A 144,179-nucleotide genomic window follows, 5' to 3' on the forward strand; every position below is an offset into this window, starting at 1 on the left:
GTCAATAAATACCACACCAGATATTTCACTGTCATGTAAAGATGAGTACACGTTTTGAGTTGGTGCCAATACAGCGGAAGACGTAGATCTATTTGTTGTACATCCATGTTGGGCTGGCGTTATAATGTATTATATGTTTTAAGTATTTTTGGAGACGAATAGAGATAAGTTTTTTTTTTCAAAAACAGTGCTAATAACACTCAAGACCAATATGGGTCGGTAACTGCCAGGTTACCGGTGATACTCTTCGGTGATACTATTGCTACTTTCAGGTTGACAGGATATACACCTTAAAATACTACATAATTAAAGAGGCGTAGTAACGGGGCCCGAAAACGCCAATAGTGTCCTTCAGTACACAAACGGTTATCCAATCATGCTATCCCACCGGTTTTCTTGCCTGTAAGCCTTGATATCACGTTCACAAGTTCAGGGTATAGCCAACTTCATAAATCGTAAAGGAGCAATCCATCGGGTTGCCGCTTGCATCTCATTGCGTCGAACGGGCCTGGCTAGCTAGGCCCGTTCCTGCGCTACTTGTACCTGCGCTACTAGTATCAAGTGAGTCTGTAATAATGGAAGTTTGGAGGGTTTGCTATACAACACTATTAATGACCTCCAACATTTTTTAGCATTGCCTTGTGCTTGCTGCACCTGGGAAGTACAAAATTCTTTCTTTCTTTTTTCTTATCATATCGACCACTTTGTTTCTAGTGAGTCGGAATTGCTGCGCGTAGAATCATTCTGTTTGTGACGCTTCCATTTACGGTACCATGCACCTCGTTCTTTTACGGTGTTCTGTATACACTTTGTCATCCAATTGGGGGCACAGCGGTTAGTGGGTTGTGAAGCTGGAGATTAGAGACGATAAAGAACTGACAAAGTTGAAAAACTTGGTATGCACGTCTTCAGCTAGGATGCCATCGTAGTGCGCGTTTTGAAGTTCACTGCGCAACGATTGATTCTAGCATTCGTAGCAGGTCTCTTGTTGTCGAGAGCGGCCTTATAAGTGCGAAGCAAAAAGGAAACACAGGGGAATGGTCGCTCACACATTCATCATAAACCCCAGCCAAGACATTCCATGTTACACAAAATATGGTCACCGATGTCTTTTGTGATTATGGTAGGCACAGTTATCAGGTTATTAAAGCTATAGACTACAGAAGTAGGTGTAATCCATGTTTTGGCCGGATGAGATATCGATATTAAGTCAACCGTAATTATTACAGGATGCTTATTGCTGGAGCTCAAAGCGTTTAGAATATTTTCTATTCTGTCAAGGAAGAGCGGTACACTAGAACTAGCGCCTACAACTTCGCCAGATGTCAGTGTTGCAAAAAGGGATTCTGAAACATCGTCAATAGCCGATAAATCACATCTAACGTAACACAGCACGGAAGACTGGATAAGAAGCGCTACGCCATCACGACGCGATGATGTAGCCCTACAAGATGACAATACCCATGGCAAGAAATCTGCTCGCCGTTCTTCAACCACGTTTCGCTCAAAGCAATAACATCAAAACTAAACTGGCGCCTTCTCAGAAAATTTAACAGCAAGTTCTCACTTTCCCGCAGACTTCGAATATTACAGTGAAAGATTGAAAAATATAAGGAGTAAAAAACAGTAAGTAGTAAAAAAACCCGGGTCATCTCCACTAACGTAAAACCTGGGGAGGGGCGAAGCACGCAATGTAAAAGTGTATTCAAAGATTGTAATCCTGGTATTCTGAATCCGTCCTCCACTCGACCTTCCAGTGGAGGAGGTCCTTGAAATCCCTTTTCTTATGCATAAGCATTGCGGAATCCTCCCCTCAGCCTACGGAGGGAGCACATGTAGTGGAGGAGGGGCTCAGAATACGGCCCTAAGTCTCTCTCTTGCCGCATGGCGCGCGCTGATTGGGCGCTGGAGAAGCGCCTGTGGGAGGAGCAATCGCGTGCTTGCTGAGGCGGTGGCGCCCTCTCTTGCGTTTAACCTGATTTAAGCAATTAAATGAGAGACAGAATGACCATAAGTTATCTTCGTGTCACACGCCGCAGCATGCTAAGAAGTTTGCGAATAAGTATGCGCGAGGCGTTGGAAAACGAGTGTCCCGGTGCTGTAATATTAATAGTAATAAAAAAATAATCTTTATTTCGCAGAAAGGAATTTCCCTGGATGGCCCGCACGGCTAGACCGAAAGGTTAAAAGCCCGTACGCAGGTGCGTCGCTAGCCTTGCCATCCAAGGCCGGGGATGCCGGAGCAAATGTTCTTTTTTTTTTTCTTTTTAACCCACACACAAACACAAGCACGCACAAGTGGCGCACGCTATGCCACTGCGGTTGCCGGTTTTTTGCTGGGTGACACAGGGGTGTTCACTCAGTCTGATCTTGGAGAAGTTGGTCCGGAGGGGGGCAGAGAGGAAGCTCCGATGCCAGATAACGCCTAGCTGCTCAGATGTGGAAAGGCGTCAGAGCTGCGCCCAGGCTCGAGAGGCTCACTGCTGGCGGATGAGCGGCCTCAAGTCGGGGATCAGGATCAGGAGACGGAGGCCGCGGGAAGCAGCGGCCTTAAAGGGACCCCGAAAAGCTTTGTGAAGGTGGCAATCAAATGCATTCAGGTGGTAGAACACATAACGGGGGATTTTTGAGCCAAGTGTGAGCCCCATACGTTGTACAGATAATTTGTAAACAATTTTTGAAGATCGCCTTTCTCAGCCGATGAGCGCGACGCCGCAGCGAGCCGACCGCGGGTGACGCAACGACGACCGCGGGTGACGCAACGGCGATCGCTGCTGACGCAACGGCGAAGGCGCCCCCTGATTCGCCCAATCGCCGGCAAGGTCGGCCGCCGGCGGCGTCACTGCCATTGGCTTCCGGCTGCTCTTCCTCCTTCCTGCGCGATCCCGAAGCAAAGGCGGCAAAGGCGGGTCCGCAGGGATTGACGCGAGCCTAGGCGCAGGAATGTAGCAAGCTGCTTTGAAGGAGGCAGAGAGGGAGGAGGAGTCGATCGGCAAGTGGGGAGAGGTGCATTTAATTGCTTCTGGCGCAGCTAATACTGAATGTAGATCAATAATTCCAACGGCATTGCATCGCTATATTGGTGCTACGTGACAATACAGGCCTTTTGTAACTTTTACAGAAGGCTTTTCTGGGTCCCTTTAAGTTGAGAAGCCGGAGCAGCAGCCGGAGCAGGAGTCGGAGATCAGGAGCTTTCCATGCCTGCCACCGTGGTGGTAGAACACTTACGAGAAGAGTGTTTTACCACTCGACCATCGCCGTCGGTGTATTACCGTGACTACAGCAGACGATGACAGGAGGCGCCGACTACCCAAGCCGCTAAGGTGCCTCGACCCTAAAAAAAAGACAATCAGCACTAATATTGCAAGTACTTTCGCTAAGGTGGAAGTAAGTGGGGAGAGCGCCGCTTGGCTAGTCTTGATCATCCTTTCTTTCAAATGTGGACCCAACGAGGTCCACATTTGAAAGAAAGGTGGACAGAACGAGGTCCATCTACATAACGCTCGATGTGTCGCACCTTCGCCGCCGCATATGAAGATGCTATTCATTAAAGGCCCTACTACGGCCTTCGTAGTTCCGCACAGAACCACTTATACTGCCCATAAAATGTCTTCTGACCAATGCACTTGTGTATAGTAGAGAAGCCGACTTTAAAAGAGGGTCGGAGTACAGCGCTTCATACTGAGGGATGCAAGGGGTCTTTGGAGGTATAAAAGGCGTTAGTACATTCACAATTCGACACCAGACCTTGTACTTTTACTGGAAAAAGTCTTCCCAGCAATTCAGCGAAACCGACTTTGAAGGAGCTCGGTGTATAGCGCTCCGCAGGGATTGGTGACGGAGCTATTTTCCCTTGCCCCTTGGGCCATGATATTTCTATGCATTTTTAAAATGGAAGGGGGGGGGGCGGTAAAAATCGGGTGCTATTTTTCAAACTCATAATGTGCGTGCGTGCGTGCGTGCGCGCGTGCGTGCGTGTGTGTGTGTGAAACCATACCGGAATTCGCGTTTTTTCGGATTACATTTGCAGATGTACTATATAATACACACTCACTTTATTAGACGGTACCACAAGCTTCTTAGCTCTAAAGCGTTTTAATTGGTGCTTGTTTCAAGCTAATCGTGGGGGGATCAGGGTTTTCTAGCAATTACTCTCCGAAATTTGGTCTTTGTTTGGAAATTAATCAGTAATGATGACAGTAAAGAGGATTGATAACGTCTTAGAAATGAAACATTTCATTCGAAACGAAAAGATGGTCATCGATTTTTCGCTCATCCTTGTTTACATACATTATCATCTGCATGCGCAACATGTCGGTCTTCATTAGAGGCCTGTCCGATCGTTGAACATATCTCAGGCGGGAGAAAGTTCTCTCGACAACACGGCTTCCATTAGCTAGGCACAACGATGTCAGCATTTCCCATTCCTTGGTAGCGAGCGAAAGAGTCATGCCAATACTCAATGAGTTCGGAAGCTGTGTTTGTGGGGCTTGCTTCCAGAAAGTACTGGTTGAGGAGAGCGGACCGTCAGCGCACGATTGTGCAGATCGCCACTTTTAAAAGGTCCATTCTGGGAGAAATCGGGTTTAACCCGTTTCGTAAAAATCGGGTAAAGTCGGGTTTTACCCGAAAACGAACCACCCTAACTATATTGCCCTAAAAATGACTAACCAGCGATGATTTTGTGTTAAAAGTATAAGCAGACTTCAAAGGGGCTTAGATTCAGGGCAATTTAAGCCTTTGTCCGACCCACTTCGAAATTTCTGCAAATTCTACTTTTTTTTAAATTTTCTAGAGAGGCTGTAATTCCCTTTTCCTTTTCTTTCCGCTCCCCTTTTAAGCCAATTTGGCCTCCTTAACGATAAAACATTTTACCCACTCGGGGATCAACGGACGCACGCTGAAAAGAAAACATTTCCAGTTCTGCAATCAATTCCTTCGGAGTGATATCAATGCATCTTTCCGCTCCCCTTTTAAGCCAATTTGGCCTCCTTAACGATAAAACATTTTACCCACTCGGGCAGGCGCGTAGCCAGGATTTTTGTTCGGGGGGGGCTAAGGTTGACTCCGCCCCCCCCCCCCCCCAAGAAGAAAAAGCCCGTTAGTTTGCAAGCGCCCTTAAAGGCTATCAAGATAAAATACATGTTTGGTTCATTAAAAAGTCTGCCGTGGGCCGATAACAATGATACCAGTTTTATCGCAAACTTCAAAGGAATAATCGATATATTAAATTAAACGTTTGAAGCAATGGCGAATCCCCGCCCACTTTCCGGCGGCGATTTCACTGACAGTTCAGGATCTTGTTTGTACGATTGGCGCCCAACGTTAAGTCACCGCCAAGGAACATGATTGGTCGATTGTAGAGGGGCCTCCATTGCCGATATCACTTCACTGCAGCGCTAAATTTAAAAATTTTTGACATTTGTTGCATTGCTTCGGTTGAAAAAAAAAAAAAAACGCCTGCGATTGGAATGGAGCTGTGCGAGTTACCAAAGGCTAGTTGCTATTCAATTGAACAAGGTTGTATTTTGTCTTTAAAAGACCCTTTAAGGTTCTCTCATGATATTGGTGTTGATTATGATTGTATTTGTGCCAGCTGAAGTTGTAAACTGGGCGGAAATCCGCAGACCACGTGGTGCAAATCTCTGCCCGTGATACTGGACGTACATTGCACGCACGGGAACCTTGTGCAGACATTGCATTAAACGGCCATAGTTTCATGCAATTACTTACTTTATTTCAACATGTGGAGTATGGTGAGTGTGACATCCGCAATAAAATGACGTAGGCCGTAAGAATTAGATTTTTTTATTTAGTTGTTCTTGTCAAAGATGCAAAATAAAATGTTTTGCATTCGACGCCCGTACAGTAGCGGCCAGTGTAAGGCCAATGGAGCTCATTCTGTGCAGTATACATCGAATCTATGCACTTGCGTTATGTGTAGCGCAGGTTTTATCTTTAAAAAAACGAGAGGCTATGAATGATACATACAAGAAGCATTATGTCTGTAGCAATAATTTTAACAAATATCAACCCTAAACACACAGACATCACGCGCAATAACAGCGCTGTTAAGGGCGAGAATTACACGAACATGGCAGGATTAGTCCACACGCAAAGCGGAATAATTCAGCCATCAGTATTTGTCAAGTCATGCCAGTTTAAATTTGCGCTTCTGTTTTGAGTCTCAACGCAGTCCATTTCGTAGCTTCTATCTGGTCTCCAGGCGTACATGAGAATCTTGTGCTTTGTAACATAATGGACCTGGTTTACATTTCGGCACAGCCCAAATGTAGTCTGCTGTAATGAGCTTGGTGTTCCCAAATAGTTGCATTTTTACCTGTCAAGTTTTCAACGCTTTGTGCATAAATGCCCTATAGTCTGCCTGAAGGCGTGTACTATCCAGTAACTTTTCCGGAGCAGCCACCTTATTTAGGTACCACTCCCAGATGAGGTAGAGCAAGTCACTGCAAAGTTCACCATTCGATGCTGTATCGAACTTTATATTTAGCAAGAAAAAATAATAACGCAAAGACGACGATGTCTGACCATACTCTTGCGGTTAGGCATGTTCTGTGCAAGCTGAGCAAAATATTGCTGTGTTTTGAATTTTGTCGTGAGATCTGAGGAAAGAGTTATAATGCGGTTCTACCATTTTGGTTTCAAACTTTAATGAAAGGACATACTTTTTTAGCTGACGCGTGCGCTGCCATTTTTCAGCCAACTGCCGGTTTTAAAGCTAAACGATAAAAAAGTATTTGCAGTTCATGAGCATGGGCGAATCTGGAATGTATAGGGCGCACAGGAGTTTTCGGTAGTTTTCGTTAGAGACGCGGGAAATGGAAATTATGCTGGGAATATCCTTGGTCCACCAGAAAACGGAGGACTGGGCAGCTGTGCAGAGCCAGCATGACCTTCGGGCATGGTACGATGCCCGAAAAAGGTCAGCATTTTGTTTCCTGGAGTGCACCAAGAAAACATGCGTATTGGCATGGCCCCGCATACAGAATGACCAAAGACTACCATGCTTCAGCATGAAGCGGACAGTAATGACGCAGTTAAACTATTTCCTTGGCTAAGAGCGACCGTGATGTTGAAACTGAAGCATGGTTTCAGGCTACAACAGGATCGATTGGCTAAAAATTGCAAAGTTGTTTACCGTGATAATTCCTCGGTCAATTTCGGTTACTTAAGAAATGCTGGCGATTGCTCAAAATGCCCTTCATGCAACATTTTGGAATGTATACGTAGCAGTTGTGGATTAAGGAAGAAAGACAACAGCGCGCACCCGTATGTGCGGGGGGGAGGAGGAGAGCGTAGGTGTGCTGGTGTTCTTGAGAGGGCCTGCGGCTGTAGCCCGTTTATATAATTTGGAAATTCTGTTGTCTTGCACGACCGATTGGGCCTTGAATTAATGATACTCCTGCGTCCACAGAACTTCAAAGAAGGCCAGGAAGAGTTAAAGGAAAATCCTACCAGAAAGGCACGTTCGTTTCTTCGCCAGCAGTACGAAGGTCCTTCACTTGCGCTGTGCACGCTGCTATGGGTTTAAAATTGGGTGTAGCAGTGGATGCACGCGTAGATATGAAATGCGGTAACAAAAGTCCCGATATCGCGGACACAATACGACAGCGGCTACCTCACATGGAGTTTCGTCCCAGTAAAAGCAAACTATTAAAACTGCAGCCAGAACAAATATATTTTTCACTCTTCATGTACTGACACTAACGCTGTCCCGATACACTCTCAGTAACCCTCACCAACTACGCGCATAATAAAATATTTAGGCGTGTACAGGAGTTAAATTTACTTTTTCCCTCATTAAAAATCGCCTATCCGCTCCACCGTCGGCGCTTTCAACGACAAATTCAAACGCAAATACTGCATTCGAAATAAAACGAGATACACACTTCTAGCTCGCAGACGCAAGGTACTGTGGCATCGTGTAAATATAAGAAAATGATTACTCAAATATCAAAGAATGCATAACTGATCTGCACTGCAGAACTTAACGTACAATGCAAGCTCCATCGCCAAAAGACATCAGTGATCATGCAAGGATTAATCGCTGGAAGAAAATGACTTACAATTCGAGGCCTCTTTTGGGTGTTGGCACTTGGAACATGAGCTTCTCAAAACCAGGCACGCTTCTATCCTCGCGGCATGTTGCAGTTGTGTTTCAGGCCCCTGAATATACACTACTCTGGGCAGCCGCCGTCCAGGGAAAAAGCGGCCGTGGACGCAATGGAGGGGCTTTAGTTGTGATCGAGGTAGAATATGGCCATCTGATCGTTGTTACTGTCGCGACGCCGTCTGCCTGTGGTAGGGGCCGTAGGGCTGGTGACCGTCGTGCCTTCACATTTAGGATAAAGTCTGGGACTGTATCGGGGAGCCGCAGCGCGCCTTTTTTGTCGACCCGCTGTTCTCCAGTTTCCTAGGTTAAGGGAGAATACCACCGAACAAAGCTGCCTAATCGCAGGGGTGAAATTGATTGTCGCAACATCGCCATCGCAAGGGGACACTCAGTGCGCGCAATCTGAGCCCACTCCAACAAAACCCTCCCGGGCTCGACAGAAACGTGAAAAAAATTCCCTCGCACTTCCCCGAGGGGGAGAGTGTGTAAGTGCATTCGCACTTAAAAGATGCATTTATTCACAGACACCTATCGTTGTACTTGATTGCTAGAAGGATCGCTTTGTGGTCCGTGAAATGGACCGTCAAAGGGTCCTGGAGGACGGTGCGGACTTGGCAGTTTCTCGCAAAGGCCAGGTCGATGAAACCGCCGTTGATGGTGGTGGGCGAGTCGAGGGGTACGCACGACATGAAGTGCGTGGCGTGCATGTAGTCGACCAACCACTCTCCGTCCTTGCGGACGTCGACGTTGAAGTCGCCGACCAAGACGACGGGATCCGAGGGTTTGGAACGCGCGCAGACGCTCTCCATGGCCGCGTCCATGTACTGGAGGACCGCTTCGCGCGAGAGGTTGGGGGCGAGGTAGGCGGTTAGCACGAAGATACCGTCGCCGGAGTATGCGTCGATTCCTGGTCAATCCCTCACGTGGGTATGTGCCATGAGGAGGCGCCCAACACCCGCAGTCGCTGAGCGGAGAGAGGAGGAGGAGAGTAGCGCGCGCCCATCTCCCCCCGTTGCTAGGGAAGACGAGGAGGAAGACGAGGAGCGCGCGCACCCGCAGCTGTTGCTATGCGGACTACGGCGGCGGACGATTCAGGCTCGCTTAAGAAGTGCATTCGCACTTAAAAGGAAGAATGAAGGGCCCGCTGGCGCGAGGAAGAGGGGCATACCTTGCTGTGTGTCTCATTCGCAAAGGCCCGCTGCCCGCGCACGACATTCATCCAGCTAAACTGCAGGTTTCATCCATTACGTAGCCCCACCGCATTCTTCAGTTACCTTGCACGAGTCTTCAATGTGTGCCCACGGCCGCTTGATCTCCCCCTTTCTAGATGGAGCGGCCGTGCATGGTCAGCCACCGCCGCTTGCACGTTGTTCTGCTTAACATACAAAGATCGTCTCTTCCCTTTCGGGCCTGCATCGTACCAGTCTTCAACCATCAATGGCCGGCGGTCCCTTTTTTTTCCGCCGTGGGTTAGGTCGGACCACTCCTTGCTACCCCGGCCGAGTCAATCTCCTCTGCTGAGAACGACTCAGCCGGCCAATGGACCTCTCCCGGGGTACGTCACGCGGCGGCCGTGACGTCACGGAAATCGCACGTGCTGGGCGTGGCCGGGAGGGTGGTTGGCAAAACATTCGGACCGGCGCGCGGCGAGTATGCAGTGAGGCTGCATTAGACGCGCGCAAAAGTGGAATTCTCGTTTACGTGTTGGCTTTTCTGATGCCGGTGGGCTGCTGTCCTCTCGGCTACCCAAATTTTGCGAGCAAAATCAGCGGCATCAGACTTTTCGGAGTCCCCACAGAGGTAAATTCGGCGTGTATTGTGGATGCGCGCAATGTGCCGAAGAGGCTGGCAGCCAAAGCAGCGACATAGTCTGCTCTTACTCGTAGCAACATTTCGCATTCTCGAACTTCAGCTGTTCTCCAAAGCGCAGTCATACCGTCTACATTGGCAGTCCGCGCTGATTCGGGCAATGAAATGATACTGTTTATCAACCATCTGCTATCATGCAGCACCAGCAGAAATTTGCTCAAGTGAAATGGGGGGGGGGGGGGGGGGGGGGGGGGAGGAGGGGGCAGACGGAAATTTTCTTGCTGCGAAATATTGTCATGTTTTGAGGAGGTAGAGCACTGTATTAAAAACACAATGAATGCCTAACCTGCTTAGGCGACGCGAAATAAATGTTTCGACGAGGGATCCGCGATAGCCGCCTGATCGACAACGACAAGTTTGGTCTTTTGTTATGGGGGGATCTGTTCAAGACGAACGAAATTCATTGCTCGTAAGTACAATAAATTTTTACCTTGATCAATTATATTCTGCCTTGAGGATGCCGGAAAACTGAGATGCTTGCCGTGCTCACATGTAGCATCGTGCCTTCGGGGCGAGATGGGCCGCTCACGCGACTCGAAAAATGTGTTTGCCCTTAGCGAACAGACTCACTGAATGTATTCATTTGTTGCGGCCTCCCGACGCTGGCGTATGCAGCGGGCGTACCTGGACACTAACTTTAACTATCATGAAATAATGACTACCGAAAATATTTCAGTGCACTGTCGCAAGATATACGCACTAACCATATGTGGCTGCTATGTTACTCTCACAATGACGATGAACCATTTCGATATTTCACTGGGGTAAAGGTAAGAAAACAATCGGTCAATCTCGTAGAGAACGACATCATCGCGATATTTTTATTGGAATAATTTTTGCCTTTTGCTCTTCATATTTTTGTTTCGTTGCTGCTTATTTTACTATTTCATCCTTTCATGCTTTACCTTTCCTTTTTCCCCTCGACATGAAATCGTGTGTACGCCACTGTCTCCGGGCGACGCAAAGAGACCAAGAACAGGGAGCGTTTAGCTGCCTGAGGCACCGCGCTTAGCTTAAGCGGACCTCGAAAGCAACAATAAATTAGTTTTCCTTGGTATGTGTCCGAACACAAAGAATCTTCAAAAACATTTTGGGATGCGTCACAACAGCACCAACCTTCAGAATGACTCGTTTAGGCTGTTCTGCCGCGCACTGATTATCCGAAAGCGTCGCCGTTCAGTTGACCGTACGCGATAAACGAAAGTGTTGCGGAGGTTGTAGATGCGGAAAGCTACATGGAGGTGCGACGGCCACAGCTAGGATAGCTAGACCCCGCCCCCCCCGCAATGTGGGAGCCAGTGACGGCCCGAACCAACGGCACATCGTTCCTTTCGGGCGCCGCGCGGCCAGGCCGTGCCGTCGGCGCAGGCGCTTTCTGCCAACCACCACCTCACTTCGCGGCCGCCAGTAGGCGCCACCCGTCGCGCACGTGCGCTTAGTGACGTCACGTTGTTTACATACAGGGAGAGGACCATTATTCTCTGTGTTGTCACATGTCTCGCACAAAGGGACACAACGCATGCCTTTGGTGTCCCGTGAGCTGAGCTTACCCGAAGGCGCCGTGGCTTTCGGGGCTGCCCCCCTCCGCAATCATCCGTCAGCGGTTCGCACCCTTCAGGCGCTTCGTTTTGTCACGGCCCGACTCGACTCCCTTTCCGCAGCGCGGAAAAAGAGTCGAGTCCGGCCGTGGTTTTGTGTTAACACCCTTGCGTAGGGCAGACATTGAGTCGTGAATGCTTCTACTAGTGGCACTTTCGAAGGATATGCAGCTTTGTTCACAGGCGACGTACCAGGCATGCATACAGGCAGCACGGCGACGGCCGGAAAAATTTCGGGGGGGGCTGAAGCCCGGTCAGCCCCCCCCTGGCTACGCCACTGCACTCGGGGATCAACGGACGCACGCTGAAAAGAAAACATTTCCAGTTCTGCAATCAATTCCTCCGGAGTGATATTAATGCACCCTTCCTTGTGATACTCTCGGAATGGCTAACAGTCAACTGAGCAACCTTCAATTTCATGCACGAACGGTTGAAAGCTGTTAATGAAAAGTACAAAAAAAAAAAAAACCCTCAGAAATAGTCAATGAATGAGAAGTTTTCATTTGTTACGGGATGATTCTGTGGCTTCGTCGGGGAAAAGAGGTTCAGAAAGGAAAAGAAAATGCGCACACGCACATGCATATATATGCGCAAATGCGCAATCATATCAGGAGAGCTGATTGCGCCCGCCTCGTTCGGGAGCGCTCAGCGTGAGGAAGAACAGGGTGTTGAAGGCGCGGGTGTTGTTCTCGAGGGTGGTCCATTGGCTTACGGTGGTGATACGCGGCTGCAAGCATTGGACGCGTAGATGCATGTGCGAGAGCTCGTCTTCTTGTTCCTGGTAGCCGTCGTCACGGCTGTCGGCAGCCCATGACCCGCAGGGTTGGTGGGTTCGCCATTGAGCCTAAGCGAGAACATTTGTCGAAGCAGCCCTATCACGCAGCCCACCACGTGTGTCCTCGCAAACCTCGTTTACTGTTCACAGGTCAGTCAAATTTGCTCTGGGCTGGACTGGTGCTCATACTCGTGTGTGTCTGTCTGTCTGTCTGAATGTACCGATTGGGGTGATCACAGCCATCCTGGCTTTGTGTGTGGTAGTATCCCGGGGGCAGCGGCCGTGACCAGAGTTCCGGGTCCTATCAGTACGCTCGGCTTCATGATCCTGCTGATGACACTTCTTGGAGAGCGACTACGGAAATCTGAGTAGCGGCGTGGTGGTTTGGGTGCATCTGAGGATAGCTTTTTGGTGAGAGTGAGGAGTCTTCTGCCCGCTGTTGTGTTTTGCCGTATTAGTTGGTGGCCCTCATTGTGCGCCTGGTCGAAGGCTTCGAGAGGTGGGAGTCTAGAGTACCGGTAAGGTTATTGAGTCCTCGTGTGTCGCGGCAAGCCCATTATTTCACGGAGACATTCCAGATGAAGTACCTCCAGTTGTGCGCAGTGTGTTTGGTTCAGAACGAAGCAAGCTGCGCGTAACTCGCCTAGGAAGTGAGGGTTGCCAGGCATATTATCTTGACCAGTGGCCAAGAATTTTTTTCGGGGGGGGGGGGGGGGGGAGGGAGGGGAGGATCGACCAAGAAAGGGACAGGGAAGGTAGAAGGCAAGCCCTGGTATTCTGAGTCCTCCCTCCACTCGAGCCTCCAGTCGAGGAGATCCTTGAAATCGATTTTCCCCGTGCATAAGCATTGCGGAATTCTCCCCTCTGCCGAGTGGAGGGAGCAAATGGAGTGGAGGAGGGACTCGGAGTACGGCCCAAGGCTTCTTGTGCGTTGTTTTTCAAGCGAAGCTTGAAATAACTGGCTTGAATTGGCGATGTGTGTATGCTTTAAACGCTAACAGTATCGCTAACAGTATAGCCTACCTTAAGGAGATTATATTATGATGATGATGACCTGAATTCACGTTCGCAGGTCTATGGTAGTTCAAGGGTGATTCGCTCGGCCAAAGTGCAGGCGGTTATGCGGGCACGCACTCGTGAGCGTAATCGGGAGCGCGCTCGGGAGCGGCGTGCGCACCCCGAAGTTCGTCAGGCGTAAGTGGAGCTAGGCCAACAAGCGACGAAGGCACCAGTTGTCGTTGTGCATTGCGTCCGAACGGATTCACGTGTTTTACATTTTCCCTTAGGAAAGGGACGAATAATTTTTCTATACAGCTATGTAGTACAGTAGAGCACGATTTGAAGGTTATCGCGCGAGCATCGATGATGATGACGATGACTGGAGGCCCTCCCTTTGTAGCGGGACGCAGGTTGTCAGCAACCGACTTGCCTGTGTTATTCCACTTATTTGCCCTATCTTTAACTAACCTAATAGATTTGCCTCCCCCCCAGTTTTAAACTCCCATCACGCCCTCCCTTCCCCCCTTCCTGCCCTTGCACTTGTGTTTGCCTCCCGCCGCTGTTCTGAATTCTCATCCGTATCCGTATGATTACCCCCCGCGTGCCCATTTCTTCCCTACTTTTCCTCCACCATTCCAGCCACCCCTTCCTGAAGTTTAGGCTTCCCCTCACACCAAATCCCAAATCCTCCGTCAACGCCGTTTCCCCATCGCCCCGCGGCGGTCGTATCTCTCTGCATTTCCTGACAATATTATCTACGGTTTCCCGGTCCCTGCAGCAGCATACACAGGTTGCCTGTAGTTAGCCGTGTATGCCCGTGTTCTCAGACACACCTCCCGTGCTTTAAAAGGCAATGCACTGCCTCGCGTATTGACATAGACACCTTCCTTCCTAATTTCCAGTTTCTCTGTCCTATAAGTCTTCAGGGTTTTCTTTTTTTTGCTTCCATTCTGTACCGTTTGTTGAGCTGTCTGGTCCTCCATCGCACCACCGCGTGCCCATCATGCCCCTCACATACAGGTACTTAAACACTCTCGCAGCCCTTCCTAACACGAAAGTGTTTTATGCCCGGGTACACCAAGATTTCGCCGGCGTCATATCCGTCACGGACATGACATCGCCAGAAAAAGTTCCAATGACGCGGCGGCGCCCGGATTCGAGCCACGAACTTCCTCGCCGCAACGGGAGGTACACAGCGCTCTGCCGAATGCGCTATGGATTCAAGCGCAAGTAAGTCTAAAACGCGCCTTATATCTTTCCCACAGATGGTGCTGCCGTCAAGAAGAGGCGAAGCGAAGTAGTTCATTATGACGCTAATGAGCGCCGACAGTTGGCGCCTCGATGCCAGCGTCTTCGGGTACGCGGGATGCGAGTGAATTGAGGCAACCTCCGCCACCTACTGCTTTCTGTTTCGGTTCCTTTTCGTTCGCGCGGTTTTCAAAGGGCTGTGGTTTCAGTCAGATTTACGCAATGTTCCAGCGCATGCAATCTAGTGTCTAGTACGTTGACGCGTCTAACGGTGCCATACCGACGTAATATAAATAGCGATGTGCAAGTTCATATGGATGCATGCACACACTAAACATTTCAATGCTCCTGTGAAGGCACGTTTCACTTTCGTGTTTTACCGATTCCTATGAAAGAGACATCAACCACATTTTTTTTTCGTTCTTCGTGTCACGAAGTCTCTCCTAAAATTTTGTCTTGATCTTCACCTTCCTTGCCTCAAAGGACGACCAGCCCACATTCCCCTGTACCACTTCGTTCGTAGTTTTGCTATGGGCCCCCAGGGCCAGCCCGCCTACCGCCCTATGATTTACCTCCAGGCTCGCTTTGGTCTCGAACGGCTAAGCGTGTCAGGGGCCTAGCTGTTTGGAACCATGTAAATCAAGGTTGCGCACTCCCCTCTCCATTGTTGGCTGTTTATTGATACAACAATGCCTCCCTTTCTGCTTTACATTTGTTGTGATCAAATACAGACTTGGTTGCCTTTTATCTACGCCAATGATAGAGGAATTGGCAGAAAAGATCTGCTAAAGCTGATGTTTCGCCTGCTTCATTTGAAGGAGTTGCGCTCCCGCGATATAACCTTCAAATAGCACTCGGCTGTACTTGCGGCACATTCGCGTATTATGACAGCGAAGCAAGCGAAGGTGGGTCTTCGTCCTTAATTATTCGCCTTTTTGTTACTTTTATTGCACCTTATTGCACTGCTGTTGAGTGTTGGCCTTCTTGCACGCTTCTTAAATTTCATTCTATTTCTAGCTGTTTAGTCGAAAAGCGTTGGATTTAGTAAAATTGCAGTTAGGCAAATACAGGATGTTGATTCTAACCGAGAGAGTGGCGAAGAAATCAGCGTAACAGTGCCAAAAAAGACAAAGCTCCGCAATAAAGAGAATTGTACAATTTTGTTGATGTGCAGCCAATAAAAGATGGGCAGAAAGCAATGCTTTTCATGCAGCATATTTTATTGAACTGCATAGTCAGTGAAAGGCGACGTCGGTATGCAAATAAAAGTATTGTAACGGGCTCGTTCCTTTGGCTCCTCGCTACTTTAATTATAAACTGAACCAGTGGCCAACCCCTCTCTGCGGGTACACGCCTTCTGGGATGGAGGAAGAAGATGAGCGTCAGATGAGCGTCTTCACCTTCTTCCTCTAGGCTGGAGGAAGATGAAGACGCTCGCTGATGTTGGTGTGCGTGCTGTTCCTGAGACATCGCAGCTGCCTTACCTGACATTACTATCCCGATTTGAGCACACCCCCTTCGAGTATTACTATCCCGTTTTGAGTACATACTACTTTTGAGTACATCCCCTTCGTCGCCACGTCACATCTTGAGGTGAACCTGTCACTTCCCGTCTCCTTACTGCTCGCCAGGCCAGTTTGAGACAATACGGAGCTTCGGAGTGGCCGTCCCATCCACAGCTACATGATGCCGCCCACCAGTGAGCCTGGATCCACTCCCCGCGACCCCAGTGATTTTCCAGGCACTGATAACGTCGACACTGATGAATGGCTCAGCATGTATGAACGCGTCAGTGCCCACAACCGATGGGATGAAACAACAATACCGGCAAATGTTCTATACCACCTGACAAGGGTTGGTTCCTAGCCAACGAAGCGAGGCTAACGAGCTGGGACATCTTCAAATAGGAGTTCCGCGACTTCTTCAGTGAGTCCCTTGGGCGCCAGCTAGCTTCAAAGAAAGAACTCGATTGCATCGCGCGCGTCACAATATCAAGGATTGATAGTTGGCGGAACAAAATAGTCATATGCTGTGTCATGCTGTTGCACTTTGTACCATATAAAGACAATAAAGGGCAAAATATAGGGTTTAAGGCCGCACCACATACATGTGTACATGAGGCTTTTCCTGCTGTTTCACCGTTTCTCAGCCGTGCTGTTCCGTCAGCGAAGTAGCATGAACGCCTCGATCGGCTCGCGGCGGGTTCCCGGCGAGACTCGGCAGCAGGAGCTATTCGGAGACCGGCGACGTCCGCACGTCGCCCTGATGTATGTTTACATGTACAACATCTGGAGCCACCACAGGGATCAAACGTTGGCTTAGGCGGCTTCAGGCGGCTCTTCAGGCTATTTCAACCTCATGCAAACCTGGCAATAAAAATTTCGAAGGGTAGGGGAAAGGAAGGGGGGGGGGGGGGGGACACACACGTGTGGTCTTGACGGTGCGTGTGCCGGCTTCACCAAAGTGGTTGACTATGCGGCGGATTATAGGTGAAGGTGCCGGCTTGAGCTGACGGATGCATTCCTTCAGTCCACCAAGCTCACTGAAGGGATGATCCTAGCCCGCTGTACTGCTGGTCGCGTGATGGCCTTGCCGGCCAGTGTAAGGCTGATATTGGATGTTAGTCTGTTCCAGCGACGGCTTCATGGCAGCGGAATGTGGTCGATCGACTGGATGATCCATGGAGGCTTGCTTCATGATGCCATGTACCTCGGCTGTGGCTAGGCAGGTTAGGCTTGTGCCTCTGGGCTTACCCTCAGCGCGATGCCATTCGTGTAGAATAACAAACCCAGGTCTTGAATGTTCCGTAATTATACTACCAGCTCTCGCATCACTATGATGAAGAGGACTGGCGACAAGTTGGCACAAAGCGGCACTCCCCTGTCATTTCAAAACGTTTCTGGCCGATCTGAGCAGGATTTGATCTCAAACGTCAGGATCGTTTGATCGCCAGGAACGATCACACGAAGTTTAGTATTCGTGTGCCAACTCCAGTCCCTTCGAGAGCCGTCAGTATGGTCGACGTGTTAAATGCATTTTGTAGAAACAGCGTGCCACCTTACAACCATGATGTCCTTTTTTACGAGTCAGCTGTCGTGTTTCCTATACGGGCACCACAGACTGCAGCTAAGAGCTAGCACTCATGCCTTGACTGACAGGAAAAGTGCTTTCTGACACGGGGCGACTGCACATGTGCACAGCGCCGGGACGGCTACGTTCCTAAAGCGATTCTGGATACTTTGAAAATCGGATTTCCCCAATTAATCTTTGTCGAGGAGAGGACAAGCTCTGGATACCTGTTGTTTCCGGCGTCAGAACGAATCGTGATAATAGTCCAAGCAGCCATAAGACCATCTTAAATTTGATGGAAAAATAAACCCCAACGTAAACTCACCCTCCTCCTCCAGGCTCAAGTTATCTCTACACCGTTAGAAACAGCTCATTAGGAACCCAAACGGTTACAGCAACGTACCACGCAGCTAATAAATATTCAGTTACTCTACCCCCCCCCCCTTGCTTCGGAATCGTTGGGCTAAGCGAGAAATTGATTTATTTTTTTTGCCCCGGCATAGCGGGATACAGCAACCGGACCCGCCTGAAAACAAAGCTGTTGCTTATAACGTAAGCGAGCGAATGTACGTCTCCTCCGAACGGACTCCACAATGGACAACAGCCTACAGCCACCGAATGTAACATTGACCCAAAAACAAGCCCGCCGAGATAAGGGAAACAGGTTTTCTTCGCAAAACTGGCGCGAGAGCAGCGACTCCACACGATTTCGGGCCCTCGGTAAGAACAGCAAAACTGTGCAGGGGAGGTCGCGTCGTGCTGTCCGAATTGCGGCGGGCGGGGTACATTTCCGAGGCACAGTTGAACAGGTCCGCGGGAACAGTCGGCGAGAAGTTCTCCCGCGTAGAGTGCGGCACGTTTTCGCGCCTGTCTCACGAAGTGCTGCCGCCGAATGCGTACGAACGGGGTCGAAGCACCTGCCGGATACGCGGGACGTGCCGGCGATGCGGGAGCTATTCGTTTATTCGCGCGTGTACGGAGAGGTGCTGCTATCAAACCGATCGAGCTGGCCCCTCGCCACCGAAGTCGTGTCGGATATCAACGGACTATGCCGAAAGCACTGATGGAATGGGGTCCCTAACCCGCACAACAGACCGCAGAAACAGGCCGGGCCCGACGTGCACGCGGGCCGTTTACCAGTTGGCTTTCTCGACATCGAGCCATTGTCGGGTGGATCAGGAACCGGGCTATTTCCGAACGGCCAGTCGTAGCTTAAACGGTAAATCTGGAGCGATCGCATGCGACAACACCGGCCGGGAATGATAAGTTGGCAAACTGCTTCTGTACACCTTGATCGCTTTGCACTGATCACACGCGGCGCGCGGAAAGGACGGCCCAGCGTTCCTGCAGCTTGTGAAGAGCATCCCATCTCTAGCACTAAACAAACGACCCACAAGAGACAGGAGTAAGACGGAAAGGCGCAGGAAAGGCCGGAAGTGCACAGCGTGCATAACAGCGGCGTGACTCGTTGGAGCCTCGTCGCTTACCACTCCAACAGCGCGTATACCTTCCTTTTCAGTAAGAGTAATCAATAAATCAATCAATCAGGACATGATGTAAGTGCGCCCAAGGGCCAAAATTCTGGCAAAATTATTCTCTTTCGTTTTAGGGGCGAAGCCCCGGAGAGGCTGAAGCTGTTGGCCTCTCCTGTCGTCGTCGTAATCGTCGTCTCATGTAGTCACGACACTAAAACACCGAGAAACTCGTTTACGCCACGCGCTAGAACGTAACGCGTACTACAAACACACCGACCCACTCGTATATACGCCTCGCGCCAGAGAGCTGCGTGCTTCAAAGACAAGATACCTTTACAGCAGGGCCGTACCCAGAAATTTTTTTCGGGGGGGGGGGGGGTTATGACTTTTGGGAAGGGTGTAGTTTTGCTGAAAGCAACAGTAAGTATTGTTTACGTGCTGCCTGGAAAAGATTTCGGGAGGGGTTCGAACCCCCAAACCCCCCCTCTGGGTACGGCCCTGCTTTACAGCAAAGCTGTATACCTCTACCCACCAACGGTTTCATCTCCATTGGCAAAAACGCCAAGAATACACTTATACACTGCAAGCTTCGCCCCTCCCCAGTTTTCACGTTAATGGAGATGGCCCGGGATTTTTTTTTTTCGAGCTTACTGCAGGTAGTTACAGATACGTGCCGTCCAGTGAGCGACAGTGGTTGACGTAGATCCGCGCACGCAGCGACAGTTGATAATCATCTCGTGAAACAGAGATTCAGAAGACAAAACAAGGAATCAGGTAAAAAACGACACGCAGGGTACATGAAGCAGGCGTGACCATTTGTAGCGCTATATTTAGGAAGACACACCCACACCCCGTCCGCCAATAAGGCAAACCAAACGGGGCGAAACATGTTGCTTTTCCTTTCTTCATAATTGCGTTTCAGGCGCACGACGGAAGCCACGCCTGCTCCCAGAAAGCCGGGCATTTTCATTCCCTTGTTATGACTTACATATTCAGTGAATCACACATCTTTCACACAACTAGTCCTCCTTCCCATTTCCATGTAAAACAAACAGCCCCTGCACCCCCCCCCCCCCCCCCCCCCGCGCACACGCAAAATCGACACCAACACCAAGTCCATTCTGATCGCAATGCGAAATAAGAGTTGTTTCCGACCAGGCCGCCTCTAATCATTATCCTGCTGATAACCAGCCATGCGTTAGCCTAGCTCCCCTATTGAGTGCCACACGAAAAGAAACACTTCGCATTTAAAAATTCAGCACCCCCCTGCAGCCACAAGAAATAGATTAAATTCAGAAAAAAAAAAAAAAAAAGCAGAATGTCCCAAATGGCACTCGGATTAATGCGCAAGTCGCTCCGCTAACAACCAAACCCTTAAAGTCGGCTTTACTATAGTATTCACAGATTTATCGGGGAAGATTTTTTTGAAAGGCTAGCTGATACCGAAGTAGGGAGCTGATCGGCCTTTATACACAGAGGCTACTACACACGAAGGCTTTGCTGGGGAGGAATCTTTTCGGGGACAATATAAGAGGTCTGATATCAAAGTACGATGACCCAAGGACCTCCCAAAGACGCCCTTGATAGGACGCTACACAATGAGCCTCTTACAAGCCGGCTTCACCACTATGCACCGATGCATTGCTGGGACATTTTCGCATGCGGCCAAAGCGTTACAGGTGGACAGATAGTTGTCCCCGTTGAATGCACACAAAAATGTTAAGCATTCAAAATGTTATTGCCACAACTTCAATATCGACCCTCACCCTATCTCAACCAACGTCGGTTCTATAAACGTGGGCCTCAACGTCATGGCCCCCGTTTATAGGCGCCGACAGGAGCGCCACAGTTGCGAAGGACGCCGCCAGCGCGTTGCCATGGTCGCCGTTGGCGGAAGGTGGTAGAGGAGGGAGGGAAGCCGTCGGCGGGCCACTCAAGAGCGCCAATCGAAGCGAGTGGCCTGCGTGGGGCTCTGATGAGGCCCCCCCACCCCCGGCCCCCCGCCGCCCCAACGGCCTTCCGTGCCGTTGTCTCAGCGTCGCGTAGACACCACGGATGCCCCAAACTCGAACTCATTGAACCAGTCCAGTGACCGTTCTCAGCGCGGTGACGGGGATACACGCGACACCGCGCTGCGCCCAGGTGAGTGGCTGCCGCCGTTGCTGCTGCGCCCCCCGCCATGAGCCCACGCTCGGACGTGAGCGCAACGGTCGTCTTTGAAATGCCGCCTTCGCCGTGTCGGGGCGAGAGTGCGTACACTGCTAGCGCCACTCGTTCGGCTCGAGCTGCGCTGTCCTTCGCTCGCCCACTCGTGTTCGAAATCCACGCGTCGTTGCGTCGTTTGATCGTTATCACGCGACACGGCGGTAAAGCACAATTCAGAGAGAGCCAGAGCCAAGCTGTGTCCAGCAGCTTATACCTGCGCCCAACGATCGACGTTGGCCCGCGTTACCTTAGCTCACGTTGGTAGGAGTTCCGCACGGCCGTCTTGCGTGCGTCTTTCGGTTCCAGCGTGCTGTGAACTTCTTGCGAGCCATCAAAGCTCGTACAGCGAGGAGTGCGCCTACATAAATGACTCGAAAGCGCGTGAACGTCGTGACAGCGCGCGTAAGCGCGGAACATTTAGTGTCGTTTTCGCGCGATGTAGGAAAGATAGGCGAGTATGCGGAAAGCAGCGGCCCAGTCGAATTGCCCCTAAGCTCTCCGATCCCGGGCACGGTCGGTTGGCTGGCAGCGTACCTGTGCGCGGTTGGCCGAACACGTACCGCGTACTCCAGTTACTCCGCGCAGACTCTCTTTCCTGCGCCGCCGTTCCATTTCCGCTCGAACAAACGTGCGGAACAAACGACTGCAAGCCGGTTGGTCGATCGGCCGAGGCAGGTCCGATCGCCAAGGTAAACAAATGCCCAGGGAACGGGAAGTCCGTATTTAGAAAGATGTAAACACGGCTCGGTGCATTGCCCCCTTGGGAAGTTGCTCGAAGGACGGGCACGGGCGGAAGCTCCGGTGGGTTCGCGCTCCGCGCTCGGCTGCGCGTGCTGTTCATCGTGAGATCCCGTCACGGCGCCGGGGCGGCCGATCAAGGGGGATCGCGTACGAGCAAGCGCCGTTCTGCCCTCTGGCGTGACGGCCGGCGCGCATTCCGCGGGAGCCGTTGACCCGTCGACCGCAGCGGCTGACCGGCGTGCGCCCTGCGCGCAGGATTCCGGCCTTGAGCCCTGGGCCATGGCCGGGGGGAGGTCCCGGGCGGTGCCGTGATGTCGAGCTCGGCGAGCCTCGAGGCGTCCGCCACGCCGCCAACGCTGAAGATGTCCAGCCGGCAGCTGCTGAACGTGAGCTCGCTGAGCAAGCACTCGGCCACCGGAGGGGGCACGCCGCTGCTGGTGGCCGACGCCGCGCGCCGCCGCCTGCAGCTGGCCGCCGCCTCGGCGTCGCGGCTCGCCGTGCACCAGCTGCTGGGCTCGCTGGCGCTGCTCTGCCTGCTCTCGCTGCTCATGGCCTTCCTGGCGCTCTTCTTCCTCCAGCGCGTGGCCAGCGCGGGCGGCGGCCAGGGCCAGCCCCCCGACGAGCACCTCGCGCTCTACCAGGTCGCGGTCGCCATGAGCACGCTCACCATCTCGCTCAACCTGTGCTGCCTCTTCGTCTGCTGCATACAGTTCCTGCTCGGCGTCAAGCTGCTGCGCGCGCCCAACGGGCTCGACAGGTCGGCCACTGTACCGTGTTGTACGCCTTCACTCGCCCGTACACACACACGTGCAACGCAGACCGAAACTATCCACACGTGGACACACGTATACACATCCTCGTGCACGCGCCAGGAAGAATAATTGAACTGCGCCTATCAATTCTCGTTCTGTTTCTCAGATTTCTACCTTAGCTGACTGACTTGTACCACAGTTATCTCTCCAGCCGTTATCTACCCCATCTCCCCAACTGCGAGTGCGCGAGAGCCATCAATGTTCCAAGAGTGAACACATTCAAGTCAAGGGGGGTACATAATAGGTGTCCAGCCGCTACGCTAGAAACTGTGTCGAAGGGGGGGAGTTAAGGAGATAGCAGCTGTGTTCATACCACTATGCATCAGGCCGCATATCTTCTAAGGGGCAACCAAAAAAAAAGAAACCGCACAAATTTCGGTTCCGTCCTTCACCCTAGCTTTTCCGAAACGCTATCTTTATGCACAAAGGTGAACAATGGCTACTTGTGATAAACCATGTCATCTCGCTCTCTAGTTTCACTTTTACAAAATCAGAAAAAAAAAGAAAGAAAAAGGCTTGATGCAGCGGAGTGCAGACTACTGAAGGTGTAGCAGAGTTTACCATCTGGTTCAATTGGCAAAGCAAACAGATCACTGCAAATGGGAGGACTGTCAGCTGGTGTCCTTCCCTTCTACAATGTGTGTGTAGCCGTGACAGCCACATTACCGACAAGCTCTCCCATTCCACCTGGAGCGATGTACAGTACACCAACATTATTGCTGTCAAGATTAAAACTAGACTAAGCAGTATTCTGATACAAGTGGCGGAACTTTCAACACATTTTAATTGGGTTGGCTATGTGAATGATTTTGAAGGGATTGCCAACTCATGTGAGGTGGTTTTGTTACGAGCGTTTACAGTACTGTACCCTTATTGCATTATGGCATGGCAGTTGCATCCATTTAACTTAGTCTGTGGGACGTTCGTAAAACAAGCTGCCCTGCTATTCAAACCTAAACTACAGCAGGTGTGTTCTTGTCGTGGCATTTTTTGTGACATTTCCCATGCCTTGCTTATCTCAATCTTCTCCCCATTTCTGGCTACAGGACAAACATGTTCATCAAAAGGAGCTCACATACTCGTGTCCTGGCCATCGCTGGCTTCTTCTTGTCAATACCAGTCTTTTTCACAGGTACGGTGTGAAGGAACCTTTTGCCTTTGTATAGCTTTGTGAATGACAGCATTACAGTATTACACATACAAACATTAACTAATGTCTATTTGCGAAGAAGCAAGCCAACCATGGAATTTTTCTCAGCTGAAGTTTTCAGAAGGCCTACCCGCATGGTTTGACTTACACAAGTTAATAAATGAAAGCCTAGCTAACATCAACAATTGGCAGACCTTCTAACCTACCTGAAGCAGAACAATCTAGTTTTGCTTCAACAAAATTGGAGGGCTCACTAGATGCAAACCAGAAGCGCACGTGAAACTACAGGTGTGATTCTACACCCTTCTAAATCCCTTTTTGTAGTGGTTGTCATTGAGGCTTATGGAGATAGCCCTGCCACAGCTCGTCCTAATACTACTACAAAAACCATGAATGTGGGCTTCTTTCCTTTTTTTTTGGGTGGCTGTGTACTCGCAGTGCAACTTTCTGCTGTAGTGCATTCAGCTTTGACATTGCAGACTCGTGCTTGCAATTCTGTATTGCAAGCCCTTTCGAATTTGAACCCAGTTAGTCAAGTCTACTTCTAATCAGTGTGGTAAGAATAAACTAAAACCACGGATTCCTTTCGGAACCAGGGCATGGTTCATCAGCCAACCGGCCTAACACAAGCCATAATTTTATCGTAAACAATTTTGTCCGCCCGTTTACAAGTAACCATTCCGTTATATGAATGGCTTATTTGCCGCCGAGTCTTCTGCATCGCAGCTGCCCTACCCAGGTTTGTTCTGTTCCACGAGACCTGCTTGGAGTCTTGAGCACGATACCTACTGGCCCTGTTTCCTCTGCTCTCCGGGCTGATCCATCTTTTAATGTTACTAAGGCCTTGGCAAGGGCAGTGCACGCACAGCCCCGTCTCCCGTACCTGTCCCTCGCACTCACAGCAGCCCGTTTCTCGCAGGGGTGATCCTGTTCACGTTCATCCACTTCAACGAGCTGCCAGCCATTGTGACCAGTGTTGTGATCGGACTGGGCATCGTCTTCTGTGGTGTGGCCTCGGTGCACAACGTCTACCTCTGGCAGTGGGAGAAGACCTGTGCCACGCGCGAACTAGTCGAGAGCCGGGCTCTCGGAGTGCAGCCAGACCTGACACACACCTTGGAACTGTCCACGCTGGTGTGACCATTGTGCTGGTGGGGGTGTGACCGTTGCGACCCTGGACACAAGACGATGCCAGATGGAAGCACAGAGGATGGGCTGTCATCATCAAGGGTGCCTGTCGAGGGATTTGCTAGCGTTTGGCGAGGCAGGCTAGTCAGCATGTGCCACTTCTTTGGACAGCATTTTCGAACTTGGGTGCTCGGCACAAACGCTGCAACACGCCAAGAGGTTAAAGAAACATTTTAATGCAAAACATTCTTAGGCTTTTATGTGAATACAAAGCCAAACACTAGAGTCTAAACCAAGCTCACAGCACCAGGTTATCTGGAACTAGGTAATAGTGATAAATACTGGTGCGGATTTGGTCCCAGCCCCGGTTGTTGCTTTTCAGGCGGAAACAAAAAGCAAAAATGCCCATCTGTTCAGATTTCGACGCACGATAAAGATCCCCAGGCAGTCAAAATTAATCGGGAGCACTCCACTACAACGTGCCTCATAGATCGAGTGTAGCTTAGGCATATTAAACTCTGTAATCTGGAGCAGTGCAGTAAAAGCTCGTTAATTCGAACTGCAAGGGGGCGTCACCTCAGTTCAAATTAATGAAAGTTCGAACTAACGAAAGCCAAGTACAAGTCGTACAATGCGATTGTGGAGCAGTAGAGCATGTCGGCAACTGAATGCTTGAAAAAGGCTGCAGTTGAAGCCTACCTTCTATCCTTAATTTTTTCTCTAACAAGTGAATGCAGTGGAAGGCCTCCTTTTTGCGTACTCAAAAACTAAAAGAGAAGAGATGGGTGGCATTCCACGTGGTCATTACTTTTGAGTGATGGCTGCACTGGTGCTTCATCAAGCACCTCCTCGTGGTCACTAGCAGCGACAGGTCCTATGCTTCTGACCTGAGAAATGATGCCATTTGTCAGCACCACACCATAAACTCATGTCCACATCAGCGTAGTCTTCTTCCAAATGTCCACCATCGGGCCTTTAGATTGCTTTTACCCTATTTAACTTCTCTGTCCGTTGTTCTCTCTTTCCCGGAGGCGACGCATATTCGTGTGTATGCAGCAGGGCCATTTTTCTGGCTGTGTGCCAGGCCCCAAGCTGCCAGTGCGGTGGCATGTAGTTTGAATTATCCGGGGCAGAAGCCTCTCGCGTTCAAATTAACAAGCTTTTCAATACATGGATTTCAATGAAGACTTGTCCGGACCGAATCGTAGTTCGAATTATCCATCAATTCAAATGATTTAAGTTCCAATCAACGAGCTTTCACTGTAATGAATTCTGCTTGACTTTGTTTGTGCTCCTTCAAACAAACGAAATAATATAAAAAATAGAGTTGCGAGGCAAGGCACTAAACACACCGCAAGGTGCCTGGCTTCTTCCTGCAAATATTTCCATGGGAGTGGCACATAGTGGCTTTCTCTGCATGCACCACTAGTGTTTTCCTACGTCAGTGTGGGTGTGTCTGCATCTCATGCTGGAAGCTCACATCTGTGGGCAGCTGAAACAGGGTGAATGGATTGCCGAGTGACAAATGAGATATTTAAGCACCATCTTTGAGTGCAAAGCATGCCAACAAGCTTGGAATGCTTACGAGAAACAGGTGTTTCAGCTTAGGATGTCCAGAATTTCCAAAAGTAATTTGATCATTACAAATTCTTTTGGATTAAAATATCGGGGAAAATAGATTGGGACAAAAAAAATTTAAAACTTTCATAATGGACTTAAAATTAAGCAGTTAGCAATTAGAGGTTTCATGGCAGAAGTTCAGATAATGCTGTTTTCACCAGTTACAATTTCAGTTCCTTCTACTTTCTACTGACTAAAAAAAAAAAATACATGCTCCTTGATAACAAATGCCAGAAAAATTGATGACAAATACACTTTTGTGTTCTGGGCTTACCACATATCTGGCACAATTTTTTCAAAGTCAAACCTGGGGCAGACTTAGAGTTTTGTTTGTTTCAAAGTGTCCATGTTGAACAAGCGCCAATTGGCTGGCTGAAGGTAGATACAGACATAATGAAAGTGAGCAAGGCAAAGGCACTTGTTTCTGTTCATGTCATTCATGTTGGAGGCCCCACAACTGGGACTCTGTCACAACTTGAAGCAAGCATTGAGCTTTTACGGCAGGACCTGGCCTCTATGGGCTGAAATATATGGAACTCACTGCATCTGATGTAAGTTCTAATCTCAAACTTCTGCCTTAAAACCATTAATTACCGGTGTATTTCTGGTAATTACTGCAATACCATGTTAGTATATTCTCACGCCTGCAAAAGTACTTATAGATAGCTTTATTACCTGATTTGACAAACCAGTGAAACAGCCCTTCTGGGGACCAAACTGAAGTACGCAATTACTTGTTTGCTAGAGTGGTGTCTTTTTTTTTTTTTAGTTTTAGTAATGTAGGCTAGAAAGAAGAAGAGGAAAAAAAAAAAGGAAGTTGACTACTGTTGGTAGGATTGTGCTTGGGTATACAGCAACACAAGGGGCGGGCTAGAAAGAAAACGTACACTTGATTTAAAGACTGCGCCTTAAAGAATACCACTGGCTATTGGTGTTCCGAGGTGGTCTCCCTCCCAGGAACTAAGCCCAATGCTGCTTAGCTGTGGAAATCAATGAGAACCAGTGTATTCAGCATGGCATGGCCGATGGCAAGGCGCAGTCTTTACATCAAGTGTGTGTGTTCTTTCCAGTCCCTCATGTTACATCGAAGCGCAATCCTAGAAACGATGGCCAACCAACTAGCCCGACACCAAGTGTTGCTTAAATTAAGTTGAAAATGAAGTGTTTGGATACAACAAAGGCACCCCTTTTTCTTGTGCTGTTAGTGTCTCGAAAAGTTTTATCTTTCTTGGCATTCCTCGTGAGTTGTGTGGAAGTTTGTTGCTTGGTATATTTATTTTTCATGTAACATCACAAGAGTGCTTGTGCTCAGCCAATTCTTGCACATGTGGAAGTTACTCAAAGTAGTGCTAATGTTGTTAAGGGCATGGTTGCTTTCATGCCCAGGCTTACTCGAAAGTTGTTGCTATGTTTGTGCCATTGTTGGCTGGTTTGTCACTAAGCAAACCTTGACATGTTGCTTGCACTCACTTTTGCTCTGAGATAGCTTCTCACAAGAATCAGGTAGGGTTTGTCTTGTGGCACAGACCATTGGGACAAGTAGATTTCACCTGCGCTTTAAGGTGCATACAAGCACAGCCACATTGAATGCAAAGTAAAATGCAATTTTTATGCACTCATTATGTACCCAATTGCATCTGCAGCCATAAATGTTTCAAGCCGATACCAGGGTATAGCAAGAGGTAGCAGCTGTATGTTTGTATTTCCCTCCGCGAGGGCACGTGTACACCTGCTGAAAGCTGTGTTGCACAATTAACGCGATCATTGTGTGCCTTTCTTGGGGCCTGCCTGTTGCCATGTTAGAGGTGTGTCGTTGCAGAGCTATAGTCAAGCGACATTTGTGCCCTGTACAGAAGCGATATTCGCTTGCAAAGTATTTTATTTTGAGGTGTGAACACAGTTCAGCGAAGAACCAGAGAATGAGATGACCGTTTTGTTAACACTTCTATGCACGTTTGATATGGTGCTACACATGTACATAATGCCTTCCCTGCACACGTCTGCTGCCAAGTACAAAACTCTGCACTGCCCACAGTGATTGGTTGTGGGACCAACCGCTTGTACATACAAAGTGAATATAATATTTCGTGCACACAGCCCTTGGCTTCGCTCTCCTCAACTTCCATCAATGCGACGTCTAACTGGGGATCATAGCCGTCAACGCTATTCCCGTTCCTCTCTCTTTACAAGTTGAAAACTGAATGCTTTGTGCACGTTAGTACTGCACGGTACACTGGCACGAAACCATGCTGTCAACTTGTGGTCCAGTTGACATGCTCGTTACATGTCCATGCCGTGTTTGCTGTGAATGGCAAGGCATTTAAGAAATCAAGGAGCAGTGTGCTTGAGAACATCAAAGTGCAAAATATCCTCACGCGTTCTTTAAAGCGAGCACACTTATTTCGCGGTGCAGTTAGATGATGCATAGCACAACTAAAAAGAACAGGTGAGCGGCGCTTTTCCCAAAAGCTCCTAAAACATACTCATAAAAAGACCGAGAGGTTGCTCGAGGACCACGCGCATTGCTGCAGGTCGATGAAGCACTGCAACGGTGCCAATGCTGCTGGCGACCTTGTGAGCATTTTGACTGGAGGCACTGAAAGAGTACTCGTGACATTAAAAACAAGTTGCAACCAATAGAGACCTGCTCAAACTACACGTTATCTAGCCATGGTGCCCGAGCTTCCCTCCTTGTCCATTTGGTCTATATACATAACATCACCTGGTACAACACTTATCTTAACAGGCTACCTCTCATAACAGAGCACAGATCCCATAAAGAAACGTATCTTTTTACCCTTAAACTGCACTTTGGTTCAAGCTTTTCCTGAGAATCATTACACAACCTCATAAGATCGCAGTTACGTCGAGCACAGTGGATTAGGCGCAGCAGAAATGGTTGACAAAGTTAGCTCTGGACTGCTATAGTTACATACAGAGTTACATTATTGCTGCTACAAAGTAAAAACAGAGCTTATATTACTTGCTTGCTTTTACCCACGCTCCGCACAGAGGTAGCACCTGCAGCCTGTTGCGTGCAATCACAGGCACGTGAAAACATTTGCCTCATTAGGTTGGAAAAAACGAAGTGAAGCAAAATATTTATCACTAAGTAGATGTTTCAAGCAGCTTGGGCTGGTGAAATACCCAACAGAATAGATGTGTTTCTACTAGCAAATCTCAGTGTTTCTACTCTCTGCCGTACAGGGCAGAAAGCAGTGTGTTGAAAGATATCTCAGTAGGTGGAGTGCACCAACTGGAAAAATGCTACCTACTTGACTATTTTAAGTGCAAACCAGCAAGCTGTTAGTTGAACAACAAATGGTTTGCTTATTTCTTAGTGCCAGCGATGCCCTGTTCAGCACAACAAATTTTCAGACTGTGCTCACAGTGCATATCTAACAGGTCAACAAAACAGGTGCACTGAACATCGGCCTCCCTGCAGCCACCATAGCTGCCATAAACACAAAACTTAACTCCCAGTAAGCATTACCCCAAACAGGTGCTCTAGGAAAAGGAAAAAAAAAAAGAAGAGAAACAGGCAGCAAAGAACTGTTCACTGCTCTCAAACAAGAAAAAGAGCACACCAATCACTGCGGTTTGGCAGAAAACAACAGCACAGTTGAATATCGGCATGGTGATGAAGGAACTGGAATGTCTGATGAACTCGGCGCACTAGTGGGTACACGGAGCAAATGGAGCCCTCCCAGAATGACGTCGCAAGATGCAGCTTCAGGAGGGGGCGATAATAAGAACTGGGCAGATGCCTCCAGTGGCTGTCCTGACCTCAATATGGCCTTTTACCTGAAAGCAAGCAGCAGGTGTGGCAATTAGCGAACAATGAGCGCTGCAAATTGTGAACAAGCAAAACAAGCATAGCACACCAACGCAACCATGAAGGGAAGGCACCATGACATAAACTATGTCAAAGTGCAACAATTACGAGCCAACCCTTGGCTGGGGGTTTACGAAGAACCTTTGCACAAAGCCATTGCAGGACGAATGTGGACACCAGCAAGCAAGTTTAAAAAACAAGACCAACCCATTACTAAAAAGCGTTTTACCTGATCACGCATGCCGGTTTACTGGTATGCTACATAAAAAACACTACCCCATTTTTTTTACCGTGGTTTACTTCTTTGTCTTCATCTTGGCTTTTATCGCATCATTTTTGAGGGGGCGATTAAGACTTAGGGTTGGTTCTTTTTTTCTAGGTGCATTAAAAAATATGCAGGTCAAAAACAAACATGGACATCGGTGGTATGGCTGGGCAGAAAGGGGGAAAACATCAATATGTCAGTGACACTGAAAAGATTAACATTCTTTCTGTGCATAGGTAACACAACCTGCTATGGCAGGGAGCAAAACAGGCTGTGTATGAAAACGGTCTGCTTACATTTCTCGGGTAGCACGGCAACTGTGATAATTCGTTCCCGGAAGTATGTCTCGCTGAGAGTGAACACTGCATCCTCAGCCTCATCCCAGGTGGGCATTGTCACGTAGGCATGGGTGCTGCAAGGCAGAGCAACGTTTGAGAATGAACGCAGCCACGTGGCATGGAAGCCACCGTTCTCAGTGGTGCCACACAGTTGGAATTAGCTGCCAGTTCTCGTCATGCTTTCCCGCCACAGCATAAAAATGTATGCACTAGCCCATTACTATGCAGAAGAAAGTCATACATGCTTCAATGCTGCAGACAACCACAGCCTAGAATCTGTACCTTAAAAGAGACACTGAATGCTGAATAACGTTATGTCTGAATTAAAAAATCACATCCTTCATGTGCGCTCCTTCCAAATCAAACAATGCTCTGTCATTGTCTCGTTTCTTTTTTCTTGCATCACAAAAGGATGCGCCAGAAGTCGTGGGCAAGGCAGCTTAGAGGGAAAGAGGGGGAGAGAAAACGGCATTAAACAATTCAGGTCCACACTGTGGCGAGGTGGGTACTTTGCGTTGACGTCATCCAACGGAAGGCATGGCAACTATTGCGCATCTGGTGAGTGGCAAGCGTTACGTGATGGCAGCTGTTTTCACAGACAGTAAAACCTCGTTATAACGAAGTTGAAGGGGCAGTTATAATTACTTCGTTATAAACGTTAGTTCGTTATATACAAAGTTCATATCTAACGCTACTTAACGAAGAAAAGAAGATGTACTCACTATCGAACCTCACAGCAGCCGCCACGAGGAAAGAACGACCGCGGCGTAGGAAAAAACAAGCGAAAAAAATAAGAACAGCAAGAATCACAACTTTATTCGCGCGAAATGGCTCATCACTGATCGAAACAGCACATCAGCCGTTGCGTCTGCCGCGTCTTCTTTAGACGAATGATGGCTTTTTCAGCTGCAGCCGCTATTTTGATTCTGTCCTCGCCGTCATAGTGAGCGCCAAAGAAGCAGCGCAGCAGGTCTGCCGCATCCAGCGATTGTGCGGACCCGCTGACATTAGGCTCAGGGCTGTCGTCGCAGTCCTCATTAGGCACCCCAGTCACCTCACGTACAATTTCTACCTCTATTAGCTCCACCGTCGTTACCGCGTCAGCATCGGCACTGACGTACGTGCAAAAAGTGTCGCAGTTGGGGACGATCTAGATGCTGTTGTCAATGAGGGTGCCTGCGGCACCCTCATTGACAACAGCATCTAGATCGTCGCTGTCACCACTGCTTACGCCAAATGAGGCGTGCCGGAAGCAATTGGCTATCGTGCTTGCCAAAACAGCCATCCAGGCACCCTGCAACATGTCGATCGCCATGTACAGGTCGATCGTCGTCTCGCGCTTCATGCGCATGTTCACGAGAGTTCTGTCAATTACACGCTTGCGGTAGCCAAACTTGAAGCTCATATAACCCCTTGGTCCAGGGGTTGCACAACAGCAGTGCAGTTTGGGGGCAGGAAACATAACTCAATGTTCCGGAGTGCAGCAGCAGTGTGGTGGGCCGCACAGTTGTCCAGGACGAGGCATATTTTCCGGTTCTGCTTGCCAAGCTGCTCGTCCCATTCCCGCAGCCACTGTGTGAAAATAAAATGTCCCTGGTCATCCATGCTTTCCGGTTGGAAACATAACTAACTTGCAGCTTCCTTTTCCCTTTGAAGCATCTTGGCGATGCACTTTTGCCGATCACGAGGGCTGACAACTTTTCCGAGCAGTCCATGTTTGCGCAGAGCAACACGGTCACGCAGACCTTGCTCTGCTTACCCCCCTGGCAGCGTTCACCCTTTAGAGCCAAGGTTTTTTGCGGCAACATTTGGTAGAAAAGGGCGGTCTCATTTGCGTTGATATCTTTCGGGCTGTACTTTTCCAGTAGCTGCCCAACGTTTTCCTCCACCCACGCCACAGCAGCTTCACGGTCGACAGATCGAGCTTCACCACTGACGGCCCTGCCGACGATGTCGTGGCGCTCCTTGAAACGCTGAAGCCAGCCGGCACTTGCGACAAAATCGTCGTGTGCTATGATGCATGCAGTCTCTTCCCTTCCTCTGCAAAAGTGCCCCACTCACAGGAATTCCGCTTGCTCTCGCTGCCAAAAACCATTTAAACACGGCCTTCTCTACTGCTTCGAAGGCTGGGGCTCGGAGCTTCTTCCTGTTGCCTTTGACGCCACGTGCGATAGCACTGGCGACAGTTTCCTTGCTGCTCAAAATCGAGGACAGCGTGCTCAACGTTATGCTGAAATCTTTGGCCACTTTTTTTTCCTTCGCGCCCGACTCGACAGCTTTAAGCATGGCCGCCTTCTGCTCGATTGATAGTTTTGCGCTTCCGTTTGCTGTTTCCGTTGTCCATCTTCTTTCTGCTCGCACGACCGATCCGACTGAAAAGCTGACACTCGAATGATCGCAGGCAACGCCAAAAGCCGCAGTCGGCGCAGCGCCCCAGACATGCGCAAACACGGAAGAGCGGGCGGGTCCACGAGTTCCACACGAGGGGGGAAAGTGGGAGGCGCGCCCGCTCGTGCGTGTTGCCAAGTGGCTTGTTGCCATTTTAGCGCGCGGGAGTTGGCGGCGGCCCTGCGAGCGGTAGTTTTGAATTACCTCGTCCGTAATGAGACGTAAACTATCGCGCACTATAAGACATTGACCTGTCGGCCACAAAGTGGTTAGTAAGTGCTTGTTTTGGGGAAAAAAAAAAAAAAAAGGTTAGTTATACCCATTGCAAGGACATTTAAGCTTCGTTAAAACGAGGTTTTAAATACATAGGCATCTATGGGAATTTCTAGGGGAATTACGATTGCTTCGTTATATCCATTAGTTCATTATATACCGTTTCATTATAATGAGGTTTTACTGTACACATAATGCCATGGATGCAACAAGCGACGACTTGGAAAATGGAGTGGCGCATTCAACTGCCTCCGCCAAAAGGCACTGCCACTGCCAGCTGACACTAAGGTGCCCACCCTCCCCACTGGTGAAAGCAAGAACAACAACAACAAAGGACACCACCAACAAAATCTACTGTATTCTAAGCACCTGGAACCTTCCACAAATGAACAAAAAAGGGCAAAGTCTCCTCTACTTCACGATGACTACGGGCAGTTTGTCAAAAGGGCAAGTTGCCATTTGTGTGCGCAGTGCATGCATACTTTTGTTTCAAAGAGCAACAAGAATAGGGTTTATGTTTGGCTCTGATTCCCCAGAAATATTTGTTTGAATTCAGCACTATGTCATAATCACATGCCCAACGTTGCATTGACTTAAAAAAAAAAAGACGCTTTTGAAAGACAAAGCACTACTAGTACTAACCACGAAATAGGCCATTTCACTGCTGCAGATGAGTGGTACCCTTTGCTTCCCCTTCAATTTTGGCTAAATGTTTCGCCGCGCTATAACGGTGCAATATTTATGCGGAGGAACTTGTGAAATGTCGCCCCATTTCGTTCCCAGCATCCACAAATGCGAGCCAGCAGAAAAACAAATTATTTGCACAACAGGCTATGGAAACTGATCACAACAATGGCCAATTTTGAAGATATTGCCTGCACGTTTGCCAAGGTGGCAGCACCACACCGGCTCAGTTGAAAACTACGAAGAGTGAAACACCTACATGGTGGAACACTTCATACAGTAGAGTGCAACAAAAATAACGGAAGGTTATTGCTCACTGCAGAGCGCAAGCTGCAAGCCACCAGCCTGCTGGCTGTACAGACTTGTCATTCAAGGTTCTTGTACAGGCACAGTAAGGTTACTCTTCATTTTTTTTTTTGCCGATGTTCAGCAAAAGTGGTTATCCATTTGGCCTTTTCAGGGCACACACTTTAGAATAACTGGGAACAGCTTTCCCCATGCCGTGCGCCGTGACGGCCCAGCCTCCCGAGCACGAGAAGCCCACTTACTAGGAGTGCTGCCCCGTCGGGTCAATCCTCCCCATGACCACCTCCAGGGGGTCCCAGCTTGAGAAGAGCTCAGCTATGTCAGTCTGTCAAAAACAACGCACAAGTGACGACACGTTTGAAAGAGGGGGAAACCAGAGAAACCAATGGCGCTTTCAACGTGCACGGCAACTTCTGCCGTCACATCAAAAAAGCAACAATCAAGTGGGGAAACATTTTGCCCCAAGCAAGCGGCAAGATGCGAAGATGCCTCTCAAAAGAGCCCTATTGTAGCGCTATACCCGCATTCTTACGCTTTCTATGGGCTAAAATGCAACTGGCTTCTTTTGCAGCCATTCACATCATGATTTCAGGTTCAGTGCTCACGCCATAAGTTTTTACAACTGCAAGCGTGTGCTGTGCTTTTTACAAGGACAGCACACGCTTGGCCCAATCTGTCAGAAGGAGCGCAACTATACTCGGGTGCAATTTAAGAATGGCAATGCAAGTTGCCGCTCCGCCTCCTCACTGACTTCGGACATTACTCCGCGCGGCGCAAGTAGTGCATTACTGGGAATACTCTGAACATGGCACGAGCCATTTCCGTAACGTTTTGGACTTCATCTGCTTATAAACTACTGCAGCGATGACAAACAAAATGCGCGAGAAAGAGCAGAGGATATCCCGCATTCAAAACAATTTCCTTTCAAAACGCGTGCGCATTTACATCCGGGTCCGTTGCTTCGGCAGAGTGATAACGCACATGAGCTATTGCCGTTCTTAACTTGCTCCTGAGTATAGCTAGCCAGCTAGCCCTACAGGTATGTTGCATTGCCCACATCAGGAATGAGAGAAACCTACCATAATCTGCACTGTACTGGCAGGTATGTTTGTAGAGAGAACTAGTGAAACGGTGGAGACACGACAGTGAGGAAAAGTCAGCTACCACAAATCTACAATTATGAAATAAACAAAAGTACCAAATTCCGCTTTGAAGGAACATTTGCGAAAAATGGACAGAAGCTTTTTAAAATTACAAGAGTGCATAATCAACTTTGGCAAAGTAATAGGGACACACAAAAAAATGCTGGGAAGATTTTTGAAAACAACCCTCCTTTATTTTTAAAGATGCCAGAGCATATTATCGAAGTACGCTGGCGACTCCAGAGAAATATTTAACCCCATCCAACCCACCTCCTCATTTTCCGCACCCAACCACCTTCCCTTTGTGCTCACTGTCCCCAGCTGGCACCCTATACCATATAGCATAAGCGTGCCAGCGCACTCAGATTCGCCCCCACTTCCCAACCCCACCTTCAAGCAGTGGAGGGCTTCCCTGGCCAGCCCACACCAGAATACCCAGCTCAACCTGGTGATCTGAACAAGGACGGCCAGTCGAAGTCAAGTAATTCCAACTACGGATGCCTTTCACAGGGTGAGGCTCATAACATCAGCCTCTGCTCGACGAATAAAAATATTTATTCTCTCTGACTCTCTCTCATCACACAAACAAAAGCATAACTGAAAATTCTGATAAGCTGTGCATATCAGTTCCCAAGTTATAATGGTCTCGCAAGGTGGTTCATATGCAGTCCTTAGGAAAGCCCTGGAGGACTCAGACAAGATACAAATTTGCTTATTTGAAAGTTTGGGCAGCTAATGCCTGAATACAAGTTCGTTCAGCAAGAAACATTGCCACTATCACTGAGAGACTAGGTTCTATGAAGTGAATTTCAAATAATCCACTTACTCCGTCATTACTTGACGTCGCAAAAGCCTTATGACGTACTTGGGAGAATCACCAAAAACAGGCAGCCAGTGCACCATCTCAATGCCGCCATAAAAAAACCGGAGGTTTAAAATCCCTGATTAAACCCAGTAAAACATAGTGGGGTGTTGCAGCCCACACCCCATAACGGCGGAGCCACAAACTTTTTTGTTGGTGTTGGTTCGGGAAATGGAAGCGACTGCAACGAATGGGTTGACTGAACTTTTAGTTCAAGAAGTTCAACTGAATTTTTAGTGCCTCGTAAGAAAACAGTGGACATGATTTGTTTGCAACTCTTGTGACTGAAAGATGACATGCTATGGTAAGGGCCCCTCGTGAGATGGTGCAGTGCCATCGTTACTCGTAAAGTCGCTGTGGCTTTTGCCTCCGATATGCGTTCGTTTCCTTTGGTAATAACACTCAAAATAAAAAACTAAGATTACTCCCTCACCATGAGCCCATCTGAAATCAAAACAAAACTGTTTTAATAATCAGTTCACTGGGTGGGAATCAGCCAATTTTACATTGCAAGTCAATGCAGAATAATAGCTGGAGAGTTCCCACTCTTTCTTCTGCTTTCCTCAATTAATAGTTAATTTGGTTAAAATTCATGTTAAAACTGGCATGAGTGTTATACCAATTAACCAATCTTTCGACAGGTGCGAAGCTATTGGTTGTCTTTGCGGTCCTTTCAATGTTCAGACATCGCCTCCTGTATTTTTACAATGCCAAACGCATCAGCCCAGACCGGCCAACTAAGCCCTCTCCTTCTACTCCGGCCACTCTCCCCCAATGTAGCCTTCCCAGCGCTTTAGTCACGTGGCCGGTTCATCCAGGAGCGACGCGTGGTGGAAAACGGCAACGTTGGCAAAACGTGCTCCGCCGCGGCTCTGAGCTTTCTAGCGCCGGCGCGAGCGCCATTTCTTTTTACAATCTCAAGCATCGGTTGCCTTGGCAACCAGGCACAAGCCGCTCTCGAAGTCAGTTACGGTTGCGTGATCCCGGTTCAGCTCGGGGCCCCACCTCGCGACATGTGGGCACTGCAGGCGTACCACTTACTCCCATTGGGAAGAGTGCAATGCATATGGCATTGTAAAAATACAGGAGGCGATGGTTCAGATGAGCCTCTGATAAACCCGGCACGATTGAACACAATACTAAATGAAGAATTTAAATCTACGCCAAGTGACCATGCCAAAGCCCTTAAACAAGGAGTCTCCTCTCAGCGCACTCACCATTTTCGTTTCAGGAGGGAAGTTTGCCACACACAACGTGACCGGTGATGATAACTTCGACGCAGGCGCAGGAGCTGAAAATGGGCGCCACAATGAAATCACGCCCTGGGAGCAGAACAGTCAAGAATGCGCATCTTCCAGCTCAGATTTGCCAGAAAATAAGGATCTAAAAGAAAAGCTGAGCCTAACTCTGCTGCCTCACAGGTGGCGTATTAAACAAGGACCCTACGTTGCTTTCTCTTTTTTGCCATACATAAAACACTGACTGCACCTTCTTTCACAGCTCAAAGCACCCTTGATGTGCACAGTTGCTGAAGGACAACAGAGCCAGGTGACGGTTTTATCAAGTTAAAAGAGAGTGGCATGTTTTCACACAGACACTGGGCACAAACACAGCGCCGATCAGTTATACATTTTCTGTTGTGCGATGCAATAATGCTGGCATGCCAGTGAGCTGGAAGCAATGAAATTGGGAATAAACAATCACCCATCAGGATGGTCAGTTTAAATAGGCGGAGTAGCAAGAAAGTCAAGCCGCAGTTTCACGACGGCCGCAACAATCGTTTTAGATGGAGGCGAGAAACGGAGGAGCACGCATGTTAAGGGATTGCCCACATTATTAAAGATACCAAGCTTGTTGGAATTGTAGCCCTCCACTATGGCAGGCCATGTAGCCCAGGTACAGCTTCAGAGTGCAAAGGCCAAAGTTTAAATAAGTAAATAAATAAACAATAATAATAATAAATAAAGTTTTGGGAGCGTCAAAAAGCATTTTCCTTAGAAGTCCGGATCTTCTCTTTGCTACCTTAATGCCGTTTTAGAAAAATGTATTACCAACTGGCCTACCAATACATAGTGCATGACAGCAAACACATTGCCAAAGTCCATGAACATCCTTTGAATGTTATCAGAATTGACCTTATTAAAGACAGACGAAGCTCAGTTAGTATGAACTACGGACAGGGAAAGCAAATGCGATTACAACAGTGATGTCCATTGTAAGGGCGAAAGGCAGTACTTCCGTGAATTTCCACTAGGCCGACAGAGCACCATGTGCGACCGCCCTGTCAGTTGTTGTTACAGCTACGAGGCTACAAGTTGCAGCTGTTGTGGGCTAGACCCACCAAACAATGTCACCTGTCGGATACAGATAAGGAGACTCGGATTCGGGCCCTTACCAGCAGCAGCGGTGGTGGGGGCAGCAGCCTTGGGCCCAGGGTGCGCGCCGTGGTCCCCGTCCCGGCTTGCTGGGAGACCCATGAACAGCTTGCAGCCCCGAAACATGAAGCCTTGCATCTCTTCGAAAGCCCGGTTGAAGCCCGCCTCCGTGGTGAGCGTCACAAAGGCATAGCTGCGAGCCAGAGTCGGGGGAGGAAGAGAATGCACCGTCACGACAAAACGCTGAGCCACTCCACCCTACCATCACACCACTATTTCAGTGAACTGCACTGCACAAAAGCCACGTCTTGTGCTGAAAGACCGAATTGGCTCCTTTTTCAGTGACGGCACTTGAGCTGCTTCAATGCCACTTCCAAAACCAGTTAGTCAGACAGCAGAAAGAAAAATAACCCAGCAACAACGTTCATTTTATCTCACTATCCAGTAGTCTTTTCTCCAACATGCTGGCTGAAAAAAGCAATTACGAAAGGCAGCAGCAAGTCACAAGCACATTTGTGATCCAGACCACCAGCAATATGTTAGCGTCTACCACAAACATGACAGAAACCCGTGTCATGCAGGCACCAGACGTCAGTGTTTGAAATTTCGCCCTTTCAAGCCACACAACTTTGTGAAAAGGCTTCCATCTCAAGTCAATGCAAAAATTTAGGCTGCATTGCTAATGGAGGCGCCAGATGTAAACGCTTGTGTGTACGAGATTTCGCCACACAATAAACATACCCAGGTAGTCTGAATTAATCCACAGCCCTCCAAAGTAGCTTCGGTGCATTGAACATCAGTTTGAATTGACAAATAGTCATAAATGTAGATTGTGTAACAAATAGTATGTTTATTTTTTCGTTGGCCCAAACAAGTCATGCATAGGGTTGTTCTTTTTGGGTAAAACCCGATTTTGCCCGATTTTTACGCCCGAAACACGTTTTAGGAGAATCGGGTTAAACCAGATTTCTCCCCGAATGGGCCTTTTAAAAGTAGCTATCTGCACAATCGTGCGCTGACGGTCTGCCGTCCTCAACCAGTACTTGCTGGAAGCAAACCACACAAACACAGCTTCCGAACTCATTGGGTATTGAAATGACTCTGCCGCTCGCTACCCAAGTCTGGCAAACGCTGCAGACACTGTTGTGTGGAAGCTCTGTTGTTGAGAGAACTTTCTCCCAGTTGAGATACGTTCAACGATCAGACAGGCCTCTAACGAAGACCGACATGTTGCGCATGCAGGTGATAGATAGTGTACGTAAACAAGGATGTGTAAAAAATCTGTGACCAGCTCTTTGTAAATGAAATGTTTGATTTATTAGAAGCTATCAGTTCTCTTTACTGTCATCATTACTGATTCATTTCCAAACAAACAACAAATTTTGAAGAGCATCTTCTAGAAAACCCTGATGTCCCCCCCATTACCAGCTTGAAACAAACACCAATTTAAGGGGGGGACACTGCTCTTAAAACAGCTTCCTTTAATTGTTAAGTAAACTCTGTGAAACTTGTCAGTCGTGCTGCTTCTTTACCACTTGTTTCAAATATTCCATTATTTTCTGAGTAAGTCAATTAGTTACCAAGATAATTAGAGATAATTAGTCATTTTTGGAGGCACAATAGACAAAACAGTGTTAGCCATAAAGCTGTAATATTTATATTTTCCAATACTGTGAACCTTGGTGAGTGCAATACAAGAATCGTTTCTTTAATTCACCGCTTGGAACTAATTTTACAGCTCATTAAACCTTGGTGGCACCAGTGGCAAGGAAGCATTTTGAACGCCCATTTCAAACACCGAAGTTTGATGAGCTGTAAAATTAGTTCCAAGCATTGCATGCCAAGCAGTGCATTAAAAAAAAAAAAAATCTCTTATTGCACCCACGAAGGTTCACACTATTGGAAAATATAAATGTTACAGTTTTATGGCTAACACTGTTTTGTCTACTGTTCCTCCAAAAATGACTAATTATCTCTAATTATCTTGGTAACTAATTGACTTACCGTATTTTCCGGTGTATAAGTCGCGTTTTTTTTTTAATTTTCGTTGGTGCGTCTTATCCACCGGTGCGATTTATGTATGGAATACATCCGGTTCGCGGCGGCCCCATGTGGCCAGCGCACGTTAAGCCCCACAGCTCTATGGTCTAAATGAATCCGAAGCCCACCGCTATGGTGTTTCTCATAGCCCATATGTCGCTTCGAGACGTTAAACCAAAGAATTTGATGCTTTTTCTAGTCAAAAACAATGATAATGGCCTCCAACAACCGCGCACCCCTTTCTGCCATGCGCAGTAACTACAGTTCAGAATAAATTCAAATTAATATCAAACTGGGTTGCAAAAATAAAATGCAGCTTATAAATTATTACAGAGAGTTATTCTGAACCAGGTAAACGTGCTGCTAATTTTTAAAATGACAGCTTGCTGGTAAGTTTCAATTTTCAGGCCGCTTCCAGTCGCGTCACTTCCGCCCGCCATGACACCTTTATTGCGCTGATTTACGAGTTTTACGACAGCATGCAAGAGACGCGCGACGTTAGGAGGGGTGGCCAAATGGGTCTCAGACTCTTGGGACTCCATTTTTACAAAAACAGTTGCAGCCGGGTTCATAAAGGCCGGAATGATCCATTCCGTGAGTGGTGACGATGTCGGCGAAGAAGACATCAGTGAGTCGGGGGACGACAGCGATGTGCCGGTGGAACTCCAACTTTAATTTGCTGAATGTTTGTCGGCGAGTCGGAGGAGGAAGACTTAGATGGTTTTGCCTAAACGCCGTCTGTAAGTACATGCCATCTGTGTGTATCAATAAACCATTTTTGAGAAGTTGTCCTGTCTAGACTTTGGATGGTATATTCACATGTCTAGCCCACCTTACCGGGAGATGCGTTGATATGCGGCGGCCGCCGCAACCATGTACTTTCGCCGCTCTTTCTAACGATCTGATTCACTATGAGTTTACCCAATTAACAAGTGCGTCTTGTACACCGGTGCGACTTATATACGTTTTTTTCGGAAAAAGTGTCATTTTGAGGGGGGTGCGACTTATACAAAGGTGCGACTTATAGACCGGAAAATACGGTACTCAAAAAACAATGGAATATTTGAAATCGGCCGGAAAAAAGCAGGAAGACTAACAAGTTTCACAGAGTTTACTTAACAATTAAAAGAAATTGAAAAGAGTGTTAAGAGTTAAGAAGCTCGTGATGCCTTCTAAAATAAATTGAATGTATTGCTTAGTACATCTGTACATTTAACACGAAAAAACCCGAATTTCAGAATGGTTTTACAAAAAAAAAAAAAAAAAAGCCCGATTTCTCCCCGATTATCAGCTTTAAACAGAAAGCACCTGATTTTTACCCCCCGATTAAAAAAAATGTAAAACCCAAAAACAAACAATTCTAGTCATGTAGTGCCTCTACCCCTATTTGGCACAAGCAGTACAAGTACACTTGGTGTAGCACAATAAAACTGGACACAGTTGGCGCAGACTTATGATGCAGCAGCACAAAGATCACAGTACGACAAGGAAGGGACAGGACAAGCACAATGGGGGTCTCCAAATATGTACAACGCAATTTTCGTTATCGCCCCAGCAATAATGTTGCACAGCATAACCATTTCAGATGATGCATTGGTTTTGGTGTAGATCACTCATAACGTAAGTCGCGGGAGCCACAAAAATCTGCACTAGAAGCGGTACTGCACTATAAACAAAACGGACGCAAATCCAACCCCCATCGCAAGCTACCTTTCAATCAATCCTTGTTTATCATCATTCAAACAAACACTACTTAAAACCGAGGCACAGTCTTTCTTTAGTTTTTTTTTTTTCCCAAACCAGACGCCGCTGCACCACCTTACAAACCTGCACCATCTCACAAACCACCTGCGACTTTAACTTACTTTGTGTTTGTGTTTTGAGGGAGCATGTCTGCCCTGCTTAGGCCGGGAGACAAAGTGATAAGAACGCAAGCTGGATCGTTTTCTCTGGGTCTTGTGTTTATTCGTGATATGCTAATCATTATCAGCACAAGGTGCAGATAGCATAAATCTCCTGATGCAGGGATTGCCATCTCCAGATGTTCCAAAACGGAAAGGGCAGTTGCTCCTCTGCACGAGGTTCTAACAGAACCAACTTACGGCGCATGCCATGAGGCTGGCTATTTTCAGAGGTGCTCCAAGAGCGAGGGTTTTGGTAGTGATCATGCGAGTGCGAATACATGCAAACTAAAAGGGCGCCCATTTTTTTTTCTTTTCTGTGTCTCAGATGAGAGAAGGGACAGGCACTGCCTGGGATGGTTGATTCCATATTTTTTTGCGACCCTTAAACGATGCCCCAGCTGCGCTAGTCAGTCAGCAGACCCACCAAGAACAAAAAACGCACTATAGACGGTATTGTGCTTCGGACAACTGCGTTTTAGATGGTATGCCTATGCATTTAGTTCTGTGAAAGGCAAACCGGTGGTCAGAAAAACCTGCGTTATATCTGGTCCCACACTATAAGCGGTGTTACGTTATAAACGGTCTACTCCGTACTACAATAAAACCTCGTTAATTCGGACCTTGAAGGAAGTGAAAAAAATGTCAGAAGTATCTATAAGTCAAATTATTGAATAAGTAACAAAAACACACATTTTCAATTATTTTATTCTATACCTTTCCTTTGACAAGAAGTCCACGATGCTTTTTCTTTCTTTCTCTTTTTTTTTCGTTCTTGCGAGCAGCTGAGCTGGAAAGGACTAGTTTTCGGGCATGCGATAACTCTTTAGTGAAAGCGTATTGCCTGGAACATCGCAGCAAAACTCCTCTAGAATACAACGCCCCGAGCATAGCCCATCGCACGGGTCTTCGTCGGACGCCTCATCTGCCACACCGAGGGCAGCGCTGATGATGTCGTCATCAATAAACTGGCCGGCAACAACAGTGCCATCATTACTTGCAACGGAGTCGGCAAGCTGCACTTTGGAGGAAAACGGAGGCTAACAAATGCCACATCGTCTTGCTTCTCTTCTGGCACTGCGGACTCCGGGCTGGGCTGCATTCGGGGCTCTCAGAAGCCTCAGGCCGCACTTGCCTCCACTCCAAACTAACCGGTGCACGCGCAATTGTGCGCCGAATTAGCGAATGTTTGTTGCCACAAGGCTATGCACACTTTTGAAGGGAGGGTGCGGGAATGATGAATTATCCGAATTTCTGAATTAACGGGGGCTGAATCAACAATATTCTACTGTATTGCTGATGTGGTATTTGTCCAGCTAGCCACCCAAGCTCTTGGACACAAACTGCAAAAGAATTAAAGATGGGTAAACCCTAGAGCTTGACATAGAGCTCAGAAATGAAAAACAAGATGCCACAATGCCTTTGCAACCCCTGAACAAAACATCCAGAAATGGCTACTTCGAGGAACACCAAACAAAATTAGCATTTGCTCGCAATAAAACACTTCCAATGCTCTCTGAGCATTTGCTCCTAATAAAGCATGTCTACAAAGAGTACACAAGAATACCTTAAAGTAAAACTTACGGAGTTCCCTTTGTAGAGATGAGGAAGGTTTCACGCACACCGTATTTTCCGAAAAGCTGAAGGACATCGTCCTGAAAACAAAGTTCCAAGGTAAACCAAGTGACCACGGCATGCATGCAACTTAGACAAACCAACACAAAAACTGACGATGCTGCTAAAGCAATGACCTCTCCAAAGCACCACCGGCGTCACACTGCCAGTGAGATATGTTGATGAATATAAGTCAGATGCGGCCTTTTTTGGCAGCCTAGACAAAAATGGTTGTGCAAAATTTGTCCACAGCATCTACTTTATGTACATGCAATATTGTGTGACCTACACCACTCATTATGCCTGGTTTGAACCGCCATAAGCCGACTATGAGCCCGTGTTACATTAGAACTGCTACGGGCGTGTTAGTGTGCTAATTCGCTCAAGACACTGTGTTTCAAATATGGCGCCAAAACCGCCAAACCTGCAAAAAAAATACAGAATCCATTCATCGCATCTACTTAAGGGGGGACGCGGCTCTCAACTTCGGAAAAATGACCAAAACATCGTTTTTTTGAAACCCGCATATTCGGCTTCTATGTTTCCTATTCTATGCGTCTGCAAAGTTTTTAGGCTGAAAAGCGTCGCAAAGTGGCATAAAAAAATACTTTTGTCAGGCGTGGTGACAAACTATCAGCGCAAAAGGGCGAAAAAACGGCAATTTTCGGAGCGCTCTATCTCCGCAACGGTGCCACCGGGCGCGGCCATTTCGATATGGTTAGACCGGCCAAGCGATCGTCTTTCCGGTTCCGCTCGTCTCTTTTATCTTCGTTCATTCACAAACGCACAAACAGCAGAAAAGAAACGACGCACAAACGAAGCTGGAAATAGATGCTGAAGCACTATTGGTCCTCCGGTCGGGGCGCAGAACGACGACCCTCCTGATTGGATGTCACGGGCGCAACGCAAGATGGCGGCCGCCTGAGCTGCGTAGCGAGCGGTTCGAGTTCATTTTCGCCGCTTCGCTCGGCCGAGTTTCTGTTCAATCTATGGTATTCAACACGGACGTTAATGCCAGAGATAACGAGCCAGATTACGGGAAGTTGTGTGGCTCGAAAGGAGGAGGTCATCGAACGCTTCGTGGTGCGCGTGACTCTACCGTCGCCAGACCCCGGAGGGTGATGCGGTGTGCGCGCTTGCGATAGCGGTTCGTGAAGTGAACTTTTAGTCTTGTTTGCGATGTTTACACGCTTAGTTATTGCTGTGTTTTGACTGTGGGCTCGCTAGCCTTGGGAAAGAAACGGTCGACGCGTCAAACGCTGCGGCGCGCGCGGCATAGCCGACGCGCATTGGAGCAGCACATGACTAGGCAACCGGTTACGATTGAACGCCAGTAGTTGTAATTAAAGCCTGCGACGTTAGATTTAATCTTAAAAGCGACCTGACCAGGCATATCAGGTATAATTGAAGTTAAATATGTCGCGGTAAGCGTGCGCTGCGATGCGCGCGAGCCATATCGCCTTTATTGCGCAACGTTTCCCGTGCACTTGTAATTTTCATGCAAACAGGTTTGAGTTAGTAATATAGGAATAAAAATATGTTCTCTGCATTAAAAATGTACGTTACTGTCGCAGCATTTAACAGTGATTTTTTAGGGAAATTATTGATACCATTGCTTAGGGCATACTGGCTTTGCTTCTAGAAATATTGGATGCCTTGAATGTCAAAAGTAGTAAAAAAATATGCTCTTGCATTGAAGTTGGGAGTTGTGCAGAATACTCTACCAAGCTTCAAAGTAGCTCATTTTCATCCTTGTGGTATGCAAACTTTTGGCAATGAACACCTGCACGTATGAGTACTAAGTTGCGTGCCAGGCAAGATGATAAAACATTAAAAAAAGCCAAAAATGTTCAAATTTAGGTAAAAAAAATGCTCAACTTGTTGCCATGGTGACAACACTGCAAAAGGAGGCTGTTCAGTGCGATACAGCCAACCAGCTAACCTACTTTGCATTGAAAGCCCATTGAAACCCATCTCCCCCTTCGTTTAGTCTGCAAAGTGGGGTATGTACTCTTCACGGAGGAGCTGAAAATGATGTTTTCTGGAAAGAAAAAGGCTATAAAAGGCACTCCAATTTCAAGGCAAGGCATTCCAGAAGTCCCATGTTCAAAAGGACATGAAAGGCTTCAGCCGTGACGACTTTTGATAAGTGAAATTTATGTTGCAACTTCGGAAGCCGTTTTCTCAAAACAGTTTTTTTTGCCACCTCCGTCGCTTGTACCAGGGATTTTTTTGTGACCGCTGGGTCTATTTTGATTTCGTTTCTTGCATTACATTCCTTGATGAACTGTTCAGGTCGTGACACTCTTGCTTTTCCAGATTTGTTTTTTGTGATTTTTTTATTCAAATAATCGTTCGCAGTCAACATGCCTATTGCACATTAACCTTAAAACTAAAAATTAAAACTAAAAAACATTGTGTTGTAAAAAAAAAATTCTAAAACTGTCACGACCTCGTCCATTCATTTGGGAATGCAAAGCACTTCGAACAAGTTTTCTATCGTGTTTTATAAGCCGCTCAAGCTCGGTACAAGCGGAACAGAAAGAAAATTTAATACATAAAAAAGTTTTCAAAATATTAGTTTGAAATTTTTATGGTGTTATTACGGAAGCATTTCCAGTTGCTGTGCTAATTTTCATCAAAATCCACAAAGAAATAAAAAAGTTGATTTTGAAAGCCACGTCCCCCCTTAAAGGGACATTTGAAGTGAATTTGTCAAGCTCCCGGTTTTGCTTGCACTACATAGACTGGCTCAAATAAACACACTTTTCATCGTTTATCCGGTTCATATGTCTGTAATTATTTTATAAAACGCGAAAGAAGAAAAACTACCATGCACGGTCTGCGGCGGCCGCACCAACTAAAGGCTGTGACGACGGGAGGAGATGAACCTTGATTGGACGATGCCCAAGGTTAGCATTCAAACAAGTTTCGGTTTCGGTTCTGTAAAACAACATGGTTGACATCCGACGACATCGTCGGATGGGCATTCTCGATATCTCAGTAATCGTCGTACCGCGCTTCTGCCATGTTGTCGGATGTAAAATGCCTAAGATAAGCCTCCCACGATGGCTTGGAATCGTAGCAATCACTAGCTGATGCCTACGCAGTGGATGCACGCCCTCCGTGTCCCCGCAGACGGTCAAATGCCATGTGCTTTTCCCGCATATTCGGAGATTGCCTTACTCATGCCTGTATCGTAAAAAGCGTGTTTGCACCAGGCCAAGGGTCGTTGATTCTGGCCTGTGCCCACTGCCCGCAAGCAGTCGGTGCTTATGGCAACAGCACGCCAACGAGAACTCGCTAGCACGTCAGTGTCAGCCTGCGCGCATTCTGTGAACAGTTCGTGGAGCAGTGAGCGTTACGGCCCAAAAATGGTGAACTCAGTATAGAAAACATAGGCCGAAAACGAAAAGAATGTACCCTTGAGGATTCGAACTTGTGACTTGCAAAACAACATACCTAGCGCTGCAGACCACTCGGCCACGGGTCAGCGCTGGCAGCGTTGGAAATATAAGGTATATAATGTATAATCAGTTTACACTTTTATTTAGTTTTAGCATTTCAAGCAGCTTAGGTGACTATTTGTTGTTTTGCGCTCGTGCAGTAAGCATCCCCCAAATTTTCACAATATCTCACATGTCTAGCAATTGCATTTCTTAGACGGAAAAGCGTTCGCAGATGTGTGGTCGTGCTGCTGACAGCTGTGCTTGTTCTCCCAGTGCAAAAAAGTGCTTCGTGCTCCCTAGTTTTACACTGTACGGTAAAAGTATCAGTTGATTTTATTTCCTTAGTACCTACATTGACTTCGCTGACTCTTCTCCTGCCTTCAAGTGGCCTTAGATTTTCCCACTAGCGTACCAGTCAACAAAGCGTCGCATGTGCCCTTGTGCAGCGCTTGTGTGGAGCGAGCTTGACTTGGAGCTAAATACAGTGTACAAACTAACAAAGTAAAGAAAGGCACATTCTTCCATTCACAAACATCGTGGCTTCGTTTTAACTGAGCGAACGAATTGCGACGACCCGTCGGCAGCCGGCGAATTAAACGCTGGGCCGACTGACTCTGCCGGAAGGTCGGCGAGCCATGCAGTAGCTCGAGTCGAGCCAAGTCATCCCCTCCTGAAGTCACACGAAAACACCACAGAAAATGGGCGAGGGTGCAGAGAGGAGGACAGCATTTTCGAATTGATTTTTATACTAAATAAATTCGTGTAAATGCGCTCAGAGTGGTCGAAACATGGTTTGGGGACTCCGGACTACAATTTGCGCTAGTAATCCCGCAATGTTTACAAATCACTTCAGTGGCCCTTAAGGCCTCAACTGAACTAGCTCATTCCACTTATTGCCTTACGAAAACTTCTGAGGTCCTTCAAAACTCATTCAAACAAAACATTATCACAAAAAAAAAAAATTGTCCAACTCCCGGGTGCGAATGCAATCCGCTCGCAAACACTAGTGCATGTTGTTTCTCCCTTTATACTGCAATGCGATTACAAAGTGGTGAACAGGCACTTTTTAGTAGGACCCTTACCCTATATAAAAACTTCACACAGAGAACACCCTTTCAGGCATACTTCTTACGCTACCACCTAGGACGACCACGTATGTACCGCAGCTATTCCCCACGCATCGCAAAGTTCTGTCTTATTACACAATGCAGGTGCCAAAAACATAACTTTAAGAAATTCGCAAAGCTTAGACCCAAGTCCTGTAGCCCGCACAGCCACCTCTTCCAAGGCACTTCAAGTTCAGCTGCCAAGCGAAAATTGGTGCGCCATTGTGTAATTGCATATTGACGCCACTGCAGCCACACAGACCAACTCCAGACATTATAGATAAACAGAGGAAGAACCACAGGAAGACGGTAAAAAGTAACTAATGATAAAACAGCCGAGTTCCAACTTTAAGGACAAGGAACTATTTTTCAAGTTCAGATACAGAAGCTGAGCTCTTGCACTAGCAGACACTTTCAGCCAGCTGTCAATGCAGCCTGAATGTAAGATTACAACACCTACTTAGAAAAGAAAAAAGTTTTGTAAACATAATGTCACTCGGAGTACTGATCTAAGAGCACAGTGACATAGAACACTTCCATACCTTTGTGACCTGCTTTGGGAGGTTTGCCACAAAAAGCTTGTTCTCGTTGCTGAAGGGGTCCCGGCCAGTAGATGGAACTGTAGAAGCTACTGGAAAGATCAAAAAAGCCATGCTGTGTGACCACTCAATGTGTACAGGTAGGACTTTCTGAAAGTCAATCGAAGCTTGTTCAACAGAACTACAAGTAAATGAGACCAATCTGCCACTGATTTCCCTGAGCAAAGAAAGATACCAGAGACAGCAAATAGCACAGCATCTGCAAACTGAAAATGCAGGAAATACAAAATTTAGAACTCTTATGCATTTTTTAAATTTATAGGTCTGGTGTTGGTAAAATTTGCAAGGAGAAACGGATGTTAAGCGTAATGCCGATCAAAATAACCAGCTTCACATTGCAGTCAATAGAAGAACATGAATTCAATACTGTCCCCCTGCTAATTATTCTGTCACTGAGCCTAACCGAGTCTTAAAGCATAACGAATTCAGCCCATCTTGAGAGACATAAGCACATTCAAATGTCTCTGCAGGCTACTTGGGCTACCTACCCAAAGGTTTTTCTACAAAGCCACAAGCTACATAAGAATGCCTTAATTAAGCACAATTTCAATAGGTAAGACCCTTGACAATGTGCGCTTACCTTACAAAATTTCTGTAAGAAAATGTTTAATGAGTCTATCGTACCTTCCATAACATAACAGTTACTGACATTTCATTGTGCCTTGAGGTATATTTAAAGGGGCTATGCAGACAAAATACAAGTTTGTTTTGTTCAGAAGATTTGGTGTTTTGTAGTGGCCCCAGCGTATGTCCGGCAGCAAACGATGCTTTATTCACTAAGAAATTGTACAATTTAAGCCAAAATTTTGATTCTCCTGCTCAGTCGCGTGTTTCGTGATGTCTGCGATGACATATCCAGAGCAGGTGTTCAAACAAACGTTAGTACGCTGTTTAGCCTGCAGCGAACTGCAAAACGCCTTGTTTACCATCAGTCCTCCTAGATGGCACCACCATACTGTTCAGGACCACTGTGCGCACTTGCTTTGTTTCTGATTGTATTTGCAAATAGCTTGTTTTTTTTGTTTTTTTTTAAATGGTTGGTAGTAGTCGTTTCGTGAAACACTTGGTATGCTTGACAAACAGGGTCACGTAAGACGACGTCGCTTACACCAATCGGCCAGTGTTGTGTGAGACAACTCCAAAGCACCACACTGTTAAGCAGCTATAACAAGTATAGTGCGCGCAGTACTAACAGCAGTACGCACTGGTGCTTCAATGTTTACGTGTACTTTCATAACTTCCATTGTTTACCCCGCCATCCTTGCTGCTATAAAATGAATATGTATTACATTTAGGTGAAAAATCACTCGTTCTGCAAGCTTATAAGCGCTGCCTAACCTGCATTTGCTTTTGCCGGCCTCAGCCAATCGCACATCTGGCCATAACACGTCATAGGTTCTAGCGTGGGAAATGAGCTGGTGGGGCGCACATGGCCATTCTCTTTTTTCCTAATTATATATAGCCTATCTAAGTGAAGTTTGGGTTAAAAGTGGTGTCAGTGTTATTCTAATAACGAGGCGATCTTTCAAATCAACCAAACTTGCATTTTGTCTGCCTGGCCCCCTGAACTCTTCCACTCCGGCGCCATAGGTAATCGGAAGCCGGCTTCCGATGATTTCGAATCTCCCGCAAAATCTGGCAACTTCATTGGCAACTTCTCTTTCAGTTTTGGTTTCGTTTGTTTATGTGTCACATGTGGTGGCAGTGTAGCAAGAGAAATTTGAACCGAAGGTAGAGGGGATTAGGAGGAAAATGGCGTCGGGTTCGCGCCGCGCTCCGCACAGTCGGATTGCTGTTGGAAGCACTTCGGCAGCTCCTGCTGTCGATTTTTCTGATTCCAGCAGCAGTGATGGGTGAAGCAACGAGACTCGGTAAAATTGCCGATTTGTGTTTTTCGTATACTTTTCTTGAGGGCTTTTTTCTGATTACTTGACAAATAAACTGTAAGTAATCGTACCTTTAACAAAACTGCTGCTTTGTGTTTGGAAGAGAAATTTATTAGCTACAATTTCATGCATAGCAAGGCTAAGTGCGTCCAGTAGCTCAAGAGAAAAAAAACATTTTGTGGGAGCACTCAAAATCGGCCGTTTTTCTGCCGTAACGAAAGAGTTAATTTAAGCATGCTCTTCTTTCAAAAAGAGGAGCACATACTGTCACATGTATAAGCACAAGGATGCCTCAGCTAAGAAAGCTTGGGAATCTCAAAACTAAAAAAAAAAAAAAAAAAAAAGATGAAAAAGAAGGAAAAAAAAGAAAAAAAGAAAGAGAGAAAGAATTGTCACTGTCCTTCTCTGTTGAATATAATGAAGCTGTCACAGCAAGTAAAGTATGCTGAGAACTGAAAATTGTACATATTGAAGACTGCCATGCCGGTCCTGCTTTGAGGGCCCATTTGCATCCTCTCAGTCCACGTTTAAGCCCCAATAGGTAGTGAGGAGGCCATTGCTTAATGGCATACAATATTTCCCACAATTCCCACTGCACTTATGCGAGTCTCCCTCACCAGGCAGATGGGCATTGGGTGGTTGTTATGATTTGAGCCAACCAGCAGCCATAACAAATGCTCACACATTTCAAAATTTCTCCCAAAAACAAAAGAAAGGATGTAGGGGTGGGAGTGCTTCAATGTCTCCAGCAGGCAACCCTCTTCCACAACACCGTGCTTCACTATTTCAGAATCCTAAGCGCAGGCACAGAACTCAAAGGGGAGTGATAACTAGACAAGTGAATCTCAACTTTGCAGACACATACCGGCCTTAGGTAGCTTGCCTTTTGGCTTGGGGCCATCTGCCTTGCGGACCGCCAGGTTTGTCTGTGTTCCCACAGAGTTCCCGTCAAGGTCTCGAATGGCACTCTCAACACTTGCGGCACTCTCCAACCCGACAAAGGCCACACTGCGCACAGGAGGGAGGCAGGGAAATGCACAGGGGACCGCAACCTCAACATGGTGGTAGCACACTACTTTAGGCGGCACTTTTTATGTGGGGTAACTGAGAAGGCTCATGAAATATTAGGCCTTGAGGCTAGAAGTTAACATGTGGGCTTGCTGCTAGGCCTGCGCGCATAGCGATTTTTGCTTTCGAAGCAAAATCAAAGCAACTAATAATTTTGCTCAGAAAGGTTCGAATTGAAGAGAATATTTTGAGACAGCCAACACAAAGACTGAAATTTACAATTTTTAGATGTGCATCAGTAACTGCATGATTAAGAATAAAAAAGGTTTTAGAATATGCGTGCCTAGAAAAAAAAAAGAAATCAACACTTTCAGTAGGGCTGATTCAACAGACGATGCCAATTTTGTTTCAGATCCAGTTTGAAACTAGCACCGGCAGTTGCAAGAAATTAGTGCAAACAAGCGTAGGACGTGTGATGTAGGAGTTCTAGTACCATCAGAAAGTGTCCAAAGCTTTTAAAAGAGCTCTTAAAGTACTCTTGGGGACAAAAAATTTATCGAGTCACAGTTCGTCCACACCCTGACGTCCCCTACCAGGGTGCACTGGATAGGTAGTAGGTTTCTTGTATGGGCCAGTTTGCAACAGACAATGCCACCAGCATAGGTGACAAAAGCGCGGCTGAGCACCCAATTTTAATGATCTGTAAAATCACTCCCTTGATGCATAAAAAAAAAAAACTTGTGCAAGTATTCATAGCATTGGAAAATGTGCAAATTAGATTTTTTTTTTACTAATACTTTTCTTCTACTGTTCGCTGAGTTTGACAGATATCCCAAACTATCTTGATAACTAATCTACTGACTTGTCAAATAATTTACCATTTGAAATCAGGGGGGAAAAGTGTCCAGATTGACGTTTTATTGAAATTACTTTAAAAGTAAGAAAAATTGTTTCAGGACCCTCGTCCAAGAGAATTTGCCAAACTTCTGTTCATGCCTGTATTCCATAGACAAGATAAAATAAACATATTTTTCACAGTTTAGTTGGCATTAAAGCAGCATTTAATTTGTAAAAGCTGAAGAAAGAAAAAATACCATGCACCATCTGCAGTGGCCGCAATAACTACAGCAGTGACGTGAAACTACGCGCAAAGTCTTTGCAAAGTGAATGGACAATGTCCGAAGCTTAAAAGTTCGTACCTATGCATTTGCGGTTTTGTCAAGTTATAACTGCTACAAGCATTTATGCTAGAATGTAGTTTTGGTGGTTCAAGCCAATCAGGAAAGCCAACATAAAAAAGAAAGCGCGTATAGGAAACGTTACAGGAAATCAGAGAGGAGGACGCAGAAAGGAGAACAGCACTTTAAAACTGATTTTACCACTACAAAAATTCGTGTAAATGCTATCAGATTAGTTGGAACATGGCCTAGGGACTTCAGGCTTAAATCTGCAAAAGTAACCTCCTAATGTTTAGACATCACTTCAGTGTCTCTGTAAAACACACTAAGCCCCTCCCTTACAGCAGATTACAAACTCGCATACTCAGTAATAAATGTGCCCCTTTGTGCTAGTTACATTCGTGTGAACAAAACGCTTTTCTTCAGTATACCAGGTCTTTGTAGCACGCAAGCCAAGAAACCGCTTTTATGGAACATTCTTGATGGGCAGCCATCTTAACTGCTACAAGAGAAAAGTTTGTTTTCGTTTTTCCAGCCTACTTACGGTTTCGGTGGTCTCCCTTTCATGAAGATGCTGATCACTCCATACTTGGCAAAGATGTCTCTTATTTCGTCCTAAAAATCAGCACAAAAATTTTGTTTATATGCTCGTCCAATGAATCCTGAGAACAAACATTTTTTTTCTGGATTAACTGCTCATATGCATTCACACCAGGAAGCGACTTGAATGCAATTATGATAATGACAACGAAACTTTGTTGCCAAACTGCGGCAGAGAAAATTCTCTGGCATTTTAAGGTTGAAAAAAAAAAATGCATATTTGAGCACAGATGCTGTGGCCCTTTTTCAGTGTGAGGGCCAGCTAATAGGACAAACCAGTGCACAAGTCCATAATGCTGAACCAAATGAGAAAAATTTTGACAGTCTTCATAGAAAGAGCCCAACATTGTGACAACTAAAGCCTGTTGCAGTGTACTGACAAGGATTCGCATAAAGGGACGCTACACACACAGCCAGTAATGAGCAGAAGTATGCATTATTTCCACGGAAACAGCACTCACTCACACTCACACACCCACAAAGCTTTGAAACCACTGGCTGCAGTTCACACACAAAAAAAATAAACCACACTGCCACTTTGAAAGAGCCAATCCTCTAAAAGGCACGCAAAAGTGTAGGGGGAAGCACGTGGCGGCGTGGAACTTACCTCAGTGGTGTCTGCCCTCAGATTTCCAACAAAGACTTCGTGCACCTGCTTGTGGGCTGTGGTGCCTGTAGTGCATTTTCAAGAGCAGATATATAGAATCAGAAAAAAAGGCAGGGTTTCCTTCAGCACAGCCTACATAAACTGAAAAATTGCACCTGGAAACAAGCTCCGTATGTTACCCATATTGCTATCATTACTGGCCACGAGGGCCACCACTGGAGAGGCCGGCGCTGCGATCGTTTTGACGTCACTTGTAGGATCCCCGTTCCTACCTTGCTGCGTAGTTGGCTTGCAGTGCGTGATATTTCGTTTAAAACACGCTTTCTAAGTGATTTCCTGCTAATTTTCGGCGTTTGAAGTTATCAGTGCGTGAATCGTAGTTTGACCTCATGGGGACTTTATAACCGTGGCAGGCTGCCCGCAAACGACTTGAGCGTGGTATGCGGACGTATGCGACTGATCCCGGTGTAAGCGTAAGCTGCGGCTTGTTTCCCCAATCAACATTTAGCTCGGCTACGACAATCACCAAGCTAAATTTCTAGATTTTGGTTGTCGTTCTCAAGAAATAGGTGAAGCAGGAAATCATGAAGCGTTTACTGCCCGCAGAAATGCTCTGCACACACGTCCGCCGTGCCTGCCCACTGATGGCTCGAACCGACGTAGGTCGCGACAGCAACACCTTGTTGCTGCTTTTTAAAATCACACTGATCGCAGAAAAGGAGGTCCACATTCACGAAAGTAGATGTTAGTGTGGTAAAAAATTGTGCCACCTAGTGACATCAGCTGCGATTTTCAAGGCGATGCTCAAATATCTGCCGCGATCTACGCCGACCAGCCGAGGCCGTGGCAGGTATCTTGATCATCGATCGCTCAAATGGCGGTCACCACGGATACAAACTTCCACATACGAGAAAGGGGGTGACTGTGGGGGTGAAAAGTTGTGTTAGGGACTGTCATTCGCGACTGTAACGATAGCGGCGATGAAATATAGGCCGCGACGCTAGGCCTAAAGTTCCCAACATTGAACTCCGTGCATCCAGAACCGGCGGCGAGCTAGCTGTTGGAGAAGACCCTCTTCTGTGTTGCTTTGGGTTCCCCAAACTTCTTGGGGGCCTCCAACGCTTCGTTCCCCAATTCTTAAACTTACCCCACGATGTGTTTCGCGTCGTACGCAACCGCGCTTTCTGTGAGCCACCATGAGTTCTCAAACTTGATGCTAGAGAAAAGCGCAGGCTCATTGTAAACAGACAAAAGCCCATGCTTCAGAGGTCTTAATTAAAAATAAACATAGCCATGTCTAAACCCGCTCGAAGGAGTTAAAAACTTTAATACCATTCGTACATTGCGGACAAGTTGTCGCGAAAAGTAAACATATCAGCAGTACAGAGTACTAGTGATCGTTAATAAAATCAGGGGGTAAATAATAATAATAATAATAAAAAAAACATTGGAGGGGAAATAGGCACTGTTTAAGCCAAAGTGCAGACCGTACCAGCACTTTTAAGCCTGTGCGGCAAAGCAATCCGCTCACCAGTCTCCCGTAGTCATTTACCAGGCAATGCGCGCAGTATGCAGGGTGATATCACAACTGAGCGGCACGTTTCTGTCGCTGTTGCAAGGTCTATTTTCTTGCACACACAGTTGCGCACATGTCACGTCGCAAGTATTTCATAATGAATTAACAGCGTACTTTTCTCGGCACCAATTGCATTGTCCTTGGCGTTAGCTGGCTGCGTACAAGCTGTCGGTGGCGATGGTAGCAACTGCCCAGCCACGGCGGTGCCGTCGGCAACAAGCGAGCCGCTGATTGCTTGCCCGAATTATTTGATCTGTAGACAACTTTCTTCTGTAATTTGCATCAAAACCGCGAGGAGGGGGCACGCGGTGGCCACAACAAAAAACATGCGGTCGCACAAGCACAGGAAATGTGTTCTAGCAGACGACAGCATGATTCGCCGTCCTACAAGTGACGTCACTCGTAGGTGGCGCCACGGTATGTCCTCGGGGCCAATACGCTTCAAAGCCTCCAATGTGACTCAGTGCATGACTCAAATTTTGAAACCAGTGAAGCAAAGCGTAATAAAGTTATGAACACGGAGATTCATCGATTATGCATGCTATGTTTTTGTATCACCAGTGTAACGCAGTTTACACAATATAAACCCAGAAAAAAATGTTTGAACTGAGCCTCCAGCATGGCTAAAACGAGAAGCGGGTTCATGCGGTTCCAAATCATGGTACACCAACCTCGCATAAACCAGCCCCAAAACGTCCATCAAGCGTACTATAGTGTGCCGGTGTACATTTCATGCCATCGTGTTCAGTCCTTTTAACAGGATGCTGGGCGCTTCCTAAGAACTTACCCTGGGGTTCTTGGCCAGAGATGCGGGCTAAGGCGGGCGGGCTATCAAGTAATGGTGCCCCATTGGTCATGCGATACAGAGGGGCCGGCCCGTTAAAAGACGCAGCTGAAGCCCGACCCCCAGCTGGCGGACCATCGCCAGCTGGGCGGACCAGCGATGGCGGACCATCGCCAGCTGGGCGGACCAGCGCTGGCGGACCATCGCCCTGCCCATGGTCGGCCACAACACGACTCAGAGGCGGAGGGTCATCGGATGGAGGTGAATCGACGATGCCGGTGGGCTGACTCAACACGGGTGGTCCCAGCGGTTTGTCCCACGACTCATCCGGAGCGCCGCTTTCAGAAGGAGTAGCGCTGCCGTTTTGTGAACCTCTGTAGGGCTGGCCAGATGTGCCCGGGGGTCCTGCAAAGGGGCACTCTTTAACCTACGGACTTTACGTTCGGGATTTTCTGCAATCAAACTGCACTTGGGCTACAAATTGTACCGTAGCAGGCGGCTTATCAATACATATGGAAAACATTGCGACAGTAGTCTTTAAAACCCTACAACCTGCACAGCCAATACTGATTCTGGGTTCGTGGCAGCCATAAAGATAAAACTGGCAACAAATAAAACCACTCCCACTGTAGCTCCATTAGCAAGGCACTACTGCTTAGGCCTATGGACAAAAATTTCAAGCACATTTAATTGCCGATTTTAAACAGAAATAAAATTACAACAGGCTGCACAAAAAAAAAAAGCAATTCAAGTTACGAAAAAAGAAATATCGGAATGAAGAAAAACAAAGGCCTTGCGCTGTTTAGCGATATTACATACCTTTTTTCTTCTTAGGTCCCTCTGAGTGCATGCAAGAGATGAACGAAATTTTACGCCCCCTTGTTGAAGCCAAAAAACAAGCTAACTGAAATCACGGTTATGCAATAATCCTTACCACAAAAGCCATTTAAAAAGCAGTGCACTCTTATCACTTACAACGATTTCCTGCTGACTCTACCAAGTGAAGGCCATTAGTCACCTTGTCTCAACGAGGTGTGGAGAGGGTACAGACAAGGTGGGGGCACAGTAGCCAGGAAGTTCATGTGGGGGTGGTGACATTCAAGGCTTGCATGTGCGTGCACACATTCACACACGCGCACACACACGCACACATTCCCATGTAAATGCTCGACTTTGTTTTTGATTAAATCTATTCAATACCTGGCCATTTTACCAGTACCACACTTCAGGTTGACCAAAGCGACATTTTTTAAGCCTGAACAAAAAAAAAATTCGCCTGCATGTTTGCATGGGATTTCTTTTCTCTGCGCGTTTTTAGACTCACCAGCTTTCTGCCCTGACAATGCCACGGAGAGCTTCTTGCCCCAGAAGAGATGGTTGTTCATCTCGTTCACTGCAGCTGCAACTGCCGCCTTGTCCCGCAGCGTCAGGAATGCAAACCTGTGAGCATTTGCAGGATTATTTATTTCTGAAGTCATGGCACAAACCTCTGCTGAAATAATCATCGCAGACAGCCAATAAGAATGTAGAACCTTTTCCAGCGGTTTCGTATCACGACTTGCCCGAAAAATTCTTCTACAGCATCCTCTCCGACATCACGTAAGGATCAACTGGACTCCCGCCCCTTTCCGTCGTGTCTGGCAAGAAAGCTGCCCACTGGTGTGCACGTGAGTTGACCCACAGGGCAAGCCAGGTTTTCGGCGAGCAGTGGTAGGTCTGTCCCCTATTGCCTTTCCACGAGACCACACAGCATTATTGTCGGGAATGAACAATATAGCCCCCGCGCACACAGACCTCACTAAGGAACAAGAACACCACCTCCAAGGCATCCAAACTAACACCTTTCACAACCCCACTAGAGCCCACATCTACGCCCCCACCCTCTACTCCTTGCAATGCCGCTTCTGCGAGGCTCCAGGCATCCTCTACCATACTATGTGGTGCTGTAATTAGAGAACCCACCCTTACGCCGCTGCCCTTCCCCTCCCCTGACAAAGGGAGAGAGCACTGCGCAGCTCGGACCTTGACGACCAACTTTGGCTAATGAAGAGAGCCCAAGAAATCACAAGACCACAAGGGGTCCTGCAATGAGGACTCTTCCCAAGGGCTGACTGATCTACAAAAACGTTTATTCCTTATTTTTGAAGCAAACAAGAAACCAACAGAGAAAGTGATGCAACCGTTCAATAAACTGCATCTGATGCAAGTATTAAACCTTCGCTATTGTAAAAGCTACAAAGGAATTTAGGTAACAAACAAGATGCTTAGTAACACTCTGAAATTCAAATGTGCTGTTTAGGGAACTAAGGAAGCACTCGCCCTCGCGAGCACGCCATACAAAATGGCTGCACATTAAACGACCACCTTTGGATCTTCGTAGGCATATATGACGCAGATCTTGAATGCATCGATGGTTTACCACCAAGGAAAGTTACGCTGCATATCCTTGCCCACTTCGACGGTAGCCATTCAGTTCTATCAGTACTATGCAAGATATATACGTACGCTCCTCTTCTGCAAACTGACACACTTAAACGAAGTAAACAACCGCCCACTTCACAGAACGCATACTGTGTATCTATTGTGTTCGCTAGCTTTGCAGCCTTACCAGCAGGTCACCCAAACCACTGCCGTATTGCTGATAGAATAGCACGCCAAAATGCCATTTTACACCGTCAAATTTTTCATGAACTGTGAAATATTTTCACGTTATTACCATTGGTTTTTCACTTTCTTGGTGAACACACTTTGCAGCCCTGTGCTACCCCTCCCCTCTGTAGCTGTGTCAGCAAGGTAAAAGCTGTCTCAAGGACACACCCAAAGCAAGGGCCTAAAGCGGGTATGTGGCACTGATGTTGTCATTAGCTGTACAGCAACCCAGCATGGGAGAGACAAAGCATCTGCTCTTTAGTGTGCACACTTGTTCGTAACTAACTTAGGATTCCTGAGAAGGCCTGACACATGGAGACGCCGAGCGCTCGTCAGGAACCTGCACACCAAGAAGACCATATTATGCCATGCAAGTGCGCACTTACGGCTTCCTGTTTTCTGGCTTCTTGAGCACTACTTTTTCAACACCATAGCTTTCAAAAAGTGTCATGAGGTTTCCCTGTGGGGAGAAAAAAAAAAGGGGGAAAATAATTTTTTTTTTGCACCACACAGGCTCTGTTCCGGCGTTATTAATGCACTCAACAAACAATGAAAACCCTCTATTCAACCCCAGTAACATTTGAATACATGCCAGAGACAAACCTTGAGTCCAGCTTGATGGAAAAACAGTGTGTTTACAAGGAAATGATAGCACAGTAGCCACAAGTAGTGACATTATTTTGTCAGAAACTTTAATCATTTCTAGCAAAAGAAAAAAGTAAAAAATGAGCAGGAAATATCCCCAGAAAAATCCTCATACAGGTGCGCTCACTAAATATGGCCTACATTCGGGTCAATACTGCTCGAATTTTATTAACGAAAATTAACCAATGAACGGCAAATTTGATGCACATGCCAAGTTTAACATGGAATCAGCCTAAGGCGTGAACACTAATAAGTGTTCCAGAAAAAAATTATGCAAATTAGTTAATGACAGGCATGGTGACATGAAGGCCAATACATGAACAAAAAATGGGAACTCCATTTTCCCTCTCAATGCTCCTCCTCTAAACAGCATGCAATGGGGCTGGTATGTAATGCAGCCATTATACCAATGTACACAAACACGACCACAAAAGAATGTACGCAAGTACAGCAGCACTGACCTCTTCAATATTATTTGGCAGGTTAGCCACAAAGAGCTCCTTCTCCTTGTCAGCACTTTGCTCCTTAGGACCTGTAAAACATGTAAGAGAGACAGCAATGTGGATGGCAGCAAATCTGTGTGAAGCCTTTCAAGCCATTTTCATTTTATCACTACATAATTAGGTAACTTCTGTCAGAGAGGTCTTGCCACTACAATAAACAGACCATACAGTAATGTTGGCTTTCAATATCTGAACACAGATGAATGTGGTTTTCAACACTTCTAAGGCAGCAGCAACTGCCTGTGCTGTTGCTGCACGGAGATGTTTTTGAATGAAAAGCATTTTAAACGAATAGCTGACAGCAAGAAGCAAGAGTTTGTGCGAGCATTTGCTATGAAGGGATCTTAAAAGGCTTTGTCAAAGTTTTCAATAACAACAAGGTCTCATGATGTGTATTCAGATGCAACTTCAGATGGCAATCATCCCACAGCATAATGTTCACAGCTTGACCAACTGCGCTCAAATTTGATTGATTGACTGAGGGGTTTAACGCACCGAAGGTATACACCTGGGCTACGAGGCACGTCGTAGTGGAAGGCTCCGGAATAATGCAGACCACCTGGGGATCTTTAACGTGCGCCGAAATATAGACACACGGGAGTTTTCACTTTTGAATGTACAATACGCATACCTGCCAACCTGGTGACACGGAAATTCGGAATATCTGCGGACTGCGGAAAGTGGTGGGCAGCACACTAATTTTTAAGTCTAAAAGGATTCACGTTTTCTGACACGCGTTCTCACGTTTTCCGAACCATACGTGAAAACCGTCAGTGTTGAAGAGTAATGAGCAGCAGCTCCATTGGGAAGGGCAGCAAATTCGGATATGTACGATTTTGAGAACACTTGGTAGTGCTTTCGTGGCTTCGAGCCCGCCATTGCACAACAAAGCAACTACCGTGGTTGTACCACGGGCCTTACTGCACAGGACGCAGCAGTCGTACAAAGAGCGCCATGAACACAGAATTCGTAACCGGCCCGTGAACAACATGCTAGAAGCAGGCTTGCCGAGGTAGCAGTGAGTTCTGGATATGGATGCGTAGCCCACCCCGAGAAGACGACAGAAATCGCAGCTTCGCAGATGGTGATAACACTACGTATTGCTTTCTCGTGGCGGCGCAGGTACCACAGTGTCGTTTAGATAGATGGTTCCATTTTTTTCAAAAATTCGTATAATTCCATGCACGATTCGCAAAATCGTAAGACGGGTCAAAATTTGTACACTTTACGGAAAATTCGGAAGAGTTGGCAGGTATGAATACGCACCATCAAATAAACTGGCACATGACTCGTAGCCCCATGAAACACATTGTAAATTAGTTAGAAACGTTTAAAATAGTTCCATCACAGACAACACTGCCCCTGCTAGCAGATCACCCAAACAGCCATGAAACGGAAGCGACATTGCAGACGGCTGGGTGCTTGGTCCTTCGGTAAGGCCGGAGTACCGGTTTGAGCTCCGCTGGGCACGCTTCTTTTAGGACTGCTGCAAGCACTCCGGTCGGATGCTCGGGTTTGCTCCGGTCAGATGGCCGCTCACTCGCCGGCTGCAACGTCACTTCAGCCAAACCGTAATGGCCCCACTCTTCCCAATTTCGGTTTCAAAATCTCCCATTTCTGATGGTCATTTGCACCGTATTTCAGCTGTCATTGTCTGTGTCTTGCAGTCTATTTAGGCAGACTATATGAAAATAAAGTTTTCATGAGGTTGGCCTTTATTAAGGAGCCTTTATTTTGACTGGCCTTTATTTTGACTGCGGTTGGCCTTTATTAAGGAGCCAGGTTAAAATAATTTCCTCCAGTTGAGTTCAGAATTTCCTTATGTTCCAAACTAAGTAAAATACCAGCTTCTGTATACATGGAAGACCGACACTACACAAATTATAGTTGCACATAATAGCAAATGCTATTCATTGATTGTAGGGTTTAACGCACCGACGCAACGCAGGCGATGAGGCGCGCCGTAGTGGAGGGCTCCGGATTAATTTTGACCACCTGGGGATCTTTAACGTGCGCCGAAATCTCATACACACAGGCGTTTTTGCTTTTCGCCTCCATCAGAAAAGCGACCGCCGCGGCGGGGAATCGAACCCGCGACCTTGTGCTCAGCAGCAGAACGCCTTAGCCACTGAGCCACCGCGGCGGGTATAGCAAATGCTATTATGTGCAACATTGTGAGCATTCGCCCAAAAACCACAGAAACATGACTTTAAGAAGATGCGTTACTAGCATTTGTAAAGAACATACAATTTTAGCCACTGTGCCACACCTTTGCCCAAGTGATATCCTTTGCTCTTGTAATCATTTAATTCTTTACTATCAATGTAAACTGCAGCTCCTGGAGCCAATCTGTACTCTGCTGAATGCTCCTGCGCCCTGAGTAAATTCCAAGTGCTAGCAGCTTCCAAAATGATATTAGGCACTGTAAGAAGATTGCACACCATGCTTTGCCTACACTAACTGCCCCAACAACCTAACTATGAATCAGAGCTAAAAGAGAGGTAAAAGAAGGGGGGGAGAGGGAGATTACTGTGAACATTCACCTTGGTCCCGAAAGCTGCCTGATGAATTGGCAGTGCCAGCATCTGGCTTGGGTGTGGGAGCTTTAACTGTGATGGGGCGATTGTTCAACGTGAACGACTCTTGCAAGACTTCTTGTGCTTCTGCTTCAGTGGAAAAGACGACAAAGCAGTGCCTGAAACAGCAAAGCAGTGAAACAAATGAGACTCCAAGGGTAGGGATGCAAAGCAGGCGTGAATACTACAACGACTCAACGGTGCAGTACTAGTACTCTGCATGAGCACTTCCAGCAAACACTGGCGCTCCTCACAAAAGGAGCGGTTTTCAAACTGTGACTAGTAGCAACACTAATCCTCTAATGATCCAAGCTTAATGAAATTTTTCAAGATTACGAAACATGTCTGGTGGCAAGCCACGATATTGTTATTGTAGGCGCACTAAAGGCTGGCGCTGTTTCATGTATTTTTCATTTTACGAGAGGAAAGCGAGAGCCCACAATTGCACATTAACCCTTGGCGGTCCGTTGTCAAGTCGTGCCTTAAAACGCAACACGGCCGCAGCGGTCCACTGTCAGGGTAAGCCCGACTTGGGTATAAAAGGTTAGACTTCGCTGTTTTTCTCACTGCGGCGCGCCCGCATTTTTTGTATACATGACGCGCCATCTCCTGAGAAATAAGTGAACTTGAAGTTTTCTTCTCTTTTTTTTGCCCTAGGGTTGACATTATTGATCGTCACCATCTTCCTGACAGCCTGTTCACATTCACTTCAACTTTTGTCGCAAAGACCATAAGCCAACCAGAAAGGGTCTTTTTAAGCAATCTTGTCACAGCAGCATCCAGGCTAAGTCAGTTGTCAAGCCCCGCCCCTATGTTTCCCTTCTTGAGAATATTTCAAGGATGTGCTGCCACCTGGGCAAACTGCAGAAAATACGTACTGTAGAAAATAGAAAAACTGTAGAAAATACGACCAGCAACGAAGTTCGCAGCCGCCGCATAGTGGCAGCTAGCCAATAGCACTAACATTCCCTGACTTCTGTCACTGTCTCTTGTATGTACATACAAATATATGCTAGTCATTAAAGTAGGTACGATAGGCTCCGTGCTTAGCCACGTGCACCTCTAGGATGCGCTGGTATTGCAAGGCAAGAAATTTCAAAGAAGCAAAGCCTAACGCTTGTGCAGACACATCCCATTTCATGTAGTCAGCTACCTGAGGTCAGCCTATTTTAAAATGTGCATGCTCTGCACACATTCCCACATACATTCAGTTTCGGTTTACAAGTCCCTGTATCAGTGTTTGTTTCAGAACCACCAATCACGCTTCGCTGTGCATTTGCGATTCATCCCTTAATAAATTGTGGTGCAGGAAAGCGTATGTGTCAACACTTGTTTGCCTGCTTTCGGTATTTTCTGCATTAATAAGCAACACCTGCTGCAGTGAGTGATGTGTTTGTGTTCACAAAGCTCTATTCTACCAATGCAGGCCAACTTGTTTACACTTTACGCTCCCTTTAGAGCTGACGATCAGTACCGTGCAGAGAAAGAATACATAACACAGTTGCAAGGCGTAATAAAAGGCGTGACCTCCCCTACGTTTATTGGCTCAGTGGCTAAGGCAATGTGCTGTTGAGTCCAAGGAGAAAGGTTTGACCATGGCTGCAACGGCAGTTGTTTTTTATGGAAGTGAAAAACTACAGAAATTAAAGCCGTTCCACTCAACGTGAAAGCTGTCTGAAGTGCAGAGCAGTGATTCACCATAGGGGCTGGCGTGCCGTTCTCTGGTCTTAGCTACCACCCTTCACCTTCTTCCCCCCTCTGTCTCACTCCTCTCTTGATGAATGGAACAGAAGTTTATTCAATGAAATTCCACTTTACTGTCTTCGCAGTGCTCGCGCACCTGCTCCCGGCACAGCTCGCATCCTTTTCTTTATATTCTTGTTCTGCCTTAAACAGCACGAGTGGGAGTTCTGTTCTTTTTGTGCTCGTTTTCATCTTGCACATGCTGCCTTTCGGTGTCATTTTGAACGCATCAAATTTTTTTCTTCTGCAGTCACTTTTTTTCGCTTCCTATCATAAAAACCAACCCAACGAGCATTCTTAACTAAACGAACGCAAGGACTGCAGGTTAAGTGCATACATTTTGCCTCAAATATACCTTAAGTTTTATTTGCGCTTAAAAATGAAGACATGCATGACTAGTGCAAGTAGTTCCTGAAGTTTCGAACGGTTATGAGAACATAAACCTTTTGTTGAAGTGTCCTCTTATGTTTGGCCAGAAAGCTAAATCTAGATCAAGAGGACTGTGATTTGGGCGAGTTGGTGAATGTTCATGATTGACAATCCAGCGCGCAAAAACACGGCACAAAAAAGAACGGGAGTTAGACAGGACAGCGCTGCACTCACAACTGATTTATTTTGAAGAAAACATTGGTCATATATACAGATCAGTCTCCCACGTGGCGGTAAATTATTGCACCCGCGTGGCGGTAAATTATTGCACCCGATAACCACAAACAAAAAAACGCAATCATTAATCGGTTTGCACATGTGTGCAAACCGATTGCACAAAAATGGGATCGCATTTTCTTCATTACGCTCAGCCCTTTCAAAGTCATGTGACCATCAGCTGAATGACAGCTTCTCGAACCAGATAAGTAGAATGCAGACGGCTGGTTACCCTGACAATGTTCTCCTCATGGTCGTGCAGAAGTTAGTCAAATGGATAAAAGGAAAAGATACGGCAGGTTCTGTGACGCAGCCACCAAGGCAAAGAAAAAGATACCCCGTTGTGATACCGTATAAGCACCGGCTCTCTCATAACTTAAAAAACGTGGCAAAAAGATACGCTGTCGACATGGTATTCTCGGCTCCAAATAAATTAGGAAAATTGTGCAGTAGGGTTGACCGAAGATTAGCTTCCCGGAATACAAAAAAAGTGTGCCCGATAAATCATTCAGACCCATTTGTGAAATGTGCAATGGGTGTCGTGTATATGTTGCCACTTCGGTGTGGACATATATACGTGGGACAAACCGGGAGGTGTCTGAACACCAGGTTGTCCGAGCACCAGCGTTCATTTAAAACGAATCCACACAGCCACCTGGCAAAACACAGCTGCAAACACGATTGTGAGCCGCTTTTTAATGAAACCACTGTGTTGTCGAGACACAAAGATAAAACAACACGGGAAATTATCGAGGCTTTTCAAATCAGACGAGCTGCTGACCGTTGTATAAGTATGCCCTCAATAGTGCTGCATGACCGGGAATACGCGTATCTGAGTGACACCTTTGCATAACCAAGTAAACCAAAGACTACACATGTGCAAACCGATTAATGATTGCGTTTTTTTGTTTGTGGTTATCGGGTGCAATAATTTACCGCCACGTGGGAGACTGATCTGTATATATGACCAATGTTTTCTTCAAAATAAATCAGTTGTGAGTGCAGCGCTGTCCTGTCTAACTCTCGTTCTTTTTTGTGCCGTGTTTTTGCGCGCTGGATTGTCAATCATGAACTAAATCTAGAGACACGCGAGTGCCTTTCTGAAGCCTTTGTTTGGGTGTGTGACACCGTGGGACTCTGGCTGGGTGCGTCACGCCGTGTGACAGCGGTGACTAGATAACGTGACTGTGGACAAGCTACGGTGACAAACCGGGCCCCTAAAGTGCTCTGCACGTGCTGAGTTTTGGCACACATTACCAAGATCCCTAGGTGGACTAAAATAACCCGTAGTCCTCCATTAGGCACACCTCATTGCCAAGATGCTGCTCTGGGGCGTTAAACTTTGTAAACTTGAACTCTTCGTTAAAAGGGGATAAAAGTTGTCTTTGCCAGATGCAACCTTGTTTTGACAACGAACTACCAACAAGCTCTAGCTTCTACATTTTCCATATATGCTACGTAACTCGTTGGCCACTTTGGACGTCAATAAAACCAAACAAAAATCTCTAACCCAGTTTCCCTATCTTCAAAACAAGGCTAAGGGTGGCGAAAACAAAGAGCTCAGCCAATGGCAGTTGCTAGGATCAACTCACGAATATACGCAAACCTTAATTACGTCTGAAAGCACACCCCATGATCATGCAATACGCACGGCTTCTTCGATTAGAAAAAAAAAAAAAAAAAACGGGGTCGGGGCTAGTTAGCCCATTTTACTTACGCCTTCTTCTCTCCTTCGAATCTCATATACACGTGCTCTACCGTGTAGTTTTCGAAAACCTGGCGAATGTCATCCTGCAAGGAACCCCGGTCAGTAAATAAAATTGATGCTCCCGCGAAAAGCCAGCCCAAAATGTTCACTCGACATACAAGATAAAACTTCACCTACCTCTTTTGCGTCAGGGCCAATGCCCGCTACGTATACTTTTCGCTTTTCGGGGTTGCCCGGTTTCATGTTCCTGGGCTGTTGTCTTTGCTCTGTGAAGAATTTAGAGATTTAGGAAATAACATGGCAGTTTTCGTATTGAGTGGGATGTAGCACGGTGCAACAAGCAGCCATGGGTCCGACTTACCGCCCCAGTTTCCGCGGCTTCCTCCCCTTCCCGTGTCAGGCCTTTGCGACTTCATTTGGCAAGCCGTACAGGGTCTTCCACTGTAGGGACAGCAAACGGGGCTTTGTTTAACCAACTCTGGGCCTTCGTATACACACATACACACAAAGGATTGCCGAGGTTGACAGCGCTTATCGAAACGGACAAGTAACAACGAGTAAAGACTATAAAACAAGCCCTGTCACATTAAGCCAAACATTCGTACGCACCTTTAAAACGCAGTCAGTGCGCCTCAACAGCGATAAAAACCACGTCGTTTCTGTTGTCAACAAACGGCGCGAGCTTTCTCGACCACCATGTGGAGAAATTCCAACAAAAAATCACGAAAAAAGTTGTGCACAATGTTCCCAGCCGTGGCTTCACTTCTCGCCGTATTTGTGGAACAATGAAAATCGTGATGATGAGAAAGTTGAAAAATAGCTTTTTTGCATCGTATTAAGCATTTCTCATAAAAATAATATTTTACCCAGGCTTTATTTAGTTTAAAGAATAATTAAAGTGAAATTAATTAACTGCAAAACGAGGATGGGCCGGCGAGATGGGCGAACTCCGCGAACGTGCGTCCGCTTGCGAATCTGTGTTGGGCGTGATGAGTCGAATGAATAAATGTTATGCAGGTATACATACTGCATTAAACAGCCCGCAGCAAGGGAGTGACCGAATCCGAGCGTTTCCGACTAACTCATGCCTTCGTAAAAAAAAAAAAAAAAGAAAAAAAAAAGAAACATAACTATCTAAGGTCAGTTGCCTACCCGAAAAATCTACGAAACAGCCCTTATAATCCTCAAAGCACTCCCACTGCCAAACTGGAATGCCTAGGAATGTGTAACATACCTGAAGAGCTCACGGAAGCCCACTCATAATTCAATTTTCCCGCCTTTCTACCACCCCTGCAGGCAGACCCATCTTAGATTCGCTCGGGCTTAGTGCCCCGAGTCACCGACCTTGACGAGAGAGTATGCATTCCTGCTGACTTACAGAATCTCCTACTCGTTCGGCCAGTTCACCGTTACCCGCAGCCCAAGTCAAACACCATGAACATCGTGCACGCGTCATAACCCGTAAATACCCAATACGCCCGACCACCGCATATGTTGACGCCGTTAGCACCGTTAGTTATCGCCACCGCGACGCCTGTGCAGTCCCCGCTATCTTCGACCCTAAGGCATCCCCTAACCGCAGCATCCCCTAACTATATCCTGTCACGCTCCCCTGCCACTGCCACTGCGCAAGAGGCAGCCATTGCACTGACTGACGCTCACTCATCGGCCTACGCAATAATCTAGTAACGTTGGGCCTACGTACCTTATCTCTGATTCGAAAACGGCCATTCAAAATTTCGCCCGAGGTAACATTTTCACGCAGGCTCTCAAAATTCTTCTCAGAAATCATCCCACCTTCCACGCGGAGCTAATTTGGACTCCTGCCCATGCGGGGCTGGAAGGAAATAAAGCGGCTAACCTAACAGCTCGAGAGCAAGTTCTAGGTGGGTAAAATCGCACCCCTTCCCATGGAGCCCGATCAACCCGGGACAGCCTTTTGACGTTCCATGAAATTACCTATATAGTGGCAAGCAATATCACGCCGGCGAGAGAGGCGATTACCATCTCTCTTGCCGGCCAGTACCCTCTCTTGTCGCACCAGACCAAACGCCAATGCGACGATCGACTGCAAACCCCTCGAAACAGACTCTCATATCATTTGCCCATGTCCTCGCAACTCATTCCCTCTCGTCTCTTCAGGTGAGCACAGGAAGGAGGCGTTAGACAGCTCGGATCCTCGAGTCTAGTAAGGACTCGCTGAACGAGCAGCTCAGGTCACCGGCACCCTCTAAGCGCTGTTCACCACTCGCCGTTAATTCAATTGATGCTCCAATAAATTTTATTCTCTCTCTGCATTAAAATATTCTCAGTTCTTCGTCTCCGGCCTTGAGAGGGCTATATGATGACAAAAAAAAAATTTAGAGCTGCTAAAGCCGACTCCGAGCGGCGAGTGCTCATCCTGGGGTGGTCCCTACGTCTTCCAGGGCCTCATCCGGCTATCACTCTCGTGTGCGGGAGCACAACAGTTCTTTGAGAAGAAACGCGTACACGCATTTCGCGAGTCACCTAGAACATGTGGGTGCACACCACGTTCTTAGCACACGAGTCGGTAACGAGACTGATGTACAAAGACAAAAACTAGCGCGTGCGCGATATCGCTGGGACGTTTTGAGCTCTGTTCGTGCAGGCGTGCAAGTGCCAAGATATGTGAGGGAATGGGGCGAGGAGGCAAGTGAGTGGGTGATTTGAATAGAGCGTGGAAAAGAAGTGGACTGGGGATATTTTGAATTCATCTGAGGATTCAACAGAATGCAACCCAGTCCCGGGGAAGGGGAGAGGGGCACTGAAAGGCTACAGGCGAGGGGCCTATGAGCCGATGTTCGGAGTGCGCGCCTCCAGGAAGAAACGCTTTGCGTGGTCGGAATCGAACCTGTCCCATCGCGTTGTGAAACCGGCGTCTTGAGAGCACCTGACCACGGCGGCGGTCAGAACGGCGATACAGCAAAGGGTGCTAAGAATCTCTGGGTACCGACAGGCGGCCACTCGAACTTGACCCTGGCAGCGTTCAACGCACGCACTCTGTCTAGCGAGGGAAGCCCAGCTGTACTACTAGAGGCCGGGCCGGCCTTTTTGGCGCCCTGTGCGAACTGCTGCCAAAGCGCCCCCCTCCCCCCCGTAAAACTCATTTTTTCAGCGAAGCTCTCTCTGGCTGGAATCTATTCTAGTACACCATAGCGATGTAGACAAGAATAGCACGCGAGCGTATCACCACTTTGCGGCGCAAACTCAAATCCTTGGAATCGCAAAACTCTACGCCACACCAGTTTTACCAGTTGTATTATTTTTCTTTTACTGAGCGTAAGGAAAAAATAATAAAAATAATAATAATAAAGATGTCTTAGGGCCCGCATATTTTGGTATAACGCGGCTTATATTGCCCCTGAAGGGATACCTTCTCAGCAACTAGAGATGAAGACGACTTTATCGGCCTTTTAATTGTAAGCTTCCTTTTTCACATTGTGAGTTGTACAGCGAAGCACGTCCTCCGGTCTACGGAGGGAGTATGATTACAGAAAACGGCTACAACTCCTCTTTCATTGAAACTGTCCTAAAATAAATTATATGACGAGTAGTCGCCAAGACGGCTCTATCATATTGCGATAAATTTTATTTCGTTTGAAAATCACATACTTCACAGTGAAGGTGTAAGTGTTGCGCAATCCCCGTCTTCTGTCAACACATGGGCTTCTACAAGAGGGAAACGGACAGCCCATGAATGTCCGCGCCCCAGTAAAATCGTATGGTCGCCCACGTTCAGACTCGGCTCGAGAGCTTCGTTGGTCATTCTCCTTGACAGGGTGGAAGGACACTGAATTTCTTTAAAGCGAAAACTTTCTTAGTGTGACCGATGGCGTCCTGTCAAAAACCGAATGCCTTTCCCCATAGACTGGTTGGCTGACCGAAAAGCTCTCATAAAAAAATAGAAATAGTTCTTAGGGTCTTCATATTTTGATGGAGGCTGCGGCTCTAACTTGGAGGCTCACTAAGAGGGTTCAAGTTAAATTTAGGACGACTCAGCGAGAAATGGAACGGAAGATGATAGGTCTATCATTAAGAGACAAAAAGAGAGTGGAGTGGGTCAGGGAACAAACGCGTGTTAACTTGTTAAGGACATATTAGTAGAAATTAAGAAGAAGAAATGGACGTAGGCAGGGCATGTAATGCGAAGGCAAGATAACCGTTGGTCATTAAGGGTAACAGAGTGGATCCCTAGAGAAGGCAAGCGTGGCAGAGGGTGGCAGAAAGTTAGATGGTCAGATGAGATCAGGAAGTTTGCGGGGATAAATTGGTCGCAGTTAGCACAGGACTGGGATAATTGGAGATTAATGGGAGAGGCCTTTGCCCTGCAGTGGGCGTAGATAGGCTGGTGATGCTGATGCTGATGCTGCTGCTGATGATGATGACTTTGATATAAGATGGCTTAAATTGCTCCTGAAAAAGTAATGCATTGCTGTTTAGATGTGAAGACGACTTTCACAGTATCGGTGCAAGCTTGGTTTTTGTAGGCTGGCTTCCCCACACTGCATGTAGAAGCATAGCCATCTGCGAAAGGAGTATGATTACAGAAAAAGGCTCTTCCATCAACAAAAGTATCCGGATACAAATTACGTGGCAGTTAAACACTCAGACGACTCTACAAGCGTGAAACCGAGCTTCTATTGTGCTAAAACGGTCAGTTGAAAATCGCCAAAAAGGAACGGTTCTGGATAAGACGACGCATTCATCGATTATGGAGAAGGAGTACAATAGTGTACTACATTTCATAAATAACGTATCGGTATACATTTAGATCGTTCGTAAATGCGTTTTTCGGGCGCAAAAAATTCGTCGCTTTCGCACTTCTCCCAACTTTTTTAGGAAAGGGATAGAAGATTTTTATGATTATACTTTTTTTGCGATTGATTCTTTTAGTCTTTTTAGTAGAATGTCTAATCGTAAAACAAAATTGTGTTTGACAGTTCATCCACGCGAGCTATGTACGGTATTTCGGTGGCTGAGGCCTGCAACGGGGACCGCGTATCAATGCGCCAACCAGAAATAGGTTATTATGCATGACGCCGCCTAAGGTCCGATCAGGTCACAGACCATATACATTTTAAGCAGATAATGAAGAAAGAACCCAGTGTGGGATTTTTAATCCCCAGAGAAATAGCATGAAACGTGGAGGAGTTTTTCAGCATTAGCGAGAGAGTACCCGAGGCTGTTGTGATCAAGGTAAACAAGCGATACAGGTTAAAGATAGTACAGGCCTATGCACCAAAAAGCAGCTATGATGATGAAGTCGTAGACAGCTTCTACGAGGACGTCGAATCAGCAATGAAGAAGGCAACAACACAGTTCACGATTGGGATATGGGAGACTTTAACGCAAAGGCCGCGGTAAGAAGCAGACGGGAGAAAGGTAAGTGGGAAACTTCGGAATAGACAATCGCAACAGTCGAGGAGATACACTTGTGGGATTTGCAGAGAGAAATAACCTGAGGTTGATGAACACATTATTCTACAAACGAAATAACAGGCAATGGACATGGAAAAGTCCCGATGGCACTACAAAAAACGAAATTGACTTCATTTTAAGTGACAACCCGGGTATTGTGCAAGACGTAGAGGTGCTAAGCAAGGTTCGGAACAGTGATCATAGGATGGTTAGATGCAAGGTGAGGCTGAATCTCAAAAGAGAAAGGAGGAAACTCGATCGTGAAAACTAGAAAACTAAGAAACGCCGCATGGGGCCTGTCCGGGCCAGATCGCAGGAGTTTAAAACAACTCTCCAAATCAAACGTTGCAAATAAGGGGAATCTTGAAAGCAACTAAGAGAAAGCTAGCCATCGGCAAAGACAGGGTGTACGCACTCAGAGACGAGCAGGGTAGCATTACGCCCAACTTGGACGAGATAACAAAGATAGCAGAAAGATGTCCCGCTGGGGCGTAGCCAGGATTTTTTTTTTTTTTTTTATGGTGGGGGCACTCAACTAAAAAATCCCGCCATCTCCACGAAGTGAATGATGATGAGAGGGGCGAAGCTGAAATGCTTATCGGTAAAACCGGGAAACATTCGCCCACACATCATATAAAGACTCGACACGTCAAGCTTTCCACCGATCCGTTGGCAAGCCCGTCGACGACGTCGATGTTTGTGGTGATTATGTAGGGCTTGTTTGGTACGATGAGAATCTCCATGGGGAAGTTGGCGAATTCGGTGTGTGACATTTTAGCCACCTTGGCCGTCGCCTTCTTTAGACCGTCTTGTGTCGCGTACCCCCGGTACGTGTCTTCAGCTCGCAGGCGACGAACGACAACCTCTTCTTCTTCCTCTCCTCCTTGTTGGGCAGCAACGAACGCGTTGAACGTTTTGACCTCTTCGGCCAATCTTTGGTTGGCCAATCCCTAGGGGGATCCTGCCACAATCATTATCATTCCGCCGTGCTTGGCAGCAACGAGGGACGGGACAGGGCCCGAGCAAGAGGAGCTTCGCCCCTAAAATATGGGAGGGGAAGGTAGGAAGGCAAGGCTTCTTGCGCGTTGTTTTTCAAACGAAGTTTGAAATAACTGACTCAAACGTGCGGTGTTTGTATGCTACACGCTAACAGTAAAGCCCACCTTAAAGAGCTTAGATTATGATGATGATGATGATGATTACCTGAATTCACGTTCGCAGGTCTATCGGTAGCCCACGGGTGATTCGTTCGGCCCAAGAGATGCGGTTATGCGAGCACGCGCTCGTGAGCGTGATGGTGAGCGTGCTCGCGAGCGGCGTGTGGACCCCGAAGTTCTTCAGGCGGAAGCATGGAGGCGAACGTTGCGTGTTTACTATCGAGATTCGTGTGTTTTACATCTTCCTTTAGCAAAGGGACGAACATTTTTTCTAATCAGCTATGAAGTACAGTCGAGCGCTATTTGATGATTATCGCGCGAGCATCGAGGATCTAAAAGCGTGCCAGTGGGCTAGCGGTTCATTTCGGAACCATGAAAACCGAGATTTCTCACTCTTTTCTTCCTTGTTGGCTGCTCCGTGCTACAACAATGGTCCACACGACCAATTTGTTACCCTTTGTGTTTCAAGCTTTACATTCGTCGTGATCAAGCACGGACTTGGTTGCCTTTTATCTACGCCGACGATAACGAAATTGGCAGGGAATATCAGCTAGAGCTGGCGTTTAGCTTGCTACAATTGAACGAGTTGCGCTTCCGCGATAACCTCCAAACCGCACTCGACTGCGGCACATTCGTTATAATATGGTGGTGAAGCAAGCAAACGTGAGTTTTCTTCCTCAAGTAATGGCCTTTTTTGCTATTTTTTTCTGCTCGTAACGTCACTATAAGCTACACTCATCGAAACACCTTATTGCACTGCTGTTGAGCGTTGAGCTGTTCAGGCTAACAGACATAGTTTCGGTAAATTTGCGGTTAAGGAAATACAGAATGCTGATGCTGATTCTGAAGGAAGCCGAGGAAGCAATTTGAATACGGCATCATAAGAACTGTGCTCCGCCCTCCCCATTCCCTTCCTCCCTTCCCCCCCCCCCACCCACCTGGCCTTTGGCCTTTTTTTCTGATAAAGTTTACAACAACAACTAGTGCCAAAAAGACAAAGCTCCCCACTTCCACTCCCACCCACTCCCCTCTGTAACGCTCTTTGAAATAAATAAATAAATAAATAAATAAATAAATAAATAAATAAATAAATAAATAAATAAATAAATAAATAAATAAATAAATAAATAAATAAATAAATAAAATTGTTCCGTAACGCTGATGTGGAGGCAATACAAGACGGGCAGAGCAATGGTTTTTATACAGCAGAAATTGAAATTATTGCACTGCAGTAGTCAATCAAAGGCGATGTCGGAAGGAAAACAAACATATCAAGGATTGATAGTTGACTGAACAAAATAAGTACAGTGACATTATCTGTCGTGTTATTACACTTTGTACCAGTGTAAAGACAAGGAATGACACGCTAAAGTCCAAATATGGCTGTTCGGCCGTTTTCCGGCCATGCTGTTCCTCCAGGGAAATAGCGTGACTGCCTCGATCTGCTCGCGGAGGGTTCCCGGTGCGGCTCGGCGTATTCAGCACGAAATGCAGCAACAACTATTCGGAGTCGGGTACGTCCCCAGCTGTGTATGTTGACATGTACAGCATCTGGAGAGGCCATAGGAATCAGACGTTGGCTTAGTCCTGCATGAACAAGAATGTCCTTAAAACTGCAGGTTCCGCGCCTGCAGGCGACTTCAGGCGGTTCTTCAGCCGACTTGGACTGCACTCCATCCTGGCATCAAAACTTTTGAGGGGGGCACGGGCCCAGGGTGCCCCCCTCCCCTCCCCCCTGGCTACGCCCCTGATTTTCTGCTAGTAACTAAAGAGGAGGTAGAAAAGGCTCTCAAAGACACGAAAAGAGGAAAAGCTATAACCATGGATCTTTTGAATTAGAGGGGGAGGGATCTTTTGTACTGTAAAAGCTTGCTGTACTATTTTCAGGATGCTTGAAGATTCAAAAAGTTCCCATAGCCTGGAAAAACGCCAACATTATCCTGATTCATAAGAAGGGAGATCCCAAGCACCTCAATAATTACAGGACTATCAGCCTACTCTCAGTTCTTTACGAGGTGTTTACCAAAGTTAGAGTTAGCCGCATAAGCATACCTTGATGGGAGAACAAACTACTAGTAGAAGATATCATAGTTCAAAAAAAAAGAAAAAGGAATGGACTTTGGCTGGCCATGTAGTGAGACGAACCGAGTACCGGGGGTCAATTCGGGTAACAAAGCTGATACCAACAGATTGGGCTAGAAGAAGAAGGCCACTAACCCAATGAGGCATCGGGGGCAAATGCGGGGCTAAATTGTGGACTCGAGCAGTGCAGGACGGGAGCGGTTGGAGGTCAATGGGAGAGGCCTTCGTACTGCAGTGGACCTGAGTAGTCTGACGATGATGATGATGATGATGATCGTGGAGAAAGCTTTGCTTTTTAATCATCTTTTTCTTAACAGACCTAAGAAAAGTCAAGTTAAAGCTAGAGAAGAGTTATAGCTCCGCTGTTTCCTCAGTCTTCGCATCACAATCGCGAAGGTGGCCGAATTTTTTCATCTGGCGATCATATACCGCTTGGGTTAAGAAAGCGTCGGTTGCTTGCTTAGAAGGCAAAGCCAGGAGCGTAGGGAGGGTGGAAAGTTACAGCCCCCCCCCCCCCCCCCCCTTCTTCTTCCCTAAATTTTGTCTCGCTGTCATGCACGGCGACCAATGCAACCGCCTGCTCCGAAACCATCCTAGTATTTTTTTTCGAGAACCCCGGGAATCCTGTCCGAAAAGCGCACCTTCTCTCCCTTGGTGGATCGTTTCCCTCCTGGCATGCCTAACTCCTATGCAAGACCTTCGTCCACGGGGGTGTTCTGCGAGCTCGCGGTCTGCGACACGACGTATAGAGTCGGTGCTCAGAACAAACTAGGAGAGATTCGCGGGCGAAACCGCCGACCAGGCTGTTTCAGTACATCCATGCATCCAGAGCCGCCGCTGGAAACAATTTCGCTAACTACTTCGGACTTCGTGCGCAGCTAACCCCGCCAACTGCGCTATCAAAAACATAAAAACATACCATTTGACGCCTATATATATATACAGGGTGTCCCAGCTATCATGCACCAAGTTTTAAAAAAAGAGTAATGGCGTAACTCGAAGAAAACCTATTGGATAATGTTTGCAGTACTGTGAAGAAGCGGTGACTAATTTTTTCGTTAATGAGACTTAACTAATTATTTCTAATTAATTATCTAACTCGATAATTACTGTCCTAATCACGAAAGTGTCAATGAGGCACTTGTAGGTACCCACGAGGGGCATCTAACTGCGGTATTTTCAGCGACGATCTAATTACGTACACATTTATTCTGACTGATAAAGAAAACCCGCGAAATATGAAAAATACCACGTGACAGCGCGTCCGCGCGCATCGTAAAGCAACGCCCTCAAACTGGCTGCCTCTGAGTTAGCCAGAATGAAATAAACAAAAGAAAGAAGAAATCGCCACCGAGTTTGTGCCTTATCTGCACACGCGCCTTATCAAGGTGATGCGCTGTCTCTTCGGGTGGGTAACACCGGAAGCAGTTGCTTTCAATCAGCTTATTTGGGGACGCTGCTTTACAATGCGCGCGGATGCGCCGTCACGTGGTATTTTTTATATTTCGCGGGTTTTCTTTATCAGTCAGAATAAATGAGTACGCAATTAGTTCGTCGCTGAAAATACCGTAGTTAGATGCCCCTCGTGGGTACCTACAAGTGCCTCATTGACACTTTCGTGATTAGGACAGTAATTATCGAGTTAGATAATTAATTAGAAATAATTAGTTAAGTCTCATTAACGAAAAAATTAGTCACCGCTTCTTCACAGTACTGCAAACATTATCCAATAGGTTTTCTTCGAGTTACGCCATTACTCTTTTTTTAAAACTTGGTGCATGATAGCTGGGACACCCTGTATATAAAAGGACGTGGTCAAACTCTCTACGGAGCTATAGCTATGCATTCTAGTCCAATATGTAAACTAACGCAAATGCCTTTATTGTATCCCTTGTGAGAGGAGCGAGAGGTGCGGGATGGGGGGAGAAGAGAGGCGAGGGGAGGCAGAAGCCGATCGCCTCTCGACTACATTGCGGCTATGCAAGCAGATACGCGATCAATCTGTTCCGCCTTACGTTTCCGTACCTGTCATTTTTGTTCTGGAATGAACCGGCGATGTAAGTTTCTTGCGTGTCAGCGTTACTTCGTCGGGTGGTATAACGGGACTGCGAACCCTTCGCTGGAAGGAGGGTCCATTGCATTGTTTTAAAAGGAAACGGAGAAAAACATGCACGCCGGGTGCGATCGATGCAAATCCACAACCTTCGGATTACACTTCCAATGCTGTACCAATTTTGTTACCGGCGCGGCTGTATCTTCATCCACTTTATGGTGTAATTTATGCGCATTGAAATGTACTCGATGCACTCGGTGGTATCGAGAATCCGCGAGGTGAAGGAGGCCTTCTTTTTAGCCCCTGGGCCATGACTCGAGCGTCTGCGAACCGTCGGCAGATTTCAAATTTGGGATTTAACGCGCCGGAGCCACACCTGAGGTATGGGGCGCGCCGTAGTGGAGGGTTCCGGATTAATTTTTACCCCCTGGAGATCCTTAACGTGTGCCGAAATCTCGACACACGTGCGCATAGCATTCTAAATGCTATGCGCACGGACGCGGACGGACATTGTGAAGTCCTAAGGTGCTCCGCACCTAAAAGAAACTGTGCAGTAGACACAGGCGAGAGATGAGGCGGAGTGACGCGAAAGATGGCACTTGGATTGAGTGTTTTAGGGCGGTGACCTAGGGTACATGAACACTATTTAGCCTCAAGCTTCGCTTTACGGTGCAGTTATTCACGTTATTCAGTTATTCACGAGGTTGTTATTCACGTTACTGGGCAGCATTGACTGTTCTGAACCTTATAGGGTGCAACCTACACTCTTAACAAAAAAGCTCGTAAAAGGGTAGTAACGGCTGTATTTACTAAATTTTTAGGGAGTTTACTACCCCAAAATACGGTACGTAGTTCCTACCACTAAGTGTGGAACCGTTACTAGTCTAGACCGTGTACTTAGTAACTGCTGCTGGTTTGATACTAACATTCATGGAAGTAACAAATTCTATGAATTATTAAACATAATAACTGCAGCTTTTTTTCCACACCAAATCACGATTAAAAAGTTTTTGCACATCCCCATGCTGTCTTGTATATGCTCACATTAAACTGCATAATTCTGAAATTATCGCTAAAATATTTTATTTTTATGACCAGCCCACCGACTCTCTCGGGGGCTTTCCGCTGCTGGCTATAAAAGCAAGAAGATCAGATGTATTTCTAAGGTAACTAAGTAATACTCGCGCTCCTCGTGCATGCCGTTGACTTTCTTGCTCAATTCAATTGTTGATTGTCCACGTGTGATATGTGCGTGATGAATGTGTCTATGTCGCGCTGCGCACTCAGCATATCCGTATTGTCACGCGTAGTTTTTTACTAGGTCATGCATGACCAGTTAGTAAAAGCAACTACCTAGTCAATACTGGGACAAGTAACTGGTTAGTGTTCTGTTAGTAAGTGCGCCGACCTTTTTTTTAAGAGTGTAGTCCTCCAGTTCTCGAAAACAACCGCTAGCAAGAGTAGAACGGGTCTCTCATTTTCAGTGGCAAGAGGCACGATTTTGAGTGAAAAATCTCGAGATGGGGGTAGTTTGCTATTGTTTCCACAACTTTCACAGTGTGTTCCTAGACTACGTTTCTAGTGTTCTACAACAGATTTCTTCAATCATGAGCAGTCGCATCCTCGTTTCGGGAGGCATACTCAAATTCCTCTTTATTTGCAACGCAACGGTTGCGAATCACATGTCTTTATTCGCACATCGCTCCCATATGAAAGGGCCGACGGCGAAACATCACTGCGCAGCTGCATTTCCTTGCGCCTTGAGATTGAAACTGCCGATGGGCTCTGAAACGGGCTTTTTCACCAAAAATCATTCCGGTTGCTAAAACCTTTTGAAAAACGCCCTTCAAGTGTGTGGAAGTGCTTTTGCCGGTTATGGGACTTCTTGATTGTTGAATCCGGATACCATTGTATATTAGAAAATTGCTAGAAAGTACCTAAAAGTCCTTATGTAAGATCGTATTATTTCCTTGATAAATCGTAGTCTTGCTGGCGTTTATTTTTTGTATATATTTCTGTTGCGTCGTAATTAAATTCCGTCAGGCAGACATGAAGTAGCGCTTTTTTTATCGGGATTCCCAGCTCTAAAGTATTCTTTTTCCTGGCTGATTCAACATATGCGATGCTCGATCAGGCGACAGTGGTCATTGAACATATGAATGCGAGCACTGCGCTTGTGGAATCAAGTCAGTAGGTCGTTATTGGTTTAGCAATTTTATGGGACAACCGAACGGCTATGTTCAACTCTTCGCGCCTTTGTGTCATCATTAACCATGATAATTTTGGTTTTCCTGTCGTAAATACAGGTCACACACGTCTTCGCTTGAAATCATTTGCATTTTTCTAAACATCTATGGTGCCTATATTTTCGACTACTGGCGCCTAAAACTGTGTTCTGCCTACCTATTTTGAGCGCATAAAACTCGCTATTTTAGTGCCTAAAAATTCGGTCTCTACTTTCGTGTCCCATGAGGCGAAAAATCCAGCTTTTCCCGTCGTTGCACGGGTGGATAATTACATGCGACGTACGCCGTCATTTAACTAACGAAATAAAACCGAGAACGAGCCCTCGTGGCTCCACGAGCGCGAGCCTGGGGTCTCCCTAGCGCACCGCGGGAAGACGTCAACCTGCCTGTTGATGTTCGTCCGAGCGACTGCGGGAAGAGACTCACGCCGTTTCTCCTGGTGGAAGGGGCTTCGACGTCTCGTGTACCGCCAGTTACTGCGTCGGCTAAGCGCTGTCATCCACGCAAGTATACCCCAACACTGCCGACGCCCAGGAGGCGTACAACGTAGCGAGTAGAGCCAACGCCAGGAACTCTGTGCTATTCTCTACCAACTCACGCACGCGAACACGATGTAGATGTACTTGGTATTGCAAACGAAGACATGATGCTTTTGTACTCGAGCCACGTAAGCAAACACGTGCTCCTACGAATATTTATTATCTGGATTGAGGGACCCGTTGAATGGCCACAGAAAGAAACGACAGCAGTCCTGAACGGTCCGTCAGGCAGAGGGTATAAGCAGTTTGACTCTTTTTGTCAAGTCAGGAATTCTGTTTGGATCCGCAACGGGCTTCTATGTCCTGTTGTTTGATTGCTAGGCAAATGTGCTTACTGGCCACTATCCCTCTCCCCGTTCCGCAGTTTCTCATTCCAGCGGGAAGCCGCAGTTCACCGTGCAGGAGTAGGGGAACGATCCTGCGAGCAAAAAAAAAAAAAGCGCCGCCGTGCATCAGCAAGCAAGCGTCTGACGAGTCTGCCTCTTGTGTGAGAGACAAGCGAGCGATGCTTACTCGCCATTGAGTATACGTTAGTGCTTGTGAGAAGCTGCGGAACCGCACCGCTGGCGATTCCGACCAACCGCTTGAGCCCGCACACGCTGCGAAGCGCTCCGCTCTCGGGCTTCGCTGATCCCCGGCTTCCCGTGAGAGGAGACGCTTGGAGCCGATCCATATAAATGCTAATGCGTTTTGAAAGGCATAAAGATGGGGTATAAAGGGAGGCGGGGAAGTTCCACAGGACAGCACTAATGATGACTGAGTAGCCTCATCTTCGTGGCACGGGATGGGCTTGATTAGATGACGTATTTAGAAATAACCACCTAAAAGGCCAAAGGCTTAATTGTGCCACGGTGTAAAATAGTTACGAATTCACGTGTTGCTCGGCCTATTACAATAACTATCTGAATCTTTGCCACATAGATTCACATCTGTTGCAAATGCAGAGTCACATCTGTTGCATTTCAAATCAAGGTTAGGTACTTTTTGTTTGTATTTCGTTCAAAACCTTTCTGATAGGCAGATTCAAAATAAGGACACATTTTGCTGTTAACGAGTTACTACGTCTTAGAATTGGAGCAGTTTTTCAGACTAATTTTTAATGCCTATCTTTTTTAAAAGCAAGACGTTGACGCCAACGTTAAAACAACCCCCAGCTTACACCCAACGGTTCTCAAACGAACGCTCACGGAATAACCTCTTAAGTCCACCAGCGAATCCTTCCAAGAAGTACCTTTCCACTTTCCTTTCTGCCTCGGAACTCGTTTGGTTAATTAATTGATTGATTAATTGATTAATTTATTGACTGATTAACTGATTCATTGATAGTAATTGATTGATTGATTGATTGATTGATTGATTGATTGATTGATTGATTGATTGATTGATTGATTGATTGATTGATTGATTGATTGATTGATTGATTGATTGATTGATTGATTGATTGATTGACGTTTCTTTTGTATTGGAGTGGTGACATGTGTCATCTCACCAAAGAAGCTAATGTATATAAGTTTCATTACTCTCTTAACTTGCGCGTTGCTGTTAGCGGAAGGCTCAAATTAAACTTTTTCCGTTCCAGGTGGCAGCTGTTTTTCGCTGTTTTCCCCTCTCTGCTAAGCTTTATCCTTTCCGTAAACTACACATGCCCTACAATTTCGGCATACTACCCCACTAAGCAAGTTTGCTCTCAATCAACCTGTTCTATAGCCTCAAAAGCCAAATCAGTGCCCTTGAAATCATCATAGATGTTTTCCGTCACATTTATCTGCTATGTAGTACATCTCTAACGACGTCTTGACGTCTTATATCCCATATCTTTTCCCCTCCATTTATTAGTTTCTGTCTTCCTTAGATTTCTGCTATCTTGTCTATATTTGCTTTTGCACTCTTTACATTTTTCATCGTTACCGTTGTAGTTTTTTTTTAGCCATGTGTCCACGTTTTTCATGGAGAGGTACCTAAATACATCAACTGTTCGCTTACGTGGATCCATTGCTCTTAACCTCGCCCGAAAACATATTTTACTCTGAGCTTCTGTAAGTTCAAACGATGCCCAGCCGATATCTTAGTTCTTTTACTATGCGCGCCTAAAGCTTGAATAGTGATTGATGGTGGTACGAAAGGTCGGCTTTGCTGCATGACACGCACATTACTCTGACTTCTCCGCATAACGGCGCTGTAAGGTTGGCTCTTTTGCAGAACAGCTAAGCTGCGCAAGAAAGCCAGCGACGCGAAAAGACACAAAACGAACTTAACGCACGGGACGACAAACTGCACGCAAGGGCAAATTGCTTCTGGAATATGCAGCGTTTCAACGTCCCCCCTCCCACCTCCACCGCGTTTTCCCAATCACGTTCGCGAGACTAGCGCGAACCTTTGGCGGGTTTATAATTAAAATTAATCTTTTTTTTTCTTTTTTCGTTTTTTTATCACAGTGACTTTTGTTCGGCCTCAGTGAGTCCGACCGTATCATCGCATCATGTAATGCATGCATGCCTGGTTACAGCAAAAATCTGTTATACGCGCGTACGTCAGATAGTTTCTTTGCGGCAGGTCCGTCCTGCTGGCTGCTGCAAGAATTCGGTTAACCTTTTGAAAGATTTCTGATATCAGTAAACTTCCTTTGCCACTAAACAGCTGACAAACAACCAATGCGCTCTTCCTGTAATGACGTATGGGGAAAAAATCAGGGGAGCTTAAACTCACGCGCAAGACTTGCATGGCGGAGCTGTTGTACGTGAGCATCGCCGGACACAAAGTTAAGTTTCAGTATCATTGTTTATTTGCATAGCTGCGGTGCTAGTAGGGGCTCGGGCTGTCGGCGTCTCCTTTCGTCATCGTCCTTTTGTGTAGTCACGGTACTACAACACCAACGCCTCGCGCAAGAACGTTTCATCTCCGTGGGCAAAAACGCGTACTAAAAGAACACACCGGGACACTCGTTTTCCAACGCCTCTCGCTAGAACACTTCGTGCTTCAAGGACACAAGACTTTTACAGCAAAGGTGCATACCTTTACCCCCAATGGTTTCATCTCCGCGGGCAAAAAGGCCAAGGCGTCAAGAATACATTTATACAATGCATGCTTCACCCCTCCCCAGGTTTCACTTTTTTTTTTTTTTTTTGCTAAAGCCATTGCGCGAGCCGGGGACTCGGCGGTCGCCGCGAGGCACGCGCTCACGAGCTCTCGCCATTTTCTCGTTGCTCGGGGGTGTCGCCAGTTTCTTTCTTTTTTTTTTTTGCTAAAGCCATTGCGCGTGCCGAGGATGCTCGGCGGTCGCCGCGAAACAGGCGCTCACGACCACTCGGCATTTTCTGGGTATTTTTTCCTGCAACGGCAAACTTACGGCCAGAAACAGCTCCGCTGTTTAAAACTCGAGGTCTCAAAAAGCACCTTGAAAGAAAGCTTAGACCGTCCCAACTGGCAATGGAAAAAGAATGTTCGTCGTAGCACTTTCGCGCCTGGAAGCACTGCGAAATCTATAGTTATCGCCAGCACGGAGCGGCACTGCGTGAGTTGCTCGTCGCACCAGATACGCCTTCCGCTTCTGCTTTGTTTTTGTGGCTTTATTATTAACGTTGCTATCGAAAAGCGTTCATTGCTGCAACTGAAGGAAAATCGGCCAACAGCCGCTACATGGCCTTAGTGACGTAAATCCGGCGGTCGAAGAACATCAAGACCAGGAAAGAGAAAAATCTTTTGAGCGAGTTTTCAAGTTATCTGAAGGGCATAGAGCCGTAATTTCTGGCTGAGGTACTTTGCGACCCCCTAATCTAAGTACTGGGTGTGTTGGGTGACTTCGTTCTGCAAGCATTTAGGATTTCAAAAAAAGTTGAAAAAGTGTTGCAGGGTCCCTTTAATTGTGTGAATTTTTTCGCGCTCTCCATTAGCTGGTCATGCATGGCCCGCGGATGTGATCGTGAGGAAAATTCGGGCCAAGAACTTCCCCTTCCACGTTCCCTTTTGCACTGGACGTGCGAACGTAAAACTGCAAAGGTGGGGGATTAGCGTAAAGGTGCATGCACTGCTTGCGACGAATGGCGTCTGCGCTTAGACGTGCGCGAACGCCCTGCCTATCTCTGTTGGGTTCTATCAAAGACGGCAACCCCCATTTTTGCGCACTGCTGTGCATTACCTGGTCAACGCAAGGGCATGCCCTGGCTTGCACCCGACCCCGCTTGCGGTAAGCCGGGAAGCCGTGCAGTGGGTGAACGACCACCGATGGCTTCGCGTATCTCCCTTGCTCGTGAGAGAAGCCGCACGCCCTAAGTGCACTAACTCGATTAGCATTACGCCTTAGGCAAGGGGGGCCTTGCGGGGATACATTTAGCGCGGCAACTTTTGTGCCACTCGCGCCGCACTCCGTAGATTAGGTGGATACAGGGTCCTACGCGCATATCTGCGCCGAAAACCTCCAGAAAGTTGCTGTCTTGAGGTTAAAAGAGGCATGAAAGCAAACTACAAATCTGGTTAATTAAAAAGACTGATTTGTCCCAATAACAATGTGATAACGGAAACTTCAAACAAGTAATCTAGGTATTACGGAGAAGAGATTAAGCAGTGGCAACACACTTTATCGCCTTGTGACGCCCCCGTCGACACGGTGGCGGCCGACAGAAACACGGCTGTGCGACTGTATATTGTTGGTGGTGGTGGCGGTGAAACTTTATTTCTAAAAATGGTCCTGGACACCTGACAAGTGTCAAGGTGTAGAAGGCACCTCCCACGTCGGGACGGGGAGCGGGCCTTCTGGCCAGCCCAGAGTTGATCTTGAAGTTCGCTGCTCCTGAGAGCACTGTCCCACTTGACCTTATCCTCCAGATAGGAGGCTTGCGTAGCACAACCACACAGCATGTGACCCAAGTTCACTTGCCCATCCCACTTTGAATATGTAGCAGTTCCGTCGTAGTCCGGGTCGATGTGGCTCATCCTCCAAGGATTGGCGTATGAGTCCGTTTGTCTGCCTCCGGTTTCTTTCGATCGTACCACATTAATTCTAACGTGGAGTCAACACGCGGGTAATTCCGAGTGTTCCCTCGCTTGCATCACTGCTAACGTTGTTTAACGCGGTGTTTGAAAGTTTTTCAATATCTCACCCAAAGAAACGTATTTTGGGGGTGCAATGGAGTTTAGTCTGTTACAAAAGCTTGTTCAGTTATAATAATCAAGGTTGCATCAACACAAGGGAAGTGGCCCATGGATCAGAAAAGCTGCCTCTTGTGTCAGTCGTTAATTATGATGATCGTATATGGTATAATTGCAGCATATTTTCGCGCTACGATAAGCTGCTTAAGACATCAAGCTTCATCACTGCCCTCACACGGAGGTAGGGATAATTCTAAATTTAAATATTGTCGCAATTTTTGTGCCTCCCGCGTGTTCGGTTCACTGCGTGATTTGGAGACGGTGTACGTAGTGCAAAGCAGTCGATTTTTTAGCACTGCCTTTTCTTCTAATGCTTTGCGTATTTCCGAAGCACGTAAACCACTCACCGCGTCGCAGAAGAGGAATATACAACCGCTTGAACATGCTTCACATCTCTTGAGCCTCTCGCACCGGAATTTCGTCGAATGTCTACCACTGCTGCTGTTTCCCTCAGTGAAGATGATGACTTGCACAACTGCAAGAGAACCACTCATCCCGAACTTTTGCGTTGTCTCCCTTCTTGACCGTGCAGCGTCACGTGAGAGGGGACAAGATCTCCCCGGTCTTCCCACGCTCGTGCGCAAGCCCTGGCGCGCACAGCCCTGTCCGGGACTCGCCTCGGTGCATGCTTATGCAGAGCATCTCGGAAGCAAAGGACCAACCGCACACGGTCGTCAATAGCGCCGGAGGCAATTACCGATGCAGGTACGCACGCATTCAAGGGGGCTCGGTTCGAAACGGTCGCCACGGGCCCGTCGTGTGATCAATGGCCACGGTCGATCTCCTCGCGGCCGGCCGTTGTCCCTCCATTGTCTTGCCGGGGCCGAGTGCATAAAGGGCTCTGCGCCCCGCATTTTCTTCCTCCATGGCGCCCCGCTACGCGGCCCACGGAGCGGCCTCTGCTTCGGCGCCTCGGCGCAGCGTGCGACCGGGGTTCGAGACGCTGGCGTTTCCCAGGCCTGCCACACCCTCAGGCAGCTGCGGTGTCCCGTTGCCGTCCCCACCCCACCCGCGGGGTACACCTTGCGGCTTTTGTGCGCCGCTAGCCGTGTGAGAAAGCTGACCGGCGGCGGCGGCGGGGTGTTGCTGCTTCTTGTGCGCGCGCAGGCTGTTTACCGGCGTGACTGCGCGCGCGCTTGTTGACCGCGCTGCTTTTGTCGCCCCAAACATGATGCGGTCGACACGCGACGGGGCACGCGACCGCAAGGCCGGCACGCGACGGCGCACGAGGGTGTCGCGCCGACTGTTGCGCCTTGCTTGTTTACCTTACGTTGACGCCTCCTTCGCCCCCGTGATGCGCGCTTCTGCACTTGAAAAGGAGTCTTTAAGAAGTGTCACCAGCCCTAAATGGTTGCCTTGTCAAAGATGTATAGTTTGCCCTTGGGTGCTGTGGGGATATTGGTGCAGGAGGGACTGCTGGTACGGCCATGGCTGGCACACTGCAGCGCACAAAAGAGACATCAGTACGGTCTGTTTGGAGGAAGAACATTGAAAAGGATCTCAAAGCTTCAAACCACTGTGGCTACCTGAAAATTTCGGCCCCTGGCACATTGAATATAATTTAACTAGGTACGTCTGCAAAATTACTCAACTAGCAGAATTATTATTGCCGGGGACGAGGTGACGGCGTCAAACTTTGTACGTGTCTTAATAAATTTTCCTTCAGATAGGCTGCTCGACTGACGAAAACAAGTGGAAAAATAACCGAGATCCGGGTGGATCCGTGGAACACGCCCTTTTCCTTCCGCAGCACGTGACGAGATTACCTTTTAGAGACGACACCAATCCTTCTAGCTGTGACCCAGTGGAAATTCGGAATGAGATCATTCAGAGCAGCCCACGCTTACCCTCGACCGTGACAGCAACATTAGAAAATTCCCTTCATTCTTGCCTATCCAAATTGTTCTGAGTAGCTTCCAAGGCTCCATATACTAACGGACCTGCAGAGAAAAACAGCGAAATTCAAATGCCACGTGAGAAAGGAGGAAGCGTGTGGCGTATTGCGCCATTACGCCCGGCACCGTCCAGGGGTGGTATTCTCGTGTTTTGTCCGTTTTGTGTCCGTTTCAAAAGTGCCCGTTTTGAGCAAGCCTTGATTGGCTAAAAGCGAAAAACCGGATGTGACGCCATGCAAACACGGCGGAGCTATGATACAGTGTACTAGAAGAGCTATGAGCTGCAGCTTCGGGGATCGTCGCGTTGTTGTTGGTTCCCTGGCACATAAAAGATAGTTTAAAATAGGTCTAGTCGTTTAAAATGTGTTTACAAGAACAGTTTCGCAAAAGTCAACCCAAAGCCCTCCTACAACTGGAAGTACGTCACAACGAAACGGACACAAAACGGACGTTTTCAAAACGGACAAACGCGAGAATATCGCCCCAGGACATACCGCTGCACCTCAGTCGCCCTTTTAGGCATCGCTGCAGGATCCCACGTTGTTTGATAAGCGGGCAAGCACGTGCTACGGTCTCGACGCAGCGTGGGACCAGCCCGCGGGGCGCGAGTCCGCGCCGCCGCCTGACCGGTCGGGTTATAAAACCGAACCCCGCGGCCACACCTGTGGCTCCCTTCCGGCCATCGGCGCCGAAACTCCTTTCACTGCACTTTATGGCCCGCGGAGGACGAGGGTGCGGCAACTTGAAAGGCGCTGCCGTAACCTCGCAGCAAAACTCGCCTAGACGACGTCCAGCGCGCTGTCTGCAGGTGGCGGAGGAGTACGAGGAGGATAAAAAAAAAGGGTTCCTTTTGTTGCCGCCAGAAACGCTATGGAGAAAGAGAGGGAGAGAAGAATCATCGGCTCAGAGCGCGCTGCCCGATAGCGGCGCGGACCGTTGCTGAATGCGCGCCAGCGGCACGACAGGCTACGTTGACACACGTCATGTACGCCGAGGATTTGCCTGCCATAAGCGACAGGCTTCACGACGAAGGGGCACTAGGCAAAGGAGGCCCGGGGGGAAACGCGCGACAGAACGCTCCCCGAGGAAGAATTCCCGTGTTGGGTGTCATATCACAGACTATCGCGCTCGTCTTTTAGTAGTGCGTACGCTATAGCCCTGGGAGCTCGGGCAGACCTGCGGCCGTTTCGAAACGGACCAATGCCTTTTTCTGCATACCGGTGAGAGAATTACGAAGGAAATAGGAGCAGGCTCTCTTTGTGCATCTTTCTTTGCAGGCAGCAAAAGAAAATTCAGTCCAAGTTTAAAACGACTGGCAAGCTACGTGTGCACTGTACCAAGATGCGAGGTTTATTTTTGCAGATGGCGTACTTGCTCCACTCTACGCCCCTCGCTTTTTACAGCTAACTTTCCTGTTTTTCTTTTTTTGTTGTTGTTTACATCCATAGGACGAGAAAAGCCGCTCGCATCTCAGCTCACGGGCTGGTGTTCTCAGCACGTGCCGTGGCTGACCTCTCGCGCTGTATGCGCACCCCCTCCTTTCGGCCACCTGCCCGCCTCCGGCGCTTCATATTTCGATACGACAAATGGCTTATGTAGCCCCTGGAACAATGTCTTTCCCGCAATGCATTTGTGTTTAGAAGTGAAGCCAACTTAAGAATATCGAAGCAGGCTTGTGCTTTGTAAGGTGGCTTTCCCACGTGTTTTTTACAGTACAACTTACTCATAAAGAAAAAGATAGGCGAACTCCCCGCGAACGCTAGGTAGAAGAACACCGACGATGATCCGGCCGCAGACGGCAAGCGCAAGCGCGATGTCCCTCGGAGCCCCGAATACCGCGAGACGGAAAACGCAAGACGTCGGCGTGGATACAACCCTGCTGAATGCTTCCCCGACTCGACGTCGCGGTTAGAGCAGGATTTTGGGTCAACCAATGACCCACAAACAGCTCCGCTGGTCATCCACCTTCACAGAGTGGAATGACACTGAATTCTTAAAACGAAAGTGTTTTATTCCCGAATACACGAAGATTTCGCTGACGTCGTATCCGTCATGGAAGTGACGCCAGTACAACGAAGCAAGCGGCCTGTAAAGGGTGCACCCCTGCACGCAAGTCTTCTTGCGGGGAAGCAACCATTAGTACTTAAGAGTACGTTATACTTGGGGTTGTTCGTTTTCGGGTTTTATATTTTAGCACGAAAATGTTTTATGCCGGGATATATCCGTCACGAAAATGACGCCAGTACACATTTGCCGAAGCGACCCGCCAGCAGGACGTCGCTCGCCAAGCACACCCACAAGACAGGCGCCGACCCGCAAATCATACTCAGCTGCAGATTTCGCTGCACATTTCACTTTCGTGCTTTACTGATTCCTATGACAGAGGAATCAACCATGTGCACAGTTCTTTTGGTTAACGGGAAGCATTCATACAAGTACAATTTCCTTGTTTCGGCGTCGTTCGGCACTCGGGGCATGTAACCTTCAGTAAAATCGACAGTTGGGCTAGTTGATGTTGATACATCGTTAAGTAGCGCTTGAAACAGGACGACAGCAGAGAAGACACACACTACGGCGTTAACTTGCAACTGATTTTATAACGCGTAAACACAAATATATACTCACAATGAACATGTGCCCAGGTCAACCCCTCGAAAGTGCGGTTTTATAAACACGAGATTACAATGGTTACAGGATTGCGATTCGATAAACACAAGATTACAACGTTCACATTCAACAAACAACCCACAAAACACCTGCGTTAACGCATTTGACAGGTGCACGCGTCGTTGGCATTTCAGGAAAAGGAATTTCTTTCCTTATCAAGTGCATTAACTTAGGTGTTTTGGGTTTTTTTTATTCAATTTGAACATTTTAATCTTGTGTTTATTGATTCGTAATCCTGTAACCATTGTAATCTTGTGTTTATCAAACCGCTTGCGAGATAGCGCCGTCGTGTGTGTCTTCTCTGCTGTCGTCCTGTTTCAAGCGCTACTTAACGATGTAACCTTTAGGCCATCAGTAGCGAAGAATGTATCGAATTTGAATCAGCTACAGTAACTTCCCACACGGCTACAGCTGTCGCGCCGCCTTTGGCAACCTTTTTCAACAAACCCGCTACTTTGGGAAGGCCCGTTGTCTTCTCCAGTATGTCGCCTGGGTGACCCGTTGCGTCGGTCCTCTTATAGAAGCCGTTGTTGCCCAGAGTTGCAATGCGAACCCTGCAGAACCGTTACAAGCCCGCTGCACGCCAGCCAATGGGCCCGCTGTTAAGTGGTAGTCCCGTGAAAGCAACATGTCCTATTTACAGCTCTCGCTGTAGAAGTTATGAAAGAAAGTAAATCAGCCACAAGTGGGAACCGGGTGTAATACATATAGCTGTCATTTAAGTCGTAACGACTCGACTAGCCCGCGCTTTCATTTAACTGGCTCGGACGAAAGCCTTATCGCATTCAATCAAAAAGACCATACAGTTGAATCAATTTCGAGGTTTACGCATTTCATATCATCAGGTTGCTTCGTGTATAGTTACACGTGTAGCGCTCGAAGCAGCTGATCCTATCGTCTGGTGAGAGCGAAATGCATGTTGTTGCTTCTTACTCACATTAAGCGATTGGATCGCGCGCCTGCGTACGACACAAGTCGCTACCGGATTATTTAATGCGGGCCTGAAACGCGCAACGTTGCGCCGAATCGCGGGCGTGTTTAATCTGCCGCTCATCCGCGCATGTACCGTGCTCCGCACTAAGGACAGAAGCAGACGAAAAGAGAGTTTCCCGTAGTCGGCAATAAGTGAGAGTATCGGGGGAAAGAAGTGCAGCAAAAGCTGGCGGCAGCAGGGCGAGTCGCACTAAACCTGGCTCATGTGGGCGATCTTGCGGGATCGAAGGGGACGAAGAGTGTTTCGCATTGTCCTGTGTGTACAGCTTTGGAGGGACAGCTTTCCTTTTTCTTTCTCCGAGTCTCTGGTGGCATGGCGTTGGTGTGGCGTTGGAAGAAGAGTCGGCGACCCGGGGGAAGCTCTTTCCGCTATGGGGCGGAAATGAGCCGCCTGCGACAGCGCATCGATTGGCGACACAGCTCCGCTCTCCGCAGCCACCGCCACCACGCTGTAGGGTCTTCTTTTGTTCCCCACACGGCTGCTCACCCTCAGCTCATTTATCTCTGGCTGTCCGTCATGCAGCGCGGGCTAATTTGTCTCCGTCCCTCGGTGCAAAGTGCTGATTGATTGATTGATTGATTGATTGATTGATTGATTGATTGATTGATTGATTGATTGATTTGGCTGCCCATCATGCAGCCAAATTTATTTATTTATTTATTTATTTATTTATTTATTTATTCATTTATTTATTTATTTATTTATTTATTTATTTATTTATTTATTTATTTATTTATTTATTTATTTATTTATTTATTTATTTATTTATTTATTTATTTATTTTATGAGGGGGATTGTAGCTGGGGACCAGCAAGACGCTTGGAAAAAGACAGAGACCGGAGACGGGCAAGGCAGCGGAGACCGATGTCTCGGTGCGTTCTCTTAGAGCGTGCCACTCGATGCTGACCGCGCCTCTTCTTCTATCACCCAGCACCTTGCGCCTGCCATCATCATGCGGCGCATAGTAGTCCTTCCTCTGGCACATACCCCGTCGGTTGCACAGTAGAGATTGGCGCACACTAACCGCAAGTTATGCCGTCATGTCGGTGACTACTATCTCCAGTACAGCTTATTTATTTATTTAAGCTGTCTGAAGCCTACAGAAAAATGTTCGGATGGAGAGAGTGCACGAATGATAGGTATATATACCTACTATACAATTCTCTTCTGGTGGTCGAAAAATTTAGGGAAAGCCCTCAAGGCGGAGTACATTGATTCAAAGTAAGCCCTCATTCATACAGCCGTTTTTCACCCCGTTACGTCACCGTCATGTCACCGTATTCCGCCATGGGCAACGGTTTCTGGGGCGATTTCTCGCCGAAAACGGTGCGACGGTGACAGGAAGCCGGGCTCTACGTTTCCGTTCTGTCAACGGGACGGGACCACACCCCGCGGTATACCAGCAAATCAAAAAATCAAATCGCGGTTTTTTGACGTGACGGTGCCGTGACGGTGAAGGTGACGGCTGTGTGAATGAGGGCTAATATTGCGCAACAGAGGGGGCCAAGTGGATCGGCTGGTCCCCGCGGGGTTTACGCAAGTATATCGTATACGTAAGTATGTCTCTTGAAAGAGTCCTAAGGGACTTCGAACTAATAAAAATATTACATATACATCCTCAGGATTCAACGTTACTCAAATTACAAAATGTCACTAAAATGCCGTAAAAAAGAGCCAATTACGCGAAAAATGTAAACTATGCGAAATAAATTCGCGCAGTTTACATTTATGAAAAAAACTTCCTTTTTCTTCCTCGCCCTTTCATTTATCCCGCAATTTAAGAAGTTTCCCACGATATTAAAAACTATCAAAGGGCAACGAGTCATTTTGTTGGCGAGTCTGAGCACTCGTCTCCCGCTCCGAGAACCGGGTTTGGCTGCCGGGAGACGACCGAATCGGCCGCACGCGTGCGCATGCGACCTGCTAGATATTTCGACTCACCGCGTCAAAAACTGGATTGCTTGGACGCACACATCCCATAATATTTCTACAGAGAAGGTAATTCCTTTAAAAGTAAAGCGCTGGGCGTCGACAGAAAACTGAAGTCCCGAAAACCAGAAAAGCAACTGAGGTCTGCGGGGAAATGTGGAAAGAAACGCCCTCCGTAAGTTAGTAAAAACAAGCGGATAAAAATGTAAGGATAAGGATAATGGTCCCGGTCTTTGGTCTCTCGGTGGAGTGTCAAACGTCTTCGCTATCGATCTGGACAAAAATGCTGCATAAAAAATATCCGCGAAGAATCTATGAAGGCGTAATACGTTCACAAAACATGACGAAGCATCAAGTTCGGCGCCACGACACGTGGTGTTTTCCTAAACGGTGCTTTTTTACTTGCCCGCAACCATTTCCTTTTGGCCGGTGCTGGCCGCATGATTCGCCCAAAGTGACGGTAATTGAAACAGAAGTGTGAAAAAAATGGGAGGATAGAAGAAAAGGCACAACGCGTTCGTAATTTTTTTGCGCGTTAATTAACACGATGCGGCGAACAAGTCCGTCGGGTAAGTTAGCATTTGTCCCGCTGCAGGGCACCATATATACTGCGAGCCGAACAGTTTGCTGCGTTCTGCACCATCCTCATGCTATATAAGAATAAGTCTCAACTATAAGGGGCTGTCCTGGAATATTTTAAATATCGAACTTCAACTTCCCAGCTCGTTAGGAGCGTCCTCGCTCCCCTTTTTTGCGGTGCATCAATCGTGCTGTCTCATTCAATTCTTTTTTTATTCTTCTTTCGGACGCATCTTCTGCGGATACTTTGAAACGAGAGCTCCAATTTTCTTCTCCCAAAAAGCTTTCTCCCTCCGCCTTTGCCGGCGCCATTCCTTTCATTGGATGCTAAGAGCGTGCCATGCGTTGGGCCGAAGAAGCATGCTCGGGACAGACCGGTGCCAAACGACCGCATTCTCCTCATCGTATATGCAGCCCTTTCTTGCTCCTAAACAAGGGGCATAAAGAGAGGAAAAAACGGGAAGAGAGATCGGGAGAAGAAGGGGGTATCGGGAAAGCGTCGCGTCCTGCCCTTGTTTCGCCACCGGCGTCTTTTCCTCCCCACGAGCGTCGCAAACTTGAGCGGGCGCCGCCGCGCGCAACCGCCGAGCCCGTCGGCGCCGTGTCCCGCCGCCGCCGCTGCTGCAGTGGCGTCGACGACGACGGCGACGGGCCGGCCCTGCCGCGGTCTCCGCCGCAGTGGCGCCCCGGGTCAATCGATGACCGGCGCGCCCAGGGCGCGGCGACGTCGGTGCGGCGCCCCGGCCCGTTAAAAGTGGGCGCCGGCGGGGCGGGCGCCCGGGGGATGAGCTCGCCTCCTCTTTTTCCCGCGCATCGACCGGCCGACAGAGCGGCGCCCGCCGCCTTCTCTTCGCTTCCCAGCGCCCCGGCTCGTGCAGCGCGCGCCGGGCTGTAGCCGCGGCTCGATCCAATCACCACAGCTGGGGGTCACTCCAGCAGCTGTATCGCTCCGCGCTTCGGCCGCGGGGTAGACCGGCGTTTGGCTGAGACCATCCCGCGCTCCGTGGACAGTACGAACCGAGGAATGCGAGCGAAAAGGCACACGCATACATCGTGGCGGAACTCTTTGCCGCCGCGCTGTGTGCCTCTGCACCCGCTGGGCCTCCGGCTTCACTGCACGAAAGTAGCGGGACCCAGCAAAGAACCGCGCACATCCGTCTCCCGCCAGGAAGTCCGAAGAGGAGACCGCGCCGGGAACTTGGCGGACCCCCTGGCGGCCGTGAGAGAGAGGCAGCGCGCACGGCCAGCTTGCAAGTTTGCGGCGGGATGGAGGGAAAGGCCATTACAAACTCGAGATTCCACTGAATGAAATACTGTACGGTTCATGCGACTTCTCATCTGGCTTCGATGGACGCCCGGTTGCTCTATAACCATCGAGGTCAAGTTAGACGTGGGTTAAGTGTGGCCAGTCATCTGGTGATGGTAAACGCACTGAGGCAATCATATTCGACGAAGACAATACGGCTATAAATTTCTGCCCTGATTTCGAATCGACTGCACTAGGACAGAGCGGCCAGCGTGCGTTGTTCTGGAAACGCCCTCTGCAGGCCTCCGAAGCCTCCGAAACGGTCTAGATGAGCTGAATGAACTCTGCTATGAAAGTTATACAAACAAACTTTTACAAGCGACCGTAGCAGTCCAGGATTGGAGTGGTGGGAAAGGCTAAAGTCAAACAGGGAGGCAACGAGAATGGCCACTCATTTTACTACTCGTTTAATAGCAACTCCACAATGCATCATTACACGACCAATATTGAAAGATACCGTTACGAAAGGTACCGCGAAAGGTACCGCCATGTCAGTATTATATGCAATGCTCGACTTTCTATTCTATTCATGGATAAAGAGCATCAAATGGGAACTTCGGCCAGCGTAACCTTGACGATGTAAATGCTACACTGCCACAAGTACTGGCCAGAATCATCAGCATAACCATCATCATCATCATCATTAGCCTGTCTACGCCCACAGCAGGGCAAATGCCTCTCCCATAGATCTCCAGTTATCCCGGTCCTGTGGTAACTGCGGTCAGTTTATTCCCGCAAACTTCTTGATCTCATCTGCCCACCTACCTTTCTGCCGCCCCTGCCACTCTTGCCTTAGTATTACATTCCCTGACCACGCCCATTTTTTCTTCTTAATTTCTACTAATATGTCCTTAACACGCATTTTTTCGCTAACCGAGGGCTCATCCAGAATATCTATTATCAATAAAATTCGGAGGTTTCCTGAGTTTATTCGAATGTAAGTGCGTACGCAGAAGTGTCTGTGATTTATAAATCGCCCACAATTTCGGCAACTGCCAACCTACGCTCCTTTTAAGGTGAAAGCCTGAAATTTTTGTGTTTCATAGAACGCGTTATGAGATACAGAAAATTGGAGGCACAAAAAAAAAAAAGGAGCACCAGGCGGGGAGCGCGCGCCGGGAAAGGGAAACAGCAGCGCAGGACGAGGTTAGGCCGCTGCCGAACGTACCAAATGAGCTGTCTGGAGAGGAAATGAGTGCCTGAGGCGAACAGGATGCTCCTGGCTTTAGCGAGTGAACGGAACGAGCTTCGGAGGGTGCTGTCAAGCGGCGCTTAATTTTGCAAGTGGTGACGACCGCGGCCGCGAAGTTCGACCGAAAGTTCGAGAGCAGAGTAGTAGAAAATCCATCCAGGCCTTCGCCTTCGCATTCTTACGAAGTTGTAAGGATCACGCGCAATATTAAGCACCCAGCGATAAATGATGAAAACAAAGCTGACACCAAATTACATTTCATTTTGTTTTTCGCGATATTTCTTTCGTCAAAAATGTTATGTTGTGAACTATCCTTAATCCCGAAAATCGCTGGGATTTTCTTCAAATAAGTCTGAAGCGGTCAATCTCGAACGTTTGCCATGCAGTGACCCACCAGTGATGACATTTCATTCTTCCTGTTGGGCCGAATTCCAGGCCGAGCATTTCGGCCGCCTATTCCTCTTCCCCTTCAAAGCCAAGACAGGCGACCCAGGTGGGGATGAAAAAAAAAAGCAGCGCTCGACAGCTCAGCCACCGGGAAGTAGAAGGCCAATGGGGTAGATCGGTACAGGCAATGGGACAGGAGGGCTTGGATGGAGCAATCAGAGCACTGATTGGATGTGCCGGAGTAGTCGAGCCTCCATTACGGTAAGCGATGGATGAAAGGGTGAGGCGTTTGTCCAGACGGAGCTGAAGATAGACCTCTTTGTTGGTATGGCGCAGTGACAGCCTCCCACCGTCCCTCGTAGAGCCGGGCCAAGAGATCAACAGTGTCCGGTGAAGAGTATCGCGTGCGAGTTGATGGGTCAGCTCATTCCCGTCAATCCCGGAATGTCCAAGGACCCAACAGAGGAAAATGATGGATGACTGCAAAGCGGGGGCCGCTCATTCAACCTCCTGTTGAAGCGTACATAGAGCGGTCACATACGTGTTCAGGAGCGGCTTGGGGTAGGGAAAGGCTGTGCATTCAGGGAGGGAGCGAAGGTAAACAAGGGACTGGAGGGCATGTGAAGGGGCGAGAACCTCGAGGGACATTGCTTCTGGAGCTGCTGAAGGTACGGGCTGCCAGTGTAAGTTACGGTTCTGGAAGGTGTGGGTGGTGGTGCAGTGCGTAGCCGCAGGAACCCTTGGGGAGCCACGAACTAGGTGTGGGTCGCAAGAAAAAGAAACTGATGCTGCGTAGCCTCATGACAGCCACCGGCATGCAAGGGGCCTACATGTTCTACAGACGGAGCAGGATACGAGTGTCGGTAGCCGAGATTTCATCGGGAGGTTGTTGGTGGAGAGGGGAATCAGAGATGCATCCGCCTCAGCCAGTAATACTGACTGTTCCTCACGGGTAATAGAAAGCCAGGAAGGCTTGGAATCACGGTGTGAGATTGAGGAGAGAGCGGAAGGAATGAAAGAGACCCGTGGAAAAAAAAAAAGTGCTTAGCAGTAGAAGTGGTAAAAGGGTAGTTCAGAGTTGCCTAGTAGAGGCAACTCTACTGGGATGGTTCTAGAGTGGTAAGTTGAGTATTGGTGAACGAGATGTAAGGTATAAAGTACAAGAACTTCTTGAGGGCAAGCACATCGGAAGCTCGGCACGCATTAGCTTTAGGGAGACCTGATCGCCGAGTGACCGCAGGCCGCAGGAGTTCGGTCACCGAGCGGCAGGTCGTTACAGCATGGCGAAGGGCTCGTACCTTCTTGTCTGCGTGCAAAACGAAGCCAAGCACCTTACATTTAGTGACGATAGAAATATTTTATACCCTAAAATGGGCATCATATTGCAGACATTAACATTTCGAAATTCCTCAAGTTGTACACCCCCTAAAAGAATTTCTGCAAAACGGCGTTAAGACTTAGTAGCTGGCTTTACTGCAAAGTCAGCAGGCACTGTTGCAGCTGGCACTATTGCGACGAGCGAAGCTTCGTTCATTTATAAAGGCGAAAGCCGTGCATGTTTCATGAGTAAAAAAATTCGGCACTGACAGTTCACAGCGAACTGTACAAAAAAAATCGCGGAGTGCAGCGCGTGGATGGAGCACGTGACGGAACTTGAGGACAAAAGGTGCACCCCATAGAACGCTGATTCCGGAAAAGTAGTTGTCCCAAGTGTCGTCGCTTTGCTTGGCCAAGTAATTCACGCCGTGTTAGATATTACGGAATCGTAGCTTCTGTTACATTACATTCTGTTCGGTTACATATCGTCTGCTACATATAGCAGTCTGGTAACCAATGAAGACGAATAAAAGAAAGAGAATAGAGAGGCGAGGATTAAATATTTCTTTACTTCTACATCCAGGAGCAAAGAAGTCTTCGATAACTATCATCAGGGAAGCGTCAGTTATTCCGCCTCTAGGGCCCGTAAGCAAATATATGACGCGAGGAATATTCATTTTATGCCCTGGAAGCGACCGCCAAAACTGACAGACGCAGTTTTCGCTTGAAGTATTTTCTCATTAATATACAATCCGGATTCTCACCCAGATAAAAAGAAAATACAAACTTGCAAGTAACACGGATTGTCAGGCTGCACCGTATTGACGGCAGAACTGCTATGCTGTAAAGCCAACTGACTATTTCGTTTGTTTCCCCATTATATTTAGGGTTATTCGTTTTCTGGTTTTATGATATGTTTAAAATTCGGGGAAATCGAAAATTGGGGGCTATCTTAATAGTATCCTACCGGGTAAAATAAGACGTTACTACAGTCGGTCCGGAAATTCAACATTTATTTTCATAAATAAACATATATCGTTGAGCCCCGTCAGTGCATTTTAATCTGCAAAAAAGATATGAGGTACGTTAGTGATGCACTCCAGAATCCTGCATGGGCCCAACCCTACCCGGAGGCTCGAGCCGGATGACGCCTATTTCCCGTGTACCTAGCAGGAGCCCAGACGTGACCTGTTTGTTTTCGGCCTTGTTCTCTGAGGTAAAAGCAAGGAGGGCTGCGTATACCTCGCTGTTCCTACGCGTGTTGAAACATTTACCTGAGATCCGCCGCTCTGGAGATCCGCCCTTGTTTAATCGGGCTAACGTTTTACTCGACGTCGATGCCTACTTTCCGTACAACGCTAGAAGCTGCTACCAGTGAGGCGGGAAAGTACGCTTTTAGGGGCGAAGCACCTTAATTAAGGCCGAGGCTCGTCCGTCCGGCGTCCGGTGTCCGGGCTCACGGCACAGCACCGTGTAAATCGAAACATCTGTGAACAAAATGTTCACAAAAGGTTAGCAAGAACAATATAAAAGGTTCACAAAAGGTTACAGAGAGAGAGAGAGAGAGAGAGAGAGAGAGAGAGAGAGAGAGAGAGAGAGAGAGAGAGAGAGAGAGAGAGAGAGAGAGAGAGAGAGAGAGAGAGAGAGAGAGAGAGAGAGAGAGAGAGAGAGAGAGAGAGAGAGAGCTCCTGGAGAGCCTTGCTGTGCATGCGCGAGGAGCATTGGATTGATTTGGATTTGGATTATATTGATTTGAATTGGATTGGATTAGAAATCGTTTTAGCAGCAGTATTAAGCACTCTCACGGGTGATTTACGGTAAGAACGATTCCCAGTGCTTCGCCCACTCGTCATGATTCACTTCGTGGAGATGCGCAATTTTTTTTTCTACCAAGCACTGGTGCGAGGTCTGCTGGTTCCCGTCGTCAGCGTCCAACCTTGGCTCTTGGATTCTCTAGTAACTTTCCCGATAGTAACAGCCTTTCCCGATGTGCACGTAAATGGGTGTGCTCCGTGACGCTCTTGCAGTGTAGTACGATGGCCTGGAGGCCGACCTTGCCACGAACTGAAACAATATAGAATGGCCGCGTATCTGCTCACTTCGCTGCACATGTCGAATAAAGATGCTAGTCTTCTGCCGCCGCTGCGACGTAAATGCCTCTGTTTTCTCTCCCACGCACCTCTCACGCCCTTCCCGTCCCGCTTCGCTTTCCGCGCGATAAAAAGTGGAGGTTTGCACAAGTCAGTAAACTTTTGCCGCTGACGGACTGACTGAACAAACTATTGAGAAAAAAGATGTTGGAAGGGCATAGGGGATAGAAAAGAGTGAAATTCATAGGTGGAACCCCAGTCCAGAGCCCCGGGGGCGAGTGCACCTGTCTTCGCTGTCTCCAGCAGGTTGGGTTGATCCCGTAGGGAGGTTCTTTCCAGGGCCACGTTGAGGTGTTGCTGGTGCCTGTTGCCCGTATGATCGGGCAGGACCATGTGACGTGGAACACCATGGCTGTGTCGCCGCATTTCTCGCAGTATTCGTCAACGCCTCGATCTTGGTGTCGCAGCATCCTGGGCCATCTGGATGTGTGTGTGTAGGTGTTCGTTTGGATTTTTCGCAGGATTGGCGCTTCCGAGGCCGTGAGGACTTTATATGGAGGTGGGAATTGGGCCCTCAGCAGTCGGGGTATATGTACGGTTTTACCATAGGTTCACGCTGTGTGATGGTCCCGTCGGCCGCGTGGTATGTGAGTGCACGCGCAGATGCGTTGACCGCCTCCTTCCCTTCCATTCCTTCATGTCCCGGGGTCAATGTGATGTTGTAATTTTTTTCCATATCTTAATTGTGGCAGAATTGATCTAAGTTTTTGGGTATTCTTCCAGCGTGATTAGTCGTGCGCATCTTCTTGGGAGTCCGTTACGATGTTTCGGCCTCTTTGCTGTTTTTTTCCCAGCCGAATGGTTGAGCCCACTTCGGCTGGTTTTACTGAAGCGTTTTTTTTTTTTTTTTTGGAAGAGGTGGTCTAAGATTTCTCCTGCTGATTACCAGTGAGACCGTCGTAGTGCCATTGTACCTTGCCGCGTCGACATACACCGTATTGACGTGACTGTCAAAATTTACGCAGTAGTCCGTCCTAGCCTTCCTCCTCTCTTTGTGGATCACTGGGTGCATATTCTTAGGGAGGGGCAATGTCTTTATGTGTTTCCGTTGCTCTGGCATAATAGGAGTGGTAGAAAAAACTCTAATTTAGAAAAAATTTAAGGTGGGGGGGGGGGGAGGTTAAAAATATTAGGAGACTTGTGCGTGTGGCCCCATGCACAGGACTCCAGGTTCAGCGGAATTTTGCTTTGCTCTTCGGAACAAGTTTACCTGGTACTCTAATTAAGGTTGAGCTGTCTAAGACTGCCTCCGATGTGTCAAGTATAGGGTATTAGAGTTGGTGTTGGTCGTCTGGAGCCATATGGTACGGCACTTCCAGGTTGCATGGAAAAGCATGAACTTTTCTTTGCACTGCTTGCAGTGTTCTTGTATGCAATTTGGAAACATCAGTGCTAAGCGTGACTTGTGAATAAATGTATTGGTTTGTATTTACTCTAATGTCTGCGAATCGTGGGTGTTGAGCTCCTTGTGAAAAGATGGAAAAGTCTGCTTGCTCTGTCTGAGTTTGGCGAGCTGTTCGCCTTATCGTTCAGGAGGTGTGGAGTGGTATGAATGGTCGTGTAGGGCGCGGCACGTTAGGTCCCTCACTGCCCTGTTTGCCGCTTCATCACCCTCCAGCTCTTCGTGGCCTGGGCGCCGCTTACAATGTGGGTTGTGCCGTCTTCGTGGGAAGAATGTGTTGCAACTGCCTCGGGATCCTTCCAGCCATAATTGCTCGCTTGGAGTCCGAAATGATGTCCAGTCCTGGGTTATTCTTTTCTCCTAACCTGATTGCCAGGAGAACTGCTCCGGTTTCGGCTCATGTTTCTCATGGTGAGGAAGCTCTGCAGGTTGCCCTGGTAGTCTACTGCGACCGCTGTAGCGTTGGAGCGATCTCCCAGGCTTGCATCTGTGCATATGGTATTGGTATGGTGTCGGAATTTCCTCCCCAGATATTTATTTCTCGCCTATCTTCTGTCGGCGTGGAGCTTAGGGCTCATGTTTTTGGTCAGTGGGAGCGTTTTGATATTGGCGCGCTGCTTTGGGAGGGGGTCGGTCATTGCCTGTGGGATCTTTCTCTCTGCTCTGGCGTGTTCTAGTGCCCGCGCGCATCTACTGCTACCTTTTGTTACTGTTGCACTTCTTGGAACGCTGCTCCGAGGTGTCACCGCGAGCGCATTTACTATTTTGTGGTCAAAACATCTTTTTTTCAAGGCGTACTTTTTCATTTCCTATTGCAAAAATCAAGGGGCGAAGTAGTTTTTTTTTATTAAAACCAACACTGCAAATATCACTTATGTGTTTTGCCTCAAATATGCCTAACGTTTTCTTTTTGCTCAAGAATGTTGGCAAGTATGAACACTGCTGCCATATTTAGTAGATTGGAAATGTTTGCCTATATAAACTTCTCGTTCGAGAATTCTGTGAACTTTCGGCAGGGCGGCTGAATCACGGGCGGACAGACAGACCGACAGAACAACATTTTCGGGTTTAAGTAGCCCGAGAACGATTATTGTCCTTAATAAGGAAGGCAAACAGAAAGCGCACTATGCTCTTTGGTATGGCCCTGATTAAAGCACAAGATGAATTTTCGAATAAGCAAATCATGAAATGTCCTCTATCTTATTTACGAGTGCGATATATTGCCGGCGTTTACGTAACAACGGCGGAAAACAAGACGAGACACAGGAAGGCGAGTCAACAGACGAGCCGCGATCGCTGAGGAGAAGGAGGGGTCGTGTGCGCCCACGACAATGGGCGTGCGTCACGCGGGAAGAGATCGGTACGTTCTCCTTGCGAGTGAAGGGTCTTGTTTCGCTCGTGCCACCCATTGTACAAAGAACTCCACTTTGACTGGTCTGTAGATTCGGCCTCACGCTTACTCTGTGGTTGCCGCCCGCGGTGTCTCTTCCATTACCTACAGGAGTGCAGACAGACAATGACTCCAGAAATTTAGAATCGACGATGACAGAGTAAACAAAAAAAAATTGTCAAGCCCTGTTTGTGGCACGCAGAAAACCAAATCTTAATGCATAGCAATTCTTAAACCGTCACGGACTGTTCTTCGTTGACTTGATATTATTGCTATTTTCTGAAGAAGACCACGCCTTGAAGAGGAAGCTGAAGGGTAATTACAGACTGTGGTGGTAACGTATCCTTTGGGGTCTATTTAAAAGGCGCATGAAATACCTTTGGCAGTACCCGCCCGTCTTTACATTTCTACGAGCCCACGAGTTCATGTATGCCTTTCAACGCAGACTAAGAAGCAAAACTCGCGTATTTGGATATAGCATCAAACTCACGACACATTGCTCCCGGAGTGGAAACGGTAGCCACACGACTACTCCTTTTTTTTTTTGCAGTAGAAACACGGCTGTGGGATTGTACGTGCAATTTTTATGAGCTGTTGCAAAATCCGCGGTGCTTTGCAGTTTTTACTTTCAATGCAACTCGAAACTGCAGCATCAAAACAAAACAAGAAGAAATCAAATCTTTGCTTTCTCATCACCACCATCACCTCCACCACCATCGCCATCATCATCATAATCGCCGCCATCACATGTATATCCACTGCTAGAGGCAGGCCGTTCATATTGTTACGTGCGGGGAAGACATCGAACCGCTCTTATTATTACCCCTTCAAATCCGTTATTCGCCCCGAATTTTCCCCTCATTTACTGTGTAGCAATCAGGCACACTACACGGGAACTTGATTTTCGTAGCGTTGGCTTTTTCCCATTCCTTTTGTGCATTGCTACAAAGTCAAATTTGAAATAATTTTTGAAACCTCTTGTGTAGTAAGCTTCCCGCAGTACTGAAAAGTAAGGCAGTGAAGCTTTCTCCACAAAAGCCTTGTGTACAACGGTGAAGACCACCTTTGGACGCTCTCACGTGGTTGATGATGATGATGAAGTGCTTGTTGGGGGGGGGGGAGGGGGGACAGAAGCCGGTAACTGTCTGGCGTTACGCCGACACCTCAACCGGTTCACGTGGTTAATTAAAAAGAAAGGGTAAATGTCCGAGAAACCTAAGCAGTTATGAGTTGGGAATGGTAAACTCTTAATTTCCAATTGAACGGGACATTAAACGACGCAGAGTGCTCCTTCGAGTGGGCGTGCTGAGGTCGCAACCAATGGGAATTGACGAATTGGCTATGAGCTTGTGACAGCAGTTGTCATAGTCACTGGCCAACCACATCTCTGTGTGAGTATGTGAGATTGTTTGGTTGCGTGCGTTGACTTTGCAGCCAAATGAGAATTCGTGAATCGGCCTTGAGTCTTCGACGGCAGCTGCCATAGTCTCTGGGCAATTCCCTTGAGCGGGTACGGAGGTGTTGTGGATGGGTATGTCGACGATGCAGCCAAATGGAAATCGGTGAAAGGACTGTGAGCTTCGAACGGTCGCCGTCATCGTCACTGGCCTGACCGCCGGAGTGATGATGATGTTCATCATCATCATCATCATCATAAAACTTAACGCGCGTTCACCTTAACGTTGAGACTAACGGGCCTGTCATTGAGCATCACCCTGCGTGTAGCGGTTGTCCGTGCTTTCGCTGGAGGCCTTAGCGCATTCACTGTCAATCTTATATATATATATATATATATAGTTAGGAAATGAGGGGCTCGTTAGGAAAATACAGAAAGAAATGCCGGCAGTCTACAACGCCAAAGAAGGCATAGGGGAATGGTTGGACTATTTTTCACTAACGGTAAAAAATAGTCCAACCATTCCCCTATGCCTTCTTTGGCGTTGTAGACTGCCGGCATTTCTTTCTGTATATATATATATATATATATATATATATATATATATATATATATATATATATATATATATATATATAATATATATATATATTGCTAGATACCGGATTACAGCAAAAGAGCACTGAGAGGTGGCAAATGGATCGGAGGTCCAACCGGCAGAATGTATCGCACCCTTCGCGAGCTTAACGCCGATGACGACGCCGCTGTGGTGGCTTGCCCTGTTCTCTCGTCGTCATCTGCACAATCAGAGCGAACAGTCCCTTTGAGTGGGCGCGCGCCAGTTCTGGCTGGGTGGCCAACGCCAATCACGAGGCCAATGCTGACCATTGTTGTTGCCGCCGCTTAGCTTGGCTGTTCTTCTATCAACTGGAATCGGGATGACGCCGATTGCAGCACTTCGCGCCACGTGCTCGTCTTTTGCACTACAATATATATATATATATATATATATATATATATATATATATATATATATATATATATATATATATATATATATATATATATATATATATATATATATATATATATATATATATATCATATAAATCTAGAGAAAGACAAAACTCACAAAGCGCGCAGAAATAGTATAAGTAAAGAGTCGGATACACAGCAAGAACAATAACAAAGAACGTTTAGTTACGTAGCGGCAACGGGACTTGCCTTCATCAGAGTACAGTTACATGATTTTGCTGTCACAAACATTTGAAACACCTTTCTTATATAGATTTGCAGAAAGCTGTGAGAAGGATCGGGAGAGGTTTCGAAAACGGAGAGTATGCATGCAGTCGGGCTAAGCCTATGTTACAACAACACAACAAAAAAGAGAGAAAGGAAGAAAGGATAGAGTGAGAGAGAGAGGAAGGAGTCGTATTTACAAAGCAGCGGTCAAGGTTGCTCCACGACGAGGCAACATACTTGGCATAAGCTGCAAGTGCGGAAGACTGGACAATCGCGGTTTCAAAATGAAGGGAAAAGTATACATTAAGGTATTTAGTGGGTGGAGAGACTGGTTCAGAGGGATCCATACAGGCATGAACGAAGAATGTGTTTTGGGTGTGCCCCCCGCGAATGGACAGAATAGACACAGTACACAAAAGAGCATTGCACAAGAGCTAGCAACTGAACAGGAAATAGGTAGGGTCCATAGATAACAAAGGGTTAAATGTTTCTAAGTGGTGGCGGGAACGCGGCCTCCTTCCCAAGGACAAATCGCATTGTTGAGTCGCATTAGGCTAATAAAGCTGCTGTATTTGGGGAGTTTCTGCGAATTCTGATGGGAAACTCAAGGGTAGGGTTAATGAAAAATGTGATAAAAATTATGAAGTCGCCAATTTTAATCGAGGGATAAGCGCGTTAGTTTTCTGTAACTTTCATTAATACAAAGCGTCCCTGACCCAAACTTATAAATGAGATAAGATTCCCGCACCTCGCGGTCGTGGTGGGTTATGAAAGCGGATTCTAAAAATGTTGCTTTAAGATTTTCAAATGCATGACCGGGACCCTTCACATGTCTTGACAGGGGCAAATAAGGGCAACTTTTTGCATGAGAGCGGGGATTATTGAATCGTATTCGGAAGGGCGTTTCAGTTTGGCCGATATATTGCTGCCTACAAACGGTGCACTCTAGAAGGTATACGACATGAGCGGAGTCACATTTGAAGTTACCCTTTATATTTACGTAGTAGTCTGAAGCCGTGCTGGCGGCACGCTGTGTAGTGGCCATGTGTGGGCATACTTTACATCGAGGTTTATTACAGGACATGCAACCAGTAGTTTCCGGTCGGCTGATACGTGAGTTAGTAAGAAAGTCGCCTAAATTCTTATTACGCCGGTAGACAACGCGTGGTGGTTCGGGGAATATGCTTTTTAAGCGTTCACTTTGAATTAGGATATTGTGATGTTTTCTTAGTACGGTTGACACTCTTGGAGCAGCGGCTGAGTGGGTTAGAACTAAGTTTGTTTGCGGGTTAACGTTCGGGCTTTTTTCTTACAGATTTTGTTACGGTCTAATTGGTTGGCTCGCACAATAGCGTCGTCGATAACTTGTTCCGGGTATTTTTCATTCAGGATGGCGGTCTTGAGTTCTCGACAGTTTGAGTCAAAGTCGGCTTGGTTTGTGCAAATTCTCCTAAAACGGTGGGCTTGGCTGTACGGTATTGCTGTCTTACAGTGTCTAACATGGCTACTTTGGAAGTGCAAATACTGCCGCGTGTCTCTCGGTTTTCTATACAGTTTAGCTTGAAGCCGACCTTGGGAAGTAGTAACGGTGACGTCCAGAAAGTTTACACTGTGTTCCGAATAGGAATGAGCAAGCGAAATAGTAGGATGGGCTAGGTTAAATTCCTCAATGAAGGTGAGGAGCTCCGCGTCACCGTGCTGCCAGATCATGAATATGTCGTCAATATACCTTTTATAGTACAGTGGCTTTAAGTTTTGAGTGTCAAGAAAGTTTGATTCCAGGTAAGCCATAAAGATATTGGCGTAGTTGGGTCCGATTCGAGTTCCCATTGACGTTCCGCTGACTTGCACGTAATGAACTCCGTCAAACTCAGAATTGTTAAGTTCAAGAATAAGCCTAAGGAAAGTTTGGAGAGTAGAATAATTGATAGGTTTGTCGCACGATGACTGCTCATACGCAAGCGATCCAGCCCCCCAAATATATATATATATATATATATATATATATATATATATATATATATATATATATATATATATATATATATATATTCGTCGTCGCACTTCAACACGAAGTTTCCTGAGATCGCGGGCTCACGCCGCTCTCCGGCTTTAGAACCCCGCAACACGGCGTTTCTAAAAGCGCGCCCCTCACACACTGAGCCAACCGTCCTTCCCTTTCTAACCAGTCTCAGGGGTCACGTTTGCTCGCTTTCGCAGTGGCATTGCCTGCCTGTCGCTCGTTTTTCTGTCCACCAGTACCCGAATTTTGCCGCCGGCATTCCCATTAAATTTTCTGCTGCTGGTTATTCAGCCCTGCACTTCCCAATTCTACTGTACGAACAAGTGGCAACGAGATGCGTCAAGACGCCATGCAACGGACGCATCGGGCGAGCAAGTGCACTAGGTCGGCAGCGGAGCGGATGCAGCGCCACAGCAGCCGCCGGCTCGAGTGACGTCACGTCTTTCCGCGCGTACTCTGTCATATTCAGTTCTTTTGTCGCACTTTCCACGGATGGACGGCGAAAATTTTTGCCGACATGCCCTACATATTGCGCGCCAGGAAATACTCAGGAAATGGCCTCCTCCGTCCTGGAAAGCAGACGCCAGATGTCGGAGTTATGACCCCGTTGACTTTGGAGCCAGTGAAGCGCTGTCTCGTGCCGATCCGACAACAGCAGCTCGCGAGCGCTTGCATGGTACAATCGAGGGTGCGTGATGGGGCTCGGGTATATGTCAAGACGAGACGGGGGCACTTGCCCCTTTTGTTTAGCATCAAGTCGAGAAGGCACGGACAGGGCGCATGCGCGTGCCAAGTAGCGGCTACTCTGAAGTGCAAGCGAGGTCTTGCGCCTGATCGTAAGCGCCACTCCGACCTGTCCCAGAGGTATATGGAGATCTGAGGTAGACGGATAAATCGACGTCCGTTAGTGTGGGCTCTGGAAAACAGGCTATTGAAGACTCCCGTTTTTTAACATCAACTGCGCCTACGAGAGCCTGAATCTGGTCTAACGTGGAGACGAGCAGTTGTACGCAACCTCGAAGTAGACGTACATCGATTTGGCCTTTAAAACTGTCGCTGGAATCGCAGCACCAGAAGTGATCTTCCTTCAATGTATTTCCTCCGGTTTCCTTGATTATTTGCAAAAGGCAATTCTTTAAAACATGGTGCAAAAGTCTGGCTTGACCAAACACAGGGCTAAGGCTGAACCGCCCTGAAAATACATGTACCGCTATATGCCCGCAAAGTGTTTTCCCTCAAACGAGCCTTGTTAGCTGCCCGCACCTTACTTTGCGGAAAGCAGGCCTAAAGGGGCGTGAATGTCCACATCTAAAGAGTACCCAGAGAGAGAGAGAGAGAGAGAGAGAGAGAGAGAGAGAGAGAGAGAGAGAGAGAGAGAGAGAGAGAGAGAGAGAGAGAGAACTTCTTTGCTACCAAAAAAAATGTGGAATGGTGTTCTAATTTCAGGACCTCATTCGTCGTGCCAGCTGCGACGGTTCTTTGCACCAACCGAAGCTGGTCGTCCGGACTGCAACTGGACAGCACGCTCTCCCACTGCTCATAAGACGGACGAGAAATTCTGTCTAACTTTTTTTTTTTTTTGACACCCCTGCACCATATGGTAGAGCATTGCAGGTTCGCTACAAAACTAACACATAGCGGAGTACTGGGCGGGATACACTAAGTGCAATTTCGTCAAGTGGGGAGGCGTACTTGTTTGAAGCAGCCTAATTGATCTGTCCTGGGCTTTTGTTAAGTATACGCAGGCGGAGGGGATCCTGCGCTCGTGCCTGTAACGCTGACTGATCTCGTGGTAGGTAAGCAGCTGAAGGAGATAGAAAAAAAAAGGGAGCAAAGAAAAAAAAACGCTCCTTATGCGTGACATGTGACGGGAGTGCGTTTAATCGATGGGGCATTGTGCGCCATATACCTGTTTTCCCGCACAGAGCACGAGTCCTACAAGTGTTGCTCTCGATATGACGCGGGGTGGAGACCCGGGCCCCATTGTCTACCTTGTTCCCACGCATCCCTTGTTTGCCGTTAAACGAGCGAGCGGCGAACGCGATCGGTCACTGGTGCGACAAAAGGGACGCACGCGAGCTGTCATCGGCTGTGACATAAATACGGCCCAACGCGCGATTGATCGCACGTTGAGTCAACAAAAGCCGACCGCGCCGTCTAACTCGCTCACTTGTGCGAGCGAGTAATCGGATTAGACGCCGTGGCGCAGCAGACCGTTTCGCCCAATCGAAGTTGTACACTTGGTCAAAGTGGTAATTTTTTTTGCTCGCTCCGAACAACAGGTCAGTTTGTGCTTCAACCGCTATCTCGCCGCAAGAATTTCTCGTAAGGTATGCTTAAAATGCCGAACAGTTTTCAATGACTCAGCCGAGCAGCAAACAGGAAAACTACCAGCCTCATTTCTCGTCTTTTTTTTTTCTCTCTTCTTTGCTCTTGTTGGCGGTTCACTTAACTAATACTTACATGACTTGCTTCGTAACTTACCAAAAATTAACGTTGGAAGCTTGGACTGTGCCCAGAAAGAGGTAAGCAGTACGCATTTACAGTTAAGTGAACCTCCGCACCCCATTTTTAATATATAAACATTTCTATGTGAACTCAACGAAGAAATTTCTATATCCGTACTTAACCTTGGATGTGTCACGTTCTCTCCTCGTAAGAAACTGCTAATAATAAAGTGTCCTAGCTCCTTGATATTTTAGCATACGACCGCTTATGTCGCCTCAGGAATGACTTCCCAGCAATAACTTTATTTATAGTAGCGAAGCCGGCTTTAAAGGGGCCCGGCGTGTTTTACTGCTGCTTTTATTGCCCCTGAAGAATGTCCTTCTAGCAATGCGTGCAAGTACAGTTGTGAAGACGACTTTAAAAATGCTCCTCCTTATAGGCTATTATCCGACGACGCTCACTCGGAAGTTTTTGCGATATATTATTAAAGTGTAGCTTTCTTCGCCTCACTGATGGCGACCGCACGCGAAAACGCATTGCCGGAAAGCCAATTCTCTGCGGCGATGATGACGACCGTGGGTGAAGTGAAAAGCGGTTGAAACGCGAAGCTTTCTCCGCTCGAAAGCCAATGTCTCCAAAGTCCAAAATCCAAATCGTTACGCCCAAAACGCACTGAAGGAAAGCCAACTTACGTATTGGGTTTTCGCGAAGGCCCATACCCCAATTTGGTACGTGCCAAACACTTTAAGGGCATCATCATAATCAAAGTCCGAACTCAGACGACAGCGAACGAATCCGTCATGAGATCGGGCTCTCATTCGACTCGGTTTAGACGAGGACTGGCGTATTCAGCATGGTAAGGGTTTGCGGCGGGAGCTTCGCGTCTGCATTATATTTGTCGTTAGCCGAAGGGGCTTCGAAGTTTTCTCTAATGGCGGTGTCACGTGGACGATATCAGTGGCGCCGCTCCTGCAAATGGCATGTGACAGCCTCTGTTACCAGCAGAGCTGTTTAAGCTTTCGGTTCCGCCGTGGAGCGCGTTACCAGACAACTCAGCCCAGCCGAGCGCACATGAGCGTGCGCCTCGGGATGAGGGCCCGGCGTCGTCCACGCTTGCGCGTGGGCTTGCGCCCCGTGAGGAGCTCGCAAAAAATACTAAGAAAAATATCGAGCGCCCGGCGTTGGACAGCTCGACCTTTGAGAACACTGCCCAGCGTTCGTGGCGTGATCTCTCGCGCGCTGTTCTTCTCACCAGCTCACGAGCGTCCACACCTCAAATGGGGAGCACAGACGCCGAGTTCGCGCTACAGTCGCTGAGTTCTCGCCGCCGCGGTTGCCGCGGGTTCTAGCGCGTGCTGACGCGGCCCGCTGTGGAAGAGATCTGAAAGGCTGCGGGCTTTTTAAACGATCGGGTCCTGCCAGTCGTGGAGAACTTTAGGCGGCAAGTTCGGAAATCCATGTGAGTTGCAACGGCAGTGTCTCCGACTATGGGAGAGGGCTGCCAGCTCTGTATCCAGCCTTTCACCGCTAGTGGAAGCTGCGCCAATTTATTGGTTGTTGTTTTTGTTTCCTGTATCGCCTCTTTACTGCGAAGATTTAAACCTAAATGTAATTATTTCATATTTTCGGGTCAGCCAATCGAATGCCCACTTTTAATTGAAAGAACAGCACCTGCGGAGCTGTTGTCACGGATAGCGACGCAGAGACGGAAGCCACACGGTCGATCGCCCGTTCGCTGGGCTGATCTCGAGCAACTCCCGGGTGCGAGGTCCCAGCTGGCCCCTGCCCGCCGTGCCTGTGCGGGTCGCCTCTTTAGTAAAGACGATAGACTTTCTTGGGCTACTTAAACCTAGAATATTTGGTCTGTCTGTCTGTCTGTCTGTCTGTCTGTCTGTCTGTCTGTCTGTCTGTCTGTCTGTCTGTCTGTCTGTCTGTCTGTCTGTCTGTCTGTCTGTCTGTCTGTCTGTGATTCGATTCAGCCATCCGGACAAAGTGAAACGAAGTCTGCACGAAGATAGGTATACTCACAACGAAATCTAAACACCTAAGTCCGGTTTATATGTTCATACTTGCAACGTTGTTGAACAAGAACAAGACATTACGCAAATATAAAGCAGAACATTAACACACAAGGGATATTTACAGTGTTCCTCTATGAAAAAATATAAATCCTTGATTTTTTCGAAATGAAATACTTCATCAACCGCAGAAAAAAAAATTCACACTATTGCCTGCTGTCGCCCGCGCCACTATTGCTTCTGGCGCCGGTTAAAAATATCAATCGGCAACAGTTAAGAAAAGTTCCACTAGATAGTTCCCACGTTCTGCTTGGAACGCTCGTGGACTAGGGCAACGCGGTTCTATAAGCGTTGAAGTAGGGCGCCTCGATTCACGCGCGTCTCCACCGTACAGCAGCGCTGGCATCGAGGCACCCGGCCTGGAACAGTGGAACACGGTAAATTTAAATTGACTTGAGAAAACTTTAGCGTGTTTACCTTGTGAGAAGAGCGACGCTAGAGGGACAACATGAGACCTGAGCGGGAAAGCAAAGGGAGGCTTTTCCTATGCAAATGTTTACAAAGACTATCGTTTCTTGTCGACATTTGCGAAGAAAGGAGCAGATACGCGGCTAATTTTTTTTTTTATACTCATTAGCACCTGTATTTTCCCTGAAATGTACAACCGCATGCATTCCGCCCTTCGAGTTCCGTGCACATTCCGCACGCATTTGCGGCTGAATCATGACGCCGTCGTCACAGGTTCAACCGCACTCAGCTCTCGCCTGGGTGGACAGCTAGAACTTTTGCTTGGCTCTCGCTGGGTGCGTCATAAAAAGATAGGTATCAAAATTTCGGTGCACTGCTGCGCCAGCACTTGCGCGCTGTTTTGCCTGCGGACGTCACGACAACCGGGAACCTGTTACTTACTGGGGCTTACTCTTCGACTTACGGACCCGGACTCACCGCGGACTCCCCGAGAAGGAGTCTAACGTTCTATTTTTACGTGTATCCCTATGGCTTTGGCAAATCCTCGTACTACCCGCGCACTGTCCCAGTGACTCCGAAACGGTAAGTCGAACAACCCAACTGCAAACGCTTTAAAAAAGGACCAACTTTGAACGGCTGGCTGGTGGAGCTCAGTGTGTGGGGCCACACTTTATTTATTTATTTATTTATTTATTTATTTATTTATTTATTTATTATTTATTTATTTATTTATTTATTTATTTATTATTTATTTATTTATTTATTTATTTATTTATTTATTTATTTATTTATTTATTTATTTATTTATTTATTATTTATTTATTTATTTATTTATTTATTTATTTATTTATTTATTTATTTATTTATTATTTATTTATTTATTTATTTATTTATTTATTATTTATTTATTATTTATTTATTTATTTATTTATTTATTTATTTATTTATTTATTATTTATTTATTATTTATTTATTTATTTATTTATTTATTTATTTATTTATTTATTTATTTATTTATTTATTTATTTATTTATTTATTTATTATTTATTTATTTATTTATTTATTTAATTATTATTTATTTATTTATTTATTTATTTATTTATTTATTTATTTATTTATTTATTTATTTATTTATTTATTTATTTATTTATTTATTATTTATTTATTTATTTATTTATTTATTATTTATTTATTTATTTATTTATTTATTATTTATTATTTATTATTTATTTATTTATTTATTTATTTATTTATTTATTTATTTATTTATTATTTATTTATTTATTTATTTATTTATTATTTATTTATTTATTTATTTATTTATTTATTTATTTATTTATTTATTTTACATCGGTAGGGAGAGTGTACAGAAATGGAAATCGATCATAACTATCCACGAGTTAACATGCTATGGTTCAAGTAGACAACGTAAACATGTGCTTAGTGCAAGACTTCGCACATGGGTGGAAACCATGACGATCGCAAAAGTAGTAGCGAGACCAGATAAGTATCACCAGACAAATCAGCACAATTTTATATTTTCATTGATAAAAGTGTCAACCTAATATAAATATAAGTATACATATATACACGGGGGAATATCAAAGCCCGAAACGTTCATTTGGAGGTACCGTCGTATCGCGTTACGTGCGAACGGGTACCACTGGACCGGGACCAGCGCGCGCGTCCTTACAAAGACACTGGGAGATCGCGTGGCTTCGCGGCTGAACATGTCGAGATGCACTCCTCACTGCCGTACTAAGACATTCCCAAGACTTGACAACAGCAGCTACAACCTACAAGCCCACGTCGGCGTTGTAAAGGCAGCGGAGAAATGTGAACGGATGAGAAGGCAGGTGGCGAGAGAAGCCATGGGGTATAAACTTTACTTTCGACAAGCCCGTCCAGGCCACGCATGGACTTTCCCTGCGGCGCACGCCGTCACACGCATGCTGCAAAAAAAAAGCAATTCTCTTTCGTCTCGAGTCCGACTGGCGCGAAGGAGGCAAGCGGAAGCAATTTTTCGCGTCGCAACCGTTTTTCTGCGCCCTCCGTTTCGCGCACGGGGGAAAAAGCACGGCACGAAAGGCCCTAGCTCCTGGCGCCGGGTACTAACTAGCAACGCGCGCACTGGCTCGCGTCCTTCGCGTTCTGCTAGGCAACGCACACCTGCGCAAGCGCAGAGCCACACGGAAAGGAGATTTCGGCGGTTGGTGCGAACTTCGTTGAGCGTCCGGCGGAAGCGACACGTCAAGTTAATAATAATATGCAAGTTAATAAATAATATGGCAAGTTTTATTTGACAAGTTTTATTTGCAGGCCGCCATTGCTATGACACTAACATTCATTGATAGTAACAAAATTACATGACTTATTGAACATAACTACAGCTCTTTTCCAACTCCACTGCACGATCAAAAAGTTTTTGCAAATCTACAAGATGACTTGTATATGCTCAAATTAAAATGCATAATTCCAAAATTATCGCTAAGATATTTCATTTTTGCGAACAGGCCACTTAGTTTGTCAGAGCTCAGAAAATTTCGGGGGGTGTTGTGACACCGAAACACCCCCCGTAGGAGGACAAACGGCCTAGAAGCACCAGCGGTGGTTGCATCATCGGTACGTTTATTTCATTTATTTTACTCTTGATTGTATTCTCCGTGTATACACAAAAAATATATTTAAATTTACACACAGGAATAAATTATACTTTTTAAAGGGAAAAATCTAGCCCACTAACCATCATTGCGTAATGTTAGGGATAGCCCGTGCTCAGGGAATGAGTAGAGTATGTTGCTGTATGTTCACCTCGCTTTAAGTTGATTTGCGTACTTTTTTGAGCCCAAAAAAGGCTGCACTATTCAGTGAGCCCTTCGACAGTGCTTTTAAAGACGATAGTCTTTCTTGGGCTACTTCAACGCAGAAATTTTGGTCTGTCTGTATGTCTGTCTGTCTGTGAACTCGATTCAGCCACCCGGCCAAAGTGAAACGAAAGCTGCGCAATAGTCTTATATACCCACAGCCAAATCTAAATGTCTAATACCCCTGACACACGGACGCCTAAAAGGCCTTTGCAGAGAAGGACTGCTACCGAAACGGCGTTCGCCTCGGTGACACACGACAAAGGAGAATCTCCTTCACCGAAACGGGCATTTCCCGTAAGGGGTGTTCGTCTATCTCCTTTCCCGCACGAAAAGGAGCAGCTAGCGGCGCAGCCTCGTAAGCAGGCGCTAGCAAATCATAGGCTTCCCAGAACTTAGTGAAACCAAATGCGATTTCATAATACTTTCATAAATTGCTAAAACTGCAATGAAATAAATTGCACCAAACAAGCCCGATCGTAATGTATTTCTGTAAACATCTGCCCACTGTTTCCAGATTAGGCACGGAACATAGGTTAAAAAAAGCACTCCATCGTTACTGCTTAATACAAATATGTGAAATTACCCATTTATTCTTTCTAAACAACAATAAAACGCACAGTTCCTATCTAAAATAATCAAGAAGGTCTATTAGCCGCACTTTATTTTTGTTAGCGTGCATGCTTTTTCCAAAGAACTGCTTGCGCCACTTTATTGGTGTGTCAGTTACAGCAACTACGTAAAGGAGATCGGGGGTTTCTGTGTGTCAAGAGCGCCACTCCTTTCCACAAAATGTCTTTTGGCGTGGCGAAAAGGGTTTAGTTTAAAGGAGATCTAGCGTTGCCGTGTGTCACAGGTATAAGTCCGGTGTCAATGGTGTTACGAATCGGCCAACGCCACGTGTTTAGCTGTTACGAATCGGCCAACGCCACGTGTTTTCCCGCATCAGCCGCCACGTGTTTTCCGGCATCAGCTTCCACGTGCGAAGCCACGACGTTCGCCACACCCTTCAGGCACGGCACCTGCGCGTCGGTGAGTCACGCATCGACATACCCGGCTCAGACGTTTCGCTATCGGCGCGATCAACATTCGATAGCGCGACCCCGGTACCTTTCATGGACACTCTCTCCCCTCTCTCGGACGCCACGTGGGGCGAAGCCATAAATGCCTCACGAACTATGGAAAGAGCGTGCGTGTCTGTGATGTTCGTGGCGTGTTACTCTTGGGGGCGTTTTTTGGGTATAAATAGAAGCAGCACAAACGCTGAAATTCATTCCTGTCTGAGCAGCGAATCCATGCGGTCGCTCTGTTCGAGTCCTGTATTGTAACCTCGCCCGTCAGGGCATTGTATGTTTTTTTGGCTTCGGCTCACCTCTCGCTATGAAGTAAACAGTTACGTTAACCTGTCAGCTCTGAACGTCTTCCCGGCTGCAGTCGTCCCCGCCCGGTCGCAACAACTGGTTGGCAGCGGTCGGATGACAACTTCGTGACACCTGGAGCCAGCGGTGCGAGACCCAACACCACGGACGTCAAGGCGGCTTCGGACTTCGCAGAATTCACGGCGGTCAAGGGTGAGTGCGGGACTTTTCTTCACTGAGTTTTACCAGGCTTCTGAGGATAGCTGGTAGGGCGTGTGTTTTTGTCGCGTGGGTTATTCGCGCAAATCAATTTTTGGAGCAGTACTCTAGACCGGCCATGAATTTGAAGGCGTTGAAAAAACCGCAGTTGTTGGAGCTTGCAAAAGAGTTCCGCTTGGATGTTCCGGACGCGCTGAGAAAGCCGGAGCTGATACAGGCTATACTCGTTGTTGGGGCTGACGATGACGAGCTGTCCGAGTGCATTGAGACGATCAATGACAGGGAGAACACTAAACGTCAGGCTGCAGAGGCAGAGGCAGAGGCTGTGCGCCAGCCTGAGGAACGCGAGGAAAGAAAGCGAGAACAGGAACGCGAAGAAAGAAAGCGAGAACAGGAGCAAGAGAGGCAGAAACAGGAACGCGAAGATAGAAGGCGAGAACAGGAGCGACAGCATGAGCTGGAAATGAAGCGTCTAGACGTCGAGGCGTCTCGACCTAGACGTCAGGGTGGCGACTGAGCGACCTACGTTGCGAATGTGTGACCTAATGCGACCCTACAAGGTAGGAGAAGACATCGGTCTTTTTTTGGTCAACTTCGAGCGTACGTGTGAGAGAGCCCAGTTTAGCCGAGACTCATGGCCGCAAAAGCTGTTTACGCTTTTGCCAGGTGAGGCATCCGACGTGATGGCCCGCTTGCCAAAGGAGGAGGCGGAGGACTACCAGAAAGTCAAGTCTAGCCTCCTGCGTAAGTACAGGCTGTCAGCAGAGGCGTTTCGCCAGAAGTTCCGTGAAGCCGAGAAAGCAAGAGGCGAGTCGTACTCGGAGTTCGCCTACAAGCTTAGGGCAAATATGGAAGAGGGGCTCAAAGAGGGAGAGGCTTTCGGAGAGCACGACAAAGTAGTTGAGTGCTTCGGTCTTGAGCAGTTTTACCGCCCACTACCGGAGAACCTGAGACTCTGGGTGCAAGATAGGCCAGGGGTAAAAACTGTGGATCAGGCAGCTCAACTAGCCGACGAGTTCGTCGCACGTCGAGGTGCGCAGGGGCCGAAAGACGGCCACAAAGAGTTCAGGCCGAGGCCTGATAAGTCAGGGCAGAAAGGCAGAGCTCCCCGGGAAGACGGTGGAGCAAGGGAAGTCGTTCTCGTGGATAGAGAAACTGGCCACGATAACGAAGAGAGAGCAGCAGACGCTGAGGAGCAGCGCAGAAAGAAAGCTTTCGAAGCGCGCAGACAGGCTGCGTGTTACAACTGCGGCGAGACGGGACATTTCGCTGCCAGTTGTAAGAAAGGAAAACTAGTCTTTCACGTACTAGATCAGAGTGAGGACAGCAGGCAGTTTCTAGAGCCGTACGTACGGGAGCTAGTCGTCAATGGTAAACCGTGCCGAGTTCTTCGTGACTCCGCGGCGACGGTAGACATGGTCCACCCTTCGTACGTTGAACCGGATCAGCTAACGGGGCAGTGTGTTTGGGTGAAGCCAGCCGTAGGTGCACGAAACGTGCGTCTGCCGATTGCTAAGGTCAGCATCGGAGGTCCGTTTGGTGAACTTGTGACGCAGGCAGCAGTATCCCCACAACTACTTCCGGAGTACAAGTACCTATTCTCGAACAGGTCGGATCAGCTGTTAAGGGAAAAGGGGTACAATTTTGAGAAACTGCCCAGGAATGAACCAGCTGGGCTCGCTGCGAAGAGCTCGAGTAACGATAGGGTCGCCACCTCTGTGAGGAATGGCGAAACTCAGACCGAAAGCGATGATTGGGCATTTCCAGAGGCTCGCGACGGAGGGCAGCGTAAGTACACTGTGTGTAAGGCCCCTACGCTGAGCGGAGATGTTTCGTCGCCATGTTCGAAGTGCGCTAGATCACGGGAATCCTTGAAAACGGCTGTCGACCCGGACGCGCGCAGTTCGCGGACAACTGAGCCGTCTTTTGAGACAGGGCAGTTTAGGTGTAGTGTGGTTCTGGCAGGAAGGAAGGAGAACGGAAACACGCTTTGGTCTTCGCGTGCCGAGGTTGTCGCTGAAAGCGCGAGGGACGACGAGATAGTGACTGTTGGGGAGTGCAAGGTGTCTAATGGGCTCGTCGTGCCCGTTTCACTCCCAGCTGATGCTCCCGTCGATAGGCCAACATCGGCTGAGCTAGTTGAGGTTCCGGTGTCGCCTGTGGCTGAACCGCAGTCGGGAACCGACCAGCCTAGAGGAGAGAACGCAAACGCGTTCCGGCGTTTGCTTGCCGAACGCGTTCGTAAAAAGGCGAGCAACGAGGAGGTAGCAAAAACTTCAGCGCGTAATTGTGGCGCGTGTTTCAGTGCGAGCAAAGCCGTGAGCTCGCATCGCTTCGAGGGAACGCCGCCTAGAAGCAGTGCGCGCCTAACGTATGAACGGGGGAAAATCCCTCTCGCTCGACCTTTGTCGAACAAGACGACCGGTGTCGTGTCAAGCGGTCACAGCAGCGTTGAGAGAACGGCTGCACCTAAAGTGCGGTACCGAAAGGGAAAAGCTCAGAGCACTGACGAGAGCTCAAATCGCAGCTCTCAGCGTGAGAAGTGGCCTGTAGACGCCTGACTTTCTCAATTTCTTTGTTTTCCTGAAGCAGGTTTCGCCTTTACGATTACGTTTTTTTTTTTGTGGGACATATCCAATCACGCGAAATGTCACCTTTCAAGTTTGTGCACTTGTCTAAAGTACTGCTGGGCTAAAATATAACTAGTGTAGTTAGTTATTAGCGTATTTTTTCGCATCTAAAAGCCTGGTAGATCTGCAGTGAGGATTTGTCTTCGCACTTGCCGGCGATGCGGTTGTGTCTTGCTGTGTTGTTCTGTTGCTTGCCTGACCAATCCAGAGACGTTCTTGGGGAGCCACTTCTCGTCCAGTGATCGGCCCTGTGAAGCTCCAGCACGGTGTCGTACAGCCCAGGCCTGGAGTCGAGCGTCTGCTGAGCACTTCACTTCGAAAGCATCCCTCCGGACAACGGTTGAAGACCCTTATCCATCGGGATCTCGGACCCCTGGCGGAGAAGCTGTTACGAATCGGCCAACGCCACGTATATATATATATATATATATATATATATATATATATATATATATATATATATATATATATATATATATATATATAAAATTTATTTATTTATATACAGGGGGATCAAAATTAAGTCTATAGGTTTTTTTTTTTTTAAATTAGGCGCTTATATTAATGTGAAGAGTACAGTTTGGTTATGCGCCCATAAGGACACATAATTCGGTGGTAATTACTGATATCAGTGGCTAATTAACAAAATTGAATAATTAACCTCGCTGTCTAACTTCGCTGTCTAGCATGCGTAATCATGCGAAGGGCAATTAAGCTTCGCAGTTTTATATCTCGGAGTGAGGATGCGCTAAAATTCTCTGCCAAATGAAACCCCGTAGAAACACGACTGCGTCCAACTTTTCAATACAAGTATGCTTGCTCAGTGCAGCCCCTAAAAAGTTAATTATTCAATTTTAGTAATGAAGGCAGCGACATCAATAATTACCACCTAATTATGTGCCCCCTGGGTGCATAGCTTTACTGTAAAGGTAGTTTTCCCGTACATCTAAGCGCCTAATTTAAAAAAAAAACCTGTGGAATTTTTTTGATCAACTGTCTTGCATACGTAATCATGGAGGAACGGCAATCAAACTTCGCAGTTCGATATCTCGTAGTACGGATGCGCTGGAATTCTGCCAAATGAAACTGCGTAGAAAAACGATTGCGTCTAACTTTTCAATTCTAACATGCCTGCTTACTACAGCCACTAAATTGTTAATTATTCAATTTTAGTTAGTTAAGCAACCGACATCAATAATTACCACCTGTGTGTCCCCCTGGGCGCATAATCTCCCTGTAGAGGTGGTATTCACGTACATCTAAGCGCCTAATTTAAAGAACACCTGTCGTCTTAACTTTGATCGCCCTCTATATATATTGGTCGGGGGGCGGTACAGCACCCACCGGGGAAAATGAAAACTTTCCGCCTATGCGCAAACCAACAAGTCCAGCTGGATGTGAGCGTTTAGGGGCGCTGCAATCGCAGTCCCGTTAAAATGTAATGCAGTGGTAGAATACTTGCTTCCCCCGCAGAAGCGAGGAGGAGGAGGAGGAGTAATAAACGTCCTAGGAAGCAGTTAGCCTTGGGGAAGAGTCCTCACTACAGGACCCCTTGAGACCGTCCAGCGTCTTGGGCTCTCTTCACCAGCCAAAGCTGGTCGTCAGGGTCCGAGCTGGACAGTGCTCGCTCTTAGTGCTCAGGGGAGGGGAAGGGAAGAAGAGATAGGTTGGGGTTCTTATCACAGCCCCACATAATATGGTAGAGGGTACCCAGAGCCTCGCAGAAGTGGCATTGCGAGGAGTACAGGGTGGGGACCATAATGTGGGCTATAGTTGGGTGGGGAAAGGTGTTTGTTTGGATGCCTTGAAGGTGGCGTTTTTGTTCTTTGGTGAGTTTTTAACACAAAAGTGTCTTATTTCCGGATATACGAAGATTTCGCTGACGTCTTATCCTTCACGGAAGTGACACCACTACAACGAAGCAAGCGGCCTGTAAAGGGTGCACCCCTGCACACAGGGTCTTCTTGCGGGGAAGCAACCTTTATTACTAAAGGGTATCTTTTACTTAGGGTTGTTAGTTTTAGGGTTTTGTATTTTAACACGAAAGTGTTTTATGCCGCGATACTCCAACATTTTATTGGCATCATATCCGTCACGAAAAAAATCCCGCCATCTCCACAAAGTGAATGATGATGAGAGGGGCGAAGTTAAAATGCTTATCGGTAAAACCGTGAAACATTCGCCCGCACATCATATATAAAGACTCGACACGTCAAGCTTACCACCACTCCGTTGACAAGCCCGTCGACGACGTCGATGTTTGTGGTGATTATGTAGGGTTGTTTGGGACGATGAGAATCTATATGGGTAAATTGGCGAATTCGGTGTGTGACATTTTAGCCACCTTGGCCGTCACCTTCTGCAGACCGTCTTGTGTCGCGTACCCCCGGTACGTGGTGGTGGTGGTGGTGGTGCCAAAAGAGATGGCTCATACCCACTCAGGGGGATTGGCCAGGAAAGGGGCGCTCACAGAGAGAAATTACAAAGTAATTAAAGAAACACATTTAAGGAATTAAATAAAATATTAGGGAAATATATACAGAAAAAAAACTGCTCAAACATGAGACGTAGCATCAGGAAGTGTTGAGACCAACATAAAATAAAATAAAAAATAAAGGAAAGAAAATATGAAAATTATGTAGAGAAATAAAACAAGAAGGGAAGCTGGCGAAGGAGAGGCAGTGGGCGGGGAGGCACTGATAGCAGCGATCATACACGCAGGGATCTTTTTGAGGGAAGCCCGGCTTGGCCTGGGGCTAGCACGGGAGACGGCCAGATTCCGAAATTAACAAGTGCACGGCGGAGCAAAGATCTGCGCGGCTAAAACCCAGTGCCTTCGCCCCGAACGATAAGATCAGAGGAACAGACAGTGGGAAGCCAATTGGTTAAAGCTGTTTTCTAAGTATCTTTTTCGTATGGAGGAGTACCGTCGGCAGGAGAGGAAAAAATATTCAGCTGTTTCTAATTCGTTACAAAATACGCAGAGTGGTGAAGGGGCCAGATTGCAGCGATACAAGTAATAATTTAAATTTGGGACACCACACCGAAAGCTGGTGAGGGTAACTTCACAAGCTCGTGACTGACTAATCCGGCCCTTCCATGAGTGCCGAAGGTGCTCGAGGTCAGAACTTGCGTACGCAGATTCCGCCATGCTTTGTAGCAGGCCTAATCTTCGAAAGCGTGCCGAGGTGACAAAATTTATGGGTGGTAGAACCTCCATCACCGGGCCATCCAATGCAATGCCCGTCAGAGTGTCGGCCGCTTCGTTGAGCCAGATGCCTGCGTGTCTAGGCACCCACACCAAACGAAGTTTTTGTAAAAACGGAGGCAGTAAATACCCAAGGGCCCGACGTAGGGGAGAAGACTTTGAGCCCGATAGGGCAGTGCAAACAGAAAGAGAATCTGTAAGCACAATTGCGTGTTGTGTATCCGAATGGAGCTTTCTAGGGCCAGAACAATCGCTAGATATTCGTCATGAAAAGATGTAGTGAAGTCAGACAATCGGAGGGAAAAGGCCCAATGCAAACCGGGAGAAAAAATGCCCACTCCTGCCTTCTCATTCCGCACAGAGGCGTCGGTTGTGTCTTGATTGGTTGGTTGGTTGCCTCCCACAATGGCACATACCCACGCGGGGGATTGGCCAAGAAGTTTTGTGCCTAATGAGGATGTGACCTATATTATTTTAGATCCCAAAATTTAGAAAAGAAAATACCCAACAGAATTTTTTAAATATGTATAATATGAAAGTAGATTCAGGAAGAAAAATGAGGTATGTGTGAATGTTTAGCTGGCTAGCAGGAAAACCTGCCTGTCGCCACAACATAAGAATGGAGGGCAGACACAACATCCCTGTGGCAGACTCCTAGGGCGGAAGCGCCTAGTGACAGGACCTCGTAACTAGATAGCGGAAGGTTAAGGCGTCTAAAGGTTGACTCCAGATGCGTGCGTCGCATTGGGGAGAAGCTGCGGCAATTAAATAGAAAATGATCTAAATTTTCCAGTTCGTCGCAGAAAGGACATTGCGGAGATGGAGCCAGACGAGATTTATAAAGATAAAAATTTAGTGGGGGAATTTTGCACCGAAGTTTAGTGATTGCTACCTCGCATATCCTTGTTTCACAAAACATTGGCTTCCATGCATGACGAAGGTGGCTATAATCTCTAGAGGATAGAAGGGCGTCTTGCTTATAAGCCTGGAGTAGCTGTAGACGTTTAAATCGCGCCCCCAATAGAAAACTGTCATTTGGGCATTGCACGACCACAGGGCCACCAAGAGACATGCTGGCTAATTGATCAGCCACTTCATTGTATGAGATTCCTGCATGTCCTGGAACCCACACTAGCCGAACCTCACAAAGCTGATGTGGAACAAATGATCGGAATGTGCGGATAATTGGAGAATCTTTTTCGGATGTTAATGCGGAACACACAGAGAGGGAGTCAGAAAGTATAACTACATGGGAAAATCTTGAGCTCGCAGGCGACGAACGACAACCTCTTCTTCCTCTCCTCCTTGTTGGGTAGCAACGAACGCGTTGAACGTTTTGACCAATCTTTGGTCGGCCAATCCCTAGGGGGATCCTTCCACAATCACCATTAATCTGCCGGATACAGCAGCAACGAGGGATGGGACAGGGCCCGAGCAAGAGGAGCTTCACCCCTAAAATGACACCAGTACACCTTTGCCGAAGCGACCCGCCAGCAGGACGTCGCTCACCAAGCACACCCACAAGACAGCCGCCGACCCGCAAATCATGCTCAGCTGCAGATTTCGCTCCACATTTCACTTTCGCGTTGTCCTATGACAGAGGTACGAACCACAGTTTTTATGTGAAGGGGGGTACATTGTTCGCTCCGGGCGGTAGTGCTGCGTGATTTCTTTGAAGGATAAGAGGGGACAGACACGCCACTGCTCGCCGAACTCCTGACTAGCCCGGTGTGTCAGATCTCGAACATGCTGATGAGAAGAGAGAGAGAGAGAAACAACGTTTTTTATTGTCCGGCAAAAAGACGCGGCCTAAACGTCACGCTGGACGGCCACCCGGCGCTCGCTACCTACTCGCACCCAGCCTCCGAGGAGAACGTGCTGTCGGCCGCTGGCGCTCGAGAGCCTCCAGCGCTTGCTGGACGGCCTCGCGCTGGGCGTCGTAGTCCACACTCGCCACCGCACTCGCTAGGCGCGGCGGCAACGCGTCTGTGACACCGTCCTCTACTTTGCATTTCCACAGCATGTGCGCCATGGTGGCTCGGTCCTCGCCACACACCGCACACACGTCACTGGCGTACACCTGTGGGCACACATGTTTCGCCACCACCGGTGTCCACACCGCTCGCGTCTGTAGCTGCCGCAGCGTCACCGCCTCCTGTCTCGTGAGCTTACGGTGGGGCGGCGGGTACGTCCGCCTGCCCTCCCGGTACCAGTCCAACACGTCCTTGTACGAGGCGATCGGCACCACTTCGTCGTCGTCCTCCGCAGGTCGGGGGCTCGGGCTCGCGCCGCGGCTGGTGAGCGCGCGCGCCGCCCGGTCCGCCGCCTCGTTGCGGTTGCTTCGTTGCCGGGCGCGTCGGCATGGGCCCAAATAATCCTTACGCGGTGTTGTGGAGGATATTGCAGTAGAATTTGTGTGGCGGGGAGAGAGATGAAGACGCTCGAGAAAGTTCTACATGCTTGTTGGTAGTCCGCAATAATGATCTCTGCAGTGGTTTCAGCAATTGCTTTAGTGCGATGGTCACTTCTTCTGCCTGCAGTGCATGGGTGTTAAGAATTGATGCGCTTGTGAGGAGGGCTTGTGCTGTTGTCACAACAGCGGTAATAGCTCTCCTTCCAGGTGTTACGATTCAGCGCATCGCCGTGCTGCAAGCTTCGTGCAGCGCTTTTGTGCTTTGTGGCAGAGCCTACTACTACGTGCGCCTTCCGCGTGGGCGCCTCTCTGTCGGTGACTCATGCCGCAGAAAGGCCGCGGCGCACCGGCGCCTCGCTGTCGGCGTGATTCAAACTTTGGCGGCGGCAGACACCACGAGTTGAGACTTGTCCGAACTTTGGAAAAAGCGCCGTGTCTGTCTGTACCATGTTCTCGCCGTGTGCAAAAAGCAGGGGGAGAACTTGCTTGACCGTTGGCCCTTTGGGTGCAAATGTAGGGGGGCCCGAGCGCAGAGGTTTGTTTGTTTTGGAGCAGCGAATCAATGATGTCACTCTGCTCGAGTCCTGTACTATAACCTCGCCCGTAAAGGCATTGTTCCTGTATTTCTTCGGCTCGTATCTCACCATGCAGTAAAGCAGTTAAATTTGCCCTCGCCTTCTGGTCGTCATCTCCAAGGCAGCCACATTTGCTGGCCGCTCACTACCATGCTACCACACGCATGACAGAGGCGGCGGAGCCCGGTGCTGGGACGCCTTCCCGAATGTAACACGGGGTAGGAGGCTGCGTCTGTGTATACTGTGGTCGAGTTGTGGCCGCACCGTTAATATCTTTGCGTCTGTGCGATTCTGGTGTTGTGTCGGATTAATGTTCCAGGGAAGTGGGGCTACATCAATGAATTGGCGAATCTCATGCGGGAGCTGAGTCGCATCGGCCTTGGGGTGTTGAAGCGATGAGCGGAGGAACAGTTAGTTCAGAATTGTTCTGCCGGTGCAATTGGAGCTGAGACGTAATAATTGGTTTATAGGATGAGCTTCGAGGAGTCCGTTCAAAGTATTATAAACTCCCAAGTGTGGGAGTTTCTACGTCAAGGTGCTGACGGGTAGTCCCAACGCCAGCTTGTATTCCTTGCGTATGATAGCTTCTATTTTGTCCTTTTCAGCCTGCGAGAGCACAGCGTAGGGGAGTTCGTAAGTAATCCTAAAGATGACAAATGCTACGACTAGCCTAAGCACACCCGCCTCTCGCATACCTCTCGCTTTTGTGCTGACCTTGCGGATCATGTGGCAGACTTGCTCCATGGTGTGCTTAAGTCGGTCCAACAGTTTCGTGTGGGGGCGATCCGCTTGCAGAAGATTGCCTAAGATTCTCACATACTGAGTTGGAACAATGAGGTGGCCATTCACTTCTAGGGAGATAGTTGAAGACCCGGGAGGGAGTTTTTTACGTGGTGAGACGATCAGCAGCTCATATTTTTGCGGCGCACACGCTCGGCCACATATTCGTGCGTATTCACTGACAATGTCGGTCGCCTCTTGTAGATTGGTCTCCATGTCCCACACTGACCAATGAGTGGCCCATATGGCGATGTCATCCGCATATAATCCGTGGTGTATGCCTGGTTTGGCAGCCAGGATGGGATGGAGGCCTTCGAGAGCTATATTAAACAGCAAGGGGGACAATATCACTCCCTGAGGTGTGCCCTTGTTGCCGAGAGAAACTGTGGCTTTTCGGCTGTCGAGGAAGTCTCGAATGTATTTGTAAATGCATTCCCCGCAGTTAAGGCCATTGATAATGTCAGTCATACTTAAACGCAGAAGCGAAGCATACCCGGTGGTGATGGCGGTGGTGGTACATTTATTTTGGAACCAAACATCACGTCGTGCCCTGGTGCGTTTTGGTGTCAGGGGGTATGAGATAAGATAGACCGGTAAGGTAAAGAGAAAGGATATCGTAGGAGTCACAAAGTTGTGAAGGCCAGACGACTTCAGGAGTTGGCCTGCTTGCTCTTCGCAGTACCCAGCCCGCAAAACTAGGTGGAGGAGGGATTCTGCAAACGCCCGAAGAAGCGGAAGTTCCCGCTCGGCACCGAGTGGCCGTGTCCCGATCGCGAGACTTCAAGGGATTCCTCTTTTTTGAAGCGTAACTTTCTACGCCCACTTGCGCTCTACATCGCAGCGCAAAAACACACTGTAGCAAAGCCAACTTTAAACAATGGGTATAAACGAAGGGTCCAAGATGATGGTGATAATGATGAAATTCTAAGCACATTAAGAAAACGCTTCCTCTGGTCGCAATCGAACCTGGGTCCCTCGCGTTAAGAAGCCGACGTCTCTAGACCTTTTTAATTTCTTCGTCCTGGGAGCAACCATTTTGCCAGTGGGCTGTGCTAGCGGATCGATGATTGGCGCAGTCGACAGGATGACCTAACTGCGCATGCGCAACACAGCCCAGAGCACGGCCTGATCGCATTAAAGATTAACGCATTAAATGGTCTATACGATTGCGCCAATCAGACACGATCAAAACAGTTTCTATTTCGGACTTCGAAATTGACTCGGGTTGCATGGGAGATGGCTTCGTGTTTTAACCATATTTCTCTTACGAAAGGACCACGCAAGTGCATTGGCGAAGCGCTGAAGCCTTTCGTCAATACGTAGTTCCGTTTCGTGCGAGCCCAAAAAACTTACACAATGTTGGCAACACATCGCTTAGAGTGGAGTTGTTACAGAGCAAACACGACGCCAACGCGGTGAAACCAGCTCAAAGTGTGTAAATAAACTCGGAAAGCGCGCGTGCCGCAGCTAGAAGAACGCACGCCTCGGACAAGCAAGCCAGACAGACAGTGGCGCCGGCGAGTTGGTGTGCGGTGTGACGCCGCCAGCGGGATTCCTGCCACGCCATCGGATGGCGTCATCCCGCTCGCTATGTCAGTCGGCTCGGCTCTCCTCAGGGCTCGTGCAGAGATAACGCTGCCACTGACAGCGAGCGAGTTTCCGCTCGTCGCTCGTTTTACTGTCTCCTCGTGGACAAATTGCGCTGAGCACGCAGCTGACTTCATCGCCCAGAAATCCGCGCTTATTTTTAACGCACCATTTTACCTGTTAGTTGGTTCTTTATTCGCTTCGTAATCATGTACAGTAGCCGACAGTTTTTTTTCTGAGTCCAAAAATTCGGACTTGCTGGATATTCCGGACTCTCCGACGAACCGACAGTTGTCCCATGGGAGCAATGTATATAAACAACGGATACGTCGGACAAAATAAAGCCAAAAGTTCGATTTTCCGGACAAAAGTTTCCACGACAGAGCCACGGTACGACTCCAGGACCACGCCATTTTGAATCCTAAACAAACCTGGCGAGCTTCGGATTGCATGGGGATCGGCTTGACTCCCACTGGGGTAACATACTTTCATCTTGGAGGCGATAAGTTTGAAAGTCCGTGGCGAAAGCAATCTCGAAGGCCGGAAAGGCCGGAAACGGGGCATACGTGACCAGTTTTTGTAGACACCAGCATTTTTGAAACACCAGGTGACGCTGACTTATAAGCAATATCATCATCAGGTTTGTCCTGAACTATTCGTGACTAATTCAATTCTATTTTAATGAAATAAAATTCTTTTTCGCTATTGGCAGATTTTTCGGACAGCTCTTTTATTCGGACTGTTTTTCGTTCACCTCCACGTCCGAAAAATTGGTCGGCTACTGTACGCTCGTCACGCCAAAAAAACGTGTATACTTCAACGCAAAACTTTTTAAAGTTTCGCTGCTACTATTTTTCGTTAATTATAACCTGAGATATTTTATCTCTCTCTTTCTCTCTCCCTCTTGTTAACCGCAAGTCAGCATTTCTGTGCGATAAGTTAAAAGAGAATTGGAAGCCCGGCTTGAATTATGTCATGTTTTTTTGGCGCTGTCTCAGGTCAGCGGCCACCAAACACATTAACAAGATTTTGTGACGTCATAAAGACGTCGCCGGAAAGTAGTTAGGGAGTTGCCACTGCTTCATCCATTGTCCTCAACATCGCGATTGTTTGTTTGAAGTTTGCGTGAAAACTGGTGTCCCTGTTATCGTGACAAAGCAGTCTTTTTAATGGACCCAGCTTGTCGAAGAACCTTTCGTTCCGTGACACTTCTCCGCATTCTCAGGGAGCATTAGACGCTGTATGCTAATGTGCGCATACATACACCTAAGTTCACTAAAGCCAGGCATATATCGCAGCCGGTCATATACCAGCACAGTACAACTAAATTTATTGATGAAAACTACAATGCGAGTCGGCGTTCAATGAAACTTGGAGAGGAAAAAATAAACCAGAATATTCCACCGTCTGCATACATATGGCTAGGTCTTGGCCACGACCGGCTCCATACATATCTAAAAAGCCGTACGAAGGAATAAGTTTGAGCAAAAGGCGAGGACGAAGATAGAGAGGACAAGGGAACCCACTACGTGACGTACGTCAGTGACGTCAGTGATGTCAGTACGTAGTGACGTACGTCATGAACCAACTATCCTATAAAGCCGGTCGTGGTCTCGGCTAACGCGCCTTCAGTTAAGTTACGTCACGTTTTAAATTACTCGCCTTCACTCTGAATTGTTAATTAATTACCCCTCACTCTACAAACGGCTAGCATCGTGAAGAGCTCCGTTAGTGAAGTGACTGTCGTCTTTATAGTGAGTGGTCTTGGGTTCGAATACCGGATCAAGAAAAAGCTTTCTCCGGCGGCTAAGCTTTGTGGCAAAGATGTATCATCCCTTTCTGATGGTGGGTAGACAGTTGTGTAAATAACACATTTTCTTTATTTAGAAGAGTAAGAAAGAAGTTTGGAGGGAAATGACACTTTTGTATTCGTACGAAGCTTTCGACACCCTGTGATTGCTTTATTGGGTCATGAGGTGCTGAGAGTGAGTACTAAAACCTGGAGGGGCACTTGATCACGACGCCGGTGTGCTTTCAAGACGTTTTGGCGACGTCGTAGTAAAGTACCGTGTTTATAAGTCTATATTTTTACTATGCTTTTAATTGATCTTACTTTTACCTGTTTGTCCCTGTTGTGAAAACACATAAGATGAATTTTCGCTGATTAAATTGCATAAGTGTTAATTGCATTGAATTGAACTGATAAATTCCAGTTTTGCTCCACTCAGACTGAAGCTTCTCGTGTGCTGTTGAACTACATACGATAAAGCTTTGAAAATGTCAAGTACTTCAACCGAGCAGAAAAAAAATGGCGGCTGAAATGGAGCCGTGAGGATTTCTTGTGAATGTCAATTTTTCTTTTGAAAAGTTTAGCATAGTAAATGTCATTGATAAGTTAACATATAAAGAACAGTGGATTTTTATTTATATATAGGAGAACAAAAATCGATTACTGATTGTAGGGTTTAACGCGCCGACGCAACGCAGGCGATGAGGCACGCCGTAGTGGAGGGCTCCGGGTTAATTTTGACCACCTGGGGATCTTTAACGTGCGCCGAAATCTCGAACACACGGGCGTTTTTGATTTTCGCCTCCATCAGAAAAGCGGTCACCGCAGCCGGGAATCGAACACGCGACCTCGTGCACAGCAGCAGAACGCCTTAGCCACTGAGCCACCGCGGCGGGTGAGAACAAAAATCAATACCGAGCGAACGGCTGACATAATGTGATCCTTTAGGTTTGGTGTGCTTATCCACACCTACGCCTCCTCCCCCCCTTCCATCTCCCCCTTCCTCGCCACTGCGTTTCCGTCACACACGTGTGCCGAATCATTTCGTCGATGAATTACCCTGAAATTCCGGCCCCAAACTTTTCCTCTCGTTAGGGCACGAATACTCGCACTGTGAGGCAACAGTCCCGCGCCACGAAGCGACCTCGAATGCAGATCGCTTCTTGCATAGTTCTCACTCAGACAAGAACAAAATAGCATGCCTGTGTCTGAGCACTAGAACAAATTTTCACGCATTTTGAGAGCTTGCACTCTGTCGTCTTGAAGTGTCGACCGCTTTCCCCTTTTACCCTTCGGGATAACAGGTGCTGCCCGAGTGAGTGATGCTCAATAAGTGTACATACAGGCTAAGAAAATTATATTAGCTCAATCGTGCTAACCAAGTCCGGGAAGCATGATATGTTAACCCATGCGTTCAATTGTAATGCGGGGTTGCGGGAGGCAGTAAGAAGTTTATGTCTGTATCTACTAATGTCTGTATCTACTACCATATGACCATACATATTCAAGTTCCCGTTTATCTTTTCTACGCACTTGCAGGGGTACAGCAAAGTAACACAGCACTCACTGAGCTGGCTGCACCAGAATCATAAGGGCTCAATGGAGACGAAAAAAAAAAAAAAGAACCTTTGAAAAGTCAGCACCCGGCGGGAGCCGGCAACACGGATTAGATTAGAATAGCGCTGCGCCCTCGGCTATATCAGGAAGAGGAAATGCGGTTGCTCCAGTGACTCGCCTCGCTGACCACAGAAGGGGCAGCCTGTTCAAATCACCACCCCCACCACCATCATCATCATCACCATCATCATCATCACAATGGGGGGGCGGTCTGTGTGTTGCTTCCAAACGGTATGCGCTGTCGTTGTTGTCGTTTTATACTACAGCAAACGCGAGTATAAATAAACGACACACTCGCGAACAACTGAGAAAGGGTATAAGCTCAAGTTGCAAGCGCCGAGGCGCGCTTATTGAAGATGTTCGTTTATTTTGCCTGATACGCGTGAACTCAGTAAAAATGAAGGAAGGTCACATAACGCTTAAGACTTGAAGGTAGCGAAGCTGGACACGACCATCATGAAGGTTTCAGTCCATGGTTGCAGCCGATTTGCTTCTTCTTCGCTGCCGCAACGACCTTTACTCTTTTCTTTCATTTTTTTTAAGTGACAATCACTGGACATAACCTTGGAGCTAGGGGCATACGCTATGACTTGTCTTTCTCGTTCCGAGCAAGCGTTGCATGATAACGGCGAACGCTGGAGCTTTTTTTATAGGTAAGGGGGAGGGGGGCAATCTTGGCCAATCTCTTGTGGGTATGCTTGGCTTGCAAACGCGCGCCGATGACGTCAGGCGGCCGCTGGGAGGCACGCACACACGAGCGCTTGGCATTTTCTTGGTTTTTTTAACTGACGGGCGGTCATTACTCATGGAATAGGCGCACCACCGCTAGCTCCACGTTGTACTTTTCCCACTAACACGCGAATTATTCCCCTTTCCTGTGCTGACGCTGCAAATGCCATTGCGGCGAAAGGTATTGTTGTTGTTGTTGTTGTTGGTAAACTTTATTGACTCACAAAAAACAAAGAAAAAGACCCCCAAAGTCCGGGGTTCTGAAAGGAACAAAATTATCTATACAGACGGGAGAACCTGACGAACGTGAGCCACCAAAGCTCGCCACCAGGCCACTCGGTCTGTTCCCTCCGGTGGCGCGAGCCAGTCTTGGAGAGAAGAGGGAGGAGGTGTAAGGGATTTAAGATGAATTGCGAGTGATGGTTGCGAACCAGAACAGTCCCAAAGAACATGCGGCGTATTGGGAAAGCCAGAGCACTTGGAGCACCGCGCAGGGCTGCGATGGCCTTGTAGTCGATGCAGTATGTGCGGAGTTGGAAGGCTGTCCGTTTGCGCTTGCCGGATAAGACAAGCATCTGCCCGGGGTAACAGGTGAGAGGGAGACGGAAGAGTCTGCCTATCCCTGATTAACTGTTGCACAGTCTGGTGTCGATGGAGACGGGCTTGTCGCGCTTGCGTGGGTGGGTGGAAAGGATTTGGCCAGGGCGTCTCCGAGTCTCCCGGTTGGGACGGAGCACGGGAGAGCTGATGCGCCAGCTCGTTGCCCGGAACGCCTGCGTGACCAGGAACCCAGTCCAGCACGTAGCTAGTACCAGTGTGTTTGGCCAGATGAGTGTGGAGTGCATGCATAATATTGATGGGAAGCGTCTGCTCCTGGAACAAGCGCAGAGCATCCTGACTGTCGCTGAGGATCACGTGGTTACCAGGAGTGGCTAACGATAAGATTGCGTCAGTTATTGCTTGAGCCTCTAGAGACAGGACGGAAGGTATTCTTGTAGCGCGAACCCGCTGGCTCGCGCCTCCTTCATGCAGGCAGGTGCATACCGTTCCGAGAAGACGCTCTGTGGAACAACGGGGTGAAGCAGCAGTGTCACTGGACAAAGTGAAAAATGTTTTTCTCTGCTAAAACAAAAACTGTTCTGATTAAACTTTCTAAAATAAACTGCGATCATTTGTGCTAGTGAATGGCTTGTATTTGATATTTTTACTACGAGCACAACAATGCGCAATTTCAAGATGAATATGGGCCAGAAAGGAGATTTTTCTAAGTTTGACAAACGTTTTCTCGCACATTTCACCTTTTTTTTTCAGTGGAAATATAGTGTCTACGAATTTCCCACAATGCTGAGATACAGGTACAAATGCTTCGTTGGCTGAGGGAATGTGCTCGTATTTGCTAAAAATGTTTGAAAATGCTCGACATCGTGTATTTTCTGAATGACGTAATCACAGCAAAAAAAGGAAAAAAAAAAATATTTAAAAAATGCAGCATAGAGCAGCCCAGGGCGTCAACATGATGTTCACAAAAAATTGTGGCCATTATAAGAGAAGTTACTTTTTCATAATTTTTTTTCACAGACGAAATTTTGCTTTAAACCCTGGAGGTAAAAGGACCGCTAGAAAAAGAGCAAAATTTTTTTGGACAAAAACACTTTCAGGGGGCATTGTGGGCCATGCGAGGATGATCCACAATTTTTACTGCGCAAATCCGTGATGGTCGATTTTACGGCTGGGCCATTTGGCATGGAATGACCCTGGAGTATGAGATATGTAGTAGTATTTGAAAAAATAAAATCACGCCATCTCCACTAACGTGAAACCTGGAGAGGGGAGAAGCATGCCGTGTATAAGTGTTTTAAATGCAGAGCATTTCTTTAACTCGCACTGTCACCCGTCGTCCCTCGGCGTTGTCCGCTCTCAACAACAGGTGCGGGCGCGCATGCGCGTGCTCCGGCGCTGAAAGAGGCGTTGCAGCAGCAGGTGCTACCTGCTCTCCCTCTACTGCGCGCGCTAAGGCAGCGGCGAAGCGTCAGCGTCGAGCGGCCGATCCCGAGCGTCGAGAACGAGAGGCCGCCCGCCGCCAGTCGTCAGCGTCGAGCTGCGGATCCATCGAATCGAGAGCGAGACACGGCTTCGAAACGGCAGCGGCGAGCGGCGGACCCCGCATTACGAGAACGAGATGCCGCGGTCGGCCTTGTTGACGTAGTCCACGATGCACGCCGCGCACGCGTAGTGGTCGAGGATGATCTGCAGGTCCATGTTGGAGTCGAGAACCCTTCCGATCCACGGGTTGAACGCGTTCACGCACGTCTCGGCGGGGGTCCTCGCGTGAAGCACGCACGGACGCGTCGCGCCAGCCCGCAGAATCTCCGAGTACTCCTCCCCGGACCGCACGTCGAAGGTGCGCAGGAACTCGTCCAAGCTCGCAAACTCCCCGTGCTCCAACGCCTCGTGCATTTCGTCGTACTTGGCCTTCAAGCGCCGTCGACGCACCCGTACGACAACAACTACAACTACCACCGCCAACTACCACAACCTACGCCACGTGACCACCCCCAATGCTCTGCATTTACTCGTGTCCCTCGCGCGGGGGCATGCGACGGGGGCACTTTTTTTTTGCCCATGCGTTTTTGCCCGCGGAGATGAAACCGTTAGGGGTTAGGGGTAAAAGTCTCGTGTCTTTGAAGTACGAAGCTCTCTAGCTCTCTAGGTTGCCTGTCGCGGCTTCCTAGGCTGCGTCGTAGTCCTGCGTTGACTCGGCTGAGTCCTTGCCCGGGGCGTTATGACCGGGCTGCGGACCCGGCGCACCTAGAGTTCCTGTATATAGAGCTATATACAGGAACTCTAGGCGCACCCAAGCACGGACCTCGGCGTAATTAGCGCGTTCGTCGGTATCGGCTCGCGCCACGTGTCAATCCGCATTGAATACAGCGGTTCATCAACCCTGCGTCAACCATGCCTCTTCATTTCTGAGTGACTTCAGCGGAAACGAGCAAGCGAAAGCGGGCACGTGACTCCCTGAGATATACCCGCACGGGCGATTCTGATGAAACATCAGCGACGATTTCCGAAGCGCAGGCATGAAATCTGTAATCGGCGAGCCTCATGAGTCAAGCACCCCAGGCGCGCGTCGGTCCTGGAAAAAAAAGGTCTTCTACCGGCGGCACCATTGCCTCCTCTCCCTCGTGGTCGCGCCTCCTCTCCCTCGTGGTAGCGTGGGCAAGAAACCAGAACGGCTTCGCGCGATAGCTTTGCCGATGTGCGTGAGATTGTAGGTTTGTGACTGGACCAGACATTTGGGGGTTGAATTATCTAGGGGAACTCTAGGGACTTAGTCTTGACCAAAAAGGCGGTGTTGCGAGCCGCCGAGGGTTGCTTCTGTTGCTCTTGGGGTTGCTTCTGGGGCAGTTGCTGTTGCTGTTTGAGCACAGCATCCAAACTTGTACTCATCATGTAAATACGTGCATAAAGTTTTTCTCCTTCATCAGCAAGCATCGGTCTCTTGATCAACGTCTCCGGCCACCAGTCACGCTACCAAGATGGATTCCGAACCCCGGAATCACAACAACTGGTGAACGCGGTGGGATATGACCACGCAAGTCCCAACAACTGGTGGCAGCGGTGGGATTCGACCACCCAAGTCACAACAGGGGCTTGTAGGTGTCGTTTGTGGTGGCGTTCCAGGTGGTGATTGATGAAGGCGGTGAGGGTGATCTGATCTTCCCGTGACGAAATTCCCACAGCGGCTTCTTCCCCCGGTCCTTACACAACGCCTATGTGCGCATAAAGTTTTTCTGCATAGTCGCCATCATCTTCATCACGTCATCAACTGGCGTAGCAGGTTAGGCATTTTAGCTCGGCTAACATCACCAGACCTCATCAAAGATCGTTCTCTCTCTCCCCCGGTCCCTTGTTACACCTGCCGAATAGGTGAGGCTGGCCCAGAACTCCCTGGCATGTCGAGCACTGCGGGAGTGGCCAGCCTTCCTTGGTAAAGGGCCATTAGTGCTGGGGTTAGGAGGGCACCCGTTTGCGCCTGCCTCACTAGGACCTGTTCTTCTTCGGTTACGAGGGTGTGTGTGGTTTAGGGTAAGCTTCCGGCTTGTGTCTTTGATCTTTCAGTGTGATGGTTTCTGGTGGGATTGGATCTCTCTGGGGTTGGATGCGGTTGCGGGAAACCCGGAGTGCGGTTTCCCGGGCGAGTCGGTTCGCTCTTTCGTTACCCTGCATTAGGCCGTGACCACATACCCATTAGAGTCTGATCGTTCCTTGTATCTTTTCATAAACCGTGCGTGTTGTGGGGGGTATTCGACTGTATACAGTGTATAGGATGCATGAGCATGCCTGTTGGAAATCAGTGTATATGTTCGGAGGTTCGGTGGAGTGTGCGTATTTTTTAATGGCTTGGTCAATGGCGTATTACTCTGCTTCGGGGCCCTGTGTGCAGGGACATGTGGCCGTTGCTTGAGATGGGCATCGGCCTCTAAGTGTTTGAGGCCCATGCCCATTGGTTCTTATGGTTGCTAGCGTCTGGGAACATGTGCCGTTCATTTGGTGTGCGTCGTAAATAATCTGCTGGATCCTGGCCTATGATCAGCTTCGCTGTAAAAGGAGTTGGAGGGTAGTATGGCTGATCTCGCTATCAAACTCCTGTTCAATTCATCATCATCATCATCATGATCATCACCATCCAACTCAGGTACACTCCAGGACGAAAGCTTCTCCCATTGACCTCCAACCACTCCTGTACGCGGCGCCACTCGAGTCCATTTTTTGCCTACGAAATTTCTTGCTTCATCCCTCCATCGGATTAATGGCCTTCCCCTTCTCCAGACCCATCTCCACTCTGTTACTCTAATTGTCCGCTGGTTGTCGGTTCATCTCACTACATATGTCCATTTCTTTTTCTTTATTTGAACTATGATATCTTCTACTCTAGTTTGTTCTCTGATCCAGGCAGGTTGTTTGGGCCTTCTCAATCCGGCATTCTGTCTCTTCGCGCCTTGGAGGATGAAAAGATGCCGGCATTTAGACGGTACTCGTCCGGATGCACCTTTATCTAGCGAAGAGTACACGCATTTAAACACTGGTAGGAATACTGGCCTTTGTGCTTCGCGGCAATGCAAGGTAACCTTCACTGAGCTTCGCTGTCTAATACGGAGGTTCAAGTTATATCCCCTCAAACAAAGGCTTCCTGCTTGTGAACTATGTGCGTGTACCGTGCGAGGTCCCGGAATCAGTCGAACATTTCTTTTCTTTCATTATCGCCACTTCTCGGAGCGCTTGACGGTTGCTTTTGGAGGAGCCGATTAACTTCATGGGGTTGACTTTTTATACGCCATTTATTCTGTATTCTGGGGACTCAAATCTGGGTTACGCAAAGGGAGAGATTTTTAAATTTGTTCACACTTATCTTTCTGCGGCAGATCGCTTGAATTGCAAAAAAAGTCATATTTATTCGGTAGTTCGGATCATAAAATCATGATTTTTGCATTGTGCTTCCTTTCACTTCACTGTCGTTTTTTCGTGACTTACTTTATTTCTTTTATGTCTCTTTCCCGTTTAATATTCTGGAAATAAATAAAAAATAATCTATCAGATCCAACCAGAGCAGGCTAAATGTTCCAGCCCTGGGCAATCTTCAGTTGTGGATACGGGCAGAACTCGTTGACGGCATCGCCACCATCACCACCACCCCCACCACCACCACAACCACCACCATCATCATCATCAGCAGCATCATCATCTGGCGTACTGGTGCTTCACGAGAGCGCCGTTTCCCATAAATACACATTGGCTGCGTCTGCTGCAACCCGGGGCTTCCGAGCCGATTCCCCCCAACTGGCTGCTGCGCCCCACGGAAGTGACGTACGTTAACAAAAAAATTGCGTAATTGCATGAAACTGGAGTTATTGCAATAGTATTGCATATATTTTCGGCTTTGACACACTAATATTACAAAATTCAAGATTTGCTTTTACTTTGAGTTTAATGTCTGTTAATATCACGTCACTTAGTCACCGTGACGTCATAGACATGCTTTGTAGCTATTTGCATTATATTCTACAAGCGCGGAGACACAGGTCTTGATAGCTGTACCACAAAACAGACAAGCCCGTACGGAGCCAAAATTCGCTCTTCGATCGAATTCGGCATCTTCTCCATGCCTCTCGTCCGCAGGTCATCCGTAAAACCCATTGTAAATCCATAAAAAGTGCTTTGTTTACACGACTTCTTCTACCTGAGTGTCTAAACCAAAAACAAACTCGAGTTTCGCAGAGGAAAATATAATGCTAATAGCTACAAAGCATGTCTGTGTCAAAGCCGAAAATATATGCAATACTGTTGCAATAACTTCAATTTCATGCAATTACGCATTTTTTTGTTAACGTACGTCACTTTTTTATTTTTATTTATTTATTTATTTATTTATTTATTTATTTATTTAATACTGCAGGCTTGACAGCCCAAGCAGGACTGGACAAGAAACTTACAAAATACAAGAATACTTGAGTCACAATTGTAAGGAACAATACAAGGTATAAAGATAAAAACAAAAAAAAAACCAATGCATTTAACAAGGGCGAGGCATCAGCTCAGCACAGTGGCATTTGGGCTAAAATAAGCTTCGAGGGATTCAACAGTAGGAAGTGCAGAAACGGGTAACGAATTCTATTCTTCAAAAGTTCGGGGAAAAAATGCAAATTTGAAAATGTTAGTCCTAGCAAAAAATGGGGTTAGAGATTTGTCATGGGTGTGACGGGATCTGGTTGAGAGTGGATTCACATACAAACTATTATCTAATCCCAGCTTTTTATTAACCAGTTGGTGTAGAAACTTCAAGCGAAGAAATTTGCGCCTTAGTTCAAGAGTTTGGATGTTATTTGTGTTCATTAGTTGAGATACGGAATCAGGGCGGCTATATTTGGAATAGATGAAACGTACAGCTCTTTGGATTTTCTCGAGATTGCTAATGTTAACTTTGGTGTGCGGATCCCAAACTGTGCAAGCATATTCTAATTTAGGTCTTATGAGGGTTTTGTAGGCCAGGTATTTAACATGAGATGGAGCATCTTTAAATTTATGCTTCAGTTGACATAACTTACGGAACGCTAAAGTGCAAATGTTTCTGATATGGGTATTCCAGCTTACGTTGTTAGTAATTGGAACACCGAGATACTTATATTCATTAACCTCAGCTATGAGATTGTTGGAAATCATGTAGCAGAACTTTTGGGGATGAGTTTTATTGGTAATTCTAAGTTAAACTTATTTCTCGTAATTAATTCTCATACCCCATTGCGTGCACCACGAAAGAATACTGTTAAGAGAAGAATTTAGGGCTGTCTGGTCATCTAAAGAGTGGATGTTATTAAACAGAATGCAATCATCGGCGAACAGACGCATTTGTACAAGTTCAGCAACAACATCAACAATATCATTACAATAGATAAGAAAAAGTAGGGGCCCAAGTACGCTACCCTGTGGAACACCAGATGAAACTGGGAGGACATCGGAAAAGTGGTCATTAAAGCTCACATACTGCTTACGGTTAGTGAGATAGGAAGAAATCCATGCCACAAGGAAAGGAGGAATCCCTATTACACGTAGCTTATTAATTAGTTTGTCATGTGGAACGCAGTCAAAGGCCTTACTGAAATCAAGAAAAATGACGTCAACCTGGCCGCGCTTATCTAGAGTGGAAGCAATGGAGTGAATTACTGTGGATAGTTGAGTGACTGTAGACAGGCATTTTCGGAATCCGTGTTTGAAAGGGGTCAATATTTTGTGCTGGTCCAGGAAATCAGAGATGCAAGTTGCTACAATATGTTCAAGAAGTTTACAGGCTGAAGAGACTACAGTCGAACACGGATATATCGAATTCCAAGGGGATCGCTAAATAGTTCGATATATGAAAAATTCGATATAAAAAATATGGACTCTGAGACCTCACCTATGGCGGACGATCACTTACCGATTGTCGCATTCACGAATGACAACTAATTCCGCACTCACGACGCAACAGGGCGGTTTATTTCAGTGAAAAAAAAAATCGCTGATCTTGGCCTGCTTCTTCGTCCGGGAAATGAAATTAAAGACGCTGGTCTCGATCCTATCGAGGCTGCACAACTAGAAAACTCCAGCAGTACGCTGCGCCTTCGCACACCATGCACAACACGCACTCAAAAGAAGAACAGCGCGCACGTACCACAAGAACTTTGAAGGTAACAATTCCAAGGCTCTCTGAACGGACTCGAACAAAGCGCTCGCGATGGTCATCTCCGAGAGAAACAGTGATCTCCGAAAGGTGCGGGACAACTCGCCAAACAGCAGCAACAGCAGCAAAATGCAAAAGAAGGAGGCCGCCAGCGCCTTCGTTCCCTCTTCCCGTTCCCGAGACGACATGGGGGGAAAACAGACCCAGAGAGAGCGAAAAAAAAAACCCTTTTTTGGCAAGCTGGTGAACGTACGCAGCCGCAAAACAAACAAACAAACAAAAAGGACGTGCGCAGTCGGGGCATCCCTACCTGGCATTGTCACATTTTCCAAGGGTTCGGGTTTGTGTGCCTAGAGAGATTTAGCATACCGGGCTCCGTCCGCTAACGCTACAGCGGCCGGTAGCGGGGCCCGACTGGGCAAGCGCAAATTCGTTCCGGTAGGGGAGGATTAGTTCCGCGGAGCCATTCTTCGCCATGCCCACGCATTCCTCCACATCCTCCTCAACCTCAGTCGGGGGTGCAGCCGAAGAGCAGCGACCGCCGAAGAGCACCTTCCAGCTCGCGCGGCGTTCGATATACGCAATGTCGGGAAAAATACGGTTCGATATAAACGTACGAATTCCTATACTTTTACACAGAATTTTCAAGGGGATAATTTATGAGTTCGATATAGACAATAATTCGATATAGCCGTGTTCGATATATCCGTGTTCGACTGTATATACAAATAGGCCGATAGGTCGGAATGATCACCTTTTTATGAACGGCAACAACATGGGCTACCTTGAAGTCAGGGGGCAAAGTAGTTGACCTAAGCAAAGCCTGGAATATAGGAACGAGAAAACTAGCCAACGTCGAAGGAAGGCGTTAGGTATACCATCGGGACCAGGGGATGATTTTAGATGCGACGCATCTCTTTCACTCGCCTTGTCCCTCCGGCGTCATCCGGCGTAGTCCGCACCCTCCCCCATTCTCCTCGCCGCGCCAGCTGCGCGCTAGCGCCGCTCTCACCGCAGCGCCATCTGCGTGTTAGCGCTCGCCGGCGCTCGCTCCGTCACCGTGCCAGCTGTGCGTGGGTGCGGGTTAGCGCGCAGCTTGCGCTCAGTTAACACATGCGCATGCGCTGCTATGCGCTGCTCTCTCTCATTCTGCTGCATATAAACGCGGTAACTGCGCCGCTCCGCTCAGTCGTTCCGCCGCCGCTCCGCCGATGACATCCTCCGATGACCACCGATGATTTGAATGGAGACTAACAGGCCTGCTATCGCGATGGTCGGCGCAGCCGTAACAAGCACCGGCCACCCCGATAAAAATTTACACCATCTTCCCGCGAGGGGAACCATGGAGTAGATGCGACGCATCGGGGGTGAACATGCTGCGTAAAATATGGACACACAACAACAATGGACACGCTAACATAACGGAAACGCAACGGAAACCCCCGATGCGTCGCATCTATTTCATGGTTCCCCTCGCGGGAAGATGGTGTAATTTTTTTTTGTTTTCAATCTAAGAAGCATGCTCAGGACACCAGAATAGGAGATAACTTGGGAACTGGAGGAAAACAAAGCGCGCTTATTTTCGACTGGCAGGGAAGAACGTGAAAAAACGCAGTGGAAGTAGTTATTGAAGTGGTCAGCAATAACTTTGGGATCGGCGAGGAGGTGACCATTATGCGAAATGTGGCTAACCCTTTTTTTCCGAGCAGCAATGAAACGCCAGAATTTATATGTGTTATCTTTTATGAAGCTAGTCAAAGTAGTGTTAAAATAGTGCCCTTTTGCATGCCTAATTGCATCTGACAGATCTGCGCGAATGTCGGTAAGCTTAGGCGAGGTTTTGCATTTGCGACGTAGGCGTTTAGCCTTGCGTTTCAGATGTATAATCGACCTGGTTATCCATGGTGTATACTTCGCAGTTTTTTTTTAACTTTGCTAGGAATGAAGTGGTCGATGCATCGACTTCCGTGGGGCGCAGCAGCCAGTTCGGGGGGAATCGGCTCGGAAGACCCTGGTTGCAGCAGACGCAGCCAATGTGTTAATGTCTGTTAATATCACGTCACTTAGTCACCGTGACGTCATAGACATGCTGTGTAGCTATTTGCATTATATTTTTTCTCTGCGAAACTGGAGTTTGTTTTTGGTTTAGACACTCAGGTAGAAGAAGTCGTGTAAACAAAGCACTTTTTATGGATTTACAATGGGTTTTACGGATGACCTACGGACGAGTTCATATGTGAGCAGTGAGTTCGGTGCATGTAAATTAATTATTTTTTTGTATCTTCGATGATTGAAGTTTTAACGGACGGAGTTAAAATAGCTGGTACAGGATTTGTAAAACTTGGACAGCGCCTCTAACGCGAAGATGAAAAGATGGGGACAAAACAAGGTGAGTTGTTTTGCGTAGTCCCGGTCTCCTTTCTGTCTCTTTTATACGAAATAAGCTATTCACACAGAAAATCACATGCAATGCCTCTCATTTCAAACACACGAGACGCCGACCAGTCAAAAAATCGTTCTTGACGTCTCGTGTGTTTGAAATGTATTCTCCCGGCCAGACGGGATTCCGTCACTGTCTCGACTTCAATGCCTCTCATTGAGCTTCTGGCCTTCGGTATA

At 47.6% G+C, this 144,179-nt stretch overlaps 2 protein-coding genes across 4 annotated transcripts; one reads left to right on the forward strand and one right to left on the reverse strand.

The window, feature by feature from the left end:
* The first annotated feature begins 21,092 nt into the window (after positions 1–21,092).
* Positions 21,093–28,919, forward strand: LOC144170626 (uncharacterized). Its single transcript, XM_077700538.1, has 4 exons — positions 21,093–21,309; positions 22,369–22,870; positions 23,972–24,057; positions 24,995–28,919. Exons 2-4 carry the CDS (start codon positions 22,425–22,427, stop codon positions 25,213–25,215), a joined length of 753 nt encoding a protein of 250 aa, XP_077556664.1. The 5' UTR covers positions 21,093–21,309; positions 22,369–22,424; the 3' UTR covers positions 25,216–28,919.
* On the reverse strand, positions 28,685–68,876 carry LOC144170625 (uncharacterized). Of its 3 annotated transcripts, XM_077700537.1 has the most exons (20): positions 68,718–68,876; positions 68,470–68,549; positions 68,286–68,374; positions 68,118–68,191; positions 63,980–64,131; positions 61,395–61,465; positions 60,675–60,748; positions 58,964–59,079; positions 57,800–58,044; positions 57,643–57,766; positions 55,280–55,344; positions 54,617–54,687; positions 52,752–52,894; positions 49,944–50,032; positions 44,817–44,887; positions 39,312–39,484; positions 38,134–38,207; positions 35,155–35,237; positions 31,220–31,335; positions 28,685–30,627 (listed from the first exon to the last, which is right to left on the reverse strand). In XM_077700537.1, the coding sequence occupies exons 2-20, from the start codon at positions 68,522–68,524 to the stop codon at positions 30,611–30,613; spliced, it is 1,902 nt and encodes a 633-aa protein (XP_077556663.1). In that variant the 5' UTR covers positions 68,525–68,549; positions 68,718–68,876; the 3' UTR covers positions 28,685–30,610. The 3 variants fall into 3 exon arrangements, with proteins under 3 accessions (XP_077556663.1, XP_077556662.1, XP_077556661.1); XM_077700536.1 differs by having other exon boundaries at positions 49,944–50,029; positions 57,643–58,044; XM_077700535.1 differs by having other exon boundaries at positions 57,643–58,044.
* Between the last annotated feature and the right edge of the window lie 75,303 nt (positions 68,877–144,179).

Source organism: Haemaphysalis longicornis, unplaced genomic scaffold (genome assembly GCF_048455015.1).
Source record: "Haemaphysalis longicornis isolate Haplotype H1 unplaced genomic scaffold, Haemaphysalis longicornis Haplotype H1 scaffold_2, whole genome shotgun sequence".
Taxonomy (NCBI): Eukaryota; Metazoa; Arthropoda; class Arachnida; order Ixodida; family Ixodidae; genus Haemaphysalis; species Haemaphysalis longicornis.

Bases quoted from the DNA above. Each gene is read 5' to 3' on its own strand.
- LOC144170626 (XM_077700538.1), top strand. From the start codon at position 22,425: ATGTCGAGCTCGGCGAGCCTCGAGGCGTCCGCCACGCCGCCAACGCTG. The intron at 22,871-23,971 runs GTCGGCCACTGT...TTCTGGCTACAG, and splicing joins GCGCCCAACGGGCTCGACAG to GACAAACATGTTCATCAAAA. The intron at 24,058-24,994 runs GTACGGTGTGAA...CGTTTCTCGCAG, and splicing joins AATACCAGTCTTTTTCACAG to GGGTGATCCTGTTCACGTTC.
- LOC144170625 (XM_077700535.1), bottom strand. From the start codon at position 68,524: ATGAAGTCGCAAAGGCCTGACACGGGAAGGGGAGGAAGCCGCGGAAAC. The intron at 64,132-68,117 runs GTAAGTAAAATG...TTGCTGTTTCAG, and splicing joins TTCGAAGGAGAGAAGAAGGC to GCACTGCTTTGTCGTCTTTT. The intron at 55,345-57,642 runs GTAAGTTCTTAG...AATGCACTACAG, and splicing joins CTCTGGCCAAGAACCCCAGG to GCACCACAGCCCACAAGCAG.